This window comes from Chrysemys picta, chromosome 6 (genome assembly GCF_011386835.1).
Source record: "Chrysemys picta bellii isolate R12L10 chromosome 6, ASM1138683v2, whole genome shotgun sequence".
In the NCBI taxonomy this organism is placed as follows: Eukaryota; Metazoa; Chordata; order Testudines; family Emydidae; genus Chrysemys; species Chrysemys picta.
The window spans coordinates 68553466-68697644 of NC_088796.1; the positions used below are offsets into that span (position 1 = coordinate 68553466).

At 41.8% G+C, this 144179-nt stretch overlaps 1 protein-coding gene and 2 long non-coding RNA genes across 3 annotated transcripts; 2 read left to right on the forward strand and 1 right to left on the reverse strand.

The window, feature by feature from the left end:
- Nucleotides 1-5268: 5268 nt before the first annotated feature.
- Nucleotides 5269-29426, reverse strand: LOC135984319 (uncharacterized). Its single transcript, XR_010602264.1, has 2 exons — nt 29290-29426; nt 5269-8987 (listed from the first exon to the last, which is right to left on the reverse strand). It is a non-coding gene; the product is annotated as an uncharacterized LOC135984319 (long non-coding RNA).
- A 102-nt stretch (nt 29427-29528) lies between these two features.
- LOC135984318 (uncharacterized) lies at nt 29529-69316 on the forward strand. Its single transcript, XR_010602263.1, has 3 exons — nt 29529-30192; nt 38064-38194; nt 66767-69316. It is a non-coding gene; the product is annotated as an uncharacterized LOC135984318 (long non-coding RNA).
- Nucleotides 69317-137713: 68397 nt separating this feature from the next.
- LOC135984320 (uncharacterized) lies at nt 137714-141876 on the forward strand. Its single transcript, XM_065599248.1, has 2 exons — nt 137714-140236; nt 141223-141876. The coding sequence occupies exons 1-2, from the start codon at nt 139660-139662 to the stop codon at nt 141696-141698; spliced, it is 1053 nt and encodes a 350-aa protein (XP_065455320.1). The 5' UTR covers nt 137714-139659; the 3' UTR covers nt 141699-141876.
- The last annotated feature ends 2303 nt before the right edge of the window (nt 141877-144179 follow it).

Here is a 144179-nt window from a genome sequence, read left to right on the forward strand (position 1 = left end):
AGCTCAGTTCAGTTTTTATGCATTCGAGAGTGATAAAGTGGAGACTACTCCCAATTTACTTCAGCAACTTCATTAAGTAAATTAACAAGTGCAGACTGTTGGAAAATGCAGTCAAAATGACAGTACGCTAACTGGATTATATTTTTTCATTTAAATGATTATGAATGTTTTGCATTTTTTTGAAACTAACTACAGCATACACCACTTATTTGTGACACCTTTAATTGGGACAGATGCTTGCTTTATTAGGACGTCTCCCAAGGAGCTGATTTAGCTTAATGATAGTGAATAGCAATGGCTGCTGTTTATTTGAGACAGAATTAGCATAAAGTTGGCTTAATGGGGGACACATTCAGCCAGAGCCAAGAGGTTAACTGATGTTTAACCAGGTGGTAAGAAAATATAAAATTCCAAGCTCCAGGATTTTAAACCAGAAGTTAGAGAATAAAGAACAAAATTAACTGTGTATGCTGCAGTGTGTGGCATGCACTACACTGGGCACATGCTGATCGTTTCTGGAGTACCAAAGCACCTTTTTTAAGATCACCTTACTGTGGAATCATAATTGGTTACAGGTAGTTTACCAGTGATGGAGCAAATAATGTTTTCTCCTTTCAGAATTACTTGTTTTTGTTCAGCACCATCAGGAAAGTAATGTGGGAGCTCATATGGATGCCACTTACAAACAAAGCATTCAGTAGTAGGATTTAAAGCAATGATCTCCAAAATGTGGTCATGGACCACTTGCTATTGATTCATGGAGATCTGGCTGGTCTTGTGCTGGTGCTGTGACACAGCGTGACCATGAAACAAGAAAGGGATCATACTTCCATCCATCCTTCCTTTCTTGTCAGTTTTAAGCTGTAGACCTCTAAACCATGTTAAACTAATCTCTTCTTTTGGTGAGGATTATAGCATATTGATCTTGCTGGCTCATTACTGGATGCTTTCTAACCATACAGAGTGAACTGAAGGGAAAGGACTGTTACCTATTTCAAAACCTGGTCAGTAGAGACCTCCACAATGCCGAGAGAATAGGAAAGAGATCACAAGGGATCAGGCTTGGCAGAGAGCAAGAAGCTGCACGTGAACTCTAGCCTAGGTGTTAGCTGTCAGAAAGAAGGCTGGGCAGTCAACAGCCTTAGAGCTGTGACTGAGAAACTGAGAGCTGAACAGTAAACCAGCCTGTTGTTGGCAGGAGTCATAGCAACAGGATATAGCACAGTGGCCTGCAAGCAGAAAGTGTTAACTGCACATGTGGACACCAGGATCATGCAGATGGGCCCAACATGACTGGACAGAAGAATTGAGCTTTAGCCACTGGTCTGTGGGCCATTGTTTCATTCCTCTGTGAGAGGAAAGGACAAGAAGTATCCCTGGCACTAAGCCTGAAGATCCCCATGGAATACAGTTACCTTTATACTCAGGTACTGGACTGCCCCAGGAGCTAGCATAGTAATTTTAAGCTGATGAGTATTGTAGCAGTAAAAGTAATTATACCTAGGTTGCTTGCACCTTTTATTTTCTGGGAGCCCTAGTAAAGTAAATTCTCTGTTATCTGGACTCTATTAATGGTGAGCCACCCGGTATAGAGCCTGTTCAGCCTAGTGTGCAAGTGCTTGCATTCAAGCTTATGGTGCTCAGAGTACATCTCTAGAAACCTAGAGGGGATTGGTGTATCACAACAGTCGGTTGCAGTGGGTCAGTTTTTTAGAATCCCATCTTGATAAATTGGATTACTTGATTCAGTTCATGGTCGGAGAGAGCATCTCCTGTTTAGTTAGGGATATGAGCTGAACTCAAAAAGAAGCAGGATTTTAAGAGGGTAGTAGAGGTCCTTCCTGACAGTATAATGGAGAAGAGCAATATAAGGAGGAGCAGCATCTCCAAGGGGACATTTGTTTCATTAGCTCTAAATTAGTAGCTTGCAGGACTGGACAGCAGATTAGATAGCTGGATCTCTTTATAGCGTCATGTCAAACTTCTGAGAGGTAAATAGTGGTGTCCCCCAGGGGTCTGTTCTGGGACCAGTCCTATTCAACATATTCTTAAATGATCTGAAAAAAGGGGTAAACAGTGAGGTGGCAAAATTTGCAGATGATACAAAGTTACTAAAGATAGTTAAGACCCAGGCAGACTGCGAAGAGCTACAAAAGGATCTCTCAAAACTTGGGTGACCGGGCAACAAAATGAAATTTAATGTTGATAAATGCAAAGTAACGCACATTGGAAAGCATAATCCCAATTATACATATAAAATGATGGGGTCTAAATTAGCTGTTACCACTCAAGAAAGAAATCTTGGAATCACTGTGGATAGTTCTCTGAAAACATCCAGTCAAAAAAGCGATCAGAATGTTGGGAATAATTAAGAAAGGGATAGATATAATAGGACAGAAAAGATCATGTTGCCTCTATATAAATCCATGGTACGCCCACATCTTGAATGCTGTGTGCAGATGTGGTCACCCCACCTCAAAAAAGATATATTGGAATTGGAAAAGGTACAGAGAAACAAAAATGATAAGGGGTGTGGAAAAGCTTCCATATAAGGAGAGAGAAAGAAGAATGGGACTTTTCTGCTTGGAAAAGAGATGACTAAGGGGGGATATGATAGAGGTCTATAAAATCATGACTGGTGTAGAGAAAGTAGATAAGGAAGTGTTGTTTACTACTTCTCATAACACAAGAACTAGGGGTCACCAAATTAAACCTGCTACCTATTAATTTCAAACAAATAAAAAGAAGTATTTCTTCACACAATGCACAGTCAACATGTGAAACTCCTTGCCACAGGATGTTGTGAAGGCCAAAACCATAACAGGGTTCAAAAAAGAACTAGATAAATTCATGGAGGATAGGTCCATCAATGGCTATTAGCCAGGATGGGCAGGAATGGTGTCCCTAGCCTCTGTTTGCTAGAAGCTGGGAATGAGTGACCGGGGATGGATTACTTGCTAATTACCTGTTCTGTTCATTCCTTCAGGGGCACCTGGCATTGGCCACTGTCAGAAGACAGGATACTGGACTAGATGGACCTTTGGTCTGATCCAGTAGGGCTGTTCTTATGTAAGGGGGTATGCCAATAAAAAACCTCAGAGCTCAACCATCTACAAAACAAAGGGGAACACACCTCTGAAGTGGGTGAGTGTTCCCTTTCTGAAACATCATGGTTGACAGTAAAGTCAACATATTATATTTTAGAATCCATCTAAATCTGCAAATATGGGTGCTTCATATCTCCATATTGGAGATATGTATGTGAAAAAGGTGTGTACATATTTTTAAAGATACTGTGAAAGTACTGTCCAATATATTTCACACTTGGTCTGCTGGTGTAATTTCCAAAGAAATAGCTCTCTTTAGATAACTGCTTTGATTTCTGTTGTCATACTCTAAAATGTGCAGCCTTGTAAAGGGGCGTAAACAAATTCCCCTGACTTATGGCGAATGGCTTTGAGTGGCAGCTAACTGCATATGGTAAGAGAAATTATATAGATCAAACTCAGTCTGTTACATAATTTGGCACAATTCCTTTATCCTCATGGTATTTGGCTATACAGAATTAAGAAACAAATACACCTCTACGCTGATATAACGCTGTCCTCGGGAGCCAAAAAATCTTACCACATTATAGATGAAACCACGTTATAGCAAACTTGCTTTGATCTGCTGTAGCGCGCAGCCCTGCTCTCCCGGAGTGCTGCTTTACCGCGTTATATCTGAATCCGTGTTATATCAGGTCGTGTTATATCGGGGTAGAGGTGTAGCATAAAAGTTTTGATAAATGGTATCAATTTATCTCCTAGAAAAGATATATAAAAAACATAAACTGAACAGAGGACCCTAGACATAGTTCATATTGGGGAACTCTTGAGGTGTAAAGGTGTTTGCTTTATTGGTTCCCGTTCCTCTTCCTTTCTAGGAACTTTTCACAGCAACACTTTAAACATTATACAGATTATATTCTTAGATTCTGGGTCTAATTGTCATTCTCTTGACATTTTATGAACTAATTAGTATTTATCATGTACTATTGGATTTGGTGTTTGAAATACAAAAGGTTAGATTACAGTGTATCAATAATGTATTATTTAGATTATTGTACTTTCTCTTCTCCATATGAATTATAACAGTGAAGTTAATGAGAATATAACAGAACAAACAACTATTTCTCTACTGAATATGACCTTTGTAGCTTGTGCTACCCAAAAAAGTAAAAGTTATACCAATGTTTCATGATCACACATTTCAGAGCTTCAGGTTCATGAATAAGGATAAGATTTTGTCACTGCGGTCACGGATTCCATGATTTTGAGACTTCTGTGAAAGCTTCAGCCCCATGCCCCAGGGCAGTGAGCTGGAGCTGTCAGCTGGTGGACCCTGGAGCTCTGAGCTGCCGGAGGTGCAGTGAGGGCCCCAGAGCTGTCAGCAATGGTGGGTTGCCGGCATTCCCTCCCCCCCCCAGCGGGGCTCTGGCTTCAGTCGCCTCCTCTTCAAGTCCTCCACCCTCCAATAATTTTTAGTAAACGTCAGGCAGGTTGCAGGCTTCCATGAATTTTTGTTTGTTTTCCTCGACATGTCCGTGACTTTTACTAAAAATAACCGTGACAAAATCTTGGTTACCCTGGGATGCCCAAGTCACTGAGCCCCATCTCTCCTTGCAGAGCAGATCCAGAAGTGGAAGAGGCTGGAGAAGGCAAAGCTGCCATCTCCTCATGCTGTCTCCTCCACCTGTTCTACTTCCAGGCTTACTTCAGGAAGAGATGGTGCCTCGGTAACTGGGGTAGCCCAGATTACCAAGCCGCTATCTTTCTTCCAAAACAGGGTGTGGGGCCAAAAGTTGGGCCAGAATGACTCGAGTGCTGGTGTCCATATTGTAGACAATCCCATGTCTATGACATACACATTACCAGCTTTTACAGATAGTGTGGATAATTATCAACATTCAAGGCAAATTAAAATTAGTGAACTAATATGAGTCAAAAACCAAAAAACTGTATCTGACTGTTTCAGAACATAAGGGTTGTTGGTTTTTTTTTAAAAGTGATATTTACTTAGAAAACTGACGTTAATTTTTTGCAGTGGTTTTCACCTGTTTTTAAATTTTTTATACAAATTGTTAAATTCCTGGGAAATTAAAAAAAAAACTGAAAATGAAGTGCCTTAGTTATTAAACACACATTGGTTAAATAATTTAATTAACCAGTTACCCTGCTGCATTTTGTTCTTTAGATTTGTGTTCCTTAGTTAAAGTAGAGACTCGGATTATAATAAATTTGAGTTTTATTAGCCAAAATAGCTTTTAATTAAGAAAGAATTACAGAAAGAAAAATAAAGATGGTTATATGATAGTGTTTACAATGTCAAAATTAAATTCAACATGGGATGTTACCATTTGTAAATGATAATAAATCTGTTCAATCAATTGAAGGACTTCTTATACTCTTATTACAAAGGCGAGTTCCTAGTTCTGAACTAGTCTGGGCAGGTGATTTTGGTATCATGGTGGAACTATGGATCCTTCAATATTGATCCTTATTTATCTTCAAGTTTATATGCCAATGTAATTATGAGTCTGCTCATGTCAGTTCAACCCAAACCAGTCTAAAGCAGATATACAAATTTAGACAAGCTATTTTTTATCAAAAAATGTTAATATCAACATTACCTTACCAGGTGTTACTCATAACCAAGCTTTGCCACTTGTACACACACAAGCCTATCACACATTAAACCCAAAACATAATTAAGTAATTATTTTGCAGCTACTCTAACTTCTCGGGAATTTCACTACTGCTGTAAGCTCGTATGCCACTTTAACTAAAGTTTCAAATAGTGGTAAAAGCTTAAAAGCCAAAGCTGCTGCTTTTGTCTAAGAAGGTCTTGACCACAAATTGTGTGATTTTTGGGGTTGAACTCCTTGAAACACTCAGTTGTATTCAGAGCTAAGTTTTGCTGTAGGGAAGCACAGTTACCTATTACAATCAATGCTAAGTTTAGCTAGTGTAATGAGTTTCTCCAGCCTCAATGTTCTCAATTACTTCTTGATTTAGCATAACTTCTAGACAACTAAGGCTAAACTTGTTAGTAAAAGACAAATACACATCATACATTTTAATCATTCAGAGAATTATAACTAACGCACATACTTTCGAAGTAGCATTTAGCTTAATGTAACCATGTTGTCACTTGGGTAAACAATACACATATGTCATTTTTCTACTTATCAGTTTGAACTGGAATGAAGGTTGGTTTTCGAGTTCAGTTTTACAGTCGCAATGACTGGTTTTTCAAGATAGAATTCACTGCCATGACAGTTGTGTTCCTATTCACTTTCTGGATTTCACAGTGGTGTTCCTAGATCGGACTGTAAAAAAGAGTCAACAGGATACTTATCAGAGACAAGACTTGAGTTGTTACCAAGCTGGGGGTGCTCTCATTGGCCAGGCGATAACTGTCCTGCTCACATCAGTCCTCTCCTGCTCCCTCGTCCAGATGTTTCAGCTTCAAGGAGTAATGTGTTGAACAACACAGGGCATTTTATATGTTTTCTCCTGGGTGGCATGACCTGGTTCCTCTGCTTGACAAAGGTGATGTGGGACAATCAGAGTGACCCATGTTTCTGGCAAAGATCTGAAATATCCAACAAGCTATGTCTCCTCTTATGCAGGGCCAGCTCTAGGTTTTTTGCTGCCCCAAGCGGAAAAAACCCCAAACACCTCCGACAGTGAATCTGCCGAAGCTAGAGCCGGTCCTGTTCTTATCGTCCAGTGAGAAAACAAGTTGTCTCCTTTATGGTTTCTTGCAGTGTTGTCTGGAAAATTCTGTTGTCTTCATGTAAAACATCTTGTCATACCAATTTGTGTAAGACATGTTAGACCACACACTGAGCACCTGCTGGCCTAATTCCCATCTTTAACCTATTTGGGGTGGGCCCTTTGAACTGTGATCCTTTGGCCAACTTTGCATGATTCCATGCTCTTTCCTTCAGCACTCTGCTGGCTGCAGGAAAGTTCATTTTGAAGTCAGAACAAAGTCTTTCTCTTCACACTCCTTGATGTTTCTGGCTTTAAGTAGTTCATGATGCAGCAATATAAAGTTATATAACCGTTTTGCTTGTTCTATCACCAGTAGAATATTATAATCAATGAAATAATACAAAACAACCGTATACCCTTCTATACCAGTGATTGATAATTCCCTACACCTTAGTGATAAAGTTAGTAGGTTTGCTTCATATGTGAAAGTCTTTCTGTGCAACTGCCAATCACAGTTGATCAGGCCTTTTGGTCATTTAGGTCTTATACCATTTTGGTTGGTTCACCTTAAAGATTTTCCCTTCACATTGGCTTCTCAGCATACCATTTTAATGTATCAGCTTCCTTAATTAAAAAAATACCCTGTATATATCACTTTAAAGATCAGTCATATATTTCTTATTGATCCATTTGTATTTAAAATAGACAGCATGGTCCGAACTGTTTGCCATACTTCATGATCAGATTGCCTAAGCAATGAAACAACCTCAAACTGAAGGGGATCTGTTTCAGAATGCCTTTAGGTAGCTTTAATATTCTGATATTGTTTCTTAAATCTTAGCATTTAAAAAAATTATTTTATCTGGTAATAAAACCATATAACTTAGGATACAGTAGATAAAGTTATATTTGATATAGTATGTTATAAATGTATAGGCATAAAATGTATAAAATATAAGAAAAGGCATAAAAAAGGAAGTTACTTCACAACTTAGCAAGAGTTTGTGGTTAAGCTTAGCTAGTTAGCTGTTGTAGTGATTCAGCCTACATCTCCTCTGTGTGAAACATAGAAAAACAGCATCTGTTGTTCGACATGTTTTGAAGGCTTAGGCCTAAGTTATGCCAAGATTCTGGTGTAATGTGGATGTCTGGCATTATTGTTATTAAGCTCCATATTTTCTATATCGTCACTATTGTATTACATGTGTTTGTAGTTGGTCTTTGGTTTCTCTGAGCTTGCTCAGGAACAGCAGGTTTGATACTGGGCAATAATTGGCTAGAATCGATGTATCTAAGGTTGGCTTATTCTGTGTTGGTTGGACTGTTGCACGTTTAAAGGAGGAAGGGAAAGATTACTTCCCTGAATGAGGTATTGTCTATTTCAGCCATGAGTGGCAGTTTCTCATGACATTCTTTCACTAGCCAGGAAAAGCATAGGCTGGATTCACAGGTCTTTCATCAAGACTCCATCAGTGTGTCCACTACTTCTTTTTAAATAGTTAATGTACTGAACTTTGGGAATGCAGGCAAGCTGTTTGTTGGCTGGTATAGGGAGAATAGATCCATGATATTTGAGAAGCTGTTTCAAACACACATGATCTTTTCAGCAAAAAAAAGAAAGGTAAATAGAATACTTTCTAGAAATCATTTATTTTTTTATATTGTTTACCCCATGTGACAGTGATCATGTCCTTTTTCTATGTAGTGTACAGGCCCATCCAGGCTGTACTCACTATATAAATTCTGTTTGTATTTGGACTTTGGGGAAACAAATGTTTAAGGATATTCCATTAGGAGCTATTTATATGTTTGGAAAACTGTAACAATTCCTATAAAATGCTAAGGGACAAATCTTGAAAAGTGCTCAGCACCTCTGAGAATTTTGCCCTATATAATATAGCAATATAGTAATCCATGTTCTACAATAATAAGCTGTTTCTGACTTAGTTTGTATCCAAATGTTCTTTTTCCAGATCTTTTAATTTAGAATTTCTGTGAATTAGGTTGCAGATTTTAGAGAGCTGAAATGTTTAATCAAAGATTTGGGCAATGAGTCCGGAAGTAAGGATTTTCACCCACCCACTGGCACAGTGGCAGCTGAACCATTCACATCTGATCCTTGTTGCCATGACAATGGCTCTGGTTTCTGTTTCATGCTTAGCATTTATTCTGCGCTTGCTCTTCTTCCTCAGAGCTTGATGCTCAGCTTGTTCCTGCTCCAAATACCTTACAAAAAGAAAAGATAAGATAAAGTTAATAGAAGACTAACAGCAAACAAGATAAGAAACATGACTGATAACTAAGTCTTCAAATAAAAATGATAACATGTGAATGCAGAATAGCTTAAACTTTAGGTCTGCAAGTGACCAGGCCTGTCAGGACATTTCCGCTTTCATAGAAAGAGTGGTATAAATTAGCAAGGGTCATGATGATTTCTTTGTACTTTGAAATAAGATGTGTTTCAGCTCTGCTCTCATTTTATACCCGTGGACCTCTATAAGACAGTGTCCCACTGATGAGTGTTGATGAATCCTCAGACAACAAAGACTGCAAGGTGTTGTTCACTTCTGTGCCAACTCAACTTGTATTTTGTACATTATTTCAATACTTCTGTTCAATGGAGTGAGCCAATCAACCAAAGCTGTGGCTCTGATCCCCACTTCCAGCCACTCCCAATGGCAAATTTAGGACTTGTAGTGAACCATCATTGCAGCTGCACTCATGGTAGTGATGGAGGTTGTAGTATAGACAGGACTTATGCATTTTTACCACTGTCTCATTTAGCTCTAAGCAGACTTAGATTACACTGGTAAACAATTTCTGGGCCCTCTGAATATCCTCTACCACTCTTGCAATTCTAAGAATTACAGGTGGTGAATTACAGGTTCTAAATTTCCCTGTGTAGCTGCAGTTCAAACAACTCATCATGTTGGTTATTTTATTTAAATTTATGCAATCTGCCATGGGTACCTCATCATGGTTTTCACCAAATGGGCCTAGAGGAGGACTTATCGCCCCTTGCAGCCTTTCACGATTACTTGATAAGCTTTCCTGAGAACATTGTCCAGAGCTGGCTACCTATGTCAAAAATTCCCGGTGTAAATTCTCATATAAATGCTTCCTGGCCAAAAAGTGTATAGGACTCTCTAAAACAGTATTTGTTTTCCTTATAGCTTTTGGCTATCACAAACACAATATATCCTGCTTGATCTGTATCAGTGTGCATGGAATACATATTAGAAAAGCAAAGTTCCTAATTCTTCTACTCACGCCTGATAAAAATGTTATGTGGAGCAGACTCTGGCTCCTAGATTATGTTAGTATTAGTGGATCTCACTCTTTGGCTGTACAGATAACAGATATAGATATAGAGATATAGATAGATATATATATTAGTATCCTAAACATTTCCACTAAAATAAAGTAAAGCTGGTTCAAACAAAACTGGGTTCCTCTGCAAATCCATCCAACTAGGGGTCTCCTAGCACAAGCCCAAAATTCACACCTCAATCCACTTCAAACAGCTTTGCCATGCTATGGGGAAATGTTACATCATTATGATGGTGGCCAAGAGGGAATCTGCCCAAAAGAGAGAGTGGGAGGTATGTTTGGATGTTTTCCCCAATGTTCCTCGGGTTACTTCCAAAGAGTTCTGCCATCTTGTCCCCTGAACAGAGGGGCACTGTAGCATGAAATGAATGCTAATAAATGAACTTCCTAACTGTAAGAACAGCACGACAATGGAACAGACTACCCTGAGAGAGTGTGGAATCTCCTTCACTGGAGGTTTTCAAAAGAAGGCTGGATAGCCATCTGTCTTGGATGGTTTAGACGCAACAAATCATGCCTCTTGGGAGGGGGTTAGACTAGATGACCTTTGCTGTCCCTTCTAACCCTATGATTCTATGAATGCTAATAAAATCTTTGTCACATCATGTATTTGACTGTATATCCTATATCGTTTACAGAAAAGCTATTTTTGGCATATTTTAGAGACATTTTCCAAAAATTTATTGGTTATTTTTATATCAATTCACCTGTACAGTCAGAATACTTTACCAAGAGGTCACATATGCAGACCTCAGAGGGAGAGGGGAAAATCTAAGTAATACATTTTTAGAACTTCCACTTCCGTCAGCTTTTCCATTTTAAAAAGGCACAATTTCAAAAGTTCGTTCACTTAGGACTCTCCAGAACTACAAGCAAATGTAGCCATTGGAAAGCCGGTGCCTCCTCTTCCTACTGGTTAAATGATCCATGTTTAGTCATGCTGGATTGCTAGCTAGTAGACCTTCAATTTTCCATAGTGCAGGTCAGAATATTGACTGTTCAATGCCTCAGGCCAGTATTTAGGTTGGGGAAAGGGGGTGGGGGTGGGTTGGGGATTGTGTGTGAAAGCTACAATAGTTCATTTAGGTTCTCACTTTAATGGCAAGTCAGCTGTGATGTTTCTTTCCTCAGAGAATGTTTTAAAGAGTCAGAAAGGAGTAAATAACCTTGGTTAAAATCCTGGACCTTTGAAGTCAATGGCAAAATTTCCATTTATTTTAGTGGTGCCTGGATTTTCACCCCTTATGTCAGAAGCAATGTGTCTTGCTTCACTCATGGATGCCTGACTCACCTTTGCACCATAGTATGCCACTCAGAAATCTTAATGGATCACAATAACCAGAAATAACGGTCTCTGAGGTTGGGGTGCATATCTGTGTTGTGGAGCTGCTCAGGGGAAATTGTCCTATGAAGAAATGTATGTGTATGTTTATATCAGAATGGTGGAGATGAATTACAAGTGGCCTGGCTAAATCACAAAATCCTGCATCTGGGAAAATAAGGCCTAAAGTTTTGAGATGTTCATTCCGACTAGTTGAGATATGGGGTCTTCCAAAAATAGATCTGTCGGGTGAAAGTATCCATATGATCATGGCTTGTCATTTACTTCACTATTTTAATTATTTTGTTTGTTTGCATCACATCATTGACTCATTCAATCTGTGATCCACTCTAACCCCCAGTACTACTACCTAGCCAGTTATTCACCATTATGTATTTGTGCATTTGATTTTTCCTTCATAAGTGTAGTACATGGCACTTGCATTTCATCTTGTCGATGTCAGACCATTTCTGTAATTGGTCAAGGTTGTTTTGAATTCTAATCCTGTCCTTCACAATCTTTACAACCTCACCCACCTTGGTCTCATCCAAGTCATTCAGGAAAATATTGAATAGTACTGAACCCTGTAGATACACCCTCTAGTAGAATCTCACTAGATACACCCTCCCAGTTTGAGAGCAAACCTTTGATAATTACTCCTTGATTATGGTCTTTCAACTAGTTGGGCACCCCATCTTATAGTTATTTCATCTAGATGACATTTTCCTAGTTTGCAGATGTGAATGTCATGTGGGACTGTGTCAAAAGCCTCACTAAAATCAAGATGTATCATGTCAACTGCTTCCCTCCATCCACTAGGCCAGTAAACACTATCAAATAAGGAAATTAGGTTGGTGTAGGCTGGTAGTCCTAAATGCCAGCTGGGAACAAATAATCAAGTTCAGCTTAGTTTCTGTACCTTTCTTTGGGGCTTTGATTATTGTCTTCCCAAACAAAAAATGTGGGTTCTGACTGGGGCCCTCTGCCTTGTGTTAGCTTCTGAGCAGAGACTTCCCCTACACTGTGGGAGGATCCACAGTCCCACCTGCCTGTAGCCTCCTGCTCTGATTATAGGAAAGTTTGGTCCCTATTCTCTCCTGTTTTCACCCTCCCTGTCATGGAGCTTGGCCCTCCTTTTATATTGTCCATTTGAGTGTGTGGACAATCATGAGGTACTTTAAAGTCCCCCATTACTACAAGGTCTTGTGTTGTGGATATTTCTGTTGTTTGTTCTAGAAATGCCTCATCCATGTCCTCTTCCTGATTTGGTGAACTGTTACCATGACATCATCCCTATCTCCCCCCACCCCCTTTATCTTTACCCAGAGACTTTCAACTGGTTTGACTCTCACTTCTTTCTGGACCTCAAAACAAGTGTATATATTTTTGATGCTACACCCCTCCCTTTGTTTCTTTCCTGTCCTCCCTTAACAAGCCATATCCCTATAAACCAATATTCCAGTTATGAGGTTTATCCCACCAACTCTCTGTGATGCCAATTAAATCCATAAATTAGCTTCTGGACTAATACTTCCAGTTCTTCCTGTTAATTCCCAATATTCCTTCCATTTGTGTATAGACACCTGAGATGATGAGATGATTTCCCCACGTCTTTCACTCTTGTGGCTTCTATTACCTTATTATAATTTTCAATGGCCCTCCCCCAAATCTAGCTCTCTGTTAAGGTTGCCTTTTTATGCTTACCTGTACCTTTTGTCACCTGCCTTCTTTGAATTTAGTTTAAAGCTCTTCTTACTTGGTTGGCAAGTCAGTGTGTGAAGATGCTCTTCCCTTTCTTGTCCATCTCTTCCTAGCAGTCCTCCTTCCCAGAACAGAATCCCATAGTTGAGGAAGCTGAAGTCCTCCCATCAACACCATCTGTGCAGCTATGCATTCATCTCCAGAATGCACATGTTCCTGTCTAATGAATGCCTTACCCTCAACCAGGAGGATGGATGAGAATACCTGTGTCCTTTACTACTTCACCCTTGTTCCCAGAGCCCTGTGGTCACTGTTGATCTGCTCAGGGTCAGACCTGGCAGTATCATTAGTGCCTACATGGATGAGCAGCACGGGACAGTGGTCAAAGGGACGGATGCACCTCAGCAACCTTTTTGTAACATCTCAGATGTGGGCTTTCAGCAGGCAGTGCACAACTCGGAACATCATGTCATGTTGGCAGATGGATGCCTCTGGGACTCGCTTCTGAGGGAGACAATCACCAGCACCTTATGTCATGATTCTCCAAGCCTTGGTGGCTTCCCCTCCTCCGCCATTGGTGTCTATTCCTCACCTCCTGTTGCCAGTATAGTGTACCAGTTCTTGACTGTGATGGACAAAGGACCTGGGTGGGGTATGGAAAACATTCTACTACCTTAGGTGGCCAGCAGTCAGGTCTCCTTCCTCCTCTGGTGTCACTGCAGGCATCTGTAGTCAGCTAATGTCCTCCATCCCAAATGGTTCCATGTACATCCTGCCAATGAAGTTCTTGTGCTCCTGCATGCTACACAGACAAGCAACCTCCTCCAGCACCTCACTTACCTGCTTCCTAAGGGACTCCACCAACAGATGCCTCTCATGTCAGGTGGTTTCCCCTTCCTGGCTTTCATCAGCATGGACAGGCCACATTTCCAGCAAGTCAAGACCAGGGCCTGAGTTGAAGCCACCAGGGTCAGAATACCTGTTTGGTGGGGACCCCCACAGGTGCAGGCAGGAGAAGCTAGCAGTGGTGTTGGTAACATGCCATTGTCATCCAATTGTGATTTCTTCTTGTGTTGCTTGTTCTTTCACCCATATTTTTTTAATTTTGTAGCTGCTCAATCAGAATTTCGCCTCCCACCTTTAGTACCTCTGCTTGATGAGTTCAGCAAAGTAAAAATATATCTCCCGTTCCTTTTGCCTTCCTTCTCTTCACCGTCACCAAGTCCTAATACTCTACCACATTTTAGAACATCTGTTGCTGACCAAGTAGCGTCTTAAAGGCTAAGTCTGACAAGTTTTTCTTCTGAACTGATAGCAACTTTTCCACAGATCATGGAGACCTGTTAATTTGAAAGGTTTGGGATTTCTTTTCCTGTAGATGCAGATGTGCTGTCTCAACTATCTTCTGTTGTTGTTGTTTGTTATATAATTTATGTTGTCGTAGCACATACAGACCCCGTTTTGCTAAGCCCAGTGCAGACACACTCCCTGCTCTAAAAAGTTTGCAGTGTATTTTGAAACAACATACAAGTGAGGGTCTTCCCCCATGCCATTTGTGACAGTAATAAGGTCCCACAGAGATGGAGGCCAGCTTATATATATTATCACAGTTGCAGAACTAGCTGCACCTCTGTTTTCTTCCTAGTCTCTCTGAGTGCAATGGGACCCAAGGACCACCTGAAGTCAACTGGCAGAGGGCACAGAGGGTTCAGCAAAAGAATGTCATGTAAAGTCTCTAATGAATGCCTGTGTCTCACTGGTCATCATAATCATGTATGTACAGCAAACACGTGAGGAGTTATGTACACATTCTGAAAAATATGTTCTCTAGGCCTTGTTGGGTAAAGGCAGGTCACTCAAACAGACAAATTTCTCCAGTCAGGAGGTGGGAGACACTTATCTTCTGGTGGACCATTGTGTATTGAGTGTCTTACAATAGAAGTCTATTAGTCAAATGCTAATGAAGAGCTTGCAGAGACTTCAGAAGGAAATTAACAAAAGGTAAACAGCAAGGGGAGGGGGACCCAGTTTTCAGGTGAGCATCAAAGGCCTGGTCTGGTATAACTGAGGGTGCAAAGAGACACCCTGGCATCATTCAGTCTGAGAATACAAGTTACCAGTGCACTTCATTTTATGAAAGGGGTTCTCAGCCTTTTTGGTTGAAAACACTGGGGAAAAGGACTTGAGGTAAGTTACCTGTAGAAGACAGGGGAATGTCCTGTCAATTAAGGTTCTCATCTAGAAAATGTATTATGATTTTGTTTTGTATGTAACCGTTTGTTTCCAATATTCTTTCTTACTATCATTTGAATCCAGGGCTGGCTCCAGGCACCAGCGTAGCAAGCAGGTGCCTGGGGCAGCCAATGAAGAGGGGGGCGGCATGTCCAGCTCTTCGGCGACAATTCAGCGGCGGGGCCATCACTCCCTCTCAGAGGGAAGGACCTGCCGCCAAATTGCTGCGGTAGAATGAAGTGGCGGTAGAGCTGCCGCCGCTTGCAATTGCGGCTTTATTTTTATTTTTTTTTGGTTTTGCGCTGCTTAGGGCGGCAAAAATGCTAGAGCCGGCCCTGTTTGAATCTCTGTTATTGATAATAAACTTGTTCATGTTCTTCTTCTTCTCTCTCTCTCTCAGCGCTCTGTGTTAAGTGGAGTGGTGATACCGAGTGGAATCCCTGTAAGCTGGTGTGTACTATTCCTTTGGGAGTAGTGACTCTGAGAGTTTTCAGTGGAACAGGAGCTTAGCACTCCAGACGGATGCTTGGAGGACTGGGGTTGGTGTGTGCCTATCACTAACCTGTAAAGAGAAAGTGAGGTCTGTGAAGGCCTGGAAGGCACTGCTTGTGTTGCCAGAGTGGTGGAGTCAGGAAATTGACCCACAGCAGGCACAGACAAGACTTCCTCATGCTAAAGGCAGGTGATACCAAGGTACCTCACAACGCTGGGCATTGCTGGGAAGCATCACATGCACTCTTCTCCCCCCCCCCCCCTCCCGGTCTCAGTCCTTTTCCTTTCCTTTTCCCCACACAAACCGGGCCATGATCTATGGTGTCCTGTGTATCAACTGTGCTTGCCCAGTAGGTCTGACTGGGTTTGGAGGCTGCAATTCTTTCTGTGAGGTGTCTGACAAAGGAGAGGCGTATGTATTGACCAAACAGCTTTCTTAAAACCAATGTGTCGTTTGTTTTAACAGTGGGGGAAAAGCTTAACTGACTTTAAGACTGAGTTTGATAAGTTTATGGAGGGGATGGTACGATGGGACTGCCTACAATTGCACGGGGCCCATCAGCAATTACCAGTAGCAAAAATCCCCAACAGCTGGTGATGGGACTCTAAATGGGAAGGGCTCAGAGTTACTACAGGGAATTCTTTCCAAGGTATCTGCCTAGTGGGTTTTGCCCACATTGCCATATTTGGGGTCAGGAAGGAATTTTCCCCAGGTCAGATTGGCAAAGATGCTAGGGGGGTTTTTCACCTTCCTCTGCAGCCACAGGGCCTGGGTCACTTGCATGTTTAAACTAGAGTAAATGATGAATTCTCTGTAACTTGAAGTCTTTAAACCATGATTTGAGGACTTCAGTAACTCAGCCAGAGGTTAGGGGTCTGTTACAGGAGTGGGTGGGTGAGGTTCTATGGCCTGCAATGTGCAGGAGATGAGACTAGATGATCATGATGGTCCCCTCTGACTTTAAAGTCTATGAGGAACAAAGGATATAGAGGAAAGGGGATTTAAAATAAGTCAAAGTTCATATCTATCTTACCTAGGGGCTTACCATCTAGACAGGCATCCCATCTTCAGATATCCCTAGCAGGTGCCTATTTGTCATCCTGGTCTCCCTGAACTACAACCTGAACAGCAGCCCTCTTTGCCTGAGAGAGTGTCGTCTGAAATGTCCATGGTCTTTTTGATCTTCTGGTTCCCATGTCTGTTCCTGTGAATGACACTGTCTCGTAACAACCCTTAAGTGTTTATCCAGAGTGGCTTATCTTCAGGTATCCCCTTCTTTCTTGCTTGTTTTTCTTAATCCCCCACCCTCCAAACTAACCCAATATATTCATACACTAAACATCCCAATAATCAGGACAGCCTACAGTATTACTACAGAGTAGTTCCATTCCATCACAGGCATGACCTAGGATTTCTGAATTCTTGGCAAGTTTTCTTTTTACCTATAAATAAACATCAGCTGTCTTCAACTGTCCCATCATTTAACCAACATGTGCTGGCGGTTTTTTTTTTTTTTTTTTTGGTGAGCAGCTTGGCAGAAGTGGATTTTGAGGACAGAGAGTAATAGCCTTATGGATTTGTTCATTACTTTCATTGTAGGTTTTTTTCATTAGTTTTTCATGGCTGATACATGATGTCAGTGGCAATTGCAAAATATCCTTTCTCTCACCTGCCCAATTTGGTGCAAGTTCTTTTGGTGATTGCTGGTCAAATCCTTCTGGACCGACTCTCCTGAAGCTATGGAAAGAATATGGGGAGGAGAACTTACCTGTAGTTCTTGTTTCTGTGCACTACACCACCAGACTTGTCTTTCCCTGTGAGAGATGCCCTAGTGGGTGGGTCCATACCCTTAATTATAGATATGTTCTCTTTATTTTTAGTAGTTTTGAGTGATGTATGTATTTTTTTTATATATTATTCCCCTGCCTTTGTAACACTTCAGTGTAGGGACTCTGTTACTTGTTCGACACAGCTTCTTTGGTGATTCAGCACTCTGTGTGTTACAGTACATATCAATACTATACAATACAAACAATAGAATCCTCTTAATAGTGATCCTCAGTGGACAGTTTCATCCACCGTAAGAGTAATTCCCAATTAAGCATGATCTAGTTATGCAGAGGGCATTATGTGTGTCTTTATGTGGAAACTTCTGAAGTGATGTTTCTATAGAGATCTTGCCTGATTCAATTACATGCATTTAAAAATAAATATGTCTGTGACACTTTACTTTTTTACTTAAAAGTGTGTGAATATCATATACTCATTTTTTGTAACAGTACATTTAAAAAGCTTTAGTAGAAGTTTTAGATTTAATGAAAACCTAACAGAAAATATTGCTCATTCCTAGAACTCAAAGCTGTCAGATTTCTTCCTGTGTGAAATTTTGCATGTTAGTAGATTCAAAAGCATTTATTTCCTCATGTTTAACAGAAGTGCTATGGAGTAAATGACTGCTGTGTGTAGCTTTGATTGTCAGGGTCAAGCTAATTAATCAATCCAATATCCTCTGGCAAAAGAAGGCAGAGAAGCTTCCAGAAGAGAAAAGAGATCAGCATCCCTAGTGTGAGGGAAAAGAGATTCTGGCAAGTGCAGAGAAACAAGATTTCTTCAGTCTCTAGGGACTTAGTAAACATTTGTAGTTGGGCTCTTATGATCAAATCCTCTGGCCTGTTCTGCCAGCACACAAGGCAAAAATTTCTTCTGCATCGGGGGCATGAAACAGAGACTCCAGCCCCTTCTGTGGCCTGTAAAACCAAAATCCATAGCCACTCTCTGTGCAGAAGTATTGTCAGATGGATTGTAGGCATAGGCGGGGACTCCGTGGGTGCTCTGGGGCTGGAGCATCCATGGGGAAAAATTGGTGAGTGCGCTGCACCCATCGGCAGCCAAGCTCCCCTCCCTACCACCCCACCCCACCATCTCCTCCGCCGCCACCTCTGAGCGCGCCGCGTCCCTGCTCCTCCGCCTACCTCCTAGCGCTTGCCGCTGCCAAACAGCTGTTTGGTGGTGTAGCAAGCTCTGGGAGGGAGGAGCGGGGACGCGGCGCGCTCAGGGGAGAAGGCAGGGCAGGATTTGGGGAAGGAGCCTGAATAGGCGCAGGGAGGGGCGGAGTTGGGGCAGAGATTTTGGGGAAGGGATTAGAATGGGGGCAGGGCAGGGGTGGAGTTGGGGTGGGGCTGGGGGCAGAGGAGGGTCGAGCACCCACCAGTGCGAGTAGAAGTTGGCACCTATGATTGTAGGTGGACTGTGGGAACGATGAAAGGGTCTGGACAATGGGGTTCATGCACAATACAGAACAACTCCCTCTCAGAAGGTAATGATTAGTTTTACTTCCTACAGACAGTAGTAGCAGCCATGATCAGGCTGTGCAAGTGCCCTACACCTTACATCCATGTTGATGGGGAGAGATTCTGTTCCACCTCCTAGCTTCTGTGGTTTTCCAATAATGAGGCTTTAGTCCTATGTATATTTTACCTTACTGTATTCCTTTGTAATGCATTTTACTTTACAGTTCCAGCAGACTCACCCTTACACTGCACTCTGAACTTTGTGTTGCAAAGAGAATTTACAAAATGATTTGCTTCAGTGGCAAAAAAGAGTGAAAACAAGTGCTGCAATTTCCTTCTGAATAAAATGTGCTGACCATATTAGTGCTTTACCAGTACTATATGAAACAACCACTTGGGGGGGGGGGGGACAACAACCTTGGAACAGTACAACCTAAAAAGGGCCCATGCAAAGATGTTGGATTTGGTCATGAGCTCTGAAGGGCCCAAGGGGCTTTGGAGTTGGGACTTTGATTCAGACTCATTTTCAGTGAAAATGTATGACTTATAAGTATTGTTTCACTGTAGTTCAGATCTATCTAGTGTGGCAGAAATAATAGATGTAATACAAACTTTCATGTCTACTTTTTTGGCTAGCCTGGAGAAAGTAACGTTTATCCCTTTCTGCCAACTGGCCACACTTCCCACCTCAAGCCATAATATGTTTCCAATAACACGGTACATGGGCATATAACTCCCAGGATCATGCAGGGAAGATTCTGAACTGATAGAAAAAAGTAATTTTGTTTTTCTTATATATACCAAAGGAGAGCTTTGCATATTTATCAATGCAATTGACTCTAATATTTCCATTGAGGAATAGCAAAACAGCTGCCATGCAGCTTTTTAAAATACCACCATTTGATAAATGTGCAACATAAGCACCATGGCTTGAACAAAATGAACAGTAATTTTTCCATCAGCAAGAGAGAGAGCAAGTTCAAGATTAGTTATGCATTAAACAATCCATTTGGGGAAACTAATTGGAGAAAGGAAGATCTTGAAATGGAAGTTATACAAAAAAAGGAAGCTGATTAGTCTTTATATTGACTTTTCTATCCACTGGCATTCGTGTTTTTGTCATTAGTTTAATGAAGAGTGAGTAGAAGCAAATCAAGATTCATGCAGGTGTAATAATGAATGGCTTTCTAATAAAAATGAAATGATAAATATTTGTAAATATATAGAGATGTAGTTGAAAAATAGCTCTACTGTGTATTGTCTTTTTAAAGCCACCTAAAATGAGATCTGCAGTTTTACTTTTTGTTCTAAAAGTAGTGCAGTGAAACTTGGGAGTGGGGTAAGCTTCCAGTATTGGATTGAAGGGGACATAGACTCCATCAGAGTGCAAAATGCAGTTGTCTTGAATTGGAAATCTGGTGAAAAGAATGTCTTGGAGGATGCTAAAACCTATATGGATTGTATGCAATCTTAATCTAGTTCGGAGAAAGCAAAAATCAGCCCTGGCTACCCTGATAGACAAACTGCAGTTCATCTGGAGGCCAATAGAATTTAATAGCAGATGACCTTGATTCATTTTTCATCAAATCTAAAAGATGTCAGTTTTGTACAAGCTTACATAGCCCAACAACTAGAGAGAGGACTAACTTATAAAAGCTTTTTGAATTTGTTCTTCCAAGAGTTCAACAGCAAAAGCACTTTAGGTTCTGCTCCTATTCAGACAATAAAATCTGGATGTCAACCCATTTAAAAAAAAGTCTTACCCATTATTTTGTGAGGAAAAGTACTGTAATTTAATGATCACATATGATCTAGGTCTAAATAAAGACTCTGCCCAACTATTATATTAAAATTTGCTTTTCAAAAGCAAATATGGTTGCAGTATCCAAGATAGCTGGCAAAACTGAAAACTTTGATAATGCTTTTGTCAGTTTATTTTCATAGTTAACATACTAGCAGCAAAAATTAAAGCAGATCATTTGACCAAAAAATGGAGAGTAGGTACTGCACAAGAAAATTGTAAGTATAAACAAAGGCTAGAGCCTGTGGCAACTTTTCTATGGATTATCAACACATAAACTTACTGAAAAATCTAAATCATTCCCATTTCACAAAGGTGATTGTTTTTAATACCAGGTAAATGATTTACTAAGGACATCTGTGATCGAGTTCTGTTCTGTCACATACAGAGATTATATGAAAAGTATCAAGAACTCCAAAAAGGTGTATATATAATGAGGAATTGCGGGTATTCTTGGCCAAATTTCACTTTGGGAATGAGACCCACTTTCATCACTTAGCATTTAATTTAAGGACATAATCTTCTTGGGATCTCTTTTAGTGTTTGAATATAAGCTCTTTGTGTCCAGAGGAGAATTGTTAACAATTTCTTATTTGAACAGCTGTGTTAAATGATGTGAGAGAGAAATAAAGTAACAAGCCAGTCAAATACAGGGCTTGTCTACATGGTGAGGTAATGTGCTCCTAGGGGAGACTTCTAAAGTGCACTAGCCTCTTGTGAATTAATTGGTCCATGTAGACCCTGCTGGTGTGCACTAAATGTTCCCGAGTGCACTTTAACTTAATGTGCTTTAGACAAACCACACCCATAGTGTGCATTATTCCACCATATAGCCAAGCCCACAGTATTATGTTCTTTTTATGGAAGCTGTTTGAAGAAAGAAAAGGAGAATGCATGATACATATTGAATGAGAAAGTGTTCCAGGCCCAACGAAAGGCATGAATGGAGGCACCTAGTCAAGAGTAAGAAAAAGAAATGAAGGACACAATAAGAAAGGAAGATTAAATAAAAAATGGGGCAGGGCAGAATGGTTATAGGAGGAGATTAAGGCAGAGATGTAGGCAGGAGCACAATAATTAAATAATTTGAAAGCGAGGTGAAGCTAGAACAAAATGTATAAGAGGGGGAAAGTTAGTGCTAACCTTCAGAAAGGGAAGCTATGTGGTCAAATCAGGAATGATTTGTAAGGGAGGTTTTTAAACTGAAACCTAAGAAAACAATTGTAGCTTACCATGAGAATTCTTAGTATAGGGACTGGTAACCAAGCTGTACAGTGTGAGAAAAATGACTGAACTTTTTTCACACACACTTCATTTAAAATCCACACTAAAAGCATGTGGATTTCCTTAAAAATGAGAAGACATTTCTGGGATAAAATCTAAATGTGGCTTTTGTCAATTCGAGATTGTTTCTTTGTTTAGCCAGGACCCGAAGACAAACATATTCTTGAGTTTTACTGATGTGCAATGATGAGCAAAGGAATCAAGAGCCCAATTCTATTTTTTGTACACATTCCATACTGTTAAGATGAATTCAGAGAAGAGTTACAAGTTCAAGAGTATAAACCTTTCTGAAATCTCAAAAGAACCCTCAGGTTGATTCATCACCAGCACTTCACTCACCCACTACCCATTATTTTGTATTGAGGAGGCAAGGAAGTTGCATCTGGTTGCCAGGTGCAAAATCTATAGAGGAAAAAGTTAAGATTCTGAATTTGATCAGGATAATTAAAAGCTTCTGAATAGCATACTATTTTAATGACAGTGCCCTTTGTTCTATGGAAAAGCTCAGTGAAAGAACGAAGAGGCAATTGTATATTCAACAGGAAAAGTGGGGTATAGGGAATGTCTGTAGTAATACATGAATACCACATGTATTGACACAGGACACGACATAGAGTGGTGTGAAGCCTTCTGGAGAGCTCAACAACTTATTTTAAGCTTTCTTGCAAAAACATAAGAATAAATGTGATGTGTTTCTTAACCCATTTGAATGGATGTTAATCAAAAAAAGCTTTGAAAAACACAATTTCTTTGTGTAGCTCAAATTCATCCATACCCATTAGATGCTCAGTTAGGTGAAGCAAACTTTTCATCATACGCCAGAGGCTTAATTTAATTTGCCCAGGATAAGCAGTTAACCATATCTGTAAAGCCCTGCACTTTTTAGAAATTAATTCAGGGTAGTGAAGCAAAAAACTATTAAATACTGATAAGCTACAAGCAACCTAAACTTCAACATGTTATTTCTCCTACATATTAAGGATATTTACTTGAGGAAGATTGGGGGTGGGGGAGGGTGAGAAAATGTTAAATTTCTACAGCACATAGCAGTCTTCTCATTTTGTTTCATATACCTCAGGTGCCTTGTCAAAGATAAAGTGCAGCAGTAAAATAACATCAGTAATGTATCATGATCAGTGGAACTGGAGTCAATGGGAACATGTTCCCTGGAGGGACCGTTATTGACAGGACCCCAGAAAACAATAAATGTAAGGAGCTGGACTGGAAGCAACACAGTCACATGGACAGAGCTGTGAATGGGGTTTAATAAAGTTCCACTTGTCTAACTTAACCTGCATTCAGCTTCACTCTTTGCTAATGAAACAAGTAGTTAAAGATGAGTTAAGGTTGCTCTCATATTTCAGGGTAAGTTTTATTCAATTGTTTCAAGATAGCTCAAAATGAGAATTGTTTTACAATTCCTCAGCATACAGAAAAATTTATTTTGCTAGTAGTGTAAACTGTTTAAGTTAAAACTCAAGAATGTTTTGAATAATGTTTTCAGTTATTGAGTTAACACATAATTTGTTTTTAAACGGGTGTTTGTTGTTTGTTTGTTTTTTTTGCCAAGCATCAGGAGTTGGGCAAAGCTCAGTTTTTACAAGTAATTTATTTTGGGAGAACAGAGAAAAGAGGCCAGGACTACACTACAAAGTTGTGTCCTTATAGTTATGTCAGTCATTTATATAAAAAATTACACCCCCCAGTCAACATAGCTATACCAGCAAAAACTCCAACATAGGCACAACTATTCTGATAAAAGACCGCTTCTATCGGCATAGCTAACATTTGGGTAGATGTGTTACTATGCTGATGGAAAAACGTCTATCGGTATCCACTGAATCTATACAGGTGGATCCTGACACTATAGCTATATCATTATAGCTATACCAGCAAGGTATTTGTAGAGTAGACAAAGCCATACTCAATAGTCAAGGTTCTATTTTACCTCCACAAGATGGTTTGAGTGGAATCTCCTTGTTTAAACTAAAGAAATGGATTTGAGATGATTTTCCCACTTTATGAGCTTTGTTAGTCCCTCCTACCATTTAATAAAATAAAAAAATTACAAACTATATCTTCCACTAGCTACCACTATCATTCCTGTTTGATCAAAAATAAAGCCATCAAAAAGAATAAATCCAACCAGTTATCAAATAAGCAGATTAATGTTAAATGAACAAAAATAATTATAATGTGAATCCTATCTCTAAAATGACCTTAGAGGTCATCCCCATTTTGTTAAAATCTTTTGATAGGAGAACTTAATCAGTCCCAGTTGTCAATAACCCTATACACCAGTCAAAAGGTTTTAATACAGGAAGGGACAAATCTGCCTAACAGGTAAGCTTTGTGGCTCTGACAATTCTTTAGCTGTTATTGGTTCCCTCCCCTCAGTGGCCAATCTCTCAGATCTGGAACTTGGTCCTTCCTTCAGATGTTGGTTGGTTCCCTATGCGGCTCAAACTGGTGCAGCAACCTGTCTGTCACAGGATCAGGGAGTCATAGCTGTTTTCTGATGTCCCTTTCCCACCTACTACCCTACATGGAACAGAGCTTGGCGGGCAATACAGGTAGTAAGATACCCCTCCATGTAGGTACTGTACTTGTACTTACCTCCTAACCTGCCATTCTGCAATCTCATTTCCAAAAATATCACTGCTGAGGCACTATTTCAGGAGATGAATATCTGTACAACAGTGAGTTGTACTACATGGCATTGCCTCAGCTGCCATTTGATGGAACAGGTGGCAAACTAACCCTTTATTTCATGGGCCACTGGCTATCTACCTATTTGTTTAGATGGGCATTCTGCATGAGACACTGCTGATAATATCTTAGACAAATAGAGCTAAAACTGTAAACATGTCAAACACTAGAAATTCCAAATGATTTAGCTAGTTATTATATAGTTTAAAAATAATCATGAAGTAATATCCTATCTAAATAAACAGAGAGGAGATTAGAAAAATACTTTAGAATAATAGCGCACACACACATATCTATGTGCTGGTAGCATAGAGGGGAAATGAGTAAGCTATATATCTGTAAAAATGGCAGTGGAGATACCAAGATGGAAAATACAAGTTTCAGAAGATCATTCCAGATCTGTTAAATCTTGGGATAGTTTAAACTGAAAGGTACATGTGAAGACTAAACAGGCATAAATGGTGCTCAGAAATGTCTGTACAAGTTACTTTTTTCTCATTAATATTGAAGGTCAGGAAAAAAAGACAAAATTAAAAGCTAGTTAAGAACCAATGTTGCGGCTTTTAATTCAGTTTAATACATGTTCAGAATCTTCTTCACAGCAAAATTTTTGAGAATAAAACAACATTAAGCATACAGAATCAACATCCAAACTGCCCCTCTCTTGAGAAATCTGAAAACACAGCACATGGGATTCCATTAGAGGTAATATTATGTAATAAATATTTAGAATTGTGCACAGTATATTCCTGTCTCTCACCCCACCCTCCTCCCACCCCCCCATTGCCAGTAATTCGTGTTGTAATGCTATCCTGTATTCCCAGGGCAGGCAGCTTTTCCCCAGATCTTAATTTTTGACTATGACGGATCTAGATGTAGGACACAAATGTGATCTAATTGCTTTTTTAAGCTCTTTAAATTGCTAACTATAAAATCAGTAACAGCAGGGTTGTTATCCTGGAAAATAAGCATACTTGTCTGATTGTGTTTATTTGATTAATCAGTTGGTGTTTGTAGGGTACTTTGAAGATACAAAGCACTTAAGTATGATTTATTATTATCATCTTTATTATACTGAATTTTCTTTATATGACCATGTGCTTTGCATATCTACAAAAAGATAGTAAAAATTTACATTGAACCTTTAGGCCATCAAGAACTGGTATACTGATTTGTCTGGAAATTGTACTGGGGTAGTAGTAATGATAAATATTCATTTCTATAGTGCCTTCCATCCAATTTTTCAAAGGCCTTACAAAATGTTTGTGAGGTAGGGAAGTATTATAAAAGAGGGATACACAAGGTTGCCTGAGGTATCCAAAGTCACACAGCAATCAGATACTACAGTGATAATTGGTGGTGTGTTGAAAACTATGTTAAAATTGTAGGCTGTCACTCTACAGTTTAGGGAGTTTTCTAGTTCCCACTTGCAGTCTTGGGGACTCTGTAAGGAAGCATGTAATCTGGGCCTAGCAGCAGTCAGTCTGCAGAAAAACAGCATAGAGTAAGGAGGGTGGGGAATTGTGCCTCTCTATTTTTGGGAGCAGCCTGATTTGTGTGTCTAGTTTTTTTTGGGTTCTCATTTGTTATCATTCTGAGTTCTAAGAAATAAACTAGTTGCAACAGTCCAGCAAAAGTATTCATGCTTTTATTTAACTTCAGTGTGTATGCTGTGAACATAACAATAAGCATGGTACAAATGCATAGTTGCAAGGTTATGGCAGAGCTGGGAACAAAACTTAGATCTCCTAATTCTCAGCCCCTTGCTTTTGATAACATGTATACTTGTCCTTGCCAATATGTACACTTGTCCTTCCGCTTACCCTTACCACATATGACAAACATACAGTTCCAAACTTTTCTCTTAATTTTTAACTGGCAAAACCTTCCATCGCTAACCTCTCCACTCAGATCCTCCCTCCTACTTGTTGATCTTTTACCTCCATCTGCTGCCCGCTGCCATAAATGCCTCATCCCAAACTTACCTCATAAGTGCCTGATTCTGACTCTCAGAAATGCCTAGTGTTGACCCCATCCCTGGCACATGCGGAACCTTCAGCTAACTCCCTTCCTAGACAAAAGTCCCCCTCCCATTTGTCAAACCCTTCTACATCGATTACTGCAGACAGCCTATCTGACCAAATCCTCATTTAACACTCTTTCCCAGGGCCGCCCAGAGGATTCAGGGGGCCTGGGCAAAGCAATTTCGGAGGCCCCTTCCATAAAAAAAGTTGCAATACTATCGAATACTATATTCTCGTGGGGCCTGGGGCAAATTGCCCCACTTGCCCCCCCCCGGGCAGCCCTGCTCTTTCCCCAAGTTATCTGTCCTGACAGCTGTCCTTTCTCAGCTGAAGTACTCATCTGAGACCACTCCCTTCCTGAAAAGCCAAATTTCAATCTTCTAACTCTTATAACACACCCAGTTTTATACATCTACTTGGATATATCCATATGTTCACCTGGAAATAACCGGGTTAGTCTAAGGGTTAAAAAAAAAAAAAAAAGAGAGAGAACCCTTTGTATTGTTATGAGCTGGGTGAAACCTTGTTATGGGTTGAATTAAAGCCTTATTAAAACTGATGTGTGAATGCATCATTTACTCAATGTAATTGTAAGAAATAATTAAGGGGCCACTTCTAAAAGAAGGCTTAATAGAGTCTGCCCGGAAACTAGCATGGGGTTTGACTGGGTACTGTGACCAGGTGTATGTGAAGGGGGGGGGGGGGGGCAAGGCAGAGCCGACAAAAAACTGGGAGGGAGAGAGAGGGACAATCACAGCTTGGATCAAAACAGAACAACATTACTAGGCACTCAGACCATTGTGGAGACTGGCAGGGGCAAGCTTGCTCTGGCTTATTATTGAGTTATACTCTTTGCTATACATAATGATAAAGGTGGTTATGAAAACAAGATGGGTCTTTTTACCCCAATATAAGAATAAGGATGCATTGCTGTACATTTAAAAGAAAATGTGTTATCCAGTATATACTGTGGCAGTCATTGAATCACAATGTTACTACTACTTCTTAAGGACCAGATAATATTATGACCATTAATTACATTTGTAGCTATAGTTAACACAATTATGCAAAAGTAATCAAGCTTCTCGCTTCAGGGTGTAAGCTGGTTATCACAAGGGACAGTAGTGGAATTTTTCTCCCTTTATCTTATGGGCAGCACTTCACACTTGATGAAGCTCATTATGATGATTTTCTTTCTTTTAAAGCAGCTGGTGTTGGCCACTAACTGGGCAAACAAGCAGACTGGACCAGTGTTCAAGACTGACTTCTCTATGAAAAGGCTTTGCAGCTAAGTTACATGGGTATATTAGCTATTCTATTATTGAACAACTGAACCAGGGCCATCTTTCCAAGGCCTAAGACTTTTGAGTCTAATTCTGGAAGGAACCAAAACCCCTAAAGTGAGCATGCATAGTGATGCAGTGCTATGTAAACCTGTTATCTCAATCTCAGGTCATTGTCAGAATGCACAGCATTTAATTGATGCTTGATCAAATTCAAACCTCATTTCAATGCAGAAATTAGAAGTTTTCCACGGTGAACTCTAAGGGATTTTTGTCAACATGAGAATTGTTTTCCAAGATAATGACCAAATTTGATCTCACATAAACCTGATAACAGGCATTTATCTTGCAACAGTCTTACCATTGCAAAGTTATGGATTTGCACACAGAGAACAGGTTACTCTGAAAATGTCTTACGTTAGGATATCGTTCTAAAGTGAAAATAACTGCCCTATTATGTTTGGATTGGGGATGATGCTATTTCAAAGGGAAAGAAGAATTGTGGGAAACAAAGGGCTTGGCTACACTTGCAAGTTAGAGTGCATTAAAGCAGTCCCCAGTGCCCTAACTCCCAACCCGTCCACACTAGCAAGGCACTTAGAGCACCTGGACTCTGCAGCTGGAGCGCTCCTGGTAATCCACCTTCATGAGAAGCATAATGCTTGTTGTGCCTTGGCTGAAATGCCCCAGCATCAGTGTGGACAACATGTTGCATTACTGCGCTGTAATGGGCCTCCAGAAACGTCCCATAATCCCCTTAAGTTAAATGTCAGAGGGGTAGCTGTGTTAGTCTGAATCTGTAAAAAGCAACAGAGACTCCAAAGAGAAACTGCTGAGCTCAGTTCATTTGCAAATTTGACACCATCAGATCAGGATTAAACAAAGACTGTGAATGGCTATCCAACTACAGAAGCAGTTTCTCCTCCCTTGGTGTTCACACCTCAACTGCTAGCAGAGCACCACACCCTCCCTGATTGAACTAACCTCGTTATCTCCATACTGATTTATACCTGCCTCTGGAAATTTCCATTACTTGCATCTGAAAAAGTGAGGTTCTTACCCACGAAAGCTTATGCTCCCAATACTTCTGTTAGTCTTAAAGGTGCCACAGGACCCTCTGTTGCTTTTTAAGTTAAATGGCCACTCTTGTCATTGTTTAAGAATTGGCTGTAGGAATGCGGCTATCCTCTTTCAAAGCTCCGTTTCTGACAGCCGGCATGCTTATCTGCTCCGCGACAAAGCAAGCCATTAGTGTGGAATGTTGCTTGCTGTGAGTGTGCGAGAGAGAGAGAGAGAGAGAGAGAGAGGCGGTGGGGAAGGGGGTCTGAATTTACAAGACTGCATGTTGTTAGAGCAAAGGTCAACTATTTGCCTATTTTCCCAGCAGCTCCCCACAAGCACCGCAAAGCTGCCTTCCGCCTATACGTATACAAAACAATCAATCAAGGAAGTCCAACAGATGTATCCTGTTTACCCCTAGAAAGGAATTTAAAAATTCCATAGGTTAGCAGAATGTATGCACGCTAAGTTGTTTGTTACTGTGTATAAAAAAGGCTTGCTTTGCGTTTGTAAGGTGTGTTCCTCCCTCTGGCATTAGTCGAGGGGGACACCCACTCAGCTGACTGATCAATAAAGAACTTGAAGCCGTCTTCTAGACTCCCGTGCCTCCTTGGGGTAATTGGGCAGCTCCAGGGGGAAACAAGCCCATTTGGCTAACATGCTGACACACACTCTCTCCCCCCACATACACACATCACACTCCACCCCACCCCCCGCATTTGAAAAGCACGTTGCAGTCTCTTGAACTCTGGGATAGCTACCACAATGCACTGCTCTTTGTGGCGTTGCAAGAGCTGCTAATGTGCCCACGCCACTGCACTTCCAGCTGAGAGTGTAAACACTTAGCAGTCTTTTCCCTGCTGTGGTCTCCGAAGGCTGGTTTAACTCCCAGTGCTCTATATCTGTAAGTGTAGCCATGCCCAAAATGTTCTTTGAAACTGGATTCTCTCTTTCTTGCAAGAAGATGATGAAACAAAGTAACGGCTAGTATCTCCAGACTGATAGCAATGACCTTTCTGTTGTCTCAGGAGAATTTTTTTAGCATTTTGTTCTTTCTTTCTTCTTCTTTGTTCCTAGGAGTCTCTGCCTATTTTTAAGGAATGAATTTCATCTGAATTAATCAGTGTTTGAAAATATCTGTATATCCTTTGCTTTTTGTGAGATTCTGCCAATAATGAAATTGTTCAGATGGAATTAGAGTAAGATCTAATCAGTGAAAGAGAGCAGAATTTGAAATCTCAGGGGATTCAGAACTACCATTAATCACATTTCCCTTGAAAAAAGGATGATTGAGCTATCAAGGCACAGTACTGGGAGTCAGAAGACATGGATTCTAGTCCTGACTCTGACACTGCCTTCCTGTGTGGCCTTGGTGAAGTCAGTTAACCTTTCCCTGCATCAGTCTCCTCAATTGTAAGTTTTCCCCTACCTTACTGGATATGGAGTCTTAATTTGTGTTTATAAGGATTTTGAGAAAATCAGATGAAAGATGCAAAGAATGGATTAATATACAAGGGTTTCAGAAGACCTTCTGAAATGCGTATTACATGTGTAATAAACTAGACATATCAAACAATATACTTGTCAGGGATTAGTGGAGGGCTCAGCTGGCAATAATGTAATGGAAATTCATAAATATGTTGCTGCAAGAACATCCAGCAGGTTGTATTGTTATTATTACCTTTCCAAAACAAGGCACTCATTAGATTCAGTGTCCTGTCTATTTGACAAGGAATTGCTAGGATTCTCTCTGTCAAAAGTCATTATATGGTGCCTAATACTTAAATGGCTTTGTAGTTTCTAGTTGAGCTTTAGCCCTAATTGTTTTGGCAAGCTTTTTAAAATAGTCCTAATAAATAGGTTAAAAAGGTTCAACAAAGAGTGATGCACTCATTGCCTGAGCTCCAGTCACAGGAGATTCAGTGGCAGCAGTTCCGAAAGCAGATCCAGGGCTGTATGCCAAGTGTTTGGGCTGAATGGAAGACTAGAGTGGCTGTATCAGAGGAATTAGTCCATGATTAGAGTTCAGAAAAGTAACAGGAATTTTAACTCATTTAAAGCTACAAGGATAGAATGTCACAAGCTGCACAAAGAGACTTCTTCTGCCTCTGCTAACTCTGAGCCTGTTCCTGCAAACAGTTATTCAGGGTATGGGGTGCCACTGAAATCAATGAGAGTTTTGCCTGACTAGAAGGCCTTATGTTTAAACATGATTTATTGTTCTTTGTTGGGATATTAATTTTATTAAGTGCACCTTTCTTTAATTCTGAAAAAATTGATTTATCTGGTATCTTAGAGCACAGCAAAGAACAAAAAGAAAAGTTATTTTATACTTGCATTCAAAAGAACAAAATGTAAATATTGCACTAGCAACTTATGCTGCTATTGGTCACAGCCACTCTATAGACATGCAACCAGATCATTTATTTTTTCCATGTTCACCATTTGAACTGTTTTCCTTGCTCCTGCCCATGCATTCATGGATGATAAGGATGTCTCTTTGGAATGTTATTGGCACCCTTGTCTTCCCATAATAAATGCCCAGGCCACAGTGACTAGATAGTGGCTAGACCAGTAATTCTGTTATACTGGCGATTGAAAAATTCAATCTAGAAAAGTTGGGTTTGCTCTGATCTTTCACTTCCACCCTCACTTTCTGACAAAGCTTTCTGAAAAGTCTAGGCAGCCAGTAGTACCCAGGATTTAAGATTTTGATTTAGAATTAGTCACTGATAGGCATTTCTGTATATTAATTACATCTGGCCTCATAATTCATTGAGGCAAGTCTGCACTGTCATGCCTGGGAGTGCCCCATTTATCAATGATGGCACTCAGAGGAACATGGCAAGGGCATATTTACCTCAGGACATCACAGAGTCTCTCCTTAACTCTTATTGTCCACACTGGACTGAGAGATGATTTATATTGGTTTACCATGAGGTCCAGCTGAGCAAGAGAACAAGCTCATTTGATGTGTGTCAGAGTTACCTGATAACAGCCAATCTTCCAGATAAGGGTAGACATGAAAACCTTTTTTTTCTGTAGCTACAAAGGCTGGGCAATTGGTGAAGATTCTTGATGCTGTGAGGAGTCCAAAGGAAAGTATCTTGTATTGATAATGGTTTGGCCTTAGTGTAAATCTGATATACTTCCCATGCCCTGGATGGATGGAAATGTGGATGGAAGCATGCATCCTGCAAGTATGCATCCCACAAAGCAGTCTTGAGCCTGAAGCTATGGAATGATTAAGGTAAACGTTATGCCATATGTATTTCTTCAGCCTCCTCAGTTCTAGGATAGGCCGAAGACCCCCTTTCTGCTTTGGAATGATAAAGGGAGTAGAAACCCTTGCCCCTGAATTCTTGAGAAATGTCTGTAGCTCCCAAATGGAGCAATAAAGCCACTTCTTGTAAAAGGTTCTTGTGAGAAGGGTCCCTGAAGGTGGATGGAGAAAGAGGGCAGGTGGGGGGTAAGGAAAGGAATTGGATGGAGTAGCCGTGGCAACAGTTTCAAGCACCTATTTCTCAGCCAAAACAAAAGTCATCCTCAGCTGGTGCAGCCTTGTCGGGGAGGAAGAGGATTCCTTAGGTGGGGAAGGTAGCTGGAGCATCTCCCAGCCTGTTCCACCAACTTACACAGAAGCTCTTCTGGTTCCAAGGCTCTAGCTAAGGACACTGTAGGCAATCAGGACCTCCTCCAATTTGTGGAGACATGTAATGGGGCATCACTCTAGGACTGGCAGGATGGTGCTTCCAGTAGGGTGATTGTGGGAGATTGTAATGGCCGGAGTATGGGTGACCTGCCCATTGACACTCCTGTAGCAGACCTTGGTATTGGGTACTCCTAGGATAACCACTTACTGTTCCAGCCTCGTAGCTGAGGGCTGGCTACCTGCTGGACTCTGAGGAAGCAGAGGAGAATTATTCCTCTGGGAACGATGGCATTGTCAAGAGTGGTTCTAGTGCTGATGTCAGAGCTGGTGCCATGATATATGCTGGAAGGAAGGTGAGGGTGGATCTTCAATGTGAACCTTGGCCCCTGGTCCAGAGGCTCCAAGGTTGCTTCCAAGGTTGGTACCAGTAAGGCTCTTGGTGTCTGTCGGTATTAGTACTATAGCCTCCCTGGCCACCTTCATCAGCAGTGCCTTGCTACCATCCTTCAAACTGGGGCCATCATTGTTTTGTCCTTAGAGTCCTCCTTCCAGGATGGATGGGATGCCCACTCAGATCTGTGTTTGTGTGTGCACTGCTCTGCATCTGACATGGAGTATTCTGGATTAAGTCAGCACCAAGAACATTGGCACTGATGTCTCTGGTTGTGAGGAGATGCCTGGTGGTGCAGGGGATCCCGGTGCTGATGTAGGCTTTCTTTTTGACCCTGTATCACTGCTGAAAGCAGTGGTGGGGCTGATTGCTGAAGCACCTGCTGAGGAATGCCTCCTTGGCTTCATTTAGATGTCATCTCCTCCCCAGGGTTTGAGGCTACTTTCATGGATTGCTGCAAGAGGTGCGGTTTGAACCTTGCATCCATCCAGGTGCAGGAGGAGGCGTGTGAAATAGAGCATTTATCAGAGATGTGTCTTTCTCTGAGGCAGAAGACATATGCTATGCTTGTCTATCAGGGTCAGCAAACTATTGCACCAGGCATGGGGTTTAAATCCTCAGGGCTCTTAGGCTCCACCATTTCCAAAGGTTATGCAATTTCACTTCATGGTCCCTGGGGCCTCCCCCTTGAGCGATCTCTCTCCCACTCCCCCCAACTAGAACTAAGCAGGTGAAGAATATCTCTTCACACAATGTAGGTTTTGAGGCTCAGACAAAACACCAAAGTGAGTCAGACACAGTCCAGGTTCTGTTGCTTTATTGTGGTGGGTAAAAGGTAACCTGGGGAAGGTTTGGGCTGCTATGCCCTTGTCGGGGAGCATAAGGAAACACAGGGCAAATATGTGGCCCCGATGGGCTTGGCTATACAGATTCTGAGCTCAATGTCTGTGATGCATGCACATCTACAGTGGGATCCGCACTGATGTACTCAAAGAAGTTAAGTTTCTACCACTACAAGGACTGCAATAATTTGGAGGATTAAGTAATTAACTTTTAAACCATACATTGTAAATAAATATCTAGACCGATAGACTGAAAATGAAGTACTGAATAAGGGATGGACACATTCAGAAGTAGGCTTACCTTTACAGATATATAAGGTGGAAGTTGCTAATGTGTTACATGATGTTGAAGCATTGATTTGCTGGTGTTCATCATTAAGGGGTCAACTGCACATTACAAAATATATTGCTATCCCAACATTACTAAGATCTAGGTCCAGTTCTTTACTAATACTTGTGATTAGTATGATGAAGAACAGTAAGTAATTTTGCACATTTTATTCCATAATCCTCTTGGAGTAGAAACTAATATATTCTACAGGACCTTCTTTGATTTTTGTGTTTCTTTTTAATATGCATTGTGCACAGATGTTAGCAGGGTTGCTGCTGATTCATAATTCTTCCTTTCATCAAGAGCTGATCAGAATTTAGTGCTAGCAATTTTAAAGGGACAAGCTTTTAGGCCTGGAAATGTGCATATAAATAAATATGTTGCTGCTCCATTGTTAATAAAAGAAAAATGATGCATGTTCTCTCTTGAGATAACTAAGCCTTGGAATATATTTATCTCAAGATTTAGGTGCTATTGGAACTGGCAACAAATCACCTAACAGCTATTAATGATCCTTCATCCATACCTGCTAAGCTTATTAATTGCCTCTTACCTACGATTCTATATCCCACATGGGGAAACAATATAATGCTTTGGAAATACATAAACTAAAAAAATAATTAATCAAATTCACCATAAAGAGAAAATACAATTAGAAGTGGATGTCAGTTGTGAGTGGGCTTTTTTCCTGATGGTCTGTTCTACACCATTTAAAATATCCTCTTTCTCAAAATATCATATCTATTCTTTCTTGGTGTTTTACTATATTCCAAAAACTCCCTTTGGTCTTCCTGATATTTAGTACAGAACATGATACTTAGCCATCCTTTACATGCTACATGGAATTTTCTCCTGGTCTGGATTTTAAATACAGATAAACAAAAAATCACACTCTTCTTCTCTGCTTATTTTCTCTCTTTAGAAATCTCTCACTCAGGGATGGATATAGTGAATTTAGCAGAGTGTTAATGTATGCTCTTGAGGTTGAGGGAAGGGTGATCTTGGTGGAGGGTGCCAAACACTGGAACATTCTTCTACTGCCAGTCTATCCAAAACCAATTTCGTTAACCTTCAGAACGCAGCATGGGACTTGCTTTCAGATCAAGCCTTTGCTGGAAGGCTTTAAACTAAGATACTTTGTTTTCCTGCTCTTCTGATTTTTTTTTTTCTGGTTGGTGGACATGGGTGTAGGATTGCTTCCAATTGTAGGTAGTTAGAAATTGGTGTTTGCTTTTATGTTTGATGCGCTCCATGTGACAAGGTACAATTTCACTGTAACTTTAAAAAATAAATAAAATAAAGAAATGGAGTTGCATAAAAGACATTCTGTTAATTGTGCCCATTTTTCCTTGTTCTTTTCTGTTGCAGTCACCTGCTATTTATCATTTTCCATGGGATATTATCAATTCACTGAACAATAAACATGCTGTACATTTAGCAAGCTAATAATGTTGTCTGGCTTTGCAAGAATTAGCACAGTACTCCTCTTCATAAACTAACATTTTCACAAAAGAGTCAGATTTTATATTTTCCATTTCAGGTGCTATAAGGGAATTATTGCTTTTAGTAAACTTAACACAAGCACAAAAAACCTTTTATTTCCATTTTTCATTTATAAACACAGCAGGGACTTCAAGAAATAAGGTTGTCATTCATTAGTTCTAACTACAATAATTTCCAGAGTACAATGTCAGGACTATGATTTTATTTTATTTTTTGCAGTCTCTTCAAGACATTTCAAGATTGTTGATTTCAAAGTTCTTCCTGTCTTTGTTGTCTTCCTAAGTTGGCATTTATAACAACAGTGCTGTCTCCTGCAGCTTCTGCCTCCACAAATGCTGACATTTAGCTTGGCAAGGGGCAGATAACCTTGTAACAAATGTAACAAGCTGTGAAATAGTACAGTGAAACCTGTACAAGACAGCACCCTAATTAGGCAACTGCAAATGTCCTGACTACAGTTCTCCTCTACCGTCATTAGGAGGCCACGTCTGTTGTTCTGTTGAATGGTCATGTAAGACATACTTCACTGTATAGTTTTGGCTTTGGACAGTGATTAATCCATGCAGGGCTCTGATGGGCAAGTTTAAACAGTATGGTAATGTCATACCCTTATTGAGAGCCCTCACAAAATAGAAGAGTGATTCTTTAGCCAGATGGTTTCATTTACATAATGGATGTCTATGTACCAGTCATATAATGAGATAGTCACTGGCCTTTGACTCTGGGGCTCCAGCGGTGGCTCCCAAATCTGTTCAACCTGCATTCAGGCCACAGCAAAAGGTCCATCTGTTTGCTCAGGCCATTGTCGTGAAGATATGTAGATATTAAGAATGATCATTTAATGTATTGGTTTAGGAATCTAGGAGAGTGGTTGTTTTAAGTTTTATAGCAAAGTTGAAATAATTTTGGGGACTGGTCTGATGATGTCATTTCCTTTATAAAAAGTACTAGAGAACTGGTCCCAAACACTGCATTTGATTCTGGTGATTCTACAGTATTTTTGGCAATCACTACAGTATTTTTGATAAGGGTTGGTGGCAATATATTTTTAGTATCATTTATTATTTAGTCTAGGGTTACCATACGTCCAGTTTTTCCCAGACATGTCCGGCTTTTTGGTAATCAAACCCCCGTCTGGGGGGAATTGCCAAAAAGCCGAACATGTCCAGGAAAAGTACCGCCGGCCGGGCACTTCCCCTCCCGGGCTCTGGCTGCTGTGAAAACCCCGGTGAATTTCAGAGTGAAGAGAGCCTGGGGCAAATACCATCTGTCTTGTACAACATACATACTCTCTTTCATGGTGAAAAGGGATGGTCCATAAAATAACAAAGAAAAAGGCAAGATTTATCAAATCATGCAATCTAAAAAGCCATATTCTGCCCCTGTCTTCAAAGGGGTTTGGATGTGGTTCTGTGACAAAATGTATTTTAGTGACCTGCGAATTTGTGCTTTTTAATGAATCAGAGTAATGTATTAATGAATCCCCTTTTGCATGTTAGTGTTATATTAAAATAAAGGGGGAGGGTTAACTATTTATTGCCTTCCTTAATGATTGATTGTGGCTCCCTGAAGAGAGTTTAAATGAAGTATGTTTATTATACTGGCTATTAACAGCACAAAGTGAAAGTATAGTTGTGCTGGCAATATTTTAACAATGGGATCCCCAAAAATGTTTGCATGCAGTCTGTGATAAACTCTGTGTCCCAGGGTGCATGTGCTGCATAAAAAATGAAGATGGATGAAGGACTGGGTAATGTATCTGTTTTCTCTGCAGCTAAACAAACACATCTTAAATGCACTTGGTAATGTTTTGTATTTTGTATAAATATTTGAAAACTATTCTGAAAACCTTGATAGTATAGCACAGTGTTCATGCCTATAAATTAAAGCGAGTCTAGAGAGGGAGACCATGTAAGTGGTTCAGTAAGGTTAGGGATGAGTGCAGTGAAAAGAACTTAGACTCCCTCATTTTGCTATCTGTTCCACATAGATGCATAGATTTTAAGAATAGAAGGGAACAATATGATGATCTAATCTGACCTCCTGCATAACACAGGCCATGGAATTTCAGAAAGTGAGTCCTGCATCAGGCTTGTAACTTCTGGCTGAGCTGGGACACATCATCTAGAGAGGCCTCCAATATTGATCTGAAGACTTCAAGTGATGGAGAATCCTTCACATCCCTTGGTAAGTTGTTCCAATGGTGAATTGCCCTCACTATTAGAAAAGTGAGCCATGTTTCCAGTCTGAATTTGTCTAACTTCATCTTCCAGCCACTGGATGTTGGGCAGACTCCTGCACATGTATGGAGCCCCACTGACTTCAATGGATCTGCCCAGGCAGGTTAGATTACATGATCAAAGTGTACGGTTTTTATATTGAGCTCATAACCATGGTATCTGATCACCTACAAGAACTATTAAGAGATACTTTCCCCAGGGTCTTGTTTTGCTTTGTGCTATGTGGTTCTCTCCAAAGGCATATAGTTTGCTCTCCAGAAGCAGTTTTAGGAGCTCCAGGGATAAGTCCTTTCTGGCAGGAATGATTTAGTATCCAGAGAGAAGGTGAACTTCAGCAGCAGCAGGGAAATCACCTCACTCTCCCCTCTTCAATTTGGTATTAGAAATTTAACAAAGGCTCAGGAGAGCTTCCAAGACCCCCTGTAGCACATCCCTGAGTGAAACTAACAGCCTGATCTTGTTCTCACTGATGTCAATGGGGACAGGATCAGGCCCTATGTTTATCAGTATGCGAGGGGCAGATTTCAGGCTAGTCTCTAGCGTCTGTCCTTTCAGTTTGTCGTCTTTTGACATCTGCCACCACAGTATCCTGGCAACAGTAGTATTTCAGACAAACAAATCCCTACAGGCACACTGCCTGCTGAATCCCATCAGAATTATGACAGTTCTATCGAAGAATTTGCGTAAAGTGTTGTTTTAAAAAAGCGAAATACTAAAGGTTTGGCTGAAAATAGGGCAAACCCTAATGAAAGGATGGTGCTTAGCCATGTCAATTTTGAGCAATTGGCAACGTACAAGAGTTCAGTACTTACAAATGACTAATGGACTAGATGAATGTGTTTTTCCTTATTTCAGGTTAGTGACTGTAGTTCAGGGATCTCTGAACTGGGTAGCTTTGGCCATGTGTTAAGAATTGGATAAAAAAGTGCTTCAGCCAAGCACAGAATCCTAATTGCAGAATGAGATTCTTATGAGGTCAAGAGGGTACAGCTTTCAGAAAAGAGACATTTAAAGAAAAATAATCCACTTTTCAGACTTGAACATGGGTTTTAAATGTTGTTATAGAATGGTTATACCTAGTCTACTACACAGGCCAGGCAAATGAGATTGAAACCTCATACCTCTCAGCCTGGCCCACTGTGAGGTGCTAAGTGTAACACAGGCTGAAACTGAGGGAGACAAAAATTATTCACGCAGGAAATGTAAAATGGTCTGGGATGCAAGTTACTAACTCTTCAGTTTCAGAGATAAGGTGGATGAGGTCATATCTTTTAATATCAAATACCTTTTATTGGACCAACTTCTGGTAGTGAAAAAGACAAGCTTCCCAGCTTGCACCTGAAGAAGAGCTCTATGGCTCAAAAGTTTGTCTCTTTCACCAGCAGAAGTTGATCCAATAAAATACATTATCTAACGCGCCTTGTCTCTCTAATATCCTTGGACTAACACAGCTACAGCAATATCTTCAGTGTCAGTTATTTCTGATGTAAATAATTTGCAACAAAAACAGGGAAAGGACACAAGTTTGTGAGGAACAGAAGTAACCCTGGGACTAAGAAGAATGGCATTTGAAAGGAATGTTTAAAATAAGCCTAACTAATGTATCTTTGATTGATCTACAGGTTGCTTAGCACATGCTCATAGTATAAGATGTTGCAATAATAGCTACCTCCCCAGCAGCAGAAACAAAGGACAGCACTACTTTCACTGAAATTTCCCACAGGCTTTATCATTGGGTCAACTTCACCAAAGTTCACAATGGTGAGACCACTAGTGTAGACAGGGTTCCAGCACAACATGGTGCTTAAAATACTGGTGGCCACCAATGCTGGTTCAACACTAGCACTCCTATCACAGAGGAGCGGCACTAATAGCACAGTAGCAGACAGAAAACAATTCCTAATGTAGCCAAAACCTTAGCAGTGGAATCCTTTTCTCCTTCTTACTATCAGCAACCTGGTTTGACTGCCCTGGGAGAAGGATCTAGCACCACAGCTAAAGCTGGGCCTCTGAGATGCATTTTTAGGAAACAAGCACCTCTTCATCTTGGGCATTTGGAGATATACTTGGACCTAATGTGTTTGTGACATGCTGTATCTCAGAGGAGCACCCTGTACCCCATATTCCTCATTTGGATAGAATTGTGATATTTCATATAAAGCATGCTATGTGAGGTATCGTGGGAAAGATTATGATCTACTGAAACCCACTGTTCCATCTAAATATGTATATCATTAATGCATATGAAGTTATGAGAATATGTTGTATGGTTGTCACGAGAAAATGCTGTGAGTTGGGAAATGACCCAGATATTAGATCCCCAGGGACAAGGGAGCTAACCAATGCCTGGGTGCGTGTTGAACAACCATCAACAGCAAGGGAGCTACAATGCAATAACTCACTTGCATAAGGCCACACCAGGGTAATTGCTCACCTCTGCCTGGTGACTCAGCAATGCCCTTCAGACATGCCTGGACTTGTGTTCTCCAAGCACATGGACTAAGGATATAAAACAGAACACAATGGACCCATGCTTGGCCTTTCTCTGTGTGATTCATGAGTGGCTCTGGGAGCATTCATGCAATCTAGCTGGGTGTGGGGCTCCACATGTGTTGTACTGGGTGATAACAGCACCTGGAGGGGTTTGTTGCTTGTTGCTAGCAATGCATTGTGAGAGACAGCCCAGGCTGGACAGTTAAGGGGGCACAGTGGTTTCAGTCTCAGGCTGCACCCTGGTACTAAAGCCTAGTCTAGACCTAAAACTTAGGTCAACCTAGCTATGTTGCTTGGGTGCGAAAAATTCACACCATTGGGGATGCTCCAGTAAAGGCACTGCTAGATTGACAGAAGAATTCTTCCATCGACCTAGCAACTGCCACATGAGGGGGTGGATTAGTAGAGTGATGGGGAAAAAAACCCTTCCATCACTGTAGCTAGTGTCTACACTATGGAACTACAGCTGCAGCAGCAGCACCTAGCTGTGCCAATGTAGTCTCTGTAGTGTAGATAAGCCTAAAGTAGATATAACCACGTAGAAAGGATTCAAATGGAATCCCTAGCAAAGCAAAATTTAGTGCACATAATTTTATATAATACTGCTTAACATCGTGAAAGCACAATACAAATATTAATCCACACAAAACCCCTGTGAGTTAGGCAAGTACTAGGATACTATCTGCATTTAGTGTATGGGGAAATTGAGTCACAGAGGATAAGAAAATAGCCCAAGGCCACAGACTGTGTCACTATCAGAACTGGGATTAGAATGTGGGTTCTTGACTCCTACTTCCATGCCTACTTCAGATAACGCTCTTCAATTCTAACACAAAATTTTCTCCTTCATATTCCATTCCCTGCTCTTCTTTCTCCTCTCCCATGAAGACTTCTGTTTTCACTTGTGGCAAATAACATGCTTTCCCTCACAAACATTGGGAGTTTTAAATTATCGCATGCTGTAGAAGTTGCTCTGAAATGACCAGATTACAACTTGACATAAATGCCCTGATCCAGCAAAGTACTTAAGTATGCATTTTCCATTAAGCATATGAGTCGTCCCTTTAAAGTCCATGGGACTACCCATGTGTTTAAAATTAAGCACATATGTAAGTGCTTTGTGAGGCAACAGCCATAGATAGGCGACATTGAGGAGTTATGACTGGGGCCTGGTATTACTACCATATTATTGTCATATTGTTTCGTTTCCAGCTGGGCCAGATTAAATCCTGTGGGCCCGGGGCTATTAGATTTTGTGGGGCCCCTGTATACAAGTCTTTTCCTGGGAGGGAGTTTGGTGCAGGAGGGGGCTGGAGCAGGGGTTGTGGGGGCAGGGGTTGGGAGGGAGTTTGGTGCAGGAGGGGGCTGTAGGGTTACCATATCTAATAAATAAAAAAAAGAGGACCCTCCACGGGCCCTGGCCCCGCCCATTTCCCCACCCCCTAGCCCCGCCCCAACTCCGCCCCTTCCCCGCCCTAACTCCGCCCCCTCCTCCCTCCCACTCCCAGCCACGGGGAAAGGGCTGCCCCAGCGCTACCGGCTTCAGGGTTTGCCGGGCAGCCCCCAGACCCTGCGCCCCTGGCCGGCGCTTCCCCAGCGCAGCGCAGGGTCTGTAGGCTGCCCGGCAAACCGTGAAGCCGGTAGCGCTCGGGCTTTGGGCAGCCCCTATGCCTCCGGACCCTGCGCCCCCAGCCGGGCACTTCCCCTCCCGGGCTCCGGCGGCGCAGGGTCCGGAGGCACGGGGGGCTGCCCGAAGCCGGTAGCGCTCGGGCAGCCCGGCTCTTAAACAGAGCCGAAGAGTCGGGGAGGAGCAGAGCCGCCATTTTCCCGGACATGTTCGGCTTTTTGGCAATTCCCCCCAGACGGGGGTTTGACTGCCGAAAAGCCAGACATGTTCGGGAAAAAGAGGACGTATGGTAACCCTAAGGAGCTGGCCTGTTTGCTTCCACACCCAGACTAGTGTGCACCAGGCACATCAGAGATAAGGTGTACTTGGTCTGTAACGCTGCTCGTCCATCCTCTTGGGTGCAAGATGGTCTCATGTTCCTGTCTCTCAGATGGAGTTAAGATGTAGCAATGGCTGGCATCATTTGTAGGAAGAGAAAAAATTAAATGGTACCACAGAGAGAAAGGTATCCAGCAGCAAAGTGTGCTGCTTCCCTGATTAACACAGCAAATACTTTATGAATTCTAGACAAGCCTCTGCAGTCTAGGTCTACTGTACATTCACTCCATTTAAAAGATTGGTCTTACTTTAAAGTTGTGATCTTATACATGACTTGCATATGAATGAGCTGAATGAATTCATTATTGGGAAGCTAGATTAAGTTCTGCAGCTGTTCAGCCTGGGGACTTGGTTCAGAGCATGGCCAGAGTGACTGAAAATCCTTCACTGATCAAGGCAGTTTTTAAGCTGCGATCTTGTATAGGAAAGAGCATTCAAAATGCTAGCTAGGAAGGAAAATTAAAATGACTTGCCTACATACAGTATGTGGAGAATAGAGTTTTTGCTGGGCTATGGGGCAGGTAAATGGTGACAGAAAAATGTGATCCTTCCTCACAGCTGCATGACCTTGAGGGTGTCCATTTCTGTCTTTAGTGCAGCTGTGACAGTCACAGCAAGTATTCACATCCAAGATGTCAAAGAAGCTTTACAAAATGCAGATCAAATACAGGATGTTTGCTGTGACCAAAAACAAAGGAAGAGGAATGGGAATGACCCTATCACTCGCTTTCTACTTTATACCCAGTGTTCACTCCCAGATGCATCTTTCAGGTGTGCTCAGAGATTCTGGAAGGTCTTTTCCTCTTCACCATATTGATGTGCACACCAGAATGTGGATAAGCAGTGACAATCCTCTTAATAATGTTTAAGCATATTAATGAGTATGCTCATTAACTGTGATATTTCAGTGGTCTAGGAAGCCTGAAAATATGAAATTAAAACCATTTCATATTTATTTCTTCCTGTCTTTAATGTTCATTGCATTATATTATTCAATCAAACCTATTATGGCAGAGGTTATTATAATCAGCATATCAAATATCCAGATGGAATGGGCTGCATGCTAGTTTGGCAGGAGTTTTTATTGATTTGGGTCATAAATACAAATTACATATTAGGAAACACTGACACGTCCATAGTTAAAATAACATAACAAAGGGGGAAATGTGAAAGGCTGACAGAGCGAGAAATAGAAGTGCATGAATAAGGGCATAAAGCACTAAACTCCTTGTCACAATTCTAAGAGCAATTGTCTACAGAGCACGGATATTTCTGCATAAACAGGAACAAAACTGAAATTCTAATTAAAGAAGATCTGGGAATACAAGATATGGGAAGCAGGAATGGTGAGGAAAAAAAACTGAGAAAAGAAACCCAAACAGAGGAAAAAGAAAGAGATGAGGACCAACTCCTAGTATAAAGACGACAGTGGAAAGGTGCTATGCGCACAGGATCAAACTCTCCTCTCAGTTATAACTGAAAGGAAAATTTGGTTCAAACTGTTAAATTTATGATAATGGTTCCAGTGGCTCTTCAAAGCGCTGAAAGGGAAAATCTGTACTGATAGCCTGGTGGAATATTATAATCTTTTGTCTTCTATTATCTATTCAGTAGTTATTAAATGCCTTCTCCATTGCCCTCCCAGGTAAGTTTGGCCAAATTGTTAACTGATAAAACGTGTCCTGTAATTAATGTGCTTTCCCATGTATCATGAGTTTTCATTAATGTATTTCTTAAACTGAAATAAGCAACAATAAATCTTCTGGCAAGAACCTTGCTGCAAGTGCAGAATTACTCATGCACATGTATGAGTGTTAGCAAATTCCACATCTTGTAGCCACTGGAGCAACTTAAATTTACAGTTTGTTCATCTCTCATTGTAGGAGCTGGATTTTATAATGTACTATGAGAATTAATGTATAATTTGATTTCATCCTGTCAGCCACCCTTTTTGAATGGCAGAAAGAAATGACAGACCAGAACAATCCTTATGACTGATTATGGTCACCCTTTTGTTTTAGGATAAGTTATGTCTACTATGGTTTCCTATATGTATTACAAATTAGGCACTTTAGTTTAATATACATTTCTTTGTTTTAAGGTTTAGTTAGTAAGAGACAGGATTCTCTATTGTGTCTATGTTAAGTAGATTAGAGGAACACTGAAGGCCTGGGTCTCAATGTGAATTGTCTTGGTTATTGATTGTAAAACTTAGCAAGGTTTAATTTGCAATGCCTTTTTGCTCGATATAAAATACTACAGTTTGTATTCTCAATCTGTTTGTGTGAATGAGGAATGTATGCATCAGGAAAAAATAAGGTGTGAAGGCCATTGTTATAGCCAGAGTCAAGGAAGAAGGAGTGAAGAGACTTAAAGGACATCAATACGCATCCATAATGAAGGGCAGATTGACGACCCTGAGGTGAAGGCTGGCACCCCTAAGGACAATTGATTAAATCGGAACAAAGGACAGGATGACTCTCTCGAAGGTGTATTGGAATGTTTACACCAATTAAGAAGTAACCGGTCACAAACTGACACAGCAAAATCCATAGGCTTCAACAGAGAAAAAATCTATAAGAACAGGGTGCTTGGCCATGGGACTTTGGGTTCGTCTTGCCCCACTCCAGGAGCATCGGATCGCGACCGATAGAACCCCGCTCCCCTCTGCGACCAATCTGACTGGCCACTAGATTGATCCAGACTCTGGACTGGTAACTATAAACATCACTGCAGGATTGTGTGTGTGTGTGTGTGTGTGTGTGTGTGTCTAAAGCATATGCTAACTATTGTGGTAATTTCTCAATAAATGCTGTGTATTTACCTTCCTCTATAAAGATCCCGTGTGCTTTGTATGAGCATAACATCATGAGTCCATCTTTGCTCTGATCTACCTGCACCCTAGGTGTAACACTGTCAGGTTAATGTCTCAAAAATATCAGCTCTACATGCATCCCAGCTGTCATGAGTCAACTTTGCAGAGAGGGCACCAAACCCCACACTTCTGTTTTTTTTTTTTTTTTTTTTAAAGTGCAGCAGGCAAACCCCATGGCACTGCAGGCAACTGTATGCCCACTGCGTCCTGTGTACTAATGCTTTACTCTCAAATGAAACTGGTGTAGGGCATGACCATATCAGGTACATCTGTACTCACATGCACCTTTTTACCCCAACAAACAACTATTGTTAGTGTATGATTTTAGTAGCATTCTGACAAGATAGCATTTGGGAAGAAAAAGGTATTATGAAACTTCATATTTCTCCTACAATAGTGCTATGCTTACCCACTATTGGGCACCTGAAAATACCTTTCCACTAGGTGGAAACTCAGATATAGGGTGATTTTTACATTGAGTCCTAAACCAATACATTTGAAGAAGTGATATAGGTGTTGGAGGAAAGAGTATCACCCACAGCTTTACATGATTGGGGATTGGTCCTGCTTTGAGCGGGGGGTTGGATTAGATGACCTCCTGAGGTCCCTTCCAACCCTGATATTCTAAGAAGTGGGCTGTAGTCCACGAAAGCTTATGCTCTAATAAATTTGTTAGTCTCTAAGGTGCCACAAGTCCTCCTGTTCTTCTTTTTGCGGATACAGACTAACACGGCTGCTACTCTGATATTCTATGATTCCCCTAGGCATTTGCAGAGTGGTCTCAATGACCATTCTGTCATTCCAACCTGAGGTATGTAAGCGCCCTCAGTGGGGGATGTGTGTGAATGGGAAGAGATTTCAATTGCTTAATATTTTTAGCAGGTTTGCATTTTCTAAAGGGCTAATATTAACTCCAGAATGAAGGTGTGGGGAAATGAAAAAAAGTTAGCCTTTTGACTTGTAATGAGGCCTCAGTTGTAATGAAACACACTAAATGTATGCTTAGATGTCTATTAAAAAAAACCCACAAGAAACTCTTGTACAATGCCCCCTAAACATTTCCCATCCTCCAGTTCCGGGAGAACGGATCTACACAGATTCTTGGTGAGGTCAGCCGGTGTCCCAGACTTAGAGTTCTGTATACAGTTCTATAATAAAATTGAATAATTTTCAGTTAGAACATCTTTCATCTGAGGATATCAAAGCCCTTTCCTTATAATTACACCTCACAACACCTCTGTGAAATAGGTACATATTATACCCATTTCACAGATAGCAAAGTGGGGTATCTGAAGATTAAATGACTTTTCAAAGTGAGTCAGCAGCAGCACCAGCAATAGGACCCAGGAGTTTTGGCTTCCACTCCTGTCCTCTGGCCTTGGCTACACTTGGGGATTCACAGCGGCAGCGCTGTGAAGCGCAAGTGTAGTTGCGCCGCCAGCACTGCAAGAACTCTCTCGTAGCGCTGCAAGTACTCCACCTCTCCGAGGGGAATAGCTTGCAGCACTGCGAGCGAGTGTGCAGCGCTGCAGCCGCTGATTACACTGGCGCTTTACATCGCTGCACTCGCTGTGCTTGGGGGGGGGGTGCGTTTTCACACCCCTGAGTGCAGCAAGTTGCAGCGCTGTACAGCGCCAGTGTAGCCAAGGCCTCTGACTACTAGACACAATTCTCCCTAAAACTAATCCTATTACAGAAAAAAAATCGTTCTCCTTCAAAGGGTGTAACACCGGGCAGTTGGGTTTTGCCTGATTAAGACACTTACAATAACAGAGCCAAAACATTTTTTTAAGAGCTCTACCATGAGCTGTCTGCAACATTCTTGAATATATTTTGTTGATCTGCTGTTATGGTGTTAGCTGTTTGGGGTGAAATTTGCTTTCAGGGGTGCTCATTTGTAACCCTTGGAAAAAGAAAATCTTTTAATGCTCAAAATGTATTTGTAATCCTTCAGGACTCTGTTTTGTAACTCACCATATTTGGCATCCACATGTCACCATTCTGAGCTGCTATTAAGCAGTTTTATCTATGTTGTCACTGTGCCACAGATAATATCTAGATTTACACGTTTCTTCCCTCTGACCCTGAAAGAGAGCTGTCTTTGTGCTGGAATGTGGTAGCTGGAAATAGAATCCTGGATGGTTGGAAATTAGTTGTGCCTTGGCAGAAATTTCTTTTCCTCATAATAATATTTTAATACAGTGAATGGGGTATTCCAAGAGTCAAGGAACAAATTAATTTCCAAGATTGCAACTGGTAGTGTGAAAAGTTCAAACTGAAAATCAAATAACACCATTCCCCTTATTTACATACATATTATTATTTATATAGTGCTCAATGTGTCCTAGGTGCTTTATAAACAAATAGATGCACTATGCAAAGGGATGAAAAAACTACTGACAAATGAAAACATATGAAACACCAATACAATATCCTGGAGTACAATAAATGAAATAAAGAAGCTTTCACATACAATACTTAAAGCACTAGTCAATAGTGTCTCTTCCTGTGCTCTTGATGTTTGGAATGAAAGTCTTTACGTGTTGGATCACGGTGGGTGGGTATTCAGAATCTTTGATTTCCTAGGACAAAAAAAACGTTCCTTTGACCTACTTGTTCCAGGGATATCTTATTTTACTTGCCAATTTCTCCACATTTTCCTTTATCTGACCTATTGTTCCATATCTTTTCTGTTTAATTACAATCTATTTGTGGTAGGGACAACATCTTTCTCTGTTATTGTAGTAAATCACCACGTAAATGTATTCAGCTATATAGTACTATTATTTTTATTACTAACAGATAACTAGCTTTTCTGGAATTGTGCTTTGGTGTTCAGAGAGTGACTAGAAAATAAGTATTCAAAAGAGTAAATGAATAATTCCTAGAAGCTTTGGGGTACTTGAATCTAGGAATTTTCAGGTGAATTAATTTGCTTCAGACAAAAAGTACAAAACACCCAAATCAGAAACTCTTCCTCCCCACCCCCCACTTATTATCCAGTTCCCTTCATGGATTTCCCAATAAAAATAGACTTCTTGGCTCAGATAATTCTCATTAGGAGTATTTTATGGAAAAAAATATAGGTACTGTTTGTATAAATTAGATTTTCTAGACAGAAAGCCCATTAGACAGCCCTTTCATCATCTTGTTTTGGAAAAGAAAATTGACAACTATTTCAGAATATAACTTTTTATGCATCTCAGAGACATTTTAATTGACTTAATTCAGTCATTCATAGGGAAGGGACAGAAACATGAATTAGGGTTCCTGCCTCCTCCCCCCTATCATTTTGGCAGGTTAGCTACAGCTGTTTTAAAGGGCTGGTGTATTGTTCTTTCTTTTTCGATAAGTGCCCCAGTTTGACAAATGTTATAAGTGACCTTTATTGTTGTTTATATTGCAGTAGAATCTAGAGGCTTCAACTAAAATCATGGTCCTGTTGTTCCAGGCACTGCAAATACATAAAAAGAACAGGAGTACTTGTGGCACCTTAGAGACTAACAAATTTATTAGAGCATAAGCTTTCGTGGACTACAGCCCACTTCTTCGGATGCATAGTCCACGAAAGCTTATGCTCTAATAAATTTGTTAGTCTCTAAGGTGCCACAAGTACTCCTGTTCTTTTTGCGGATACAGACTAACACGGCTGCTACTCTGAAACCTGCAAATACATAGTAAGGGCCTGCTCCTCCCCTGAAGAGTTTACATGTTAAATAGATAAGACAAACCAAAGGTGGGAGGGGGAGGGTATGCAGAAGTGCTGAGAGGTGAAGTGACTTGCCCACAGTCGCACACAAAGCCATTAGCAGAGCCAGAAATAGAACCCATGTCTTTTGAATCCCAGTGTTCTATCCACTGCTCTGTACTGCAGGTTTGACTGACAGTTGTAATCCTCTGTAGCACGTTTTATGTTACCACTTTAGATTTATTGCCAAGATAAATATTCTAGTCAAATGCTATTGACCCTCAGCCATGCATTGACCATAAACAATCTTGACTATTACTGTGCCCTTCATAGCTGTCTTTCTTCAAATGCTCCTGTCCACTGGAGTGGCTCCAACACTGCTCCCTATTCCCTATGCTGTATTGGCTACCACATCACCAATACACTAACTATTCTTTAGACAGATGTCTTGGATCCTTGACCTCTGTTTCTTTGAAGCCTAGTCTCCACTCTGCTGTTGGTAAGGTGATACATACGTCATATTGTACGGGTTATTATACTGCTTATGATTCCACCCAAATAATGCTACAAAGTGAGCAATAACCTTCATGGTGATTTTGTAGGACATTTTCAAGTCCTCTCTCTCTATGTTGACAGAAAGATGGGATTTCCTGCTTGATCAGAAACTTGCTGGAGTTGAATGATTATGGGTGTGCTGATCTGCTGGTTGTGAGAGCTTGTAACGGAGATTAATGCTGGAAAAATACAACAAAATTTGTTGCAGAAGTCAAGGTATCTTTTGTTATGAGGAAAGTTCAATAAAAAAGTGTTTTTTGTGACCAATGTTTGAAGTGAATGTGTTTAGTTGAATTTTAAGTCAAATTTTCTGTGAACTGAGAGATTTATTAGGCTACAGGTAGTGCTGAGCGTGTGATATGTAAGGAGGAGAGAGAGAGATGACTACTTGACAATCTGCTGCTATGCTATTTCAGTGACTATTTTATCCTTTCAGATGTTTAAAGATCATGTGTAAAGTACATTTTAAATTAGTCATTTGAGTTTTAAGAAAGTGGATTTTAGTGAGTTATGTATTGAATTTCCCTGTAAATACCTGGGATTTCACCGAGTGCTGCTTATGTATGAAGAAACTGTAATTTACTAACTCATTTGATAGGTTGGATTCAACACTGTGTTTTTGATGGCTTCTACTAGTGTAACCCAGAGTACAGAACTCTAGCAGCTGAAAGTCCACTTGGAAGGGTGTTGTGGTCATGAAAGGTGCCCATAACTCCTATTCTTCTCAGGGCCCCACAGACAGTTAGTGCAGCCTAAAAGTCCCCCTCGGAATCAGAATCCTTGTGCTGGGTGGGTTGGTTCTGTGAACATTCCTGCTAGAAGAAAGGATTTTTTTTGGATATGTTAAGATAGATCATCTTCTTCTTCTTCGCAATGAAAAGATGCATTAAAATGTGCTGTCCAATAGCAGTGTGTTGCAATGGAGAGAACCAAAAGATGCTTGAGGTGATGGATGTCTTTTAAAAAAGATAATACATTATATACGGGTCTGGTAGCACTGCCTATTATTAATGTTGCCCAACACTTCCCATTATAAGACCTTGTTTTAAGTTGCTTATAACCATGTCAGATGTCTGCCTCAGGCTGATTTTTTTTTTTTTTAATTGCAGCCAAAATGGTTCATCCATGTTAAAAAATAAATAAATAAATAAAAAATCTGGCAACCTTTTCTTTGAGAGGCTCTAGCAACCTCAGGCTTTGAAGCAGGGACTTGAAATTTGGCCGAGGGGTAGCCTTAGTGTCAGGGATGTCCTTTTTCAGTCTATGAAAATCTGCCCAAATGTGGCCAAGTTATAAGTCTTTGAAAAATCACATTTCACACATGCATCAACTTTTTTGGCAGGATAAATCATGACCGATTTACTTGCAGCTGGGACTCGCTTCCTTTCTCTCCCACTTCCTCACGTTTCCTTTTTCTGGGGCTCTTCTGGCGGAATACAGAGTCTGCTTAATACTCCTGAGAATAGTTTCAGATTACTCCTCCTCAAAAAACAAAAACAATAATCTGATTCTTAGGGATGGGCAATGTTACATAGCCATAGGGATCAGCCATGTTATCTCACTGAGTCCCACAATGTTATATAAGTGCTCACTCATTCCTTCTTAAAGGGGGTGGGAAAATGGTCAGAGATACATGGTGGGCCAAGAGGCCCATCGCTGCCTGCTTGCTCCTCCATTACTGGGTTGCTCTCACTCTCATCCCTCCAGGGCTGGCTGTTTGGAGGGGATTGAGGAAAGCATGGGTGACCCATGGTGAGCAGGGTCCGGTTAGCCTGTCAGGAGTGGCATGGCTGACCCACAGCATAAGCAGGGTCTGGTTAGCCTGGCAGGCATTTTGCACCCTTTTCTTCCAGCTCCTCTACTGTATGTGAGGTGTTCCTGCAAAAGAAGGCTGCCGAGACATGATGTGCTGGAAGTTGCAGCAGCCAGCTACCTCAGTATCAGAAGGTTTCCAGAAATCTTACTGCAGGCTAAATAACAGCCTGTTAATGCTTAGCCCTGGTCTACACTACGAGTTTAGGTTGAATTTAGCAGCGTTAGATCAATTTAACCCTGCACCCGTCCACACGACAAAACCATTTTTGTCGACTTAAAGGGCTCTTAAAATCGATTTCTGTACTCCTGCCCAAGGAGGAGATTAGTGCTGAAATCGACCCTGCTGGGTCGAATTTGAGGTGGTGTGGACGCAATTCGACGGTATTGGCCTCCGGGAGCTATCCCAGAGTGCTCCATTGTGACCGCTCTGGACAGCACTCTCAACTCAGATGCACTGGCCAGGTAGACAGGAAAAGCCCTGCGAACTTTTGAATTTCATTTCCTGTTTGGCCAGCGTGGCGAGCTGATCAGCACAGGTGACCATGGAGTCCCAGAATCGCAAAAGAGCTCCAGCATGGACCAACCCGGAGGTACTGCATCTGATTGCTGTATGGGGAGACGAATCTGTGCTATCCGAACTCCATTCCAAAAGACGAAATGCTGGAATATTTGAAAAAATCTCCAAGGGCATGAAGGACAGAGGTTATAACAGGGACGTGCAGCAGTGCCACATGAAACTTAAGGAGCTCAGGCAAGCCTACCAAAGAACCAGAGAGGCAAACGGCCACTCCGGTTCAGAGCCCCAGACATGCCGCTTCTATGATGAGCTGCATGCCATTCTAGGGGGTGCCCCTATAACTACCCCTCCCCTGTGCTTCCCTTCTCCCCCACCCCTCCCGGGCTACCTTGGCAGTTATCCCCCCATTTGTGTGATGAATTCATAAAGAATGCATTGAAACAACAATGACTTTATTGCCTCTGCAAGTGGTGATCAAAGGGGAGAGGGAAGGGCGGTTGGCTTACAGGGAAGTAGAGTGAACCAAGGGAGCGCGTTTTCATCAAGGAGAAACAAACAGAACTTTCACACCGTAGCCTGGCCAGTCATGAAACTGGTTTTCAAAGCTGCTCTGGTGCATAGTGCGCCCTGCTGTGCTCTTCTAACTGCCCTGGTGTCTGGCTGCGCGTAATCAGCGGCCAGGCGATTTGCCTCAACCTCCCATCCCGCCATAAACGTCTCCCCTTACTCTCACAGATATTGTGGAGCACACAGCAAGCAGTAATAAGATGGGAATATTGGTTTTGCTGAGGTCTAACCGAGTCAGCAAACAGTGCCGGCGAGCTTTTAAACGTCCAAAGGCACATTCTACCACCATTATGCATTTGCTCAGCCTATAGTTGAACTGCTCCTTACTACTGTCCAGGCATCATGAGCCATGGGAGCAAGGGGTAGGCTGGGGTAGGTGCGACCGCGCAGTGCTGCCGACTGTTAGATGCATGCAATCTGCTCAGCTTATTACCCAGCTTGTGCTACCTGAAACAGTGAGGTGGAGGGAGGGTGGGGAAGACCCTCTGTAGCACTTCTTGCCCCCAGACAAAGGCTATTGCTGTTACTTAACCCACAGAGATGGGGCGAGGGAACGACAGTCAGTTATCATGTTGTTTACATCCCAGAGGGATTAAGTGAGAGGCTCAGATGGGTGCCTAGCATCATGCTTCCACAAGGGTGAAAAGGTAGCATGTATGTGTAGGGGAAAGAAGGTGCTGCTGCCTGTGCATTGCATGTCTCAGAAGGTTGGGGTGAAGGGGTGTGTTTCTCTTATGCTGGGAGAAGAGAGGAAGGCAAAGGGATCATCTTGAGCTGTTCCCTGTCACCCAAATCTGAGCTCTCTTTAGTCACTAGCTGATCGTAGACTTGCAGTTCTGCTCCAGCCAATGTACCCGGAGTCCACCATCTTGAAACAGGGACAGGGCCTGTCACATTGATTAAGATTTAGACCCTGGAATGATAATGCAATTTCTTCCTGGTTTGGTAATGAACAGTACATCAACTGACTCTGCTGAAGAGTGAATTTAGAGAGCTAAAAGAGTTGCCAGCTGTATGAAAGGAAAGTAAAAATTCACATTGGTGCAATAATATATAAAAGCAATAAATTACACTCATTTTGTATCTACAGAGAATACTTTGTAATCTACCCAATTCAAAATATTGCGTACTAAATCATAGCAATATTCAATATCAGTGTAATACACGTTAGAATAGCTTTATCACCTGATAGATCAAATGCACATGTCATTGTTAATATAACATTTACAGAAACAAATATTCCAGGAAATGAACTGAATTAATCACCAAATGAGCTTATCTCAATTTTTCAGAGGAAGACAAATTTTCTGTTCCCTATAGGCATCCCACTCTAGCAAGGGAATACTATGCAAAGAACTTTATGTGCAAACAGCTGCTGGTCTGCTTCATTCTGAAGGAGGAAACAGAACTCTTTTAATAGCCCTTTGGATGCTGCGTGTGTGTATTACATGCAAATAAGCATTCATGTCATGCTAGTCTGGAAAAACTGTCAGTATTCTAAAGAGTTAATCAAGAAAATGCTCTTTCATTACATTGGTTGGCAATTCTAATAATTTATTAACAGGGCCGGCTCCAGGCACCAGCCGAGCAAGCTGGTGCTTGGGGTGGCAGATTGTTCGAGGCGGCATTCTGCCCAATCCTAGGGCGGCACAGCCGCTTGCTTTGTTTGTTTGTTTGTTTGTTGTGCCGCTCCAGCCGCCCTGTCAGGGGCGGCAGTGTGGAGGACGGGAGTGCCCTGCAGCAAGCCCGGCAGGGCAGTCCGTGTCCTTCCCTCCCAGACGACTGTAGCGGCACAGAGCCTCCCGGCAGGCGGTGCATGTCTGCACCCTTTTTTGCTGTGCCGTTCTGGTCGCCCCAGGTTTTTTTTTTTTTTTTTTTTTTGCTTGAGGCGGCCAAAAAGCCAGAGCTGGTCCTGTTTATTACTCAACCATTATTAAACCATTTGATCTTCCCATAGCAGCTGCAAATTCTCCTGCACTGGAACCACTTCACTATTCATTAAAACTGTATCAGTATTTACATTTAATTAATAAATGGCCGAGCAAAGTGCCAGTGATGGGGCTGAATATCCAGAGTTTCCAAGAGTGCTCAGAGAGGTTTTTTTCATCTCCTGGACCATGGCTCTCAGGTGCATTAGAAAGATGACTTATTTGATGCTTAGAAGGGAGGAGTGACAGATTCTCAATTCACACATGCCTCTAGGTGGCTGATTCTTGGAATGGAACTGGCTCTGACAATACACTAGGTATTTAATCCAACACAAACATGAATGCAGTATCAGCAGCTCCAGGAAATAACAAAACAATTAAAAGGCCAATATTCTGCTTCAGATCAGCGCAGCAGATCTTGACTGGACGTTTTGCATATGTAGGCAGGCAGAATATTGTAGTAGAGATACCTATGGGGATCTGAAATGCTGAAACCATGACAATGTAACTATTAAACATCCACAGTGATGATCACATTGTGAAGGTGTGCTGTGATAGTTCTAGTAAGGCATGCAATAGCCCACTTGCATACCTTCAGTGGGCCAAAATGGTGTCTTCTATGCGGTGTGACTTCATCTGTATGGTTTGTGCAAGGTCAAGCTGTGCACAAAATGGCATCCTGCATAGGGGCCAGATGGAGTCATCGCTGGACCGGATCCAGCCTGCAGGCCGCCAGTTGAGCGCACAGCTAGCCAGCCAGGCATTCAATGCATGCATAGATGGTATGCCATTGGCAGCCAGCCAGCATGTGAATCTACAGTGCACCAGCTTGCTATGTATTAATTCACCATATAGATGCTGCTATAGCACAGTGAAAGCCCCAGAGTACAATTAGTGTACTACTGTTTGAAAGCATAGTCGCTAAGATGTACTCTGGGACTTTCACTGCATTGTAGCATGGTACACATGGGATGTTACTGTGCAAGTATCTGGTGCTCTGTAAATTCACACCATGGCTTTCTGTGCAGTAGCTCCTGCGTAGACATGTCCTAATAGGTGGCACTGCCAGCCTCGCCTATGACAAGAATTGGAATGTTGCTCTCAGGTTGAAGGTAGATTAGTCAAAGTCCTGGTTTCATTTATCTAAATGTGTACAACCTGGAAAGGATACAGGTAAAAATATAGTAATTCATTAGCACTTGATAAATAATTAATTACATCTCAAGCTCAGGGGCTCTGAATTATGCACACAAACCCACTCTTAAATGACATTGTCCAAAAAGTATACAGAATTCTAACAGTGTTCGTTTGAATTGTTTACTATGTGGGACACAGAGGCTCCAATCCTTGTGTGTTTATAATATTATATGGACATAAAAAATATATGATCAAAAAAATTGGCCAGCAAACCTGCCTTTTTGATTGATCTCAAGCCCACTTTCATGCTTTTCATTATATTCCCTTTTCAGTTCTATTCTGTTCCAGAATTACTTAGTGTTCCAGCTTAAATCCATTTATTTCATGTCTTCTAGACATGCTAGCTGGAACATGCTAGCTTGGATCAGATTTAATATATCTATTATCATGCTCATCTATATTGGTAACACAATAGCTAGCCTTATACTTATTAATGTTTTTAAGTAGAGCTTATTGAAAATTGGCTTTTCCATCCAATAGGAAATCCTGATATTTTGATATTTATATTCATCTGGAAACAGGAGGAAAAGTTGAAATATCAAAACTTCTCACAGAGTGAATAGTTCCAAAATAATTTTATTCTGAAATGTTGAAATAGTTAGTTTTAGCTTGGTTTGATATTGAATGGCATTGGTCAGCTGCACAGCAGAAGATGCAAATTAATGTCAGCCTGACCCAAAACAAAATGGTTCAATTTAGTTCAACAAATCAATATAGATTTGATTCAATTCAACCCAAAACAAAACATTTCATTTACATTTTCCTGATAGCACATTTTTACAAAATTGGAAAATTTTGATTTGTCAGAAGCTACATTTTCTGTTGAAAAAACATTTCAGTGGAAAATTCCTATTCTTAATATAGTCAAATAAGAGAAACCGAGTGATATCAACCAACTATGCACTTTGTATTTAATTTATAATAATGTTACAGGTCTAGATTTCCCATTGCAGTGTTGTGGTCAGTGGGGTGGGCTCTGCAGAAGAAAATTTCACAAAAGATACTGTATTGAGAAACTAGGCTCCAGAAAATTGAAAGATAATTTATCTCCCAGATTATTACACCAATAGTCTTTTCTAAACTGATTTATTAAAAAGCAAGAGATAAATTAACTATGTACAGTAAATATTCATTCTAATCTTTTGTTTCTTTTTATTAAAGGATCATTAAAATGTTTTAGTTTTCACTGCTTCCATGCTCAGGAGAGAAATATAACCATTGTTTTTCCGAGTTCATTAAGCTTTAATTTTTCAATTTATGAACATATCTCTAGTTTAATTTGTACTAATGTTCCTCCCTTGTGTAGAGGGAAAATGTCTCTTTGTAAGTATATTTCACAACACAGGCTGTGCTGCCTTACATTCTCAGAGGTCAGTTGCAGAACTAATGATCCTAACTAGGAAGAATGGCTTTCCATGTCCCTCCTTATAGATAGACTTAGCTGAATATCAAAAACACTAACAAAAAAGATGAATTTGAATTTTTAAATGAATTAATCTTGGATATGTTTGAGCCCCTTTTGTTTTGCTTTCTGCAGTTCTAGTGAAGTAGCTTTACCAGCACAAATACTTGCGAAATCTGCATTTTAAACTTGAATATTCTTCAAAAGTGAAATTAAAATTTCATAAATGATAGAAAATTATTGTGCATATAACACACAGATATGCAATTCAAAATTCACACTGCTAATATCACTGCTCTACAATTTTTGAGAAGTCGTCTGCTTCAGAGCTAAAGTGTGCTATTTATTATGTATTTTGATGTGCTGAATTCAAATATGACAATTAAAACAACTGATTGGCTACTGTTTCTAAGATATTTAAGTTTTTACATTTTATGTCTATGTATATTGTGTAGATAATAATGACTGAATAATGAGAGAGCCCAGCTGAGGAGGAAGGAGCAGGGCTGAGTGCGAAGAAGTGGGCTGTAGTCCACGAAAGCTTATGCTCTAATAAATTTGTTAGTCTCTAAGGTGCCACAAGTACTCCTGTTCTTCTTATTGTGTAGATAGTAGTTTTAATCATAAATTGTAAACCTAGGTCTTTTCATGTGTTTATGGTTGCTTAACATGATAATATTTCACCTGTCCTGTTTATGTAACACTTTAAAAATCAGCAAAAGGGTTATATAAATAAAATGTATTATGAAACAAAAGGCAAAAAACTATTATGTCCATAGTTTAGTCCTATTCAGTGTCTACTCGGCGCTTCTTGGCTTGTCTCTTGTATTCATTAAATGGAGCATCTCTTGTCACTGTCCAGCAATAGTCTGCAAGCATTGATGGGCTCCATTTGCCCTGATAGCCTTTCTCCATTGTTGCAATGTCCTGGTGAAATCGCTTGCCGTGCTCGTCGCTCACTGCTCCGCAGTTCGGTGGAAAAAAATCTAGATGAGAGTGCAAAAAATATATCTTTACTGACATGTTGCAACCAAGGCTTTTGTATGCCTTGAGGAGGTTTTCCACCAACAACCTGTAGTTGTCTGCCTTGTTGTTTCCGAGAAAATTTATTGCCACTAACTGGAAGGCTTTCCATGCCGTCTTTTCCTTGCCACGCAGTGCATGGTCAAATGCATCATCTCGAAGAAGTTCATGAATCTGAGGACCAACAAAGACACCTTCCTTTATCTTAGCTTCACTTAACCTTGAAAATTTTCCACGGAGGTACTTGAAAGCTGCTTGTGTTTTGTCAATGGCCTTGACAAAGTTCTTCATCAGATCCAGCTTGATGTTTAAGGGTGGTAACAAAATCTTCCTTGATTCAACAAGTGGTGGATGCTGAACACTTTTCCTCCCAGGCTCCAATGACTGTCGGAGTGGCCAGTCATTCTTGATGTAGTGGGAATCTCTTGCACGACTATCCCATTCGCAGAGAAAACAGCAGTACTTTGTGTATCCAGTCTGCAGACCAAGCAAGAGAGCAACAACCTTCAAATCGCCACAAAGCTGCCACTGATGTTGGTCATAGTTTATGCACCTCAAAAGTTATTTCATGTTGTCATAGGTTTCCTTCATATGGACTGCATGACCAACTGGAATTGATGGCAAAACATTGCCTTTATGCAGTAAAACAGCTTTAAGACTCATCTTCGATGAATCAATGAACAGTCTCCACTCATCTGGATCGTGAACGATGTTGAGGGCTGCCATCACACCATCAATGTTGTTGCAGGATACAAGATCATCTTCCATGAAGAAGAATGGGACAAGATCCTTTTGACGGTCACGGAACATGGAAACCCTAACATCACCTGCCAGGAGATTCCACTGCTGTAGTCTGGAGCCCAACAGTTCTGCCTTACTCTTGGGTAGTTCCAAACCCCTGACAAGGTCATTCAGTTCACCTTGTGTTATGAGGTGTGGTTCAGAGGAGGAGGATGGGAGAAAATGTGGGTCCTGTGACATTGATGGTTCAGGACCAGAAGTTTCATCCTCTTCCTCTTCCTCTTGTCTGACTCAAGTGAGAGTGATTCTGGTGCATCAGGAACTGGCAGTCCTTCTCTGTGGGGTACTGGGTGTATAGCTGATGGAATGTTTGGATAATGCACAGTCCACTTTTTCTTCTTTGACCCACCTTTCCCAACTGGAGGCACCATGCAGAAGTAACAATTGCTGGTATGATCTGTTGGCTCTCTCCAAATCATTGGCACTGCAAAAGGCATAGATTTCCTTTTCCTGTTCAACCACTGGCGAAGATTTGTTGCACAAGTGTTGCAGCATATGTGTGGGGCCCACCTCTTGTCCTGATCTCCAATTTCGCAGCCAAAAGAAAGGTGATAGGCTTTCTTAACCATAGTGGTTCTACTGCGCTTTTGTGATGCAAAAGTCACTTCACCACAAACATAGCAGAAATTATCTGCACTGTTCACACAAGTACGAGGCATCTCTGCTCATTTTGGCTAAACAGAAATGTGTCCCTTTGCAAAATCAAACACTGACAAATAAGAGAGCACCACACTGTATGATTTCTAGAGCTGATATAGGGCAATTTGTTCAGCAGAGTGATGTAAGCTTCGTTATGATTGCATCATCCATGACTTCTAGGAATAACGTGATGCAATTCATATCATGTATGATGCAATACCAGCTTCAGATTGCATCATTCATTGTTTTGCCTAAAAAGCAAGTACTGTCCAAACCCAGTCAGAGATTTATTCCTAGATCCAGTCAAAGATGTATTTTAGTCATTTCTGGTTTAAATTGAGATCCCTTCCCTTTATAACTCACTTATCCTCCGCCATTCCCAAGTCAAGGTTCATATATACTGACTCAATAGCATATCTTGAAAACTAGAGCCAATCAACAATTTTAAGCATAATTTTCGTTCTCAGTGAATTAGTAAAGTTTGACTACATTTATTTCAGTAGCATTTTGGCTGTAGAGCAATGTATTTAGTTACATAAGTCATCCTGCCAGGGCACAGAGACCATACAATGTCAGGCATCTACCTACCCAACACAGCGTGGATTTCATTTTTTTTTTAATTTACAATGAAATGTCCTGACCAATCTGCAGCTCAAGAATTATTAACTGACTGAATTAAAAAATAATTGTGAATAATAAATAAATCTGAAAATGGAACAGTTTGTTAATGAACAATTTGCAGGCAAAAGAGAGGAAATTTGTCAAATTGTGTGTTATGAATTGTTCTGCTCTACATGTATGTAGAGCTGGATTTAATAAATCTGCCCTTCAAAAATCCATGAATTCTTTAAGGCTCTTTTTTCAAGTATTATTTCATATACTATAGGGTTAGCATCTCCTCAATTCTAATTTTAGTTAAATAGCAGGATGCATCATCTACTAACAAGCAGTGCTGTGCCAAGATTATTCTATGCCCCCTCCCAATAAATAAATACAATTCAATCACCACTAAGTACTTTTACAAAGGGACCTTCCTAGCCTTCTTTTAAGCAATCTCATTAACTAACTCATCCCAGTGTATCTGCCTTGCTTCCGAGTCCGCTACAGAAATAACTGCCTGATCGCTTAACCTTTCCTGGCCCATGGATGTACTTAGATAGGTCTTGATTAATTTTAGCATGCTGAAACTCCTTTCATTAGCAGCCATTGTTACAAGACAACAGCCAAAAAAAAAAAAAACCACTCAGTGTTATTTCTGTGTTAGGAAAACTGGCATCTAAAGATCTTTTGGGAACATAGCTAAGGAAATCAGTTGGCACTTCCATTTCCTTAAAGATTTGCTTGCAGAAAAGGTGAAGGGCTCAATCTTGTCTCCAGAACTCTGAGTTTAAATCCTCAGGGTAGCTACGTGCTAAAGTTTGAGTGTGCCTTTTTAAGTGTTTGCAGCTAAGACTTTTCAGTTTCTCACCTGTCAAAAAGCAAACTTTTCTCTGATTCCATCGTACTTACTCATCTTATTGCCCAATGTGTTAATATTGGTTTAAGATGGGGTGGAAAACCTCTCATTCAAAAACTTTTTGAGGATCTAATGACCTTTCATCCTTTGCAAGTTTATCTGGCATTACTTTCCTCCTTCAGGATTGTTTCTCTTTGAACTGCATGGGTATTCCTAATGTTTCAGCCTGTAATTCTGATACTAGCCGTAATTCTAATAAAGTGGCTTGAAGGCCACCAAGCAAACCATGAACCATTTGAATGTCAAGATCTGGACTCTGCAAGATTTTGCTCACAATGTTAATTTCTAATAACATAGTACACCACATCTTGGCCAAAACAAGAAATGAAAACTCTGAAACTTTTATTTGCAAGCTGTTAGCTTCTGACTTAAGTTCTGGAATATGATTGGGTGAAGTCTTGATCTCATCTAAAGCATCAAGAACAACCACAAAGGACAGAGACATCCTGCGGGGGAAAATTTATTAAAGGGGATTCTCTATATCCTAGTAAAGAGGAAAGGAAAGGGATAGATAATAAGGCACAAAATATCATAATGCCACTATATAAATGGCTGGTATCCCCATACCTTGAATACTGCATGCAGTTTTGGTTGCCTTATCTCAAAAAAAGATGTATTAGAATAGGAAAAAGTACAGACAAGAGGCAACAAAAATGATTTTAAGTATTTGGAACAGTTTCCATATGAGGAGAGATTAATAAGACTGGGCTTTTTCAGCTTTAGGAAAGAAATGATTAAGGGGGATATGATAGAGGTCTATAAAATCATGAATGGTGTGGAGAAATGAATAAGCAAGTGTTATTCACCCCTTCACATAACAAAAGAACCAGGGATCACACAATGAAATTAATAAGCAGCAGGTTTAAAACAAAAATAAGGAAGTACTTCTTTACTCAATGCACAGACAACCTGTGGAACTCAGTGCTATGGGATGTTGTGAAGGCCAAAAGTATAGCTGGATTCAAAAAAGAATTATATTAAGTTCCTGGAGAATAGATCCATCAAAGGCCATTAGCCAAGATGGTCAGAGAGAGAATCCCATGCTCTGGGTGTCCCTAGGCCACTGATTGGCAGAAACTGGAATTGGACAACGGGACGGATCACTGAAAATTGTCCTGTTCTGTTCATTCCCTCTGACGTATCTGGCACTGGCCACTGTCAGAAGACAGGGTACTGGGCTAGATGGGCCCAATATGGCCATTCTTATGAATCCCCTCAATCTAATTTCATAGTGGATAGATTGCCTCTAACCTTGTTGACAATTTTGTTGCACTTTGGTATTTTAATGTAATTCTAATATGCATTTTCAACACATTCCAACAACTAGTAGAAGCGAAATACAATCTTTGAACAATTCTAAAATACAGAACAACTTTGGGAAAAACCATTGCAGCAGCTTCTCCAAAAAAATTCAGTGAGTGGGCAGCATGGGACAAAAGATGCATTCTGATTTATCTGCTGAATTTTATTTTGAACACCTTTGTATGCTGCAGCCATGTTAGCTGTGTTATCATAGCTTTGCCCCCTCCAGTTAACCGTATATAAATGATCTTTTTCCAGTGTCTCTAAAATAACCTCTGTCATACTGTCCCCTGTTTTGGTATGAATAGCAATGCAATCTACAAAGCTGTCATCAACCTTTGTTCAGTCTTTCAAAACCTCAACATACCTTAACACCTGAAACATTTGGAAGAGGTCTGGAGTGCAGTCAAACATAATTAAGTATTTTACTTTCCTAAACTTGTCAACAATAGTCTACATATTTTTCTTGCTATTCTACTGATTAAATTCATCTTGAATTTGGTTTGATAAGTACATCATCTTTGAGGTACTGGTTTGGCCACAATAATTTCCACATGATCTCACAACACACTATCATACCATGCAAACAACGAAAGTAAATGCAAAAAACTACCGTGATGACTGTCTAATTTCTCCTCTAAATCTTGCAGAGTTAAACATCTCTCATGGGAGTAATGCAAAATATTGCATCATATGTCCTCCTGTATCTGATAGCAGATTTGTATACCTTTTTCAGTTGTGCAACCCTTTTCCAGCTGTTCTGTAAATTCATCCAGAGAGCGATGGCCACTAGGTGTTCTTTTGAACGTTCATGTAGACATAATCGCTTGCTAAAGTGGAAAAAGTTTGTGGACTCAGTTTTACAGTTTGCAAAGGAATATGAGGAATTTGTCTGGAAAATCAAACAAACGAAACAGAACAAGAAGGCAAGAGTCAAATTGCATAGCAACCCAGATCACTGGTGCTATTCCCCATTAGGAGTTTTGACAAAGAACCACAATTTTAATACTTCCCTTCATTTGCATTCGCAAGGCAAAAAGTCTTGTTTTAAATTAACATAATCTGTCACTTGTGGCTGAGTAGCCAGATCTCCCTTGTCAAAGTCAAAATTCTGCCCCCCGCTTCCAATAACCAAACCGCTTTGAGTCCACATCCATAACAGTTGCACTAGCAACCAATGGGCATATTTCTTCTGAAAATCAGAGAGACTGGGATCCAACAAGACAATACCAAGTTTTGTGCCAGAATCAGAGAATCCAGAACTGAACAGGCCTGACAAACCCAAATTGATGTCCTCACTAGCTAAGGAAGGGCCAGAAATGCAAGTAGCAGAACCATCTGCAGATTGTTCACCAGCAACATGGTCAAACTTTGCACATTTCAAGATATTTTGTAGACCGCTTGCACTTTTCTGATCATCTTTTTCATGGGCCTGCTACAGCTTGCATTTTTGAGTACCACTCTTGTGTTTATAGGTATTCAGGGTAGAAATCACAGTTGACCATAAGAATTCGCCCACTGAGTTCTTCACTAACGAATTGTTAGGTTTGGAATGACTGCACTAGCAGGTGAAAGATCTAACTAATATCTCAGAGAAATCAGGTGAAAAGTCATAATATCTCTGAGAAACTCAGTGCTATATCAGGTGAAACTAATGAGAAAGAGCTCAAGAATGCAGATAAGGTTAATTGAGGTGAAGGGAAAAGTTACAGAGAAGGCTAAGGCCCCACAATGGAAGAAAGGAGGGCGAAGTTAATAATAATAAAAAAAAAAAAAAAAAAAAAAAGGTGCGGGCGGAAGAGGGTCTGGGCATAGTTCTATTGGAGCCGTTTGAACCCAGTGGAGCCATTTGAACTGGTCTTCTCATGGCCCTGCTAACTAGAAATGAGTATCTAGTTGTTGTAGCAAATAATTAAATTATTAGCATTTTCTAGGATGCCAGATATCCCCTCTAATTCTTGACATTATAAAACATTTAACAGAGGAACTGCCATATCCTCAAACTTTTCAAGGCCTGCATGGAGGACTCTTTGAGTTCATCCTGTTCTATGTTGAAATATCATTCTGAAGTAGTAATCTTCAAAGTGAGCCAGGAAAAATAAAAGCTTTACCAAAACCTGGAGTCCTGTGATGTGCCTAAAAGTGGAGTTTTAATGTATCTGAAAATTGGTTTCTTTTTCTTTTACGTGTGTAACACCATTGTAAAACTTTTTGGATGTTTTCCTACTAAATTTTGGTAGCTCACAGATTCCCTTCTGAAAGAAAAATTTCCTCCTGCAGAAAATATGCTTAGTCCATATAAGAATTTTACTACTTTGTTCATGCGTCAACTTTCTCTTGATACCTCATCCATATAATTAAGAGCTAACAGTAATAGAAGAACTTGAACATTATCCTGTTCATTCTCTCTCTCTCTCTCACGTGCGCGCATGCACACACACACTCCGCTACTCTTCTCTTTCATTTGAGATTACACTCAGTCCCAATTCCACAATTTTGAAATTTGTTTTCATTCCAAATCAGAACAAAACATCAAATTTTGAAATTTTCTACAAAATGACATTTTTTGGGGAAAAATTGTTTACGGTTAATTGAAATGTTTCTTTTCAATAAAATCAATTTCAATGTTCTATTTTATATTATAACAGACTATAAATAAAATAAATTTTTAAACAAAAAGTCATTTTGAAGCAAAAAATCAAACATTCCATTCTGCGAAGGTCACCATTTTGACCTTATCAAAATACTTTATTTCAATTTTTTTTAAAAGAAAATTTTCCATGGAACATTTTGATTTCAACAAATTGGCATTTTTTCAATGGAAAAAGGTTCCATCAGAAAATTTCCACCAGCTCTATTATCTTAATTTTAATGTGTGTAGATAAAATTATAAAACATTAAATAACTGTTTAAATTACACATTTTAGCTAGTAAACATTACTATTATTTGCGAACAGCAGTTACAAAGATTTTAATGGCAACCATTGTTCATCCTAATATATATGGATATGAACAGATATTATTAAACATTATATGAAAATTAGTATTTGTAATATCAGGTATAATTATTAAGCCTCAGTAAACATGTGGCTAATCAGTCTATTTAACAAACAACAATCTCTTACATTCAAATAATTGCACAGATAAAGTATTTGACACAGTGTTATCAAGTAATTTGCTCTAATATAGCATGATAAATCTCTGAAAGTCTATATTACATCTGGGGCCATGAAAAAAATCTACTACTCTTTGTAACTTCTCTCTGGTTGTACTGAAGTCCTCCCAGAAAGTTAATATATCAAGAGTTTCCCAGGAAGTTAAACCCCTAGTTTAGTTTTGAGTACAATTGCTTTTGTAAATGTTAGCTGATGTAGATATCAGGTTTTTAATTTACAGGGGGATACATCTATTCAACCATGCACTGTGTCTGACATTGACTTGATACTGATATGATTTACGAGGTGATAACTTTGATTCAATAGCTGGTGCATTTATAGTAATTCACTAAAAGGTGGCTGATTTGACATACAGTGGTTACACTAAAAGTTCATTCTCTTTGGAAGCTTCTGCTGGTTTGACAGTGATTTTCTATAATTAAAAGTGGGGTATACCACTGGAATTGATAAAAGCTCCAAAACTGGAATAAACTTTTTAAGTGTGACCTTTGCATGAAATGTCTGACGTGATAAATGTGTCCAATTCTTAGTACTGTAGAGGGTGTACAATGTAATATCTAATAGGGCCTGTCTCATGTTTTATATGGACTGCATCCAGGGCATGTGTAAACCTTAAGTGTGTGATATAAGAGCTTTATTAGTAAAGTTACTAAAATCATACATTAACGTACAGTTCTTCTCTGACAAGTGACTGTGACAATGGCAACATGTGGTTCCATATCTATCTGTTATTTCTGCAGCAAATGTGCTCAGTTTATAAATGAAATAATAATTATTCTTAACTGCCAACCATGAAATTCATAAACCAGACTGAACGGCAGGTTAGGATTTTTTCTAACTTGCTTAACATTACCTGTAATAAAAGATTTTCCAAAAAAAATTAAGCTCGCAGTTACTTCTGGGCAACCCCATTGTCTTTGGGTACTGTCTTTAGTGATACCTGTGCAAACCCATTAACTTCAGTGGGAGCCAGCAGATCTACCTAAGCAGCAGCTAATGATTGGCTCTGATTCCCTGCAGGAAGATACCTATCCAGCTCTGTTAGAGAAGGAGAGAAGGACAAACAAACACTTTCTGGAGAAGGAGGTGGAGGCTGCAACAAGGCAGGTAGGCCCTGTGGTGTCCCTGAGGCTAAGGGAGAGCTATTGTGGGGGAGAGGACTCTGTGGTATCAATTCAGGTCAGGATTATCCCTTTTGTTACTTTTGTATTGTTTGCATTTATGTGGCAGAAGAATAAAAGAGGAGGCAAAAACAGAGTTGGGCATGACTGTGCGCTTTGTCCCTACACTGGTGGACAGACCCACCAGGCACAGAGACCAAATATGTTAAGTAAAAAGGTGCCATTTATGCAGTCATTCTTCAGAGTGGAACCATACTGTAATATCAATGTAAAATGTAATTTAAAATTTTGAAGTTAACAAATTAGTCTGTGTTATTGCTAGCCCCTCAAAATGACTAGTCAAAGGCACCTGGTTTCTCCAAAACCGACAGATTAAAACAAATTTGAAGTTTCCAAGCTGAGTTGTGTTTGAGATATAACAATCCAAATATTATTAACAATAATAATCCTGGTAATACATTATCACAATATTTCTTTCATAATAAATTCTAATTGACCTGTGTCACATGCCACAAATGTTTCAAAAATATTATACTGTGATCTAGGATCCTGCATTTAAAATTTCAGGCTATTGGTCCATTTTTGGCAAAGTTTGAAGAGCAGGTATCAAGCTGGACTGCTTATAAAAAGCTAGCTATAACTGGGGAGGGGGGCAGATTCTGGCCTCTGTTACATCAGGATAAATCCTTCAGTGGAGTTACTCTAAACTTGTTCTTGTGTAACTGAGAAGATCGTCTAACTCTCTGAGTTATTAACCTTAGTAAAATCAGACATGATGAAGGTCTCCTGCAATGGTCCTTATGTTTAATCCTTCTGTGGGAAGCTTCATTTCAGATATTTATTTCAATATGGTTATTTTTTCCATAAAAAGTTTTGCTATAAAAGGTTTGTGCATTGTAGACTTCATTCTCATCTTGCTGAATGAATGGGGATTCAGGTTGGTAACTCATCATGTATGCATCAAGATGCAACTTCATTTTCCAAATTTAGTGTTCTTTGATAACCACAGCCTTGCATAGACATCCCCAGTGAAAAGGCTCTAATACATTCTTTTTTAAAAACGAATTTAGTGCTTGTGAAAAGACTGAAATCTCCAGAGACTGGAGCTTTCTGTTTATTCACAGTACACAGCATGGGGTAGTGACAGTTCAAACTTCCTTGTACGACCCTATGGCCTCTACATATGTCTAAGCAATGATTAAGGCTATGGCTGCATTAGAGAGCTATCCTGTCAGTTTAATTACTCCAGCCCTCACAAGCAGTGGTAGCTATGCTGGCAGGAGAAGCTCTCTCGCTGACAAAGCGCTGTCCACACCAGCACTTAGTTCGGTGAAACTTATGTGACTCAGAAGAATGGCTTTTTTCACACCCCTGGGCGGCATAAGTTATACCGGCATAAATGGTAGTGTAGACATAACCTTAGAATTACAATCTTTAGATGTCAAAGAGTGGAGCAGTGTGTATGCTCATTACGTTTTTGGGCTCTATGCTGGGAGGGAGGGTATCATTTGTCATAGTACATTTTTGTATGATGTGGAGACTTGGTTGCTTGGAAATGGCCTGAAACAATCAACCCATTTCAAATAGGCCAATGAAAGCCATCTGCTGTTAATGATTTGTGGTTACCACAGTATTGGCCTTTGAACCATCCAGACTGTGCATCCAGTTCCACACCTCATCTGTCTACTGTTGTGTTGGGTTTTTGGACGTTAATCCATAATCAAGGATATGAAGGGAGTGGAATTAGCACTGCGACCTAGTCAGACTGGACATCTGGTCCTGCCATGCGGGCAGGGGACTGGACTCGATGACCTCTCGAGGTCCCTTCCAGTCCTAGAATCTATGAATCTGCAAGAGAGTTGTGGAAGGCAGGTATATTAGCCCTAGAATGATAAAGGCCTTTTTCCCCTAGAAGCTGAGAAAGGGCTACCTCAGGTTAATCAGGGACTCCTGAGTCCAATTAAGGGCTGCCTGAGACCTTTAAAAACCCTTCCTCCAATGAGAGAGGAGGAGAGACAAGTTGCTGCAGGGCTTGAGGCAGCAGGGAGAAAGGCTTCTCTAGGGTGGAAGGCTGCTCTTCTCCCTAAAGGGGAAGTTACCTGACTGACTGACTGTTTAGAGGAAGGACTGGCACCCTTGGGCCAATAACAAGGTCTCACCCCATGGTAGACAAAGGTATTCCCCTTTGTTTTGTGTTGCGAAGTTTTCTTTTTGTTTGGCAGAGGAATACTCCTTGGGCCTGCCCTGGGTCCTACTTGGAAAATAAACACTGTCTGGAATGGTATCAGAGGGGTAGCTGTGTTAGTCTGGATCTGTAAAAAGCAACAGAGAGTCCTATACGCGTCTGACAAAGTGGCAAAACCTTATGCTTCAATACATCTGTTAGTCTTTAAGGTGCACAGGACTCTCTGTTGCTTTTTACTGTCTGGAATGTGGCTGATTTACTAGGGTTACCATATTTAACAAATTAAAAAAGAGGACCCTGCACGGGCCCTGGCCACGCCCATTTCCCACCCCGCCCCAACTCCGCCCCTTCTCCATCTCAACCCCGCCCTAACTCCGCCCCCTCCTCCCTCCCACTCCCAGCCACGCGAAAAGGGCTGCCCGAGCGCTACCGGCTTCATGGTTTGCCCGGCAGCCCCCAGATCCTGCGCCCCCGGCCAGCGCTTCCCCGGTGCAGCTGGAGCCCGGGAGGGGAAGCGCCCAGCCAGGAGCGCAGGGCCTGGAGGCTGCCCAGCAAACCGTGAAGCTGGTAGCGCTTGGGCTTCGGGCAGCCCCTATGCCTCCGGACCCTGTGCCCCCGGCCGGGCACTTCCCCTCCCGGGCTCCGGCGGCGCAGGGTCCGGAGGTATGGGGGCTGCCCAAAGCCCGTAGCGCTCGGCTCTTAAACAGAGCCGAAGAGTCGGGGAGGAGCAGAGCCGTCGCGGCCGGGGGCTCTGCTCCTCCCCTGACTCTTCGGCTCTGTTTAAGAGCCGAGCTGCCCAAGCGCTACTGGATTTGGGCAGCCCCCATGCCTCCAGACCCTGCGCCGCCGGAGCCCGGGAGGGGAAGTGCCCGGCCGGCGGCTGGGGTCCGGAGGCAAGGGGGCTGCCTGAAGCCCATAGCGCTCGGGCAGCTCGGCTCTTAAACAGAGCCGAAGAGTCAGGGGAGGAGCAGAGCCGCCGCGGGAGGGGAAGTGCCCAGCCGGCATTTTCCCAGACATGTTCGTCTTTTTGGCAATTCCCCCCGGACGGGGCTTTGATTGCCAAAAAGCCGGACATGTCTGGGAAAAACCGGACGTATGGTAACCCTAGATTTACTCCAGGCTCCCTTCCACACCACCCGAAGGGAAAGTGCTGAGCCCAGCAAGATGGAGGAGGTGGCTTGCCACAGCACATATGCTATTATTTTTATTATTTCAGTGGCACCTGTGTATCCTCGTTCAAAGCCGGGATCCAGAAGCCCATTTACCTGGGCACTGTACAAACACATAGAAAGACATGAGAAAAATTTTCAAAAGTGCCTAAATCCTATTTTCAAAAGTTATTTTTATAATCTAAGATGAGACAAAACATGACAGGTGAGTGTGAAAAATAACAGGAGAGCAGGAGAAGAGGAGATGAGGGTAACAGTAAGATGTTTAAGCAGGCTAGCTATGCGACTAGGTTGATGGTCTTGAATCATTGAAAAGTTTGTTTGATATTTTGTGCGTGCACGCATGTGCACACCCTGACCTAGACAACATTAGTTGGTATAGTTGGTGGTTGTTTTTTTGTATTAATCTTTGCATTTTTGTTTCATCTTTTGAAAAGGCAGATGTTAGAAGCAATAGAAAAATAAATAAATAATGCAAAAATAAATGTTCACGCTATTAAAAAAATGATCCCGTTTGTACATACAACGCAAGAGGAAATAGATCTGTCATTCTAAAGAGCATTAATTCCACCAATATTTGTAAAGCGCCACTATTCATAAATGTGTGTTCAACAGATAGTCTAATTGCCTCATTCATAGTTGCAGGATATGTATTCTCTCCTCTGGAGACAGCAAACTTAACATTGTTTGTCCATTCACTGTATTTCTTGGCTGAGATCAGGGCTGCATATCAATCACAGAAGCCTCTGTTTGCATTAAACATTTCTTGTTCTTCCTTCTATGACAGGTGATTTATTGTCATGTTTGACAGTACTTGTGCTTCGGTCATGTCAGCTGTGGTCCAGAGTCCTTTTCCTAATTTCAGTAAAATCTGAGCACTCATCACTTTAACACAGTTTAACAATGCTGGTATCTTCCTGTTGCCAGCCAAACAAATTCTCGGGAGGATTTGAAACCTCAAAAGCCTTAATTAAACACATTGTCAGGTCATCTGTGCATCTGGGTGTTACTTGTGGCATCCAATAAATTTCTGTCCACCAGGAAATAGAGATTCCTGCTGCATAAAAGAAAACAAAAGATAAAATAGATGCTTGCACTGCAGAGAAATTTGTAAATAAATATACACAGATAGAAGTATCCAGGGTAACTTCTGATGGTTAGTGTATTTCTTATCATGCCACTGAGTGTATGTGGTCCAGGACTTTTCAACTCCCCATACTTTAAAGTGTTTTTTTCACCCTTTTTTCCACTTTCATTGTTTACTTGTCTTTTAAATCAGGTTCCTATCAAGCTGTGTTTCCCCTATTGGTCTAACTAGTTTTTTTGTTGGTTTTCTGCAGAGAGCCATGTTTCACATCCATGTTAAATGCAATATATGTGGTACCACAAAAATAGGCAGCAGTTGTCCACAGAGATAAAGCTGGACCATTTCACTACTAAAAGCACAGACCTCTGCCATTTGAGCTAATGGAAACATCTATTTTTATTTAGCTTCAAAATTTCCCTTAAAAGTATCAGTTTTACTTGTCTCCTTTGTTTTTCTTTTTTCGTTCCCTTTGATCTATTTTTCCTTTCCTAACACAAGTGCCTTTTCCTCCCTCTTCCATTGTGTTTCCTCTCAAGCTAAAGTTTGTCGCTTTCCTTTTTTCTCTCTTCCTGTTCATATCATGTTTCTCTTTTTTCCTTATGTTCTCAATAAAGCTCTTTCCTTCTTTCCTGTCCCCCTCCTCAGCACAGCCTGTTCACTCTTCCATACCCTCATCACACACTTCCTTCCCCCATTCAACAGATTTCTCTTTCCACACATAGACTCAGGAAACAACAGGAACAGTGTTTCTTGGACATAGTCTTTTCTCCCTCTCCCCAAAAGTCAAGAGCTTGGCCCTCCCCCCCATCTAATGTTGACTTTTTTCTTTAGGGCTCTTTATTTATCCTTTCTGGCCAAGGCAAGTTTCTTCCTTCTATTCCCCCTTCTCTTCTCAGGAGGAGAAGGGGGACTTATGATTCATCTGAGCAGCTCAGGCCACTGCGCAGTGGGCTATTTGCCCCTACATATCAGCCTTCCTTCCCCAGACCCAGGGAGGCTCCACCCCTTTTAATGCTGTATGTGGAGCCTGGCAGAAAGACACAATCACAAGGATGGACTGAAGCTGTTTGTGCCTACTAGCAAGCAACAACACTTCTAAAGAGTGGTGCTTGTGGCTGCCTCATGTATCTTTGTGTCTCTGTTTGCATGTACAAGTATATTTACACCCCCCCCCCCCCACACACACAGGATGCCCTATCCCAAATCTCTTGGAAATGAAACACAATGTGTCTCATCCTTCCAAGCTGCTTGGAGGCTTCATGGCAAGGCCACTTTTAAACTTGGGGTACAGTATCATAGTATGATGATAATGTGCAATGGTGTTTCTCTTTCCCCCCAGGGATTCTAAGTGTTGCTCTCTACCTTATAGGGATGCTTGAATGATACTTCCACACATATTCAGCCAGACCTCTATCCCTCCAATTTACCCCTATGTAGGTGTGAATTTCCTAATATTCTCTGTAGAGTTTCTGTGCTTACCCAGATACAGCCCCAGGCAGTGGGCTCCAGGAGGCTGGAATGGAATGCTAAATTGTATTCTGCCACTAGGTGGTATCATGTGTAACACACCTTAACTAAAGCGCACAACAGCCATTTTGGGCAGTATCTTAAAGTGAACACATCTGAGGTGTATTTCTCTGGGGAAGGAAGTTCTGTAGCCATTCCATATCTGGTACAAGAGCTGGACTGGCTAGTAGCAGCCCTGAAACCTATCATCTACAAGGTGTACATGATAGAGGCTGTTTTCTGAAAGAGTTCAGGCAGCATACACAGCTAATCGGGGTGGAATTCATGCTACTACTTGGTGAGAAGCTTGGTGCTAGCAGAGAATTAAAAGAAAGATGGCATCAATCTTTCTTGGTTTATTCTTATACCACGGTGCACAGATGTGCTGGTTGGTGGGGGGATAAATGGGCAGGAAACGCAGCTCACAGAAACAGAACTGTATTTTAGGTGCAGTCACTCTACCTCAGTATCAACCCTGGGAAAGTACATGTCTTACTGTATGTTTTCTGAACTGAGAGGCTCACTTATCTTTTTATCCTCAACTTCATAAGTTGGAGGTAGTGAGTCCATTTAAGAATCTTGGTGACACTTTTGACCATGCTCTTTTCAAGTAAAAACTTGTGATGTGGTTTTTTCATTTGTGCATTGTATGCAAGCTATATCCTTACTGATTCCATAAAAACCTTGCAAAGCAAGACCTGATCTCTTGACAATGAGGCTCACTTTTTGTAATTCTGTCTTAGAAGAGCTCTAAGTATGGTGTCTACATCACTTAGAGCTTGTTCACAATAGAGTAGTATGTTTGCTTTCTGGCTTGAGCAATTGTGAGCATATTATGCATGCCCTGCTTTATTTTCACTGCTTTTAAAGTGATAGATTAACTTTAAACTGGCACCGTGGGTTTTAAAAGCCTTTGATAGAGTAGGCTGTATCTGTATTTAAGGCCCCCTCCTTGATTCCTGATGGCAATCTGTACTCTCTCACACATACCTTTTATCAGCAGATGATTGGGCTTTTGCTGGCTTGGTTTTAGGATGAAGAGCTCATTCCCTCCTGAAATCTATAGTCCATCTCGCTCTGAAAAGCAGATAAGCCTTTGGGATGTGTGTGTGTGTTAGAATAACTATGGGTGGCCCTCCATTATATTTCCTTTCTATTGTTTTTTCTCCTCTCACATTTTTTTCCCACATTTTAATTATAATGATTTTTTAAAATTATATTTTAGTATATGCTTAAATTTGTTTTTATTCCGTTGAACTGTGCAGGATGTCCTACAGAAATGAAAGTAGCATTATTATTGCATTGCATATCTGGTAAGCAGAACAATGTCATCTCCCATATTACACTTTGGTTTTAATTTGTCTTGTCTGGATAATGTTGGCCTGTTGGTTTTAGACAGACATTCTCCTCCTCTTTGTTTCTTTTTAAAACCTATGCAAACTAGACACAATCAACTCCAGTTTGAATAAGGACTGGGAATGGCTGAGCCATTACAAACATTGAATCTATCTCCCCTTGTAAGAATTCTCACACTTCTTAACTGTCTGTACTGGGCTAGCTTGATTATCACTTCAAAAGTTTTTTTTTTTCTCTTAATTAATTGGCCTCTCAGAGTTGGTAAGACAACTCCCACCTGTTTATGCTCTCTGTATGTGTGTATATATATCTCCTCAATATATGTTCCATTCTATATGCATCCGAAGAAGTGGGCTGTAGTCCCCGAAAGCTTATGCTCTAATAAATTTGTTAGTCTCTAAGGTGCCACAAGTACTCCTGTTCTTCTCCTTTTGATGGATTGGCTTGTGTGAATCTTTGGTTCCTGATGAGGAGTCATTTCAGAGGCACTAGGCCTCTGTCAATGAGAACTGTGGGTGCTGAGCACCTCTGAAGATCTTATTATATATGATTCTAAGGAAAGGAAGGAGTGAGAGCAGCAGAATAAGGACAATAGACTTAAAATAAGCAGACTTTAATAAACTCAGAGAACTGGTAGATGAGGTCCCATGGGAAGAAAATCTATGGGAAAAAGGAGTTCAGGAAAGCTGGCAATTTCTCAAAAAGACAAGATTTAAGGCACAACAACAGACGGTCACATTGTAAAGGAAAGATAGTAAGAATAGTAAGATGCCAATATGGCTTCATGAGCAGCTCTTTAATGACCTGAAAATCAAAAAGGAGTCCTACAAAAAGTGGAAACATGGACTAATTACTAGGGATGAATCAAAATAGCACAAACATCTGGCCACAAATCAGAAAGGTTAGGGCACAAAATAATTTGCACCTAGCATAGCTGCAAGAGGATAGACAAAGGGAGACCCACCCCAGAATAGTCAATTAGCCCAATGGTTAGGGCACTCACCTGGTGTGTGAAGACCCAGATTCAAGTCCCTGTTTTAAATTAGAGAGAGCTGGGACTTGAACCTGGATCTCCACATCCCGGAGAGCTTGACCACTGAGCTATTGGCTATTCTAGGGCAGGTCTTTCTCTCCCCCTCATTTTAGCCAGTAATTCCAGCCTAGACCCGAGAAACATTCCCAACAAAAGTTTAGTCAAAACCAACGTTTTCCTGAGAGAAGTTCCATGTTTGATGAATCAGCATTTTCTGAGGAATCAATTTTGTCAAAAAATTCCCAATCCGTTCTACTAATGACATGAGTTAATTGCAGTAAAGAGTCTTACCCAGAGCTTCACTCTGTGAGCTCTTGCTTATTGTGAGAATGAAACACTGTGAATAAAACAAAATTGTTGCATGCTCAGCCTTCCTCTGCCTATGTTTCTCCTTACCATTCTATTTACCTTCAGATCCTTCCTTAATGCTTGCTTCCTTAGTCCTTGTTATTTTTATAGTGCCAACTCTGTGCTAGGAGCCTTCCAATAGACATGTTCTCTCCAGTGCAATTTGACCTCAGTCTTGTGACTGACCTTTGTTTGTTCTTGACTGGAATAGGGGCACTGTCCTTTCACATGTATAAATGCATTGTGCTATAGGCTTGTGACGAAGTGGGAAGGTTCTTAATGTTTTCTCTGAATACTGTGTGAATCATAGAATATCAGAGTTGGAAGGGACCTCAGGAGGTCATCTAGTCCAACCCCCCGCTCAAAGCAGGACCAATTCCCAGACAGATTTTTGCCCCAGTTCCCTAAATGGACCCCTCAAGGATTGAACTCACAACCCTGGATTTAGCAGGCCAATGCTCAAACCACTGAGCTATCCCTCCCCCCTGGGTGCCTCAGTTTCCCCTATGCATTTCTTAGGTATCTAGGTGGGGGAAACAGGGTGTGTGATGTTGCAGAGCCCAAGAGGGCCCCTGTGATACTGTCTGCACAGAGAATGGCTGACACTCTGTCTCCTGGCAAATAATGGCCTGGGCCCCTCCTCTACAAAGGTGCCAACTGAAGGTGTTGGAGAACAAAGAGATCATGTGACTTCCTGGCCCGGGAAAGAGACAAAGGCAGAGGAGGGGCTGGAGAGTTTCAGTTTGACGCTGGCTGGGAAAATGGAGGGGAGGCCAGACAGACCTCCTGGCCTCCCCTGGCCCCCCCAAGATGGACCTGACAGAGGGGGTCCTGTTGTCTGTACCTGCAAGACCTGTCTTGGACTGTGTTCTTGTCATCTGAATAAACCTTCTGTTTTACTGGCTGGCTGAGAGTCAGAGTGAATCGCAGGAAGCCAGGGTGCAGGGCTTTGTCTCCCCCAACTCCGTGACAACACTATGGCGCTTAGGGCTGAAAAACTGAATTTGAATCAAATTCCCCTGAAGTTTGGGACAGTTTGGAGGTAAATGTTAGGGCTGATTCATGTTTTTAAAATCATCTGAACATGCCAAAGCAGTGAGAGAGCCTAGATGTGGATCCAAACCTGGCACCTTGGGCCTATTACTCCTCATACAAAAATAATTAATAAATTATGTTCACATTGGTATTGTATAGTTAATGGATATGCACTGTAGAGTATGTGTTGTAAACGGGCAGCACATTGTGAACCAGTGTGCATGACTGACATTTAGGAATAAAATGAATGATGTTTTCAGTTCCCCACTCTCCCTCTCTATGCAGCTGGAACACTGTTTGTTTTGTCTCCTCTGTATTGCCATCCTTTTATCTTTCTTTCCCATTGCTCTTCCTCTCTTATCATGTTGGAGTACAAATGTCTATTTGTCCCTTTCACTAGCTTGCAGCTCAGCACCGAGATAATTCAGCATTGTTCCCTGTTTTGAAAGGTTCAGAAAACATATGAGAAACAATTTTATAAAGTACTAACCTTCCTTTTGTCAAATACGAATCCTGCTCTTTAATGTGTCAATGTTTGTTGGGGAGGCTAATTAGCTATGCTAGTGAGAGCAGGTTGATGCTTTATTTAGATTTGACCTTGCTGAACAGAAGATATGAGTTTTCACATTTATTCTATTCTATATAGGTTCTTATACAATGCTATCACAGTACTATCTGAGCACCTTCCAGTTGTGGATTAGTCACGACTAACAACTCTCACATGTTGTCAGCTCTCTCATCCTGTCCATTAGGGGAGAAGTGTGTGGAGTGTTTTGGTAGGGTGTCTTTTGTTAGTTTGTTTTTTAATATAATATATCTGTTGCTTTGGATTTATGTAGGAGAAAGCAGCTCAAAGGAATACATCTTGCACTAGGAGTGGAAGGAGCTGAGGTTTGTGATGGTTCTTAGTTTTTCAGGGAGTTCATTCCACAGTCTTCCCAAGAAAGCTGTCTCTTGCACAGAAAAGCTTCACCCATGTGGTAGAGAGTTTCATTGTACCTGGTGAGCATAGTTGTCAACCGTAGTCTGCATCCAAGAGCTTTACTGAGCATGGACCACTGAGCACCTTGAAGATAAGAACCAAGACCTTGAACTTGATTAAGTGTTTTTTATGGGAAGTCAGCATAGGGAGCAGAGGATAGGTCTGTTATGCTTGTGGTAGTCAATGGTACAAAAGAGATGCATTGCAGTCTTCTCTACTAGTTGGAGTTTCCCAAATGCTGAAGATTTCATATCCAGGTATATTGCATTGTTGTAGTCTAGCTGAGAGGTGACAAAGGCATAAATAACTGAGGCAAGGTCATCGCCCGTCAGGATGGGATGGAGTCTCCTAGCCCACCAGAGATGGTAGCAAGTGTTACTCATGGATGCTGCTATGTGACAGTTTAGTGTCAAGGAGGAATCTCTACACTACGATTTTAGGTTGAATTTAGCAGCGTTACCTTGATTTAAGCCTGGCCCCGGCCACACGCCGAAGCCCTTTTTTTCGACTTAAAGGGCTCTTTAAATCGATTTCTTGAATCCACCTCCGACGAGGGGATTAGCGCTGAAATCGGCCTATCCGGGTTGGATTTGGGGTAGTGGGGACGCAATTCGACGGTATTGGCCTCCGGGAGCTACCCCAGAGTGCTCCATTGTGACTGCTCCGGACAGCACTCTCAACTCAGATACACTGGCCAGGTAGACAGGAAAAGGCGAAATTTTGAATTTCCTGTTTGCCCAGCGTGATAGAGAGCCCAGGTGAACACACAGAGCTCATCAGTACAGGTAACCATGATGGAGTCCCAGGATCACAAAAGAGCTCCAGCATGGACCGAACGAGAGGTACGGGATCTGCTCGCCATATGGGGAGACGAATCAGTGCTAGCTGAACTCCGTAGCAGTAAACGAAATGCCAAAACATTAGAAAAAGTCTCAAAGGGCATGAAGGACACAGGTCATAACAGGGACGCAAAGCAGTTCCACATGAAAATTAAGGAGCTAAGGCAAGCCTACCACAAAACCAGAGAAGCAAACATAAGGTCCAGGGCAGAGCCGCAGACATGCCGCTTCTACACTGAGCTGCATGCCATGCTAGCGGGTACATCCACCACTACCCCAACCCTGTGCTTTGACTCAGTCAATGGAGAATCACGAAACACGGAAGCAGGTTTTGGGGACGAGGAAGATAGCTCACAGCAAGGAAGCGGAGAAACCGGTTTCCCCAACAGCCAGGATACGTTTTTCACCCTGGACCTGGAACCAGTAACCCCCGAACCCACCCGAGGCATGCTCCCAGACCCTGAGGGCACACAAAGCACCTCTGGTGAGTGTACCTTTGTAAATATTACACATGGTTTAAAAGCAAGCATTTTTAATGATTAATTTGCCCTGGCATTCGCGGCCAGTACAGTTAATGTGTTAATGTGTATGGAGATGGAGCGGAAATCCTCCAGGGACATCTCCAGAAAGCTCTCCTTGATGTACTCCCAAAGCCTTTGCAAAAGGTTTCTGGGGAGGGCTGCCTTATTCCGTCCTCCATTGTAGGACACTTTACCATGCCAGGCCAGTAGCATGTAGTCTGGAATCATTGCATAACAAAGCATGGCGGCGTATGGTCCCGGTGTTTGCTGCCATGCAGACAACATCCATTCCTTATCTCTCTTTGTTATCCTCAGAAGAGTGATATCATTCACGGTCACCTGGTTGATATAGGGTGATTTTATTAAGGGGACGTTCAGAGGTGCCCGTTCCTGCTCTGCTGAACAGAAATGTTCCCTGCTGTTAGTGATCATCCCAGAGAATTGGGTGTGGGGGGAGGGGAGGGAGGTTAGTTGGGTTTGTGCTGCACATTAACCCGGAAACCGCAGCCCCTCCTTTTAAATTGCAAACCCATTTTAAATGGCCAACCCAACTGCCACTTGGTATGGGAAATGAGGGCGCTGCTGTTTGAAACCATTCCCACATGTTATGAAGGTTAAAAAAGCCAAAATACTGTGGCTTACCATGGCTGCCTGCAAGCCGAATTCTGTTGCCTGGCACTGTATGAGTGATCTCTCACACCAAACCGGTAGGCCCTCAATATAAGAGGAAAAATGCGACCTTGTAACGAAAGCACATGTGCTGTGTAATGTGAACAGCAAGATTTAACGTGAAAGAGTGTACCCATTGTTCTCTAAAATGTGTCTTTTTAACTACCACCTCTCCCTTCTCCTCCACCAGCTGCAAATGTTTCTCCTTCGCAGAGGCTAGTGAAAATTAGAAGGCGAAAAAGGCACACTCGAGATGACATGTTCTTGGAGCTCCAGATGTCCTCCCACGCTGATAGAGCATAGGAGAATGTGTGGAGGCAGACAATGTCAGAGTGCAGAAAAGCACAATATGAATGCGAGGAGAGGTGGTGGGCTGAAGAGAGCAAGTGGCGGGCTGAAGAGGATAGGTGGCATCAGCTTGCTGACAGAAGGCAAGAGTCGATGCTCCGACTGCTGGAGCATCAAACTGATATGCTCCAGCGTATGGTTGAGCTGCAGGAAAGGCAGCAGGAGCAGAGACCGCCGCTACAGCCCCTGTGTAACCAACAGCCCTCCTCCCCAAGTTCCATAGCCTCCTCACCCAGACGCCCAAGAACGTGGGGGTGGGGGGGCCTCTGGCCACCTAGCCACTCCACCCCAGAGGATTGTCCAAGCAACAGAAGGCTGGCCTTCAATAAGTTTTAAAGTTTTAAAGTGCAGTGTGTCCTTGTCCTTATCTTCTCCCCCACCTGGCGCTTCCATCCTCCTCCACCTCTCCCGGGCTACCTTGGCAGTTATCCCCCTATTTGTGTGATGAATTAATAAAGAATGCATGAATGTGAAGTAACAATGACTTTATTGCCTCTGCAAGCAGTGATCGAAGGGGGGAGGGGAGGGTGGTTAGCTTACAGGGAAGCAGAGTGAACCAGAGGGGCGGGGAGGGGGGGTGGGTTCATCAAGGAGAAACAAACAGAACTTTCACACCGTAGCCTGGCCAGTCATGAAACTGGTTTTCAAAGCTTCTCTGATGCACACCGCACCCTGCTGTGCTCTTCTAACCGCCCTGATGTCTGGCTGCGCGTAATCAGCGCCCAGGCTATTTGCCTCAACCTCCCACCCCGCCATAAATGTCTCCCCCTTAGTCTCTCAGATATTGTGGAGCGCACAGCAAGCAGTAATAACAATGGGAATATTGGTTTTGCTGAGGTCTATCCGAGTCAGTAAACTGCGCCAGTGCACTTTTAAATGTCCAAATGCACATTCTACCACCATTCTGCACTTGCTCAGCCTATAGTTGAACAGGTCCTGACTACTGTCCAGGCTGCCTGTGTATGGCTTCATGAGCCATGGCATTAAGGGGTAGGATGGGTCCCCAAGGATAACTATAGGCATTTCAACATCCCCAACCGTTATTTTCTGGTCTGGGAAGAAAGTCCCTTCCTGCAGCTTTTGAAACAGACCAGAGTTCCTGAAGACGTGAGCATCATGTACCTTTCCCGGCCATCCCACGTTGATGTTAGTGAAACGCCCCTTGTGATCCACCAGTGCTTGCAGCAGCATTGAAAAGTACCCCTTGCGGTTTATGTACTCGCTGGCTTGGTGCTCCGGTGCCAAGATAGGGATATGGGTTCCGTCTATCGCCCCACCACAGTTAGGGAATCCCATTGCAGCAAAGCCATCCACTATGACCTGCACGTTTCCCAGAGTCACTACCCTTGATACCAGCAGCTCTTTGATGGTGTTGGCTACTTGGATCACAGCAGCCCCCACAGTAGATTTACTCACTCAGAATTGATTCCCGACTGACCGGTAGCCGTCTGGCGTTGCAAGCTTTCACAGGGCTATTGCCACTCGCTTCTCAACTGTGAGGGCTGCTCTCATCTTGGTATTCTGGCACTTCAGGGCAGGGGAAAGCAACTCACAAAGTTCCATGAAAGTGCCCTTACGCATGCGAAAGTTTCGCAGCCACAGGGAATCGTCCCACACCTGCAACACTATGCAGTCCCACCAGTCTGTGCTTGTTTCCCTGGCCCAGAATCGGCGTTCCACGGCATGAACCTGCCCCATTAACACCATGATTTGCACATTGTTGGGGCCCATACTTTGTGAGAGGTCTATGTCCATGACTATTTCCTCATCATTCTTGTTGCCGCGCTGCCGTCGCCTCCTCGCCTGGTTTTGCCTTGGCAGGTTCTGGTCCTGCATATACTCCAGGATAATGCGCGTGGTGTTTAAAGTGCTCATAATTGCCGTGGTGATCTCAGCGGGCTCCATGATCCCAGTGTTATGGCGTCTGGGCTGAAAAAAGGCACGAAATGATTGTCTGCCATTGCTTTCACGGGATTGGGGGAAGGGAGGATGGGGCATGATGACATGTACCCAGAATCACCCGCGACGCTGTTTTTGCCCCATCAGGCATTGGGATCTCAACCCAGAATTCCAATGGGCGGTGGAGACTGCGGGAACTGTGGGATAGCTACCACAGTGCAATGCTCCGGAAGTCAACGCTAGCCTCAGTACTGTGGACTCAGTCCGCCGACTTAATGCACTTAGAGCATTTGGGGGGGGGGAGGGGACACAATCGACCTTATAAAAATGATTTCTAAACAACTGACTTCTATAAATTCAACCTAATTTCATAGTGTAGACATCCTCCAAGAGTACTCCTAAGGCCTGGTCTACATTGGGGGGGGGGAGGATTGATCTAAGATACGCAACTTCAGCTATGAGAATAGTGTAGCTGAAGTCGACGTATCGTAGATTGACTTAGAATCATTTACTTCACGTCCTCGCTGCGCGGGATTGACGGCCACCGCTCTCCTGTTGACTCCGCTTCCGCCTCTTGCCGTGGTGGAGTTCCGGAGTCAACGGCAGAGCGATCGGGGATCGATTTATCGTGTCTACACTAGACGTGATAAATCGATCCCCAATAGATCGATCACTACCTGCCGATCCGGCGGGTAGTGTAGGTGTACCATAAACTATGGACTGAATTGACCAATTGTGGGCACGTGCCTTCAACCAAAGGAAGCAATTCTTCAGAATGCTTTCCTCTGTCCACCAGTATAACTTTTGTGTTGCTCAGGTACAGATTCAACCAGCTGTTGATCATCCATGAGCTGATCTTTTCCAAACACTAGTCCATCTCGTTGGTAGTGATAAGGTCATTTGAGGTGAAGAACAAGTAGAGCTGTGTGCTAACGGTGTATCACTGGCACTTGAGTTCCTGTTGTCTGACCTGTTTACATAGTGGCTGCATATAGATGTTGAATAGGACCAACGAGAGCATTGATCCTTGTTAGACTCCACAAGTGAGGGATCTAGTGGTGGAGTTGCAGTTTCCCATCACTACTTATTTGATGCATCCCTTCAAGAAGGACTCAGATCAGTGTAGCACGTTACCTTGGACCTCTGCCGCCTCTCTCAGGTGAGACAATGTCTGATGGTCAGCAGTCTTGAATGCTGCAAAGAAGTCCAGGAGGATGAGAATGGATGTCTGCCATCTATCCACTGACAGGAGGAAATCATCCATCAGTGCCACTAAGGTAGTTCTATGGCCTGGCCTGAATCTGGATTGTCCTGCATCTAGAATATTAGTTTGTTAGATGAGTTTGTAGTTGGCCTTTTGTTAGCTTCTCCGTGAGCTTGCTCAGGCATGGAAAGTTTGACACTGCATAGTAGTTGGCTAGAACTGATGTGTCCAAGGTGGGTTTCTTCATTGTTGGTCACACTATTCTGTGTTTTTGAAGGTGTAAGGGAAGATTCTCTTGGTCTGTAATACAACCTCAGCCTAGGCTTGAAGGAATGTATGTTTTGTCTGTAGCAGTCTTCATTTTCTGCCATCAGGACTTGAATTTCCACTTCCCTCTCTTCATCTGGTTCAGGGTGTCAAAAAACAAAGGAGATCTGCATGTATGATAAGGTGAGGAAGGGCTTTTTTGGGCCCACTGTATCAGTTATTGAGGTTAGTGTACCATGATAATGATTCAACAGGTCCTCAACTCCTTGTCTTGTATGTGGAATGCTGCTGTCCTTTAAGGTAATTTGGTGGGGTCCAGACACCATCATGGTTAAATCAGGGTCATGAGTTGGTCTTGTTGTCTGGGAGCTGGAAGAGCGCTGACCACTGCCTTAATGAGATGATGGTCTGTCAAAGTCAGTGTTGTGAGGCTCCTCAGTCTCAACATCTAGGCCAAAGATCAGGTCTAGGGTATGACTGGCTGTGTGCACTGGATCAGAGATTACCAGTGCAAGTCCTAGGGATGCCAGTGAGGAGATAATTTTTGGCACATGCTGAATTATCCCTGGATGACAAGTCTTGGGGTATTTCACCCTAATACCAACAAGGTATCAGTGAGCTGCTATCTTTGGGTTTGGTTTCTATTGTCAGATGAATGAGTTTGAATTAAATTGTCTTACCTGAAGCATCTCTTTTGGAACTGATGTTTCCAGAGAACATGAATGCAGTGCCACCTGCTTTCCTGTTCTGTCTGGATCTGTGATGGGCCAAGAATCCTGGGGAGCAGGGGGAAACTAGGAGGGAAGCACAGTGCTCATAGTGTTCTCCAGCCAGGTCTCTGAGATGCAGGCTATATCAGTTGCTTTATCACTGATGAGGTCATGTAGGCAGCATCAATTTTAGTTGGTGTTGCTTTGTCCTGTCTGCTTCCAGTCCATGCCCAGGCAAGGTTCTGTGCATTGAATCCCAAATACAGAACCCATAACAATTACATGATTGTCTGATTCAACAGCATGTGTAGTGTTGCTATATATGACATGTTAATTAAGCAATACTGTCTCTTCTGTTGACTTAGAGAGCTGCCTGTGAGGAATCCATCAGTAACATGTTTCAACAGCTGAGATAACGAAAAGTCAGTAAAAAATCCAGAAGGACATTCTGATCATCAATCAAATAAACCCAAACCTCCTTCAATCCTGTAGGATGATATGGATGATAAAAATGGAAATTAACTTGTTTTCTAAGAGCTAATGATTTGATTGACTTTTTTTCAATGTTGCACCTGTTTTTTGAGCTGGGGTGGGAGGTGGTGTCTCTACAATCTTCTAGCAGAACTTGCTGGTGCTTTGAGGAAACCAGAGCCTTTGACTAAACCACTCTGTGTATTGACTAAAGGCAAGAGAGAATTTGGAAGATGTGATATTTGATTACTGGCAAGACAGCACACGTCTTTGAAAGAGGACTAGCACTATTATCTCTAATAAATGGAACAAGAATATATTTGGGCTACAACATCAAGCAGGACTCCATATCTTTATACTGAAAGCTTCTCTCCTTTCTGCTATCACAGGTCTCAGTAATCATTAGCTGAAGTGCTGTGAACATTCTCACTAATGCAAGAGTTTGCAACTGAAAAGCTCTGACCAAGCATTTGATCAGAGCACTTCTTAATCAACAAAAGAACAAACAATTAGAATGTGTTTCCCTGGTTTATGACCAAGCAAACAAAATAATGGGCAATATTCACACGGAGGGGACAATGGAGGTGGTGTTTCAACCAAACCAATTTGCTGAATTTGCAAAATGTTTTGGTCAACCTGAATCTGCCTTTTTCAATTTTAAAAAAAGTTTGCCTAGCTCAGACTGGAGTCCTGGACTACGAGCACTTTCTCACCTCTCATTCTGAACTGCATAGCAGTGCAGAGGTTCCTGATATTTGCTGGGGTAAAGTTCAATAGCTGAAGCTTGTCAGTATTTTATGGACAGTGACTAATCCCATACAATCTCTCATATAATTTTTGACAGTATTTTTACCATTGTGGTGCTATTATTCATCTTTTTAAACAGAAAGAAATAAAACTTTGTGGCTCTAGCACATTGCTAAGCACAGGAGTGCTAGGATCATTTGAATTGCCTGGTTCTAGGGTGTGGATTTCTTAAATATTTTGTTCAGAAGCGGCATCAAATAGCTGTCTGATAGTCTGCGGCAAACTGAATGCTACTTTGGAGCTGTCCTTGCTTTTCCTGAGCTTTTATTATGGAAACATATGGGATCCCTCATATTTGCAACTATAAATTTTATTGAGCTTTTGGGATGGAAAGAAGCAGCTCCTGAGTTTCTGTAATACCTCTGATAATGAGCTGCTGCCATTTAGTAAAGAACATAAATACAGGATAAGTGGTGCAGAAGATGCTCTAATCCACTTGAGTATTCTTCCTGAAGATAGTCAAGCACTTTCACTACTTCAAGTCCTTCTACTGTTCTTCTGGTTCATGTCCTGCCAAATTAATAGCTTCACAACAGATGGAAAAATGGGTTTGGAAATAATGATATATTCCCCCAATCACATGAAACTAGGCCCATGCACAAAACAGAAGCCAGCCATTTTTCTTGGTTCAGATTAGCAGTACTCTCCTGGTACAACCTGATCTAGAATTGATTCTGCACCCACCAGACCCTCCCACCTTTGCCTATATCCCACCAAATTCCCATAGATCTGCTTTGATCAAGCTGGCTGCTATCTTCAGATCTTACATACTTGGAAATTCTTGTGAATATGCTAAATTTAAAGACAGCACCCAGCTTTAGCCAAGCAGAGACTGACAAACCTGATCACACTTCACTATGGACCCCATCTTTTCTAGCAGCAGGCTTGTCTATGGCGTCAATTCCATTGTAAATTACAGGAAATGGTAGCCATTTTGAAAAGGGGAAATTGTAGACGACACTTAAATAAAATAATTGGAAATTAGCCTAATTACAGCCTGTTTTCTTCAGGTGTACATTTGGCTCATGGTTTTCAGTGAGTTTTAAGTATATGAAAATGCAGGACTTAAATTCAAAGCTCCAGTAAATATTTTCAAACCTGTGGGGCAGACGCCTCGAGCGGCTAACGCCCTGAGGACCCCCCCCCCCCACCCTACACCTGGAGCGCCAAATGGAAGCACGGGGAGGGAGCTGCAGGAAATAATCTATGAAAATTTAAGTCCTGTGAAAGTGTGACTGTTAACAAACCAGCCATTTGTTAGTCAGAGGGATTTGAAAAAAGGAGCTACTCAGAAAAATCCATCTTAAAGGACCTATTTTCAATTTCTTTTATCTCAAGTTCATTAACAGAAATACTTGAAAATCATCAGGAAATTCAGTTTTTAACCTTCATATTATATCCTGTAAATTTGGGAAAGATTAGCTATTCTTCATACACTACAAAGAGATTGAACTCCTGCTTTGAGTGAAAACCTGAGCCTAAACCCATCTATCAAGATGCTGTTGCACCTCTAATAAATTACCTCACTTTGTAGTTCATGTTCAAGCAAAATGCCCATTGATTTCATTGGGAGTTTTGCTGAGAAAGGATTATAGGTCCAAGCAACTGATTTCATTCTGACTCAAATTTTTCCAAGTAACCGAAAGTCAAAGTAGAACTCAAATAATCTGTTCTAAATCTCTTTTAACACCAAATACATCAATAGATGATCCACTACAGCAGTGGTTCCCAAACTTGTTCCGTCGCTTTTGCAGGGAAAGCCCCTGGCAGGCCCAGCCAGTTTGTGTACCTGCTGCATCCGCAGGTTTGGCTGATTACGGCTCCCAGTGGCCGTGGTTCACTGCTCCAGGCCAATGGGAGCTGCTGGAAGCGGCAGCCAGTACGTCCCTCGGCCTGCGCCACTTCCAGCAGCTCCCATTGGCCTGGAGCAGCGAACCACAGCCACTGGGAGCCGCGATCGGCTGAACCTGTGGACGCGGCAGGTACACAAACCGGCCGGGCCTACCAGGGGCTTTCCCTGCACAAGCAGTGGAACAAGTTTGGGAACCACTGCACTACAGGTTTGTTTCTGGCTCAGAGTTTCTCTTATTTGGGAGGCTTAAAAAGGTAACGTCACTCTATAAGTGGTGATTATTATCAACCATCACCAAAATGCTCCTGAGTACTTGACAATGGAAATTAGAATTTAAACAAGGATTAAATCCATTTCCCTCCTTCACATTCACCAAGTTTGTGGTTTAAAACAGCCTTGCCTTTAATTTGCTCAGATCTCCTTAACTTTTCTTTTTCTTTTTCTGAGCCTAATGTGACTACAATACAAATATATTAATGAGTCAAACTGTCTATGATTAAACACTTAATTCTATTTCACTTACATTTTCTTGTTTAGCAATCGTTACCTGTAATGCTATATGACAAATAACGATTACTGATCTAATGAGTATGAGGAATTGGAACATATGGAATAAAATGGCATTTGATCAACAAATAAGCCAATTCTCTGGATTCATGATCAAGCCTGGAATGTGCTTCCCTTTCTGAAAAAAAGCCAAACATACCAGTCAGCCTCCAAACATCCCCCGCGATTCTCTCTCTACCCCGCCCCCTCCAGATCCAAATGGGTTTTGAACAGCAAAGTGTCACGTTCAAAGCTAAAGCATTTAACTGACAGGTCAGTTCTCTGATTACAGTGACAGCAGTAGACTTACTGTTAGCGCAGCATTCTGGAAAGAGGAAGCTGTTGAACAATGTTGGATTTGCTAATGCCATTATTTATGAACCAAAACCTCCTTTATTTTAGACTAAAAGCTTTGCACACATCACTCCTATATAACACACTAGTTTGCATTATTCTCCACTTGAGAATCTGATGTTGGAGATATTGTAGATGGAGAGTGCTTACAAAACATGTTAAGTTCTCCACCTCCCCTGTTCATGGTTGGAGAGAGGCCTTGCAGGAGAGGTGTTGCCAGCCACAGATAAATGATGATAATATCACATAGATAATGGAAGATCAAGTTGCAGGCAGCTTCTACCTCCAGCTCACTGTGCACCCTGAATTGGCATTTACCTTCTCTTGTAGTGTCCTATCCTATCTGAACTCCTCAAGTAGGGGCCTCGTCATTTTATTTTTACCCATAGTGTGCATGCATATATGTGGCACTATATAAATACATTTATATTGTGTCTTTCATCCTGAAGAAACTCAAAGTATTTTACAAAGAAAATATACAGTGTCAAGAATCACTTCACCACCACTACTGTGTAGCCATCTCTGGGGTGGTATATAGCAGATACGTAACAGTGCACCTCAGGGCTACACAGTAGTTTAGGACAAGAAGCGAAAAACACTGTATCCAGTTGAAATTACACAGTGAATTTAGATGGGCATAAAATAATTTTCTTAAGACTTTGAGGCATAGATGTCAGCCACATTATTTTTTTATTTTTATTTCTTTTGGTTGCAGTATTTCTTTTCATGTTCTCCTCTGTATGATCCATGTTATCCATACTGCTGTTGATTATTATGAACCATGTCTATACCCTCAGTTATATTAGGGCTGGTTACATGGAGAGTTATTCCTTATTAACTGAGACTTTTGCCACTTGGTATACCCAGAACATCATGTCAAGTTCTGGAAGAATACTTTATCTAGTTTTTCAGAATGCAAGAAATCAGTTCAACTCCAGATTCATCACTGAAGTTTCTTTTTTTGGCATATGATCAAACTAAACTTGAATTGATCAGGATCAAAGTGGGTGCAGGATATGCCACACATCCTAAGTTACACAAAAACTCTCTTCCTTTATATACATTTCCACATCACCCTCCATTTACTATACATTGAATCACATGTTTTGGGATTGGCTTGATTACTTTGTATGAACTGACCCCTGTACAACATGCTCTGTCCAGCATGTTGCCCATGTATGATTTACTCTTTACATTCTCAATTTATCTTATCCCAACTTTCATCCAGTGGATTAAACTAATTTGGAATAAGGCACTCTTATTCCAGAATTAAAGTATCCCCCCATCCTGTTAATCAGGAATAGTTAATCCACTTTACCTTCAAGTCCTACCTTAATCTGGATTAATTTTCATGTGTAGCCAAACTCTGTGTTGGTGAAGAACATTGGGTCCACTGATTTGCCATGCCATATGATATGATTGCTTATCCGATTTGTATTTCCCCCCCCCAAAATTGAGGGGGTCCTTGATGGACCTAGTGATAGGTTTTATGTGAAAATGCATACATATCCTTTCTGTAGAATTGCAGTACTTAACCATTAGCCCTTATATTTTTCCACACAAAGAACATGCAAACACTTTGTCTACATAATATTAATTTTGGATTATGGGAAACAACAAAGCAGGAAAGAACAAAAGTAGGGTTTCTATGAGAATACAGTGTATATTTCCATTGCAACATGATCCATCAAGTCTACCTCATAAAATGGTAGCTGCTAGCATCACAGATACATGACTCCTCTGACAGACTGTACCCTTATGTTCACCACTTTTACAAAACTATGATAAATTTTGTACAAAGTGTGCCTTGTGAGATATCATTTGAAAACTCATAATTTGCTGATCATTATTGTCCTAGTAAAATGTGTGTGTGTCTCAACATTGTATGTAAAGTTACAAGATCCTACTGTATGACATTACTGAGACATGTTCCAAGTTTAGAAAAGCAGGCACAGACCAGTTCCTTAGAGACAAAAGGCAAACTGACGCCTCAGCCAGGGGTCAGCGTAATCAAATGGACTATCACGGGGTTAAGTGGCCATTCTTTAGCAGGAAGAGCTAGAAATTTACACCTTGGCAGACAGACTTGTTGCCTGAACCCCAGCAGGAGATGATTCTCAAAGAGGAGGAAAAGATACAAAAATGATGAACAGATGACAAAAATCACCTCTCTCCCCTCATCTCTACTCATAGCATCAACAATGCTTAAAAGACAAAAGAAGCACCACTGAACTGGGGGAGAGGTCCCAGTTGAGAAATCTAGCCAGACTGCTGTAAACATATGATGAGAGAGAGCTTTTGCTTTAAATTCAGTTACCTTGTTAAGTTAGGTATTAGTTTGCGTTTTACCTTTGTAAACCAGTTGTAACCAATTCTGATTTGTATGCCTTATTACTTATCATTTAAAAACTCCCTGTAGTTAATAAACTTATTTTATGATTTTATCTAAACCAGTGCGTGTTTGGACTGAAGTGTTTGGAAACCTCCATTAGAGATAACAGAGTTTGTGCATATCTCTGAGTATGGAGTGTGCCCAGCCATTTGATAGCATAGTCATCAGCCAGGTAAAGAGCTGGTAGCCTGCCATCAAAGTAAGTCAGCAGGCACTCATCAAGGATATGCATATCATTTTCTGTTAATGAAATGACAGACTTTCTATGAGCTTGTATTGTATTGCCCAGGAGGGTGCTGGGCAGTACAAGATGTGCATTTCTGGGAACAAGTCTGGGACTGGGAATTTGCTGGTGTCACTCTGCAATATAATTCAGGGATGACTGGTTAGAGCACTCAGCTCATAGAATGGAGCATGATTTTGCATACTAGAGGCGGTATGTGAACAGGCCAGGAGTGGCTGCTCTCACAGTGGAGCAGTGGAAAAGGCACTCCAGGTTGGAGAATTGAGGGGGGACAGCAGTTCAACAGTCTAGATTGTACCCTGGGAAATGTCAGAACTCCTTAGTAACTTGTCAGTATAGTACAGAGAAAGTAAAGTTGTAACAGTTACATACACCACACTACCAGCCTTGAACTACAGGATGTGTTTTTATATACATGTATTTCTGTGTTATTCAACTTCGTACTCAAGCATTTCATTGGAAGGCAAAGGAATACAAGAGGTGAGTCACTTCACATACCTTGGCAGTAAAATGCAAGCCAGTTGAGATCTTGGGAAGGAAATAATGGAGATCTAAAGAAAATGACTAGGAATTAAATTGAATGAATTTATAACAAATGCCAAGATTCATCAGAGTTCTACAACTCCTTTTCATCAAAGTTATCCAGAAAAGAAGATGGAAATATTTGGGACATGTATTAAGAATGAAGCCAGAGCATCTGTGAGTTTGCCATTGGGCAGCTGGAGAAATGCATAGAAGGGGCCAACAGAAAGTATCCTCCATCAAACTACGGTATATCTTTAGAGGCAAACATTTATGGGACTTAACATAGAGGACAAGAACAGAATAACCCAGGATGCATTGGAACAGCAAAGTCTTGTTCGTGCCCTAAATGACATTTGACAGCATGGGAAGGATTCAGGTATTTGTGAGTGTTTATTTAGGTCTCAGAAAAAGGCTACAAGACCTATTTGGGGCGGGGAGCACTATTTTGTTAAGGATTTACACCGAGTCCTGAAATAGAATAGCAACTTATACCTACTGAAAAGCTTTGTAAAGCTGCCATGTAGCAAGGGAATGGGGTATATAGTTCTTTGTACCTTTCTAGTCATGATTTTTCTCCTTTTCTGTGGTCCACTGGCTTTTATTTGTTTGGGGTTTTTTTGCTGCTTGCTGGAAACAGAGCTATCCACTTAAATGTCCATTATGACACAAACCTGTATTAGGAGGAGCAGGTTATATAAAAAATTTAAAGAAAGCAGGATCTAGTAGAAAGTGTAATCAGGGGCAGCATGCTGACCTGTGGAATGGCACTTACCCAGTTTAGCAATTTACTGTATTTAGTGGGGGTTGTTCAACACATCTACAATAGACACAATAACTGACTCTCTCAAATGTATACCCTGGACATCCATTCAATGGGAGTATTCAGTGCTGAGAACCCACTATCAGATCCAAACTCTTCAAAGCCTATTAAGAGTCTGAGCTCTGGATTCATTGCAGATGAGTAAAACATGTGGGCTGGGTTCCTGCTCAGAAATGTGCCTGTTTAGTTACATTTCCACAGTAGAAAAATAGGCTTTGTCTTTTTTTTTTTTTGTATGTGACAATGGGAGAGTTACATTTTAATTAGCTTGTTGCAGCAGATATTACAGCCATAATTACATTGTTTGATGCCCTATATGAAGAAAAAAATCCCACATCTTGAAATTAGGCTGGTTATTATTGTGTTGGGTAACATGACACTGTATCAAGACCACTGTCAACATAAAACAGAAATGATGGCATAATGAAAATGAGTCACCAGAGATCGGTTGTTGGAACACCTCTTTTTCTTCTTCCCCTTTCGAGAGTGCCTTAGGGATATGTTAACTATTCTTCCTGTTTGTTCTCTAGCCTGTATTTCCTGCTGAAGAATTGCTGTAAGCCCTGAAATTTCATTGCATTGATCTAAAACTCTGGCCCACTTTCTTGAATAGTCTTGGGGATAGCTTTTGTTTTTTCACTAAAAGTCAGACCCTATGTCTGCTGCTTTCCCAACATGTGAAAGGGGTTCAAAGGGCCAAAGCAAGCTGGGGCACACATCCAACTTGGAAGGCATTTTTGGAAATGATTTTTTGATGACTCAATGCGTCAGAGACAGATTTTTTTAGCTTTAATTTTTAAAAAAAACCAGACTTGTCAAAATGTTTAAAATGCTGTTTTTGTAATAGTCTCAAAACAAAATGAGACTATAGTTTGTCAGTTTTATCAATTTTCCATTTGGCTAACATTGCTACTCTAGTGTGCCCCCCACCCCCAATCGCAGAGCACACACCATCCCTCTGTTTATAGTAAAGCTTAAAATTAACATGATTGTATGTCTTTACTTGCTTATTAGTACCAAAGCAGCACCTATGACAAGACATCAATACAACTGCAGGAATAGTGTTTAAATCCACTCTGCTACTGCTGCAAAGCCAGCCAGTTTGTTTAGGGCTACTCTTGTGTATTTTGCTCTTTAAACAACAAAAATAATATAAAGAAACCACCCAGGCACAGCGGAGTCCCAAATAACTATGTTTACTAAGTGTACACAAACGTAAAAGATGTAGGTACAGATGTACTGCTCATGTACTGGTTTCTGGCAGCTTCTAAAACACAGAACACCATGGTTGGCACTAGAAGGCTCACAAACTATTTAAAGGCATACTACCATATTCCTATAATTACATTCACCCTAAATCTCTGCATTATTTTTATTTTCATTTGATTAGAGTGGTACACTTTCATTTAATTAAAAAAAATTAAAAATCAAATTGCATATGAGAAAGCAATTTTAAAATAGGTTAAACTGTGTACATAAATTACTTTAAAATGTCCATTTATGTGTAATTCTTAAAATTTGTGGGGTATGGAAGCAGATGAAGTGGAATACTTACTATCTAGAGGTTCTACGCAGCTCACATTTTCACTTCTGACTGTTAGCCCATGGCAATTCTCTGAGCCTCTGGGACCCTGAGAAGCTGATTGTGTTCTAAGATACCTCCAGTCTACAAGCAGCCATGTGATGCCAAAGCAAAAGGGCTCTGCTCCCTGCCAACATTCCAAACAAAGTTTATATTTTCGGTGTTTAAACTTCATAAAACTAAAGGGAGGTTGCATGCATTGTTTTCGCTTATCTGTTCCTGTTATAATGTACTAGCAAACATTTGCATTGTAAATACCCCTGTAACTAAATAACGCATCAGACATCAAAGAAGCCTTTGGGAATTCTAATGAAGGACTTTATCAGCAAAGGTGCTAATTCCAAAGCAAATATCCATTGTGTGTGATGGCCTGAGGTCAGAAACTCAATGTGCATTCCTCACCCATCATCATAAAAGGAAAAGCCCATGTGAGTAGAGACACTGTCAGCTTGCTTTCTGTGTGAAGATACTATAAATATGAATTCAAAGAAAGCTCTTTTATCGCTGAACTGTTGGGATGCTTACAGGGAAATGTACCAGATGCAAAGTGGAGATCCCCAGAGACAATTTGGGTACCCTGAAAGACTTTTGGGAAACTGGCAGTTTATTACATCATGGCCACCATTTGGAATTACAAACTGTGACTCACCTCTTATTATATTTTACCTGCTTTAACCTCTCAATAACACTCATTCTCTTTCTTAGCTAATAAAACTATAGTTAGTTTATTATAGAATTGGCTGCCAGTGTTGTTTTTGGTGTAAGATCTGGAGCACCAACTCATCTGGGGGAAGTGACTATAGAAACCTGTTGTGGTGTGATTTTAAGTGACCTTTTATCAGAAAGTTCGATTTGTTCGGGTGGCAAGATAGGCTGGAGAGTCTAAGGGGACTGGCTGTGACTCCATGGTAAGGGTATAGTGATCCAAGAGTTCACATTTGCTAGTGGCTTGGTGAAATCTAATTATAGAATATACCACCAGTTTGGGATGTCTGTCCTTGTTTTCTGACAGTCTGCCCTGAGATAGCTATGAGCTACTCCAGATGGTATGACAGTTAGATTCTTCTTTGCTTCCTGTATCTAAGTCTATAACATCAGTATTGGTATCACAGACTTTGCAGTCATGTCTTTGGAATTCAAATTTTTGTTTGTAGTGGATCTCTTTGCTTTAGAAATAGACAAGAATTTGCACCTTCGGAAATATTTTTTTTTAAAGATCCTCCATTGAATTGGCTGGTTCCCCAGGGCATGTCTTTACTATCCTGGGGTTATGTACACAATGTAACATGACAAGGACTTGAGAGTAAAACGTGATATATGTGAAGGAACTATACTAAGACTTGTTTTCTTGAGAGGTAGGTCTCAAGCCAAGTCCATTTACAGCCTGTCACCGTTTGTTGGCAGATAGAGATATCCATGCACACTGAGGTCTCCGAAACATGGATTTTTCTGTGATTACTCAGTGCTGTTAGTTCTGTAGCTATCTAAGATAATTTTCCAGCTGCCTCTTCAAAGGCAGGTCTGTCTTCCATTTCTGAACAAAAGCAAACAAATTAACCCTCTGGGGCCTGTGAATAAGGCAAACCAGATTTTATTTCTTATAATAAGATTATGTATTTAATTCACAGACAAGTTTTTTTTATCACATCAAGGCTATAACAACCTAAGAGGCAAGAAGGGACACTAGAGATTCATTATTTCCCCATGTTTTTGTATTGCCTGTTACATACATTAAATAAGTCCACTGTGACTGTACTAGGATGCTGCCTAATGTGGTCAAGTCTCACTAGAGCCTTTAATAAAGAACTTACTTAGTCCTCTCAGATTTCACTTTCAGCTGTTGAATTGAATCCACCATGAAAGTGAAAATTATGATTGTCAGGAAACGGTGGGCACTTATTACTAGACCTTTCATTTTGTTTCCTATCTCTCTCTCTGCAGCCTGATGCCATTTTGTAGCTGGGTAAAGAAGAAAAGTGATTGAAAGGGCAGTTGCACGCTATTTTAAGCTTAAAAAAAAAAAAAACGGGGAAAAAGGAAGAAACATTACAGTATCCAGCAAAAATCTTTTGGAGGGCTGAGTAATGGTAGATATGTAAAAAGGGCATGTTTGCTGTTGCTAGGAAAAATGGTCATGCATTACAGAGTCTCTTACATAATGTCTTTAATATTTGATTTTGAAACCTTGCATTCCTGTCATCTTGCAGTTTACGCCTGTAAGAGCTGATAAAGCACAAGACACCTGATGTAAGAAAAAAAGGAAAGGAAGGGTGGAAGGAATAATGACAAAAGCCACAGCAGAAGAGAGCAGGCTGCAATTTGATTGGGATCAGCTGGTGTGGTATTGCCTTAGTTTGTTGTACTTTAACAGAGACCAAAGGAGAGTGAGTCACTGATTATGGGCTGTTTTAATTGATAAACCAGAATATGCATTGCTTTGGCATAGGAGAAGTGGGAGGAGGAGAGTAGGGAAATTTCTGCGGTACCCAGATGGTTGGTAAATCTCATTTTCTTTTGCACTTTTCAGATACATCATTGTCTAGACATTGTTTTTATGTGTTCAAAGCTGTGTGCTGTAGAACTGTGTAACTAGGACATGCATGTCATCTTCTCAAGATTTTGTATTCCTGGGGATTGAAGGGGTGGGAGAAAATTGTTCTTCTGAAATCTTAAATAGCCTCTCCACAGACATTGCATTTTCTGTGGTGCTTGGAAAGAATCCTGGGGTGTTCGTTATTAACATACACACATAATTAACCACAACAAATGAGGTTAAAATACTTTTATAGAAGAGACGTAAATCAACAAAGGAAGGAAACACTGAGTGAACTCAGCTCTGCTGTGCACACATGGTCTCCTTTTAGAGCATGCCATGATGTGGGAAGAGATGCTATGCTGTTTACAGATAGGTTGTAAAGCTATATTTATTGCCAATCATACCCACTTCACATGAACACTGCAAGCCAAAGTGCTCTGCAGATAGGGCAGTTGAGCCATGAAAAGCTGTGATACCAATAAAAGCCAGATGCTTTAGAAGAGGGTCAGTGCCTTAAACAGTAAAGTTAAAAAGTCCAGGACTGCACCTAATTGTCCCCTCTGCAAATTGGGAAGGGGAGCATAATCAGATGTAGAGAGGAACTCAAAACCTGTCCAGGACCACATAATCTGATGCTGTGGGCAGAAGCTAGTAATAGATGGGGTAGCTCTGGACACCTGGCCCAGGACAGAGTACTGTATGTTCTGATTTGCTTTAAAAAAAAAAAAAAAAAAAAGAAAAAGAAAAAGGAAAAAAAAGTTGCTAAAATATAAGCAATATATTATATATAAATATAAAATTAGAATATATTTGGATGGAAAAAAAGTAATTGTTTTATGTACCTACAAATTCACCATTTAATAATCCAGCTTCCTGCCACAATGGTGATAATGAAACCTAGTAGAAGAGGAGAGGGAAAGACACACTAAAGTGGCTTTGAAATAAATTTCAGAAAACATTGGGTGCAGGCTTTCGATATTTTGATTCGGCTGCACCAATCAAGGGTTCCGCCTCCCTGCACATTTTAAATTCCAGATTAAATCAAATTTTTAACAAATTAACATTTATGTAAGAGCTGAGAAAAATCAATGAACTTAAAATGTGCATATAGGATAGGATACATACACACACACTATATGAAGATAAAACTCTTCTGGACGGATGATTTCTTACTGAGTGAAGTTTCACCATAGCCCTATAGATATGGAGTTAAACCTTCCAGCCAATTTGTAAACAAATTTTATTGGCTCAAGAATGTTGAATAACCACTGGTAGGTCAAGTTTGACCCAAAATTACATATTATTCAAACCCTGCTCTGAATAGAGAATTCTTAATTTCCTCATGGGCTTTCCTATGGCACTTAACATTAGAGTATCTGCATGCTTCGTGCATATTAAGGAGTTTATCTTCACAAAACCTCTGGGAAATGGAGTGTGTGTGCTATTATCCTCATTTTACTGATGGGGAACAGGAGCACAGAGAGATTAATGGACACTTTTGACCTTAGTTTTGGATGCCCAATTTGAAATACCTACAGTACTTAGCATTATATAGCACTTTTTATGCTCCAAGCACAGCTCCTAATGGCTTCAGCTGCAGCTGTGAGTGCTCAGAACTTCTGCCCATCAGTCTCACGGATATTAAGATGAGCATTCAGGAAATGAGGAACAAACAAATTAGTGGCCACCTGTGAAAAGTTTGGTTAAAGTGACCTGTCGAGCATCACACAGGAACTCTGTGGCAGAGGCAGGGAGAGAACACTGTTCTCCAGGGCAGCACAGATAGATTTTAAGGCCAGAAGGGACCATTAAATCATCAGGTCTGACCTCGTGTATGTTGTGGGCCATTACATTTTACCCAGTAACTTCTGTAGTGAGCCCAATAACTTGTATTTGACTAAATCCTATCTTCCAGAAAGGCAGCCAGTCTTGATCTGAAGACCTCAAGAAATGGACACTCCATCACTTCTCTTGATTAATTTGCTTCAATGGTTAGTCACCACCAGTTATAATGTTGTGTCTTATATCTAATTTAAATTTGTCTGTCTTCAGCCTCCATCTATTTGTTCTTGTTATGAGTTTCTCCACTACATTAAAGAGCCCTTTAGTACCCAGTATTTTCTCTCCATGAAGGTATGTATGCATTGTAATCAAGTCACCTCTCGGTCTTCTTTTGATAAACTAAACAGATTGAGTTCTTTAAATCTCACTGTAAGGCATTTTCTCTAGCCCTGGAATGACTTTTTGTGTCTTCTTTCTTCACCCTCTCCACTTTTTCAACACCCTTTTAAAAATGAACCGTACACAGTACTGTGGACAGTATTCTGGTATTGGTCTCACCAATGTCGTATACTACCCTACTCCTACTCACTTCTCACCAGTTTATAAACCCAAAGATTGCATGAGCCCTTTGTTCCGCAGCATCACACTGAAGCTCATGATGAATTGTTTCTCCACTATGACCCCAAATCCCTTTCAGAGTCACTGCTTTCCAGGAGAAAGTCCCTATTCTGTAGGCATGGCATGCATTCTTTGTTCATAGATGTATCTGACTTTGCAGTTGTTTGTATTAAAACACATTTTGTTTGAATGGGCCAATCCTTCTCATTATTTACCACTTCACCAATCTTTGTGTCATCTGCAAAAAAAATCTAGATGAGAGTGCAAAAAATATATCTTTAGTGACATGTTGCAACCAAGGCTTTTGTATGCCTTGAGGAGGTTTTCCACCAACAACCTGTAGTTGTCTGCCTTGTTGTTTCCAAGAAAATTTATTGCCACTAACTGGAAGGCTTTCCATGCCGTCTTTTCCTTGCCACGCAGTGCATGGTCAAATCCATCATCTCGAAGAAGTTCACGAATCTGAGGACCAACAAAGACACCTTCCTTTATCTTAGCTTCACTTAACCTTGGAAATTTTCCACGGAGGTACTTGAAAGCTGCTTGTGTTTTGTCAATGGCCTTGACAAAGTTCTTCATCAGACCCAGCTTGATGTGTAAGGGTGGTAACAAAATCTTCCTTGAGTCAACAAGTGGTGGATGCTGAACACTTTTTCTCCCAGGTTCCAATGACTGTCGGAGTGGCCAATCTTTCTTGATGTAGTGGGAATCTCTTGCACGACTATCCCATTTGCAGAGAAAACAGCAGTACTTTGTGTATCCAGTCTGCAGACCAAGGAAGAGAGCAACAACCTTCAAATCGCCACAAAGCTGCCACTGATGTTGGTCATAGTTTATGCACCTCAAAAGTTGTTTCATGTTGTCATAGGTTTCCTTCATATGGACTGCATGACCAACTGGAATTGATGGCAAAACATTGCCATTATGCAGTAAAACAGCTTTAAGACTCGTCTTCGATGAATCAATGAACAGTCTCCACTCATCTGGATCGTGAATGATGTTGAGGGCTACCATCATACCATCAATGTTGTTGCAGGATACAAGATCACCTTCCATGAAGAAGAATGGGACAAGATGCTTTTGACGGTCACGGAACATGGAAACCCTAACATCACCTGCCAGGAGATTCCACTACTGTAGTCTGGAGCCCAACAGCTCTGCCTTACTCTTGGGTAGTTCCAAATCCCTGACAAGGTCATTCAATTCACCTTGTGTTATGAGGTGTGGTTCAGAGGAGGAGGATGGGAGAAAATGTGGGTCCTGTGACATTGATGGTTCAGGACCAGAAGTTTCATCCTCTTCCTCTTCCTCTTGTCTGACTCAAGTGAGAATGATTCTGGTGCATCGGGAACCGGCAGCCCTTCTCCGTGGGGTACTGGGTATATAGCTGATGGAATGTTTGGATAGTGTACAGTCCACTTTTTCTTCTTTGACACACCTTTCCCAACTGGAGGCACCATGCAGAAGTAACAATTGCTGGTATGATCTGTTGGCTCTCTCCAAATCATTGGTACTGCAAAAGGCATAGATTTCCTTTTCCTGTTCAACCACTGGCGAAGATTTGTTGCACAAGTGTTGCAGCATATGTGTGGGGCCCACCTCTTGTCCTGATCTCCAATTTTGCAGCCAAAATGAAGGTGATAGGCTTTCTTAACCATAGTGGTTATAACTGCGCTTTTGTGATGCAAAAGTCACTTCACCACAAACATAGCAGAAGTTATCTGCACTGTTCACACAAGTACAAGGCATCTCTGCTCACTTTGGCTAAACAGAAATGTGTCCCTTTGCAAAATCAAACACTGACAAATAAGAGAGCACCACACTGTATGATTTCTAGAGCTGATATAGGGCAATTTGTTCAGCAGAGTGATGTAAGCTTCGTTATGATTGCATCATCCATGACTTCTAGGAATAACATGATGCAATTCATATCATGTATGATGCAATACCAGCTTCAGATTGCATCATTCATTGTTTTGCCTAAAAAGCAAGTACTGTCCAAACCCAGTCATAGATTTATTCCTAGATCCAGTCAAAGATGTATTTTAGTCATTTCTGGTTTAAATTGAGATCCCTTCCCTTTATAACGCACTTATCCTCTGCCATTCCCAAGTCAAGGGTCGTATATACTGACCCAATAGCATATCTTGAAAACTAGAGCCAATCAACAATTTTAAGCATCATTTTCGTTCTCAGTGACCCAGAATTAGTAAAGTTTGACTACATTTATTTCAGAAGCATTTTGGCTGTAGAGCAGTGTTATCCTGGTGTGCTGATTTAAAAATGTTTATCCCTAATAAATGTTCTTTAAAATCCCCCTTAGTACTACATCATTCTTATGTGATACACGTACATCATCCTGTTTCTTTCGAAATACAGAACAGAAACACATCTGCCTTTTATGCTTTTTTCAAAAACTCCTCCTCATTGTCCTTTCCACTGCTAGCAATAGATTTTCCCCTGATATCTTTTGCTCCCTTTATTGATTTTTTCTACATGTCAGCACTTCTAATTTATATTGATTGCTATTTAGATCTCCTTTTCCCATTGTCACCTTTTTATTTCTAATTGCTCCCTTCATGAGCGAATCATTCGCTACACACCTTCCAACTTCTGCAACAAATGAAGCAGGGTGCTACAGAAGATGCCTTCTTCACTACACAGCCCTGATTTGTCCCAGAGCCAGGTGTCCTATGGAAAAAAAAATAGTATTCTGTGTGATCATGTGATCAAAGATGATATAATGCGTAAACACAAAAGGAGTCAATTGCACTTGAGCATCTTACTTTTGGCATTTCCTCACTTCTGAGTGCTTCATTTAGCAACCTTAACATTCTTTTAACATAGTTTTTTTTAATGTTCTATTTTTAAGAAAGCAAACTGAAAAAACACAAGTTCACCCTGTGGAAACATACTGATACTCACATGGATCGTCTGCAAGGTTAGAACCTTTAGATCCACCACAGAGATCTCTGCCACTTGAGCTGAGAGAGTAACTGGTGGCAGTAGTGGGTGCCATCCTCTATGAGAGACAGCCACTAGAGGGCTGAGTTACTTTTTTGTCATTGGGTTGCACAGATATTTCTGATAGCAGAAGAATGGTGAGTTTTAGGAATCTTGGATATCAATCTGGTTATTCTGCCACTATTTCCCCCAAGGCTGAACTCTTTTATTCCTTGACATCTCCAGCCAATCTCTGACCCTGTGCTTTCTCTCCATCTCCTGTTCCCCATACCTGTCTCTTTATCCATCCAGCCCCCATTTTTGCCTCCAGGCTTTGGGTCAGAGTCCCAGTCTTTCCCCCAGCCTGGCTCCCGTCTGAGCAAGAAGTCTGGAACTGGAACCTGACAGGAGTTGGGAATAGAGGCAGGGAAAGCATAGGAGCCAGAGGTGGTGGAGAGAAAAACTGAGATTCGACAAGGAACAGGGTGAGCAGGTGCCTTCTCCAGCTTCTGCCTGTCCCACTCCTGTCTCTCCACCCCCAGTTCCTTATCCCTGTGTGATAAGTTTCTGAGCCTGATGAGTCATTTGAGATCATTACCTGTGAGTCCTAAGGGCCAACCCAAGCCACAAGCAAGAGTCTAACCAGGTGACCCCAAGGCAGGTCTATAACCTTCTAATGAAAGCAACCACTCAAGTCTGCTCAGAGTCACTATTTTGTTGGAGATACTCCCTGCTATCTGTAGTTTTGACACACTACTCCTGCTTCTAGGCTGCTTCATCCTGTGCCTGCTGCTGCTCAATTCACAACTGGTTGCCTGGCTGTCCTGACAGCCTGTTTTTTTCCCCTCCCAGTCTTCGCTTCTAGGCTCTGGGTTAGGGTCCCAGTCTTTCTCCTACCCAGGTTCCTCATCCCAGTTCCCCCTCCCAGGCTCTTTGTTCCCAATTTCCTTGTCCAGCCAGTCCCAGTCTCATCCTCTGGGGTCCCAGATCCAATCTTAGTCTTTCCCTCATCCCCCAGATCCTTGTCCTAGTTTCCTTGCCCAGATGGTCCCAGTCTTCCCACTCCTGCTCCCCCTGTTCTTTGCCCAATCTCAGCCTCCCACTGTCTCCTCCTATGACTTCCCAATCCCAAATCTTGTAGTATCCTAGTTCCAATCTCAGCGCTCAGACAGTTCTGTCTCCCTGCATCATTTCCCAGTCTCTCTCCCACAAACTCTTTGTCCCAATCTACTCAGTCTGGCCCAAGATCCAACTCTTATCCTCTCTGCATTTGAATCAGTTTGCTTCCTTCTCCTCTGTGCTGCCTGGGAGCCAGTAGGCGAAGCATTGAAAGCACAGAGGAGACTGTCTCCCTAGTCTCAGTTTTGGTGCTTGGCACCATAGCAGTCCCTGATAGGCAGGGGTTGAAATGGCAGGAGAAGTCCTCCTGCTCAGCCACTGCATCTCTGGGCTGGAACATGCCCAATACAGATGGAATCTTCAGAGAATTTAGTTGCCAAACTTTAACAAGTCTCTACTGAATATGTGCCAGCTGAGATCCTTCAAAGGCTTGCACCTTGGCCAAATGTGGATGTTTTCCACAGGAACAGCAAAAGACACATTCTTAATACAAAAGCCACCTCCCTGCCAAATTTCAAATCCCTGCTCCAAAGCTTTTTGATGAAACATTTTTGGCATCATTTTATCATTGGCAAAACAATGTATTTTTCAATAATCACACTGACCAAACGGTTCTAGATTATATTTTTCAAAATTTCAGCCTGAGGCAGACACTTGGCATTGGAAAATTTCAACCCATATGGATTAGACTTGACAGTTATAAGCAGCTGGAAACAGGATCTTAAAATTAAAAATTGTTGGGTACCCTTAACTACCAGCTCCGCTCATAATATATAATCTTTAATCCTGAAAAATTAAACATTTAATTTAAATACCCAATATTTGAATATTAAAATATTTTGATTATTAATATTAGATGCTGCTTTGCATTAGACTCTGACATATTACAAACATTCTTTTTTAACAAGATGAAAATTTGTATTAGTATTTAGTGCCAACAGTTTTCCCGGAAACTCTGATATACCTGAAATTTTCAAATACATTTCACAGTGTAGTGCTTCTAAAATAGTTTGAGCCTCTTGAATACTGAACAGAGCAGAAATGGGGAGGACATTTACTTTAAGCAGCATGTTCTTTTTAAAATTTCCAAGTACAGAGTCAGTCATTATTCAGAATAACTGAATACTAATTGACCTGTTGAGTACAAATGCCTATTATCTTGTTTACACCAGTGCTCTGCTGGTAGCTTGTAAATCAGTTTCTCCACAACAATCTGACATTGCTTTGAAACATGTTTTGGTAATAAGGAAAGTCATATCAACCTGCAGCAATGCTTAAGCTTTAGAGAAAATAGAAGGGAGAAAAGGTATTTTGGACAATGAATGATCTTCACAACAGGCATGAGTTATGTATCCATCATTTCTCTTCAGGTAGGCTGCATTCTGACTATAATTATGTTGATACTTCAGAAAAAGTGCTGATTTCTATTTCTATTTTTCTGTGCCAAGGAACAATGCTACTAAACTAGGGCTTAATCTTGTAATTCTTACTCATATGAGTAATCCTGACTGTCACACAGAGTCCCTTTGACTTCAATAGGAATACTTCTGTGAATAAGGGCAGGTCTTCACTACGGGGGGGGTGTGTCGATTTAAGATACGCAAATTCAGCTACGCGAATAGCGTAGCTGAATTCGACGTATCGGAGCTGACTTACCCCGTTGTGAGGACAGTGGCAAAATCGACCTCCGCGGCTCCCCGTCGACGGCGCTTACTCCTACCTCTGCTGGTGGAGTAAGCGCATCAATTCAGGGATCGATTGTCGCGTCCCAACGAGACGCGATAATTCGATCCCCGAGAGATCGATTTCTACCCGTCGATTCAGGCAGGTAGTGTAGACCTAGCCTAAGGACTGTTAGCGTAAGTGCAGCTAGTAAGAGTTGCAGGTTTGGCCTACCTTATGAAGTCATTGCCAGGTTACAGATTTAGGACTAGATATTCAGAGGTATTTAGGAGCTTAAGAGCCAGATAGGTACCTAGTGGGATTTTTCAAGAAGTGCCTAAGCAGGTTAGGTTAGGCCCTTAACTCTTATTTACTTCAATGGTAGTGAGGTACTTAAGCTGCTTAAGCACTTTTGAGAATCCCACTAGTCACCTGTCTACATCTTTAGGTGCCTAAATACCTTTGAATGTCAGGCCTTTATATACTTACAGGCAGGAGCCCAACCAGAATTTTCCTATGGAGAGGCCCCAGGAAAATGACCTCTCTAGTAAGTTACCTGTGTGGGGGCAATGAATAATTGGAGAAGTGCCAGGGCCTCGAATTCCCTCCCATCCTGCCGCACCAGGACTCCGCTAGCAGCTCCACCATAGGGTGGGGATGCAGGCACCCCAGCCTATTACCTTCTGTGAGGGCCATGCTCTGCAGCCATGGGGCTGCCCACACTGCTGTCTTAGGCATGGATGGGAAAGGAGGCAGCAGCTGCTGGGTCTCCACTCAGAGCCGAATGGATAGAGCCTGGGCTACCTGCCCCCTTGTCGTTGTGGCACTGCTTACAGGCAACATGGTGATGTAGCAGGCTCTCTTTATTTCAGTATACTCTTATCTGCACATGAACAGTTTAGTTTCCAAGTTTAAAAATTCATGTCACAAAAGTGTGTGGAATTAACAAGGAAACACATTACGCATGATCCATTATAGCCTGTCATAAAGGAAAATTACATAGCCTGTATTTCGATACCAAAGGAACATTCAAACCCATTTTCTTTTTAAATTGTTTTAGAGAATGTTCTCTTGGGCTGAGGCTTTGGATACCAATTTTTTAAAAATAAGTTTTAGTGTCGGTAAATTATAAGCTCTCTAAAGGTTTGTAACGGAAATTGGTATTGAGGTCTATAATGGGTATAGGAGATGAAGTCATTGGGTAGGGGTTGTGTGTGTCAGGTAGAAATTCATTGTGTGCGGGTTGCCATGGGGTACAGAGCAATATATTAAGGGGTCTGCCTAGGGACGGGCAAATTAACCGGGGCTAAAATTAACTGCGGGGGGGTTGCAAGGAAGTATTTATTATTTTGGAGTGGGGAAAAGTTTTGGAGTGGGGAATAAGGAGAACAAAGCTTTTTTTCTCTTTCTCTCTCCCTCCTCAATCAGTCCCACTTAAAATCCTCTTTCCCCTTTCTCCCATATCCATTCTTTACTATCCCTATTCAGAGTCTCCCTGTTTTCCTACCTAGGCCATTTTCCCTCCTGTTCTTCCACCATTTTATAATATGAAGGTCAATATGATTGAAAGAGGCAAAGATGAGAGAATGACCCCCCCCATACACACCACCTTCACCTAGGGGAAGAGGAGCCAGGATCTGCTTCAATGCCCTCTCTAGTTACATAAATCAGAACTGGAGAAATTTGGCAGTTGTATAGGACCTTTTAGCTCCTCTTCTTTGGAGTGCGTTCCAGTGGTCTGGGAAGTCTCCGTGGGCTGAGGGACCACTGCACCTTCAGCTACCACTCTAATTGAATGTAGGCATATTTTTGTTTTTTTGTTTGTTCCCCTCCCACCCCGCCCCACCAATGTTCTCATTCTTTGACTATCTGTAACACTGTTGATGTTTCATTAAATCTGGCATTCAGTGCTGGATGGGCTACTGACTTCCCCCCCTTGCAGAGTTTGCCCCAGGTTTCATTGGGTGCAGGGGAACCTGGGAGTGCATTAAAAATGAACATAGCTTGTGCATTAATCCCTATGCTGCCAGACCAGCTGGGAATGCCGTGGACTTTTTTTGAGATATCAGAAAAGGTAAGGGGTGACCCACTGAGGCAGAAAATACTTTGGATATTGGATAAAGGGCCAGGGGATTTATCCAAACCTTCAAAAAGGGTCAGATTCTTTGTTTCGGCTTTAGCTTTGCAACAGTTCTAATTTTTATGCTCCGGTTTGCCCACCTCTTCAGGTTTTGTTTCCCCCCGCCAAAACTGGAAGATCTTGTCCTTTATAGAGGTTAACAAAATGGGACCAAGGAAAGAGAAATGCACTGAAACAAAAAGCTACAGGATAAAATCCCCCTGAATAAGAGCCTCATTGGTTTGCTATTTCCCCCCAGACTGAAAAGAGGAAAGAATCCTACTTATTCTCTTCTGAATATCAATCTAAGTTGTTCCAGCTGTAAATGATGATGTTTGGGAAACTTATTTCTTGTAAACCTTCCTTAATCTAGATCTTGGGAAATAATCACTCACCTTCTGAAGTGCTTCTTATGTTGGTGTGTCTTTTTCCCAATAGAAACGAATTGTAGGTCTTTCTGATGCATGTGCATGCTGAGGCAAAACAGCAACTGAATAGCTGGAGGAAAAAAGATGAAACCTCTTCACTCAACCTGTTTTGTGGAGGAGCCTTTCCTTGCAAGCATCTTTCCTATTTGTATAAAAATAACTTTAAAAAGTACAAACCTTTTTGTACAGCCTTTGGAAATGCAGAAATACATTCTTTCAACTTGTTATCAAGTGCCCCTTCAAGCAATGCATTTTCCCCCCTTCCCATGGTTTCATCAGAAAAGGACTTAGGCTATATTGGACAAGTAGATATACTCATGGCAAATTGTGACGACTTTGTGTGAACAGGATGGCACGGAAAAGGATGGGATCTGGTTGATCGGGACAAAACAAATCCTGCAGATGTTTTTTATGGCAATGATCCAGAAGCAGTGAAATGCAGCAAATTGATTTCTTCCCCCCTTTTCTTTTGTTCTAGGTTTGCCTTTTAATTGAAGGGAGATCTTCATTAGCCTTCATTCTATTGTCTGTCTCTCAGCATGACAATATTAACTACAGGTCATAGTCCACTGCTAGTTTACATCTGCAGGATTTCCCCATGGTTTCATATTAGCAATCACATACATAGATGGATAGAGCAGAATGCTAAACATTGTTTCTTTTAAGCTACTAACGCAGTTACTGAGGAGAGTGACCCTTCTTACTACAATAGTTTAGGTCAGAAAAGGCACCTCAGCAGTCTCAAGAAACCAATTCTCACGATGTTTTTTGCTACACCTTTGACTCACCTTTATTACTGGATGGAGTTATTGTCTCAATATTGATAATGCTATACATATGTATGCAGCAAAAGGCAGGCCTCTCTAGAGCTTGGTGCTTAGAAATTCTGAATACATATGATCAGGCCTGCATTTAGAATGAGGCTGTGAGCCAAGGGGACATTCTGGGTTTCATATTTCCGGGTTTGTCATTTTTGAATCTGGATTTAAAGATGTCAAAAGAAATATGTTGGCCCTTTAATTAATTGCATCAGAGACAAAAAAAAATATTTTTTCATTTTGGTTAAATTTCAACTGCCAGAAAAAAATGAAGAAATACCTTAACCTTTGCCTATCATGATAAAATCTACTGCATTTGACTGATAAATGTTGTCCTAAGGATAATTGCAGGATGCTTCTTCCTTTACAAAAGTAACAGTGCCCTGGGGTGAATAAACTCTAAGCTCTATATGCTATAAATTCCTAGATGGATAAGAGAGGAATTTTATGGTGGCTATCAGGTTTACAGGAAACACCTGCCTGTTATTGTTATACTGATAATTTTAAATTAATTATTCTATAATTTTAAGTGAAGTGTGTGTGTGGGGGGGGAGAATTAAACTACCCAAACACAAAAGAAAAGAAAGAAGGTTTTAAAACTGCTGAAAATTTAATTTTAACAACCACAAACATTCAACCCTTTCTCCTCTTCTCCATGCCCTTTCTCCCCCCCGCCCCCCATCCTCACTTCACCCTCATGAAGCCTGAGTGATCATCACGGTGAAGAGGGAGGGAAATGCAAGGGGCAAAAGCCACTCCCTCTCCCACTCTGAGTAGTAGCTTCAGGGAAGTTTTTACATGGCTGCTGCTGCTCCTCAGGCAAACTGGCAGGAATACTGGCCCCAAAGCATTATTGGCATAGTGCATTAGGATCATAGGATCTGTTTATTGCTGATTCTACAGTTTCTCTATCAGCATGCTCCCAACTGCAGCCAGGGCCGGCTTTAGCAAGAGCGGGGCCCGATTCCTGGGGGCGGGGCTTGCTGCAAGCCCCGCCCCCAGGAATCGAGCCGCGCTCCGGCCGGACCCGAGCCGCAGGGGCTGCGCCGCGGGGGGGGGGGGCTGGACCCAAGCAGCGCCGCGGGGGCCGGGCCGAGCCGGAGCAGGGCCGCGCCGCGGGGACCGGGCTGGAGCCGACCCGAGCCGCACCGCGGGGGCCGGGCCGGGCCCGAGCCGGGCCAGAGCTGCTGGGGCCTGCGTGCTCGGCGGGAATGGGCAGCGCCTCCCCGGAGCCCTTCTCGCGCCCCCACCACCCCAGCTTACCTTGTGCTGCCGGCCCGCCCCTGCTTCTTTTCAGACTTCCCGCGAATCTCTGATTCGCGGGAAGCAGGGGAGGGGGCGGAGCGTTCAGGGGAGGTGAGGAGGGGGAGGTGAGCTGGGGGCGGGGTGGAGAGCTGCAGCGTGGGGCCCTCTTGGCGCGGGGCCCAATTCAGCCGAATCGGCTGAATCGGCCTAAAGCCGGCCCTGACTGCAGCCTATGAGATCCCCTCTGCAGCATGCAGAAGTCCCTTTCTGGCCATTCTATTAGAACATAAGAACTTAAGAAAGGCCGTACCGGGTCAGACCAAAGGTCCATCTAGCCCAGTATCCTGTCTACCAACAGTGGCCAATGCCAGGTGCCCCAGAGGGAATGAACCTAACAGGCAATGATCAAGTGATCTCTCTCCTGCCATCCATCTCCACCCTCTGACAGACAAAGGCTAGGGACACCATTCCTTACCTGTCCTGGCTAATAGCCATTAATGGACTTGACCACCATGAATTTATCCAGTTCTCTTTTAAACTCTGTTATAGTCCTAGCCTTCACAACCTCCTCAGGTAAGGAGTTCCACAAGTTGACTGTGTGCTGCGTGAAGAAGAACTTCCTTTTATTTGTTTTAAACCTGCTGCCTATTAATTTCATTTGATGGCCCTAGTTCTTGTATTATGGGAACAAGTAAATAACTTTTCCTTATCCACTTTCTCCACATCACTCATGATTTAATATACCTCTATCATATCCCCCCTTAGTCTCCTCTTTTCCAAGCTGAAGAGTCCTAGCCTCTTTAATCTCTCCTCATATGGGACCCGTTCCAAACCCTTAATCATTTTAGTTGCCCTTTTCTGAACCTTTTCTAGTGCCAGTATATCTTTTTTGAGCTGAGGAGACCACATCTGTACGCAGTATTCAAGATGAGGGCGTACCATCGATTTATATAAGGGCAATAATATATTCTCAGTCTTATTCTCTATCCCCTTTTTAATGATTCCTAACATCTTGTTTGCTTTTTTGACCGCCTCTGCACACTGCGTGGACATTTTCAGAGAACTATCCACGATGACTCCAAGATCTTTTTCCTGATTTGTTGTAGCTAAATTAGTCCCCATCATATTGTATGTATAGTTGGGGTTATTTTTTCCAATGTGCATTACTTTACATTTATAGACATTAAATTTCATTTGCCATTTTGTTGCGCAATCACTTAGTTTTGTGAGATCTTTTTGAAGTTCTTCACAGTCTGCTTTGGTCTTAACTATCTTTAGCAGTTTAGTATCATCTGCAAACTTTGCCACCTCACTGTTTACCCCTTTCTCCAGATCATTTATAAATAAGTTGAATAGAATTGGTCCAAGGACTGACCCTTGGGGAACACCACTAGTTACCCCTCTCCATTCTGAGAATTTACCATTAATTCCTACCCTTTGTTCCCTGTCTTTTAACCAGTTCTCAATCCATGAAAGGACCTTCCCTTTTATCCCATGGCAGCTTAATTTACATAAGAGTGTAAATATTAATTTACATATTAGTGATCCCTGCACAGTCCATCATTGGGGTTAAATGGTGCAGAATGTATTGTGTGCTGCACTAGGGTCTGGGATGAATTTTTACATATATTATAAATGTTTCCATCGGCAATATTTGCATATCTCACTATTGTGGCCATGAATTTCTTAAACAGAACAGTTAAAAACAAATTCTCCCATCATTCTTAAGGAAAGATTAATTTACAGGCCCATGCACCTCAAAATTATTATTAATCCTCAGGACATGATTTTGGCATGACAACTTTTAGTAAATTTCATGGCAGAGGTGCAGGAAAAAAATGAAAAAGTCATAAAAATGGGTCCGGTGGTTGGAGAGTGAACCCATCCTGCTGTCATGGCTGGGTTGTGAGTCAGATCCAAAGTCTGCAGTCATGGGACAGGAGTCAAGAGTCATTTGGATCAGGATACCAGGAGATCAGAATCAGGAGTTGGGAACCGGAGTCAGGCTGGATCAGGATACCAGAAGGACAGAGGCAGGAGCCAACCTAGAGGTTAGGAACCACAAGTGAGATGCCAGAAGTCAAACTGGTTCAGGATGCCAGGAGATCCAGGAACAGAGTGAAGCCCAGTTATTCAAGCAGTTTTCTATTTCTGATGCTGGCTTAAGTAGGGCCAGTGGGCCAATTAGCTGCTCTGGGCCTCTACCTATAGACCTCGGGGCAGAGCTTCACACTGGGGCTGAGCTTCATTGGTCTCTGGTAAGCCAATGCCAGCAGGCTACCGGGTGAAAGGTTGAAGTGTGGCTGCTCCCAGGAACCCTGTGGGATGGGGTTTGAGAGCTGTGGATTGTGACATCGTCCCCTCCCATAGGGGTGCCCTCTAGGGATGAGAGTCCAGGTTTTTCAGGGTGACTCCTACAGAAGGCCCCATTCAGGGCAGGCATGTGAACATTTTCAGCTGGCGCCCCAAGTACGTTCCTCTGGGCCGTAAACGTCCCACTAAATCAGATTCCATAACATGCCCCACTTGATCTTAGTCGAGGACTTTGTGAACAATGTATTTTTCCTGACCATATATTTGCACCAGTGGGGATGGTGATTAGGCACAATGGGGAAATATGTTCTTGGTGTATGGTTTTAGAAGTGAGATGTGAAACATGGGGTGGACTCTAAGGGATCGAAGGAGCTGAAGCTTGAAGGTGACTGGGTTGATTTGTCGCTGAATGTGGTATGGGCCAAGGACCTGATAGTCTAGTTTTCAGGAAGGTCTGGCCCTGCGGAGGTGTTCTGTTGAAAGCCATATCTTTCATCCTGCTGATTAGGTGTGGCCCTACTGTCTGTTTGTCCGCATGCCTTTTGTAGTCTTGCCTTTTCAAGGTGTTTCTTCATCCTTAGGTTCCTGCCTTAGCCCTGGACCCCCGCTGTGCAGCCGACCAGACTTTTGATGGCCCAGTTGGCAGTGCCAACTGGACTCACCAGGGTCCCTTTTCAACCGGGCATTCCGGTTGAAACCTGGACACCTGACAACCCTATTCAGGGGGTCTGCCAAGCAGGGCCAGCATTAGACTGACTGGGGCCCAGGGCAGAAAGCCAAAACCCCACTGCGTGGGTCTAAAGCCCAGGGCCCTGATCCCTGCCACCAGAGGCTGAAGCCAAAGCCTGAGCAATGTAGCTTTGTGGGGCCCCAGGCAGTTGCCCTGCTTGCTACCCCATAACTCTGGCCCTGGCTTTTATATGCAGAAAACCAGTTGTTGTGGCACAAGTGGGCTGTGGAGTTTTTATAGTATATTGGGGTGGGCCTCAGAAAGGAAAAGGTTGAGAACCCCTGGGCTAGACCATGGTTTGAAGTAAATGATAAAAAAAGAAGGTTATGAGGGGGAAAACAGTATTTCTTTGCCTGTGTGTGTGGAGGAAAAACACATAGTGTGATTAAGACGTTAGTATCCCCAAATGTTCTGACATCAAAAAACTATGGGAAATAAGAGTGCATTGGTCAGAGTTTTCTTTCGATCTAGGCATTAATGTCATGTTCCTTGCTGTAGCATCTAGCATCAAAGCCATTTACAACAGCCAAAAGTTTTTAATTTCATTAGAGGTAAAAGAATAATGTGAATCCATGGTACAATTTATAGCAAAGCTAAAAGAGCAGAATGTTACCAGTTTGGGCAATTTTCAGAGGACACTTCTGTGTGAGACACTGCAAGACTCATATGTCATGTTAGAAATGTTTAGAGGTCAAAGGATGTTGCTACAAAAATCAAGGGGAGAATGTGCTTTTATGCTGTAATTAACATTTAGTTAGAAATGCATTCAGCATCACTCAGTGGGAAGAAATTATGTAAACCACTTTTAAAAACATTGCTATTTGTGTCCTCTATTTACTTGGCCATTTGAGGATGTGTGTGTAAAGGTCAGTTTGCATTCTCCAAATTCTGAGGCTACTGTGTACTGGCACAGTCCCCATGTATTAAATTAGAGCTGCCTGAGGCCTGTTCTGGCTTGTATTAGCTGTTAATGCCACAAGGCACTGAAACCATCACTGGGGAACCACACAGCATAGGGACATCCTGGCCATGTCCTCTTTTCTCGGACCACATCCCTAATCCAGAGCCTCAGTTCCCATTAATTGATTGGCTTGTGATAAACCACGAACATGCCATGAATGTCAAATGGCATTAAAAGCAAGCAAACCTGAGCCATTACTAATATCAGAACTGCAAAGGTACATCTGAACATTTCTCTTCATAGACTTTTGTGGTCTGTTGCCTGCTGGTCAATTAGTATTCATTGTTACAGATGAATTAGTAAAATATCTTATCATAGAATAAAAAAACATTAAGGTTGAAATCCATAGAAGTCAATGGAAAAATTCCTACTAACCTCAAGGGGAGGCAAGATTTCATCCTAAGAATGCTGTGTTGCCTGCATTAGGCAATGCATTCATGATCTCTGATAGTCTCAACAAAGTCAAAATAGAAAATGGATCCCATTCAAGGTCAGAGCTTCGTTGTGCCTTTTACACAACAATAATGTGAAGGCACCACATGGGCACAGATTCCAAATTTCTTTAACTATATTTACTGAATATACACAACATGCAAGGCCTAGCTACCTACTGACCCCGTTGCTCCGGTGGGTTTTGGCAGCTTCTAAAACACAGAACGCAGTGAATGGTACCAGAAGGCTGGCAAACTATTTAAATGGATACTACCCAATTTCTATACTTTACAGGTCTCCCATTGGTTATGAACTATTTTGATGCTGTATGCCAGCATAAAACTTCTTTGTGGCCACAAGCACACAGAGTAGCTTGGAGATTAATGTATAACTTAGGTAAATGTATGAAAATCAGTAAAGTACATACTTATCTAACAAGCACTGAACTAATCCTTGTGAGATGATAGATTTATACCACATATAATTGCAAATGTATCACCTGTGTGCCAGATGTTTCAGAGGGTTGTTGTGAAGTGAGCCTGGTGTGGTCACGTGAACAGTAGCGACCATCTGAGGAGGCATTCATTCATCTTGAGACACTTATTGCATAGTGAATAATTTCAAATTAATTAAAGAAAATTGTGATCTGTTCCCAGATAATTTAGGAATAGAAAAAGAGGCAAAACTAATTGACAATTTTTTATTCATCCTGCTCTAGTTTTTGAAAAGTGTCCTCCTGGGGCTTTAAAAAAAAACTTTAGGAAAACCATGAGGTGTGGTTTGTATGGAAGTTTTAGCCAGACTACATGCTCAGTGGCCAGATATGGACAGGGATATTGAAAAATCAGTTTGCACAGATGAAGTCTTATTATGCACCAGCAAATTTCTGGAAATAGCAATCATGTCCATGACCACAAGTTCATATAGATTTTAGTGGACCTTTATTTAATGAAAGATTTCTGACATACGACTGATTCATAATCAACATGGCCAGAAGTTATCTATATGTCCTCAATGCAATGCAAGATGGCACCATTAAGGTGTTATGCTTCATTTTTGTGACTTATGGGTTACTGAAAATAATTAATTTCTGATTATTGACCCCAGGGAACATAGTAAAAGTTAAAGAACTTTTTGCAGGTTAATATGTACGTATAACCTATAATATGAGTTCTACTGGGGAAGCTAACATTTAGTTAGGATTTTTGAACGAACATGAAAACTGTCAAAGAAGATACACTATCTATAAATCAGAAAATAGCTTCTTTCCTGGTCTCTTATCAAACACCACCATATAGTTCTACAAATGTGTTCTTGCTGAATTACTAATGGAAAGATTTTTATGTACCAGACTGGAAGTTATGCTGCATGATTTGGATAAACATGTTTTTTAAAAAAAGTCTGCATCTCCTAAGAAGAAAACAAAGCATGCAGGAACAGAATATCTAGTTGGGCTGTCAAGCGATTAAAAAAATTAATCATGATTAATCTCACGATTAAACAATAATAGAATATCATTTATTTAAATATTTTTGGATGTTTTCTACATTTTCAAATATATTGATTTCAATTACAACACAGAATACAAAGTGTACAGTGTTCACTATATTTTTGATTACAAATATTTGCACTGTAAAAATGATAAAAGAAATAGTATATTTCAATTCACCTAATACAAGTACTGTAGTGCAATCTATTTATTATGAAAGTTGAACTTACAAATGTAGAATTATGTACAAAAAATAACAGCATTCAAAAATAAAACAATCTAAAACTTTAGAGCCTACAAGTCCACTCAGTCCTATTTCAGCCAATCGCTCAGACAAACAAGTTTGGTTACAATTTGCAGGAGATAATGTTTCTTGCTTACAATGTCACCTGAAAGTGAGAACAGACATTTGCATGGCACTGTTATAATCAGCGTCGCAAGATATTTACATGCCAGATGCGCTAAAGATTCATATGTCCCTTAATGCTTAAACCACCATTCCAAAGGACATGCATCCATGCTGATGACAAGCTCTGCTTGATAATGAACCAAAGCAGAGAGGACCAACGCATGTTTGTTTTCATCATCTGAGTCAGATGCCACCAGCAGAAGGTTGATTTTCTTTTTTGGTGGTTCGGATTCTGTAGTTTCTGCATCTGAGTGTTGCTATTTTAAGACATCTGAAAGCATGTTCCATGCCTCATCCCTCTCAGATTTTGGAAGGCACTTCAGATTCTTAAACCTTGGGTTGAGTGCTGTAGCTATCCTTAGAAATCTCACATTGGTAACTTCTTTGTGTTTTGTGAAATCTGCTGTGAAAATGTACTGAAAACGAACATGTGCTGGGTCAGTGGTGGGCAACCCGTGGCACGCAGGCTGCATGCGGCCCGTCAGGGTAATCTGCTGGCGGGCCGCGAGACAGTTTGTTTACATTGACCGTCCACAGGCACGGCTGCTCACAGCTCCCAGTGGCCACGATTTGCCCTTCCTGGCCAATGGGAGCTGCCAGAAGTGGCGGCCAGCACATCCCTATGACCTGTGCCGCTTTCTGCAGCTCCCATTGGCCAGAAAGGGCAAACCGCGGCCACTGGGAGCTGCGGGCGGCCATGTCTGTGCATGGTCAATATAAACAAACTGTCTTGCGGCCCGCCAGCAGATTACCCTGACAGGCCGCATGCAACCCCCATGCTGCAGGTTGCCCACCACTGACCCAGCACATGTTCATTTTACGAAAATTTTCACAGCAGATTTCACAAAACACAAAGAAGGTACCAATGTGAGATTTCTAAGGATAGCTACAGCACTCAACCCATGGTTTGCCCTTCCTGGCCAATGGGAGCTGTGGGAAGTGGCGGCCAGCACGTCCCTATAACCCGTGCCACTTCCCACAACTCCCATTGGCCGGGAACAGTGAACTGTGGCCACTGGGAGCTCCGGGCAGCCGTGAATGTGGACAGTCAATAGAAACACTGTTTTGTGGCCTGCCAGTGGATTAGTTGCAGGTTGCCCACCACTGTGCTGAGTCATCATCCGAGACTGTTATAACATGAAATATATGACAGAATGTGGGTAAAACATAACAGGAGAATACAATTCTCCCCTCAAGGAGTTCAGTCACAAATTTAATTAACGCATTATTTTTTTAACGAGCATTATCAGCATGTCCTCTGGAATGGTGGCTGAACCATGAAAGGGCATATGAATGTTTAGCATATATGGTACGTAAATACCTTGCAACAAAAGTGCCATGCGAATGCCTGTTCTCACTTTCAGGTGACATTGTAAATAAGAAGTAGTCAGCAGTATCTCCCGTAAATGTAAACAAACTTGTTTCTCTTAGCGATTGACTGAACAATCTGAAAAAGTAGGACTGAGTGGACTTGTAGGCTCTGAATTTTACATTAATTTGTTTTTGATTGTAGTTATGTAACAAAAAAGTAAGTTACACTTTCACAGTAAAGAGATTGCACTACAGTATTTGTATGAGGTGAATTGAAAAATACTATTTCTTTTATCATTTTTACAGTGCAAATATTTGTAATAAAAAATAATAATGTAAAGTGAGCACTGTACACTTTGTATTCTGTGTTGTAATAGAAATCAATATATTGAAAATGTAGAAAAACATCCAAAAATATTTAATACATTTCAATTGGTATTCTATTGTTTAACAGTGCAATTAATTGCGATTAATTTTTTAAATCACAGTTAATTTTTATGAGTTAATCACATGAGTTAACTGTGATTAATCGACCGCCCTAATATCCAGTATTAGTTTGTGCCAAAGGAGTGAGGAAAAAAGTGTGGGGGAAAATAACTTGCATTCCACATGTCATCCTAAGATCATTTAGAATAGTGGCGTGCCTGTTCTAAGCAAGAGATATAACCTGGAAGAGGTATATTGTCTATCTGAAAGATATTTCAGTTTCTCACCAGTGAAACCAGAAATTTAAACACAAAATTTGAAGCACAGTGGTAGGTGTTATGGTGGTTCTGTGTGATTTGGATCCCATCTGTAAGCATAGTTATTGTTATGATTCTGATCCCAATGTTGCTAAGACCTGCATTGTTTAAAAGGCAAATAGATTAGTATTTTGGCTTAGGAGAACTGAGTTCAAACTCAGATCATAGGTACAGCTGCACATTTATTACAGCCATGACTCCCATGAGAAAAACATTTAAAGACCTAATCCTGCAAGGTGTTGAGTTTTCAGTTTTTTTCTGAAATTTAGTATTTATTTTATGCAAATTATAACTTCCTTGAAAGATTTATATTTTAATATATATTTGTTAAAATTTTCAAAAATAAGTTCCATAGCATAAATCCAGTTTTCTCCCAGGTACAATTTTCAATTTAAAGAATGTTCTCTTGCTTAACATAAGCAAACCCATAAGCTGCAAAAGTGCATTATTTAGCTCTTTCCATCTCTAGATGTATAACATTGCAATGTACCGCAGGACATCATCCAACAGAAAAGTAGAAAAAACAAACCCTTCCTCCCTGCAACTCAAAATAGCTACTACTTGTTATTTTCAGAAAAGTGAACTATGAAAAATAGTTTAGGATAGTTTTAACTGATTTTATTACTTTAAAACCTAAAACAAGACATTTTAAAAAGATAAAAGGATAATATATTTTAAAGAACAGGAGTACTTGTGGCACCTTAGAGACTAACGAATTTATTAGAGCATAAGCTTTCGTGGGCTACTGCCCACTTCTTCGGATGCATCCGAAGCATTATTATGCTCTAATAAATTTGTTAGTCTCTAAGGTGCCACAAGTACTCCTGTTCTTTTTGCGGATACAGACTAACACGGCTGCTACTCTGAAACCTGTCATATTTTAAAGGTTCCAGGAAAGCACTTAAGCACTTGCCTATGTACATACCTATTGAGTACAGCACTTCAGCACATGTTGAAAGCGAAGAACATGCTTAAACTGTCCTGCAAAGGGACGCTTTCCTGATTCGGGGCTAAAAGGGATTTTTAGATTCAGCATGAAATTCTCAAATGCCCTCTATTTGTTGAATACATTTTTAGGAGTTACAATTCCCACTGCAAGAATACAATTAAAAAAAAATTCATCCCACACATCCCAATTAGGACTGTAGCCTTGTTGTGCTAAACTCAGTACAAAAAAAATGAGAGATAGCTATGACCCCTGCTCCAATGATCTTACAAAACTAGCAATATGTGGATGTTAGAGACAAGGTGGATACTGTAATATCTTTTATTGAACCAACTTCTTGTCTCTCTTATATCATGGGACTGATGCAGCTACAACAACACTGCATGCAATCCATGGATAGCGTGAGAGAACACTGGGTCACGTTGAAATTAATGTTTCAGTAACAATATTGATCCAGAGAGAGTGCAATTGAGACTGTCTCTATAGCTTAGTAGTTAGGGCACTCCTGTGGGAGACCTTTGTTCCAGTCCCCCGGTGCCAATGAATATTTAATAATTTATATACAGTGCAACAGCTTCAACAGGAGATAATGAGAGAGACCACCCAGAAATACCCTATAGGCCAGTGGTTAGTCCACTCACCAAGGAATGGGGTGAAGACCAGAGTTCAAGTCCCTGATCCACATTGGAGTAGGGAGGAGGATTTGAGCCTGGGTCTCTTACATTGTGTAGTGAATGTGCTAAAGATTATAAGACCACAATCACTGTCATTTTTCTTGAAAAATCATTGATCTGCCTTAGGCACCTAACTCCAGAAGAGGGTTCACAGTTGTGAATCCCAAGTGGAGACTGGGGCCTCCCTCTGGCCTGGAGCTAGGTGCCTAACTCCCTTTGAGGGGCGGGGCTTAGGCCATACACCTCTCCTTGGCCTTTCCCATTGGCATTTGGTATTAGGCAACTCCCTGATCAGCATGCGGACTTTTGTGGCTCTCATTCTTAGGCACCTAACTCTTCCCTGTATTGTATGAGGAGCCTGGGTGCCTAACTCAGGGTTGTGAATGCTCATAGGCATCAGGGCACTTAAAAGTTAGGTGCTGCAGTGCCAAACACCGCAATGCCTAAGTCCCCCTATGAATCCCACCTTTGTGTGTCAAGCAAAGCTGCCTCAAAAAAGCTGAATAAGAGGAATAAATTCTCTGTCTTGTAACGCATGAGGCTGATTATTTTTGCATCTCTTGGTATTTTCCAGACTTTTACTTCTTCCAGATTCTTCAAAATATATGGATGGAGTTGGTGGAAAACAGTGACAGCATCACATTGATCAATCCATCAAGCATTGGTCAATCTGAGGAGCCATTTACTTGTGGTTATCAAAAGCACTCTTGCCAGGATGTTTCAAACAGGTCTCTCTTTTGACTGAGTTACGAAGGGATGCTGATACTTTTGCAAGTTTACCCAGCAGTTCTAGGAACCTCACCAGATGTATTGATCGCCAAGGCTGGACATACTGTGCACGTGGGTACTTACGGCACAGGAGTGCCTGAGCACCAGAAAAATAGCCACTCGTTGCACTTAATGCCATTAAAGCCCAACACCTCAAGTCCATTGAGACCCACTCCTCTAGCTTTCAGCTCAGGCAATATCTTTTCTGCTATGACTCTGCACATCCTCAAGCTGATAGTTTGCTGCAGACTTTGTGGACTGAAGGAACAGAATTTAAAAATGATTAGAACAAAACCAAATTTCAGTTTCCTTTTGAAAAATTCACATTACTTGGCAATGTCCTTTTTAAAAATGGAAAAAACAATATTGGTTTCCCTTTTTTAAAACGAACTGTGTCAGGCTCTAGGATGCTATATGGATGTGCAGAGCTATTCTGCTCACTCATCCAGTTAGCCAGACCACGTAAGTCTTAAGAGATCAATAAGAAGGGTAGAGAATTAGGAGGACAGAGCTCCTTAAGGGAGAAGCCTATCAGCTTGTTCACATACCTTGGGAGGGAAGCTAAGGTAGTTCAGGTAATGATTTATATTTGTTTTACTTTCAAATTAAAGGAAAATCCTAAGGAAGGGGGTAATGCATCACATGGCTACACAAAGAGCCACAGTATGATTATTACATATTGCTTGTACTGCAGTGGTGCCAAGAGATCACAACTAGGTCAGGATCCTCTTGTTCTAGATGCAGACCTATGATGAAATACAATCTCTGCCATGAAAAGCTTGCAATCTTAAAGACAAGACATAACAGGTGGGTGAAAAAACAAATGAGGCGGGATGATAGGATAACAGTAACACAAATCTGTTTGGCATAGACTAGTTATGTACACAGTTTGCAGCTAGAGCTTCTGCTTTGTTAGGTTTACTTTTGATCAGTAGCAGTAGTCTCACTTTGTCAGGTCTGATAGTGAAAATCAGCAGGTTACCACCATTAGCAGCTGGTAGGCATCAGATGTGAGTGTTAAGAAGGGATTTGAAGGTGGACAGAGTAGTAGCTCTATGGACTTTTTAGGGAGCTTGCTCCATGCATATAGGGTCACCAGACAGCAAGTGTGAAAAATTGGGATGGGGGTGGGAGGTAATAGGCGCTGTCCCTATAAAATCGGGACATCTGATTCACCCTACATGCATATGGAGTGGCATGGCTGAAGCAGACTAAAGAGTGTTAAAGGGTGGCCCAAATTACCTATGGTTCAATCCTCTGGTGTAGTCAGAGCTTAGGAGGAAAAAGAGGGAGGAAAAGGAGGGTAGTAATAATAAAAGCATGTATTTACATAGACTACGTGCATAGTGTTGTGGAACGCTATATGCTACCGCTGTGGTTATAGCTGAGGCCCAGTGTTTGCTGCTGTGAACATACCGGTAAAGTCATAAGGCTTTTTAAGAGAGAGAGGGAGGAGGAAGACTGCAGCTACAATGAATGTTCTCAGCATCTCTCAGCTGTTGTGCCCCCTCTGGAGCGAGGAGCGTCAGGTTTAGCTCCTGCTGCCTTAGCTACTTTGTTGCAGTTCTTAGATTAGAAGAATCTGAGAGGAAACTTGTCAGGGGGCAAATTCCCTGTGGTGAATCTACTTCTTTCTCTTTTTCATCCTTTCCTCTATTTTTGTTGTTGTTCAAAGATTTCTCCAAAACATCAAGACACAAGCGTGGTTTAAAATGCTTCCCCAGATCATCTCTCCAGTCCATTCTCTGTCTCTGCTACAAAATGCACAACATGTGAGGATTTTTCCACTTCTCTGGGCTAAATATGAAAGACATTTAAAATGGCTGAAGAGGCTTTTAAAATGAGAGAAATTATGCTGCTAATTATGCTGCCAATCAGAGTGTAGAAGGTAAATAGGACAGGAATCTTTCCTGCCAACTGCAGTTGTCTTCTCCTTTCTGGAACTTTAGGCACAATCCATTATTGTCAGCATCATTGCTCTATCTGGGTGATGATAAACCTATTTTCCCTAAAGGACTCCAACCCAGGGCCAGGAACACATCAAGAACTTAAGGCTCCTGTACCAACAGTTGCTCCAGGAGGGCTCCCAGGACTTCAACAACAAGTTGGTCCAGGTGCCATCAAGGGCTCCCAGGATAGAGCCTCAAGTGGTTCACAATCCCCTCATTGCCTGGTAGGATGTGATGAGGGCTGGGGTGAGGAGGCAGCAGGGACCATGGAGGATGCCCCAGAAGCCCCAGAGGATGAGAAAAATGTGATGATGAACCTCTTTCCAGACAAGCCAGTGGAGAAAGCTCCCCTGCTGAACCTGAGGAGGTTCTACATTGGTGAGAACGTATCCTCCATCTGTACTGGTGATGGTGAGGCAATATTAAAGGTCATGATATCTGTCTTATTGCAGTTGATTTTCAGTCCAATTTGCTCGCTGAATATGTTGAGTCGAGTTGTTTTTTCTTGTATATGGTGTTGGGTATGTGATAGACGAGCGACATCATCTACAAAATCCAGGTCTTCAAGGGATGAGAAGAATGTCCATTTAATGCTTCTTGGCATGTCTTCTGTTGTACGCCGCATTACCCAGCCGATGGCAATGTTGAAGAGGATTTCAGACATGATACACCCCTGTCGTACTCCTGTTTTCACTTCAAAACTGAGCTCACTGTGATCAACGCTGCATGTAAAGTTGAAATAGCTTTTGATGACAATCAAAAGCCTTCTCAAAATCTATGAAATTTATGTAGAGTTGCCATAGCCATTCTAAGATGTTCTATTATGTTTTGTAGAGTGAAGATCTGGTCTGTGCATCCACACCCTTTCCGGCTTGCTCTTTTCTGAGAACACTATCAACTACATCTGATATATGCTGAACTATGATCTTGCACAATACTTTGGCACAGATAAAAGTGTGATACCGCGCCAGTTACTACAATCACTGAGAGTTCCTTTCTTCGGTATCTTCACTATAACCCCATTGATCCACTCATCTGGCACTTTTTCCCTTTCCCAGACTGATGTACATAGAGGGGCCAGGATAGATGCTGCTAATTTAGGATTTACCTTGAACAATTCTGCATTCAAGTTATCCTTGCTAGAAGCTTTCCCGTTTTTTAAGGATTTGATGGCTTGAATGATCTCTTCCTTAGTTGGGGTGTCTGTGTTGATATCAAGATCTTCTTCTGCCTCCTGGATGTTTGCTTCCTCTTTAGGTGGCTCCCTGTTAAGCAATTCTTTGAAATGCTCTGTCCAGCACATTTCTTGTTCTTTTTTGGTTGTTAGTGGGTGTCCTTGTTTGTTCCTGATGAGAGAGTTTTTTGGTGCCTGCCGTTTACTACTGATAGGCCGTGCCATTTTGTAGACAGTTACTTGTTCACCATGAGCAACTGCATCCTTTTCTTGTGTTGCCAGATTATCAATATAATGCCGTTTGTCTGCTCTCACAAGGCGTTTGACCTCCCGGTGTGCCTTGCTATACTGCTCGTCGTATTTGTCCTTTAGCTTCTGGGATTTTGTGTCTAAAATTTTTTTCTTTAGGGCTTGTCTGGTTTCTATGGTGTTCCATGTGCTGGGTGTAATCCACTCCTTCCTTCTCTTCTGTGGTGGGTGGGAAGGGAAAATAATGCTACCCCTTCTCTTTGAATTGACAGGACTTTCAGCTCCTGAGTGGGAAACCATTCTGGAAGGATGTCTGGAGCAGCACAGAGACAGCTGAGGTAGACTGAGAAGTACCTTGGAAGAGCTGCCCATAGGAATTGACAGGAGAAACCAGGAGCAGTTTGAATTCCTTAGGGTATGGGAGGATTGGGCACTTCAGCAGGAAGAGACTTTGATGAAACAGTTCATGAAGCAGGAAGCACACTATAGGGAACAGGAACTTTCCCTAATGGAGAAGTTTGGGGTCAACCTGCTGCTGAAGCCACAGAACCTATCCATGAACCACCACCTCTTTCACCTGTCACACAGGATTTTACTGAACCAGAGGATCCTGTTTTCAAGCACACCCCAAGTGACCAGGAGGAGAATATGGAGCCTACCAGGACTTCCAGGACTTCACCCTCCACCAGCTCCCAAAACTCTTCTCCGGGAGACACCCTCCCCCCCGCCTGCAAAGTATCCAAGTGAAGGACTATAAGCCTGCAGAGGTCTTCCAGAATCCCACCAAATGCCCAACTCCATGAAAGAAGACATCCCCAGTTTTCCTCAAAAGTTAATTTTGCCCATCATTCCACCCTTGTCAGGAGGAGGGCAGGGAGAAGCGTGCAAAGACAATAACATTTGGCGGTGTTCCAGGCTGCATTCCCCTGATTTTTTAAAGATTTTGGTTGACCTTTCTTTTTAAAAATATTTCAATTATACGTTCCATCTAGTACTTTTAATGAATTTTATACTTTCCTTAACTTGTGTGAGACTCCTCCTTCCTATAATGAACTAAAGATGTTTCAAGATTTAGGATTGGGCCCCAGGATTTGCTGCACATGAATCTGAATGTTGTATAACTATCTGGTACCATGATACTGCAAACACTTTTCTCTCTGACGAATGCATCTGACGAAGTGGGCATTCACCCAAAAAAGCTTGTGCTCCAATGCATCTGTTAGTCTTTAAGGTGCCACGGGACTCTTTGTTACTTTTCTCTCTGTGTCCTGTCCCCTCCAGCTTAAGAAATATCTGAAGTCACAAGGATACCCCGGAGGAATGGAGACAGGGCAGTTAGTATTAAGTGCTTACAGAAAGCACTACTAGTTTGCAATGCAGCAGAAGTCTAAAACAAAGAAAAGGGGTAGATGAAAATCTTTATGGCTTAGTTCAAATGCAGAAAATGGAAACACAATTCCAGTAACAATACAAGCAACAACAGCATCTGCCATTATCCTGTACAAAAACAGTCTGTGCTCCCCTACTCTTGTCCCTTAAACATTAACCTGTTTCCCATAGTAGTGATTATTGCTCTAAAGCAGCTACTAAATGCACTTAGTACTGCTGACAATGAATGGTTAAAAAGAGAATGGCTACATACCACCCCCAAGCAAATTTTCATAAGGTCCTTGCAAGAGACTGAGTGCGCCTGATAAGAGGTTTGTAAACAAGTATGAACAGTGAAAACAAAAAACATTGCACAGTGATCTCATTACAACTTGGCTGCCATGCTCCACAACACAAACCCAACCTAACAATGATAACCCAGTGGAAGGTCCCTGTTATAATTGTTTTTAATGTGTGCAGGAATGAATGGCTAATGACCTTCAGCCACAGAGGAACAAAACTCTCACCAAGTTATGTGGTCCCACAAATGTGTGCCAGTGTTCCCTCATGTGCGTTTCCAGCAGCTATACAGGATTTTATTGGCACAGGCAGATGGCACCCTGTGCCTCCCTGCTGTGCCAAGTTGTGTGCGCATATGGCATCCCTCCTTTCCCCTTGCCTGCTGGAAACCGGGACCAGTGTGCATGTGGGTGGGATCTGGCTGCCTGTTATAGAATTTGTAAACCAGACTTGTCCTGAACCAACTTGGGATGGAAACACTTCCCTTTACCCTTACAAACATTATGGAATGTGCAGCAGGCAATGATTATATGAATGGCATTTGCCACATTGGCATCCAGACAGGTGCATAGGCAGCACCAATGAAATTACAGTCTACCCTATGCAAACTCCATGAGCCTTCTGCAGCTGCTAAGCTTGTAATTGAATTATCTTTTTCCAGGGTCATTGATGGTGGGATACAGTCTCATGAGACAACTTAGGAGCTGGTATGTGGGCCCCACCAAAATACCAGTTGGCACAGACATACAGTACAGAAGAACATAATTTCTGGGAAATAAAGTCCCTGCATCCCCCTTCATTTATAATCCTGAGCTCCTTAGCACTCTAGCAATGTGAACCTTTCCAGTGTTTCCCATTCACCTGGCTCTGTGGTCCACTAAACCTTGCAGAACAAGTAAATAGTAACTGTAGCCCAGAGACCTCTTGGTACCAACTGGCAGAGGGCACAGGGGTGCATAAAGTTCTGGTATTTACATACTAGTTCACCAAAGAGTGTTGTGTAAGGGCTCTACTGAAAGTTCATGTTACACTGGTCATCAGAATCATTAGGATATGTATGTACAGATCATATGTGAGGATTTATGCTTATATACATACTGAAAATTTGTATATTTAAGGTCTGCAAATTGGGGGTCAGTCACCAGAAGTTAAATTTCTTTCAGGCAGAAGATGTTATCTATCAATCTGTCTCTAAGCTGAGTATTGTATGGTTCACAATGGTTGCCCATTTACAGTCTGAGCCAAATACTAATGAAACAATTGTGAAATCTTCAGCGAGAGTGAATTTATGGGAGGAAATAAACCAGCAGTACAAGTGAAGACAATAGATTTTTGAACTACAAATGTAGGTACAGAGACTGACTCTGCATCCTTCACCTAGGAAGTAAGCTGACAGTGGGTTTGCTTCATGAAAAAAGGCTCACAGACAGCCAGGGTGGTAAATGGTGGGAGAAGAAATTTGGGTCAGATAAGATCATTAGAGAATGATCTTGTTAATTAAGTCTAGACTCTAGAATGAATGTTATGTAACCCTTTGTTGCTAATATTTCTGCTTGCTGTCATTTGAAGTTCTGTTTGTTAAATAAACATACTTGCTTTCGTTATAAACAAAGCTATGTGCTGTGCATTAAGTGGAGCCGTGTTCTATAGTATAACTTTAACCTGTGGTGTACTGGTCCTTTGGGAGTGGAGGCTTCGTGAATTCTGTGTGTCCAATAGAACAGACCTGTACATCACAGGGGGAAGCTTGGGGTGGGGGGGGGGGAGGGTTGGAGTATGCCTATCACTAACCTGCGTAGGCTAAGAGGGGCATGCTTGTGCTGCCTGTGGCTGGTAATGCCAAGGATCTGACTTCTAGCACAGACAAGACTTCCTCATGGTAGGGACAGGTGGTGGCAAGGTGCCTCACAACCCTGGGCACCGCTATGAAGTGTCATGGTAACAGTTTCAGTTCACATACTCACTTTTCTTTGTGGTGGGCCAAGCATATGGGTGCTGTTGATGGTCCCTGTACAGTTTGGAAATCCCATCCTCTGAAATCCAGCTATTATTTTTGGAACTCTTCTTATGGCAACCACACATGGGTAGATCACAGTGTTAATTGCCTCACAAACCTGCACAATGGACTTTCCAACCCCAAAGTGGTTTGCAATGGACCTATAGCTGTCGGGTGTTGCCAGCTTCCATGAGGAAATAGCAACCTGCTTCTGAACTGGTATGGCTCCCCTGAATCAAGTGTTCTGGAGCTGAAGGTCTGGTGCAAGCTCATCACGCAGCTCCATGAAGGTCTGTTTCCTCATTTGGAAGTTCTGAAGCCACTGATGGTCATCCCAGGTTTCCAGAACAGTGTGATCCCACCACACCATGCTGGTTTCCTGAACCAGAAGTGCTGGTCCGCTCCTGAACATCCTTTGACAATACCAGAATTCACCGTATCTGTACCATGCGAGCTGAAGAATTCTCATTGACCGTCAAGGTCAGCCTCTTTGACGTGCCAGAAAGTTCTGCCTAAATTCCTTCCAGCATCTCACTAGTTGCCCACTCCACTGCATAGTCATTTGTCCTGCAGTAAGGAGCAGAACCAGATCACCATTCCGTTGCTCCATGTTTTCCGACTTTGGCAGGAAATAACAGTGAGGGGTGATGTGATTAGGAACAGCCATTGGCAAATGTGTGAAGGCAAGGGACAGTACCAACAACACACAGCACAGTGGTTCCTAGAGTGTTTCCCTGTGATGTACAGAACCATGGCATACTGTCCCTGAAATGGTAGCGCTAATGTCACATAATACAGTGATGGTGTGGGCATGAGCATATGCAGGTAAACTGTGTTATACCCATGTCCAGCACAGCATAATGTGGACCCTTGGCATGGGTGTGGGGAGCATGTGTAAGGATGTACATGCTCCAGTACTCAAGTATGTAAGCCAGTATAGACATAGCGGAGGGCATTCAGCACTTTTCAGGTTCAAGCCCAGAGAATGCAAGCAAAGTCAATTAGTAGGGGGCTTGTCTAGATTAGATGCTCTCACTGACCTTTACACCATGGCTTTCATTCTCCAGTGGAGAAATTAAAGAAAGGCTTTCTTGGAAACGTATATATTACAGAATTATGCTCCTGAACTTGATTATGAGCATTATTAGCAGTGGAGTTACAGCTTTGCTTATTTGCTGTATTTTGTATTCTCTGTGTATTGTTTGGAGAACACGAACTTATTACTTTTGTAAATATAGAGAAACTGTTGTACAGTCTGGATCCACTGTGACCTATATCCCAGATATCTTGACATCATCTTTAAATATCCCCAGAGGACATTACTTTTATCTATTTTCCATGAATAAACCCGTATGTTGGCAGAGAGAAAAAGAGAGAGTTTTTTCCCTTTAATTTTGTCTTCTTTCAGTTAATTTTAACTTCATTATTAAGATGAATTGTAATGATGTTTAAAACCCCAGAGGCAAACTGGCTTCATTTGATTTCTTCTGGTAGATGAGAAAAAACTGTCAGCAGTTGCAATCTTCTGTGAAATGTATCCCATGCTCTTGAGCTTACATTTTTAATGTGCCTTTCAAACTAAAATTGATCTGCCTCTTTCTTTTAAAATAAAAAACAATACATATTTTATGAGAAAATGAATACCTTTGATTATTTTTTTTTTGGTGCCAACTGGAAAGGTGCAGGAGACAGCCTGTTACCTTATTAAACATTAATCAGAAATATACATTCTTTTACAATTAATTTCCTTCCTACTTTTAATATATATTAGGCTAATATGCACAAATGTCTATTGAATGGTTTTCATGCATTCTTATAATTTAAAATGAGATATTTACGTGAGTAATAGTCTGGTTTATGCGATGCAAACCTGCTTTACCTGTTTAATTCAGTGACAGATCTTGTTAACATAGTACTGGGGCTGACGCAGTCAACTCACCATTAGCACGGGCAACTGATAGCAAGCACCAGAGGTTCCCTGCCTATTTCATTAAGTGCTAAAAAATAATTTGTGGTATCTCAGAGCCACAGATGGGATGGTGGCTGTAAATGTGTGTGAATCTGTAGGCTTCTAGACTTGTTGCTTCGTAGGATAATTTGGTTGTAGGTTAGTATAACAATATCTGCTTTTCAGTGAGCAAGGGTATTAACTACTCTTTTATCTTTCCTGCTACAGCTATGGCTTCTGAGCTCTGAGCATCCCCTCCCCCCCACCTTCATCCCTTGCTGGTCTAATTATTAGCGAATTGCTCTTGCTAGATCAATGGGCATGCTTTCAAGTCTAATAAGAATGAAAAAATGTCCAAAGCTGAGATATTTGTAGGCCTACAGTTTGATTGATTTTCTGTGTGGTGCTGAAGTGTTATTTCCCCTTCCTTTAAATTCCAGTTCAGATTTCATGTTTAGAACCAGCTTTAGAGCCCTAGTTACGGTAAATCCTAGGTGATAGAATATCTCTTGAGAACACCCCTTTGATTTGCCACCTGTGATCCCCTGTGCCAAATATATAATCATGGAAACCTTCTTTGGCTTCTGGGTGTTAGTCACGATTTCCCATTTTTTTTTATATATATATATATGTATGTGTGTGTGTGTGTGTGTGTGTGAGAGAGAGAGAGAGAGAGAGAGAGAGAGAATATTTATTCACTGCTTATGGAGAAAATCAGCATAGTTACCCCCTGCTGCAAGGCCCAAGGGGGTCTCTCTGAAGTTCTTTGTTTTCACAGCAATTTTTTATTTTTAAGTTGCTCTAAACAGAAGTAAAACATCATTCATACAGAGATATTTTCCTCATTAGAGGTGGGCCAATCAATAGTATTTTTTTTCCAAGTAAAAATTAACTGCTATTGAAAAATTAATATATGGGGTGGGGTTTCTTTTGTTGGTATGTATTTTTTTTGTGGGGGGCAGATAAGAATTGAGCTCACTCTTATTTTACTAGGGGGATACACTTTATTACCCTAATAGCTCTTGTCTCTGCACTACAGATTTTTGCTAGCATAGCTACTTCAGTTAGGAGTATGAAAAAAAAAAATCACATCCCCAGCTGATAGCCTGGCAACTTTCCTGTGTAGATGCAGCTTATACTGTCAAACAACTCCTTTTGCCAACATAATTTATGTGATGCAGGCGGTTGTTTAACATGCCAACAAAACATTTCCTTTTGCTGGTATAGCTGCATCTGCACCAGGGGGCTTTGCCGGTATAGCTATACCAGCAAAACCTTTGTAGTGTTGATTAACCTTATGTATTGCCTCGTTTATATGTTCCTTAAGAAAAAGGAAACATATTTTCCATATTTTCTTTCCTGTAGTACTGACATTGCTATTCAGCCAGTAAACATGGCAGGTTATTGCAGTTCTATCCATAATGCATGCTGCTGACCTCGGCCTGATCCTGCAAATTTGCTGCATCTAGCCCCATTGACTAAAAGCTCAGGGACACAGAGCAGTGCATAGTCAGTGCCATGTCTAAGCGGAGATCAGATTGCATCATGCATCATTGGACCAGTGAAGTGCAGAACTTTTGCTGGAGGCTTTAGTCAATTTGAACTGCCATGTTATGATCTGTTCTATCTACCTTTGGAGTCATGGGTCAGACTTTTGAATTCTTATCTTGAATTCTGAGGTTTTCTTGACTGATTTTCTAAGGCTGCTTAAATGGCTGAAACGCTGCCAGGTATTTCAAAAGAGCAGGTTTTAAACAAGCAAACTCACAACATGCATATGTGCCCTACCAGTCAGATTTACACCAGCCAAGACTCTGGCCCTAGTTCCTCCCTACTTCATTAACATTGCCTTCTTGGTTTCAGTATGTTTTGCAGCTAGAAAATCTTCAATAATAGAAGAAAGCAAGAAGTATGAGTGATGATTCTCTATGTAAGCATGCATTTAGAGCTAAAGGAAGTTGGTAATATCCAATTCCAAACTACTCCTGATTTTAGAATTAGGCTCCTCTGTCCTTTCTACTGAAGCTTCCATGTTGCTGACAAAGTTAGATGCTTTGCAATGTAACTTGAAAATGGGTTTTACATTTTATTAAAACATTCAGCATTCCCATTTCTGAAACGAGTCGATGACCTTAGCTGAGTTGATAGTTAATGTGCATCCATGTTACAAAACCACCATCATGGCTGGCATGAGTTGGCATCTTGTCAACAATCTCTGAGAGGAGAACTAGTTGAACTATTCATTTTGAATAACTTAATTTACAGATTGAGTCCCTTTTTAGCTAGCAAATCATTCATAAACCAATCCCAATTTCTGTGAATATAATAAATATTTGTAAGTATATACCACCCCATTTTAATGAATAATTTTCAATCTAAGGCTTGTTCCTAAATTGTTTACATTATTCAGGATTTGGTATTCATCATTCATATTGTGTGATTGGTCACCTAATTCATGTCATTGTTTTGTTTCCCTGTCTGGGATTCTGAAACTTTTAAAATAGGGCAATAATGAACTACTGGTGCACATTTTTAGATGAATACACATTGTGCTAAAATTTATGCACATGTCAGAAGTCAAATACATTTTGGTTGTCCACATATTCACAAATAAAGAAATGTAGGCCCCCACAAATCATTGCAACTGAAACTGTGCTTTCATTTAGGAAACTGTTAATTAATAATTAAAGAATAAAACCAGGTAGCATTTCCCAAGGGACTGGAAACAGGCCTGCCTGCCTGAACCTGAGGGCTCTGGGACTACACTACCTACTGACATCAGATCGTGAGTGGAGTTTAGTGGCTGGAGGGAGGGGGGAAGTGATGTGGTAAAAGGACATTTGCCTATTGGGCATTCACATTAGAAGGTGGGCTACTGCCAAAGTTACCGTGAAAGAGTATTTTATTTATCATTCATTTAGAAATATTGTAGTGTTCCCTTTTCCCCAAATAATTTTTCCTTGTTTTATACAGACTCACTGCTTGTGAGTGGAAAAATATTGCCTATTAAGAGCACCAGAGAAGATATTTAGTAATTTCAGAAATTCTAGTTTTGGGATTAAGCTGGTGATATCTGTTTTAAGAGGGACCTTAGCTCAATGGCTCTCAACCTCTCCAGACTACTATACCCCTTTCAGAAATCTGATTTGTCTCACATACCCCCTCACTTAAAAACTACTTGCTTACACAATCACACACAAAAATACAAAAGTGTCACAACACACTGTTGAAAAATTGCTGACTTTCTCACTTTTACTATATAATTATAAAATAAATCAATTGGAATATAAATATTGTACTTCTATTTCAATGTATAGTATATAGAGCAACATAAAGAAGTAACTGTATGAAATTTTAGTTGGCACTGACTTCGCTAGTATTTTTTATGTAGCCTGTTGTAAAACTAGCCAAATATCTAGATGAGTTGATGTTCCCCCGGAAGACTCCCAGGGGTATGTGTACTCCTGGTTGGGAACCACTGCTGTAGCTGTTTAAACCTGTCCCTGTTGCTGCTGACAACACCTGGCAGAAGGGTTACACGTGTTTACTATTTGACCAGCTCTAGCAGACAGACCAAGTATTGAACTGGTAGGGAGACTAAAGTTCAGCACCTGTTCACCTCATTGGTGGTCCTTCCAGATCAGAGCTTAGGCATATTTCCAGGGCACTTCGGGGGAAGTTTGCACTGCAATAGTCCATGAATCCACCTGTTCTAGGAACAGAGGGTTTCAGTTTCTAGGGTTGTAAATCTGGCATCTTTCATATGCAAAAATTAAAATTTTAGACGTTCCCAGTTTTTGAAGTGGTTAGTGACAATTACCCACAAATCATTCAATGGTTTCCCTTTGGGAATCTTGCATTGCAGGAAGGTGAAGGAGAATGTTATTTTTGAGCCCTATATAGGTTTATCTTGTTCAGTATCCCAGCTGCTGTAACAAAGCTGTGATTAGAAATCCTCTAAAGGAGAAAAAATATGACATTCTGTCATCTTCAGATACAGAATGTTGTGTTCCAAAGTATCTTTCAAACTGTTGAATCTCATCCAAATGGCCTTAGTAAGGGTATCACCAGGAGAAAGGGAAATGAGGCACACGCTCAGGTCATTTTCTATGAAATGTCTGATCACATAATCCCCTTTGCTCAGGGAACCATATCTCAGGCTCAGAGAACTCTATTGCAGGTGGCCCAATGAAGCCATTAACTCATATATACTGTTACCTGTTTAATACCTTGTTATCTCAGTGCAGCGGAGTTGGGAGGCTGCCAAGTTTTCCACTATTAGCCCCTACTTCGAGGGGGGAGGGGTAATATGGTAACTTCCATAACATTCTGCAACAAGCTAAATCTTGGCATATAAGACTTCAGCATGGGAGTGATTTGAAAGGTAATATTTGGCCATTATTAAGTTATGAAGGTTTTACAAAAAACAAATAAAATGGACATTGGTATTTTCTACTGCACATATAATTTGAGATTGAATTTTTCAAATGCCATTAATCTCTAATTTGGGCTACATTGACTGGGTGAGGATGAAGGGATATTAAGAAAAAAAAGAATTGCAAATATACAACCATTCCCTTCCCTCCCCGCAATATAAGGCCAGGGCCGGCTCCAGGCACCAGCTCAGCAAGCAGGTGCTTGGGGCGGTACATTGGGTTTTTCGGCGGTGGGTCCCTTGATCCCTCTCGGAGGGAAGGACCTGCCACCGAAGTGCCGTCGAACAAGAAAGCAGCGTGGTGGAGCGACCGCCAAATTGCCGCCGATCGTGATCATGGCTTTTTTTTATTTATTTTTTTTCCCCACCGCTTGGGGTGGCAAAAACCCTGGAGCCGGCCCTGCATAAGGGTTTTTGGTATTCACGCTTGTTCTGCATGCAAAAACATTTGTGTCAAATAGACCAGCAGGCCCAGCTCTACCATTTTTGCTGCCCCAAGCAAAAAAAAAAAAAAAAAGCCACTCAGACTGCCAAAGCATGGAGTGTGATGCCCCAAGAATGGACGGAATGCCACCACTTAACATGTGCTGCCCCAGGCACATGCTTCCTCCGCTGGTGCTTGGAGCCGGCCCTGGAGACCAGAATGGCTTTTTGTAGAGATCTGGTCTGACTAGAGCTCTGGGAACCAGGAATTTCTGCGTTCTAATTCTATTACTTAGCGCTCTTGGCCAAATTACCTAATTTCTCTGCCTCTGTTTTCCCACCTGTGAAGTGGGTAATAAAACTTATCTTTACCCACATACTTCACAGGGTTGTTGGGAGGATTAACTGGTTAAGATTTGTAAAATACTTGAGGATGCAAAGTGCTCTACAAATGCTGAATGATTTTTATTAAGCAGTTATTCTCTAACAAACAGTGTTTCAGAGCATTATTTTCTAGCATCCATTAGTATGTGTCAGCTGCTTCACAGAAGATGTAGAAAGCAACCATCTTGGCCACAAACAGCTTTGAATCTAAAATGTACCTGTGACAGAATGAATGAGGCAAGGGCAGCTCCTCAGCCCAAGCCTACCCAAGAATTCCCATAAGCTACAAAATATATTTTGCATATTTTTATTTAATTGATAACTATGGACAGTTGTAAGGGCAAATTGTGATTTGATTTAAATGTCACAATGTGCTCTCTCTCTCTCCAGTAGTGAAACTCAATGCCAGAAAGTTTGAGGGAATGTAGTGTTGTGTGAGGCTCAAATCTTGGTATAGCTAATAGTGTCTCAAGAAGCTGCCTTGTTACCATGGCAATGTACCATTCCCAGGAGTTACTTTATAAGGGCGTGCTGTGGTAACCATTACCTGGTGAGGCCATAATACAGTGGGTCTCAACCTTTTGAACTGGCAACCCCTTTCACACAACAAGTCTCTGAGTGCGACCCCCCTAATAAATTAAACACACTTTTTAATATATTTAACACCATTATAAATGCGGGAGGCGAGCGGGGTTTGGGGTGGAGGTTGACAGCTCGCGACCCCGCCATGTAATAACCTCAAGACCCCCTGAGGTCCTGACCCCCAGTTTGAGAACCCCTGCCATAATAGGATTGTAGCAGTTAAGCTCAGGCTGCAGGAGCAGGGATGGGGACTGTGCCTCCCCAGCTCACATCCCCATGGAACAGGCCCCGTATATGTCCTTCAGGAGCTGCCACTGGGCCAGCTTTGGACTCCACCCCCCGCGCCAGCCCCTGTAGCAGTGGGTCTGCCTGATGCTTCTTCACTATAAATAAAGTAAGCTTTTAATAGCTAGTAAATTGTACATTAGGCAGGGATGGAAATAACTGTTTTGTGATTTCGGCTGCACCTGTCAAAAAAGTCACGAGCTGCCTCTGGAATGAGGGAGACAAAGAAAAGGAGGGGAAGGAGCATGATAATCTTAAATTGGCTGCCAGACATCCAAAGTAAAATTCTAGCCTTCCTTAAGTCAATGGGAGTTTTGCACTTGATTGTAATGAGGCCAGAATTTCACCCCCAGGTTAAACAGGGTCTGCCCAACTTTGGTCAAACAATTTAACACAATCTATTGTATTTTTTAATTTAACAGTGTTCTTCAGCCATTGCATGCATTTTTAAGGGAACCCATCATGCCTCCAAGGATTCTCCACTTTTCTCTGCTTTATAACTCCCTTCCTTTCATCACCACCACCATAACTGTCTGGTTGAAAAAGATGGGATGAATCTTGTGAACAGCAGTATTTAACTGGCCACAAAAGATCACTGTTGTACGCTGGAAGGCGCTGCCTTTCTTTAGCCACGGGTTACAGGTATGAATTCATTACCCCTACAATACTCCCAGAACTTCCCATTCCCATGCCTTAGGAGTGGAGAGGGACTATAATAAAACTGTTCCTCTAATTAAATCATCTTATTGTGCTTCTTCCTTCACTAGTGTGCAAGTACAAATTATCTATGTGAGGAAAAGTGAGAGAAAAGAATACAAACCTTAGTTCAGCACACAAGTGGATCCCAAACAGGAGTCACCCAGCAAATCATGGTAAGATAGAATGAACTGTTTCCACATACATACATCAGAGTTCATAGATTCTAGGACTGGAAGGGACCTTGAGAGGTCATTCAGTCCAGTCCCCTGCCCTCATGGCAGGACCAAATACTGTCTAGACTATCCCTGATAGACATTTATCTAACCTTCTCTTAAATATCTCCAGAGATGGAGATTCCACAACCTCCCTAGGCAGTTTATTCCAGTGTTTAACCACCCTGACAGTTAGGAACTTTTTCCTAATGTCCAACCTAAACCTCCCTTGCTGCGGTTTAAGCCCATTGCTTCTTGTTCTATCCTTAGAGGCTAAGGTGAACAAGTTTTCTCCCTCCTCCTTATGACACCCTTTTAGATACCTGAAAACTGCTATCGTGTCCTCTCTCAGTCTTCTCTTTTCCAAACTAAATAAACCCAATTCTTTCAGCCTTCCTTCATAGGTCATGTTCTCAAGACCTTTAATCATTCTTGTTGCTCTTCTCTGGACCCTCTCCAATTTCTCCACACCTTTCTTGAAATGCGGTGCTCAGAACTGGACACAATACTCCAGTTGAGGCCTAACCAGCACAGAGTAGAGTGGAAGAATGACTTCTCGTGTCTTGCTCACAACACACCTGTTAATACATCCTAGAATCATGTTTGCTTTTTTTGCAACAGCATCACACTGTTGACTCATATTTAGCTTGTGGTCAACTATAACCCCTAGATCCCTTTCTGCTGTACTCCTTCCTAGACATTCTCTTCCCATTCTGTATGTGTGAAACTGATTGTTCCTCCCTAAGTGGAGCACTTTGCATTTGTCTTTGTTAAACTTCATCCTGTTTACCTCAGACCATTTCTCCAATTTGTCCAGATCATTTTGAATTATGACCCTGTCCTCCAAAGCAGTTGCAATCCCTCCCAGTTTGGTATCATCCGCAAACTTAATAAGCATACTTTCTATGCCAATATCTAAGTCGTTAATGAAGATATTGAACAGAGCCGGTCCCAAAACAGACCCCTGCGGAACCCCACTAGTTATGCCTTTCCAGCAGGATTGGGAACCATTAATAACAACTCTCTGAGTATGGTTATCCAGCCAGTTATGCACCCACCTTATAGTAGCCCCACCTAAATTGTATTTGCCTAGTTTATCGATAAGAATAATGCACCCACCTTATAGTAGCCCCGTCTAAATTGTATTTGCCTAGTTTATCGATAAGAATATCATGCGAGACCGTATCAAATGCCTTACTAAAGTCTAGGTATACCACATCCACGGCTTCTCCCTTATCCACAAGGCTCGTTATCCTATCAAAGAAAGCTATCAGATTGGTTTGACACGATTTGTTCTTTACAAATCCATGCTGGCTATTCCCTATCACCTTACCACCTTTCAAGTGTTTGCAGATGAGTTCCTTAATTACTTGCTCCATTATCTTCCCTGGCACAGAAGTTAAACTAACTGGTCTGTAGTTTCCTTGGTTGTTTTTATTTCCCTTTTTATAGATGGGCACTATATTTGCCCTTTTCCAGTCTTCTGGAATCTCTCCCGTCTCCCATGATTTTCCAAAGATAATAGCTAGAGGCTCAGATACCTCCTCTATTAGCTCCCTGAGTATTCTAGGATGCATTTCATCAGGCCCTGGTGACTTGCAGGCATCTAACTTTTCTAAGTGATTTTTAACTTGTTCTTTTTTTATTTTATCTGCTAAACCTACCCCCTTCCCATTAGCATTCACTAGGTTAGGCATTCCTTCAGACTTCTCGGTGAAGACCGAAACAAAGAAGTCATTAAGCATCTCTGCCATTTCCAAGTTTCTTGTTACTGTTTCTCCCTCTTCACTGAGCAATAGGCCTACCCTGTCTTTGGTCTTCCTCTTGCTTCTAGTGTATTGATAAAAAGTCTTCTTGTTTCCCTTTATTCCCATAGCTAGTTTGAGCTCATTTTGTTCATTACATTTGTACTTGACAAGGATCTATGTGCTCAAGGTTTATGTTAATATTAAGAGGAAACATTAAAATAATCTTTAAAAAATTTCAGAGAAAATATTTGTAAGTATCTCCCTGCAGTGTTTGCAGCTACATTACATAATTGTGTTTGTGCATCTGGACCTGAAAATGAAGATGATTAGAAACAAAAGTGAAACTGCTTAGTCTATTATAAATTATCCAGACTGAGTGAAATGCAGAAAATAGACAGCATTAATGGTGGGAGGTAAAGTCAATGTTTAGAAATTCTTCCAGTTTTAATAATACATTATTAGTAACAAAAGCAAAAAGATTTTTCTGTTTTAAAATATACTGTCAGGGGCTGAACACCCAGATGTGCCAAAGAAGGAAGAGGATAAAGGTGGCATTTCAATACTTTTCTATGTGCTCCACCTCCTTATTTATAACAAATGGAAGAAAAGGGAAGTGGATAGTAATGAATATAAATCAGAAGTTAGGAATTGTAGAAAACTGATACGGGAAACAAAGGGACACAAGGAGAAAAATCTATGGCCAGCAGATTTAAGGGCAATAAGAAGGAGTTTTAAAAATATATTAGGAACTAAAAGAATCTTGACAATGGTATTGGTCAATTACTAGATGGAAATGGTAGAATTATCAATTGTAGAAATGTTCAGTAAATATTTCTGTTTTCTATTTGGGGAAAAGCAACCAGATGTTATAGTGTCATTGTATGGTGATGATAACACTCTTTCCATTCCACTAGTATCTCTGAAAAATGTTAAACAAAAGCACCGAAGGTAAATAATTTTTAAACAGCAAGTCCTGATAGCTTGCATGTAAGAGTTTTAAAAGAATTGGCTGGGGAGTTCACTGGACCATTAATGTTGATTTTTAATAAGTCTTGGAGAAAGTTCCAGAAAACTGAGAGAATGCTAATGTGCCCATTTTTAAAAATGGTAAATGGGATGACCTCAGTAGTTATAGTCTTGTCAGCCTCACACTGATCCTGGGCAAGGTAAGGGAGTGGCTGATACAGGATTAGATTAATAAAGAATTAAAGGAGGTAATTAATACAGATCAACATTGTCTATGGAAAATAGACCCTGTCAAGCTAACTTGAAATTTATTTGATGAAATTACGAGTTTTGTTGATAAAGGTAATAGTGCTGATGTAATATACCTAGATATCTGTAAGGTGTTTGACTTGGCACCACATGACATTTTGATTTAAAAAAAACTAGAATGATATAAAATTAACATGGCACACATTAAATGGATTAAAATCTGGCTAATTGATAGGTCTCAAAATCTAAATGGTGAATTGTCATCAAGCAGGTGTATTTCCAGTGGGATCCTGAAGGGACTGGTTCTTGGCCCTATACTATTTAACATTTTTATTGATGACCTGGAAGAAAATAAAATCGTCACTGATAAAGTTTGCAGATGATGCACAAATTCGGGGAATGGTGAATAATGAACAGGTCACTGATTCAGAGCAATCTGGATATCTTTCTAAGCAATATGCATTTTAATATGGCTAAATGTATATGTCTAGCAACAAAGAATGCAAGCCATACTGACAAGATGGGGGGTGGGGGACTCTGTCCTGGGAAGCAATGACTCTGAAAAAGATTTAGGGCATGGTGGATAATCAGCTGAACATGAACTCCCAATGTGAGGCTGTGGACAAAAGAACAATTGAGGCCTGGTCTACACTAGGCGTTTATGTCGAAGTTAGCGCCGTTACATCGAATTAACCCTGCACCCGTCCACATCACGAAGCTATTTAATTCGACATAGAGGTCTCTTAAATTCGACTTCTGTACTCCTCCCCGACGAGGGGAGTAGCGCTAAATTCGACATGGCCATGTCGAATTAGGCTAGGTGTGGATGGAAATGGATGCTAATAGCTCCGGGAGCTATCCCAGAGTGCACCACTCTGTTGACGCTCTGGACAGCAGTCCGAGCTCGGATGCTCTGACCAGCCACACAGGAAAAGCCCCGGGAAAATTTGAATTCCTTTTCCTGTCTGGGCAGTTTGAATCTCATTTCCTGTCTGGACATAGTGGCGAGCTCAGCAGCACTGGCAACGATGCAGAGCTCTCCAGCAGTGATGGCCGTGCAATCTCAGAATAGAAAGAGGGCCCCAGCATGGACTGATTGGGAAGTCTTGGATCTGATCGCTGTGTGGGGCGATGAGTCCGTGCTTTCCGAGCTGCGCTCCAAGAAACGGAATGCAAAGATCTACGAGAAGATCTCTAAAGACATGTCAGAGAGAGGATACAGCCGGGATGCAACGCAGTGCCGCGTGAAAATCAAGGAGCTGAGACAAGGCTACCAGAAGACCAAAGAGGCAAACGGACGCTCCGGATCTCATCCCCAGACATCCCGTTTCTACGAGGCACTGCATTCCATCCTCGGTGCGGCCGCCACCACTACCCCACCACTGACCGTGGACTCTGAGGATGGGATATTGTCCACGGCCGGTTCCTCGGACATGTTAGCGGACGGGGAAGATGAGGAAGGAGATGAGGAGGACGAGGCAGTCGACAGCGCTTACAACGCTGATTTCCCCGACAGCCAGGATCTCTTCATCACCCTTACAGAGATCGCCTACCAACCGTCCCCAGCCGTTAACCTGGACACAGAATCTGGGGAAGGATCAGCCAGTAAGTGTTTTAAACATCTAAACATTTATTTTTAACAGAACAGGAATATTAAGAATAACAACAATGGGTTTCTCATGATTAGTTTGACCTAGGCGCTTAACATTTCAGTCCTGGGCAGTGCAACTATTGAAAAAAAAATCTAACAATGTCCAGTTTAGCATGATTGTTCTGCCCAAGCCGCTCTACTGTTTAGTCCCTGCCAGTGCAGCTACAGTAAAATGCGGTCTATATGTCTGGTGATAGAGCAGAAAACCTCCTGGGACATCTCGAGGAAGCTCTCCTGGAGGTAATTGGAAAGCCGTTGCATCAGGTTCCTGGGGAGAGCGGCCTTATTGGGTCCTCCGTAGTATGACACGTTGCCACGCCACGAGACAATCAAGTACTCAGGGATCATTGCCCTGCACAGCAGGGCGGCATACGGCCCTGGTCTTTGGAGGCTTTCCCGAAGCATTCTTTCTTTATCGCTGTCTGAGATCCTCATCAGGGTGATGTCGCTCATGGTGACCTGCTTTGAATTAGGTAGGGGAATGTTAGTGTTGGGACTGCTTGCCCGTTCCTTTACAGAACTGTAACCGCTGGTTTGCAGCCACGCGGTGGAGGCGGGAGAGGGGCAGCCTACAGGGATCGTTCCCGGGGACAGCCGCGAGGGGGTGGGACAAGGGCAGAGTTCCTGCTTGCCGGATTGCTGGCAGCAGCGACTGACATTGCTTTCAATGTGAAAGGAGGCCAGTGCTAATATTAAAGTTTTAAGCTGCCACGGCTTACCATGTCTGCCTGATACACAAATTCCGGTGTCCTGCCCCGCTTCTCAGATCTGCAGTGCAAGACCCCAGGCACTGAATGCGAAGGCCGAGAATTCGACCTTGTCCTGAGTGCGCATGTGATAGGTGCTGTGCATGGTCTTGTTCACAGAGAAAGACTATGTCTTTGTTCACAACTACATTTATCTTTCTGAGGAATTCACTCCCTTTTTCCCATTCCCACAGCCACATCTGCGACTGTCTCACAACCTAGCCTGGCATCACACTCCCAGAGGCTAGCGCAGATTAGGCGTAGGAAGAAGAGGACACGGGAGGACATGTTCTCGGAGCTTATGGGCTGCTCCCAAGCCCAGGCAGCACAGCAGACCCAGTGGCGGGAGAACTTGTCCCAAATGCACCAAGCACACATGGAACGGGAGGAGAGGTGGCGGCAGGAAGACCAGCAGGCGACTCAAACGCTGCTTGGACTAATGAGGGAGCAAACGGACACGCTCCGGCGCCTTGTGGATGTTCTGCAGGAACGGAGGCAGGAGGACAGAGCCCTGCTGCAGTCTATCTGTAACTGCCCTCCCCCGCCACCAAGTCCCATACCCCCCTCACCCAAAGTGCAAAGAAGGAGAGGCTGCAGAGTCCGTGCTAACTCTCACTCCACCCCTGCAGAGAGCTCTAGTAGCAGAAGGCTCTCATTCCCCAAAATTTGACAAGTTCTTTCCTTCCCGCCTCACACAAGCCCCCGTCCAAGTTTCACCTCCCAGTTCCATGTGTAGTTGCTAATAAAAAATACATTTCTGTTAATTACTGTTTCCATCATGTTCTTTTGGAGGAGGGGGGGGAAGGGGGTTGGTAATTGGACAGGACAGTCACCTTTGGCAGGGTACATAGGCGGAGGGCAGGTCCAGCAGCAGGGCTCATACACAGTGCAGTGACTAGTTACCCTGGTCAGTCTGGGACGTGGTTTTCATGTTCTGTGGTGGGGGGTGGGTTGCTCTGTGACTTTGTGGCGGGGGAGGGCAGTTACAGATCTTATGCGGCGGTCCTTATCCTGGATCACAGAGCCACGCAGCAGGGGATCTGTAACCGTCCTCCCCCTGCCACAAAGTCACATAGCCCCCCCATACACACAGTCCCGATCAGGAGGGGTGACTGGCTCCGTTGAAACAACCAGTCCACCACAGCGGAGCCTGTTAATCCTGGAGTTTAGAAGCGTCATTTGTGTCACTACACTACACCCGCTCCCCACCACAGTCTGCGTCCCAGGTTTAAAACATTCCCGCGAAAACAGTAATAAAGAAAACGGTGTTCATTAACAAAGTAGAAGTGATTTTATTTCTAAACGTGTGTTGGAAGGGGGTGAAGGGGGTATGTAACTGGAGAGGATAGTCAACATTAACTGGGTAAAGAAACGGGGGCAGGTTCAGCTTCTCTGTACACTAACTTAAAAGTCACAGGTTACCCTGCTCAGTCAGGAACCTAGCTTTCAAAGCCTCCTGGATGCACAGCGCATCCCGCTGGTCTCTTCTAATCGCCCGGCTGTCTGGCTGGGCGTAATCAGAAGCCAGGCTATTTGCCTCAACCTCCCACCCCGCCATAAAGGTCTCCCCCCTTGCTCTCACAGAGATTGTGGAGCACACAGCAAGCTGCTATAACAATGGGGATATTGGTTTCGCTGAGATCACAGCGAGTCAGTAAGCTTCTCCATCTCCCCTTGAGACGGCCAAAAGCACACTCCACCACCATTCTGCACTTGCTCAGCCGGTAGTTGAAGAGTTCTTTTTCAGTGTCCAGGGCGCCAGTATAGGGCTTCATGAGCCAGGGCATTAGCGGGTAGGCTGGGTCCCCGAGGATGACTATAGGCATCTCCACATCCCCAACAGTTATTTTCTGGTCCGGGAAGTAAATACCTTGCTGCAGCCGTCTAAACAGACCATAGTTCCTGAAAACACGAGCGTCATGAACCTTGCCCGGCCATCCGACGTAGATGTTCGTAAAACGTCCCCTGTGGTCCACCAGTGCTTGCAGCACCATGGAAAAGTAGCCCTTTCTGTTAATGTCCTGGCTGGCCTGGTGGTCCGGTGCCAGGATAGGGATGTGAGTTCCATCTATGGCCCCACCGCAGTTTTGGAATCCCATCGCTGCGAAGCCATCTATGATCGCCTCCACGTTTCCCAGGGTCACTACCTTTGACAGCAGTACATCAACGATTGCCTTGGCTACTTGCATCACAACAACCCCCACGGTAGATTTGCCCACGCCAAAGTGGTTCGTGACTGACCGGTAGCTGTCTGGCGTTGCAAGCTTCCAGAGGGCTATGGCCACTCGCTTCTGGACAGTCAGGGCTGCTCGCATCCGGGTGTCATTGCGCTTCAGGGCAGGGGACAGCAACTCACAAAGTTCAAGGAAAGTTCCCTTCCGCATGCGAAAGTTTCGCAGCCACTGGGATTCATCCCAGACCTGCAGCACTATGCGGTCCCACCACTCAGTGCTTGTTTCCCGGGCCCAGAATCGCCGTTCCACGGCATCAACATGACCCATTGCCACTGTGATGTCCTCGGCGCTGGGTCCCGTGCTTTCTGAGAGGTCTGTGCTACTCTCAGACTTCAGGCCCTCACCGCGGTGCCGTAGCCTCTTCGCCTGACTTATCTGCATCTGCCTCAGGGAAAGGTGGATGATAAGCTGCGAGGCGTTGAGAACGGCCACAACTGCAGCGATGGTCGCAGCGGGCTCCATGCTCGCAGTGCTGTGGCGTCCGTGCTGTCACTGACTAGAAAAGTGCGCGAACTGATTTCCCGCCGGCGCTTTCAGGGAGGGAGGGCGGGAGTGATGGACGGATGACGACAGTTACCCAAAAGCACCCTCGACACATTTTTTTTACCCAGAAGGCATTGGCGGCTCCACCCAGAATTCCAATGGGCAGCGGGGACTGCGGGAACTGTGGGATAGCTGCCCACAGTGCACCGCTTTCAATGTCGACGCTTTCCCCGTTAGTGTGGACTCACAAAGTCGAATTACTGTCCTTAGTGTGGTCACACACGTTCGACTTGCAATATCGATTCCAAGAATTCGATTTAAGTAAAATCGAACTACTCTCATAGTGTAGACATACCCTGAGATCCTGGGATGTATAAAGTGGGGAATCTTGAGGAGAAGTAGAGATGTTATTTCATCTTTGTATTTGGCACTTG

Bases quoted from the DNA above. Each gene is read 5' to 3' on its own strand.
- LOC135984320 (XM_065599248.1), top strand. From the start codon at position 139,660: ATGCAGAGCTCTCCAGCAGTGATGGCCGTGCAATCTCAGAATAGAAAG. The intron at 140,237-141,222 runs GTAAGTGTTTTA...CCATTCCCACAG, and splicing joins ATCTGGGGAAGGATCAGCCA to CCACATCTGCGACTGTCTCA.